The sequence below is a fragment of the Amphiura filiformis genome, chromosome 15 (assembly GCF_039555335.1).
Source record: "Amphiura filiformis chromosome 15, Afil_fr2py, whole genome shotgun sequence".
NCBI classification, from domain to species: Eukaryota; Metazoa; Echinodermata; class Ophiuroidea; order Amphilepidida; family Amphiuridae; genus Amphiura; species Amphiura filiformis.
In genome coordinates, this window is record NC_092642.1 from 62,100,048 (window position 1) to 62,212,132 (window position 112,085).

Consider the following 112,085-nt stretch of genomic DNA (forward strand, 5'->3'; position numbering starts at 1 on the left):
TTTCAGGGATTTAGTGCACCATTCATCACATAGGATACCATGGCGCTTAAAAAAGACAAACTACACAAAATCATCAACATGATCAACAAGAGGAAACATAATCAAGGAAACAAATTAGTTTGTTTAATGGCAGACGTGATGCACAAAGGAAGTGAGTTCCATACATTTCGTCGGTCGCAACACATAGTGGCGTACGTGAAGGACAAAATACGTTTCCGAGCCAAACGTTTTTGAAGGATATGCTACTAGTAACTGAGTCAATATTCCTCCACTGTTATCTCTCAGTGCCCCGATTCCATTTGAAATTAAAGTTTAAGGTTCAAACTATTAAACTGTATATTTGATAGTTAACAAGGGATAACTTTTATAGGATAATAGCTTGCTCTAAACTTATACGCCACTATGTGACACGGAAAATGTTGAAAATCACTCTACGCCACTATGTGTTGCGACCGACGATTTGTGTTGTGCTGTGATTTTGAACCTCCTGTCACCAGTGATGTTGTTGGGAGTTTGGGAATGGCAAGGTGATTGGTGTCAGAGGATTGACAAAGAGTGCAAGTTGCGATATGGGACATGGATACTTAATAGTCCGTGATGTAATGAGAACTTTTGTCTTGCAAGGATTTGTACAGGTAAACGATATGTTTCACATATTTAAGTTGCATTTTGATATGAGAAGTAAAATGTGTATAACAATGCCTCATAGGATAGTACATACTTCCGGTTGTGGTTACCACAATTGTGACCCGGCAGCCTAAATTGTATTCTGAGTTACGGTGTAAAATGTGTACGAAGGTCGTATTCATCGGTAACTTAAGCTGGCCCGACATCGATCTCATTTTGATAGTGAAACACTAATCAATTATCCTATTATTGAAGTGGATAATAAGCTTCTACCTTAGATGGCTATAGAACTTTTAATAGCTCTGGTCTTTGTTTGCTTTTGCTAAATCCTGTTCAAGTGGTGGGTTACCAGGCATTGTATTTTGTATAGGTATGCATAATTAACAATGAGAGAACTTTCTTAAACCTTGTTGACTTGGGGATGATTTGAAATGACCGCCAATTATGACTGTTTGATATTTATTGCCAGCAATGTGGAAAAAGAGACACATGTAAAACGAAAAAAAGCTATAATTTTGTTGAAGGAGCAAAGTTTAACAAACCATAACCCGCTTCTGGATATCGTTTGAAGTCAAATGATATACCATTTTTAAGTTTATGATGTTTATTTTTAAACACAAAATAAAACAAAATTGACTGGGGAAGGAATTTACGGCTCATTCGCCGTGAACGGTCACAATTTGCCACGTTTTCGTTCACCCAATCTAAATGAAACATATCTCGGGAGTGCAATTTTACTGGGATAATGAAAAAAAAAAAAGCTTTCTTCTGATACCAACGATTTCAGTTTTGATGAAGAAAAATCCGGTGGGGTGGGAGGTTCAGGCTGATGATCGGGCCACACCCCTTAAGAAGTGAGGTTGCATCTGTCTTTCAACCAAAGTAGGCAAAGATTTAAAGCGTTTTGAGAATATTTTCAAAACATTTTCAAATGTTGCCACAGAAGGTTCGGAATTATTATTTTTTCAGAATGTGTTTCTTTCAAAATATTCTCCCAAATTATTTAACAAAATGTTTTTACTATCATTATAATTATATATAGAACTAAGCATTTAAAATGTTACCAAAACATTTTGACAAATTTAAAAAAATGTTTTGCAAAGATTAGTGTTTGTTGGGGTATCTTTGTTTCAATCAAACAAGATGAGTAATTGTCAGCAAAATTGGGATTTGAGATATGATTGAACTTCTTGCATTTTGTTGTGTGGGGGTGGGTGTGTGAGGGGGATGTGGGGGTGTGTGTGTGTAGGGGGGTGACAGTTGCCTCACATGGCTATGTCACAACATGACAAAGCTAATTGAGAAGTAAAGGGTACCAAAAAATAAGGGCAGAAACGTCGGACTTTGAATTACACAAACAAATATTGGCAATAGACTAAAATTTATATTGGGACGGATCCAGGATTGGATCAATTTGGTAATGTAATGTATGATGTGTTCCAATTCCATTCTTATATAATTTATATGATATGTGTGAGACCAGACTCAAAATGAACTTCGAAACAAAGATATCACCCACAATGTATATAGCTATTACTCAAGTACAAAAAACATCAAAATGGAACACATAAAATTATGTAGTACAAAATGTCCCCTCTTCCAGCATCAATTCAGGAAATGACATAATTATTGAAATTGATATATTTTCATATGCACCACAATTAAAATATTTTTGTAGCTTGTAGATGGACTTAAAAGTGTTCAACAAACTGTGTATTTTTTTCCTGTAGTGAAAGTACCTGTTACTCAGTTTGATGTGTTTATATACATCTATAATATTTTATGTACTCTTGCCTTTGGTCTGTAAATAATATAGCGGCAACCAAGGAGGTTAGATATAGAAAGGAGAAGAAATAGATTACGTAACGCATTGAAACCTTGTGCCGATTTGAAATCTGACAAGCTATTCATCGAAAGGTACCTTTTGTTTGGGACAAAGGGCTTCCGCCATTAAATCGGTAAGCTGACCCGACAGTGTATTAACGCTTTACCTAGCAGGCTACTGTCAATAAGTGATCAAATGCAAGTCGCGTCAAAGCGCTTAATGGAACGAAAAGTACCTATTGTTATACATAAACCCAAGGGTGTGATTGAGTAGCCGTAAGCACAAAAGGCACACATTAGCCGCTAATGCATAGTTCGTGTCACCCCACTGACATTAGGTGCTTCATTTAAATAAATTGAATCGCCTGCTGAATGATTACACAGGAAGGCTGCCATGTCTATAGTACAATAATGGTATTAAATAGCTACGTCCCGGGAGCTACGTATGCATGTAACATAGGCCCTATAATAAGTATACCGGTATAGGCCTATATGAAAGTTGTTTTACAAATTGAGATTTTATTTTATTTTATTTTAAGAAGGAGAATGTCATAATCAGTGGCGTACTGAAGGCGGGCAGCTCTTCTGTGAGAGGTCTTGGCCGGGGTCTTGGGAGGGATGAGGTTGGAGGAGGGATATGAAGAATGAGAGGGGACTGGAGGAAGAGAGAAGAGGAAGAAATAAAGAGAAATAAATAAATAGACGTAAATAAATAGAAAGGTAAGGAAAATGATAGGAATGAGAGGGACAAAAGCGTAAGAGGGGATGGAGAAGGGATTGAAGAGGGAGTGATACTTTAGCAAGTACAGAGAAAGGAAAAGAAATGAATGACAAATAAATGTAGGCCTTATAATAATTATTATAGAAACTAAACACAGCCCCCCCCCCCCACACACACACAAAGGCCTAGCACTAACAGCACTATAGGCAGCCATTCGATGATGCCAATGCCTTTATGCGTTACGTATTTAAAACGCCCAGTCAGATGTATTTTACACCTGCCAAGCACAAGTCACCCAATTTCGAAAATTGGACGTTGAATGTACACTCTCATGAATATTGATTGGCAACATTTTCCAATATGTCAGCGCTCAAATCAGACACAATAGAACAATAGACCATTCAGTGCGTTGGCGGCAACAATATACAATTACAATGGAGTAATATTTTTTTCTTTTCTGTAGTGAAGTACCTGCTATTCAGTTTGATGTGCTAACATATCTATAATATTTTTATCTGTTCTTGGCCTTTGTTCTGTAAATAATACAATTGTAACAGTATACAATGACAACTTGCTATTCAGTTTGATGTGCCTAGTACAATATATATAATATTTTTATTTTCTCTTGGCCTTTGATCTGTCAATAATAATTGCAACAATATATGATTATTATGCACTGCTCATTTAGTACAAACACAGCGACACCTGATGATTTGGTCTTCGTCATTTGCAGAAACAGGTATTGTTAAAATGTATTGAAAATATATATTATCCTCAATTAGTAATAGTTTGTCAAGTGATATACATACTCTGATCATCACTGTCATTTTTTATATTAGGATTATCATAATTCTTTTTTAATAATCTTTTTGTTATTTATTTACTCTCATGTATGGCACAGAAATAGAGTGCTTTATATCTCTCTCAAATCACTTTTCCGTTGATACCAGTCAGCTTTCCAAATAGAATTGGAAACTTTATACTTGTCACTTGTATAATGTTTACGGATACCTGGTTAACAATGTGTAACTCGTGATCATTGCTCTTGTTGTTCTTTTAGGAAAACAGTTTTACACTACAATTCTTGGCACCATGAATCGTTATAATATCATTGCAACTATACATCACAATGTGGTGGCACCGTATCTACGAGATTTCTTCAAAAATCAGTGGAATCAAACTTATCCTGGTTTGCAATGGAATGATGACAACACAAGTATGAATGACTTTGTGAATCTTGAAAGAAATGCTAGGAGGAAAAATGATGCCAATATGAATAAAGAATTGAAGGACAATATGAATAAAGAATTGAAGGAGATTGTTAACTGGTTTAAGTGTAACAAGTTATCCCTGAATGCTAGTAAAACAAATCTTATGTTTATTGGAACACCTCATCAAACAAAGAATATAACTGATGTCCACAATGTATTTCTAGATGGATGCAAACTTTCACGTGTATATGACGTTAAATTTCTGGGCATTACACTTGATGACAACCTAACTTGGAGGTCACATATTAACAACATTGGTAAAACATGTTCTAGAAATATTGGTGTCCTAAACAAACTTAAACTTTTTTTACCAAAAACAAGCCTGTATCAGTTGTATTGTACGCTAATCTTACCATATTTAAGCTACGGTATAATATTGTGGGTTCTGCTAATAAGTATAATTTAAACAGACTTGTGAAGCTCCAGAAAAGAGCAGTAAGAATTATAAATAATAGTTCGTATCTTTGCCACACCAAACCATTGTTCAAAAGTACAATTTACTTAATATATGCCAACTGTATAATAAAGAACTGGGTATATTTATGTACAAATATCATAAGGGTCTATTACCAAGTTCATTTGACAACTTGTTCATAAACATGAAGTCTATTCACAATTATAATACCAGAAAGAAAGAGAATTATCGAACTGACATCCATAAAGTCACTAATGTTTTAACACTTGGTCCTAGGCTGTGGAATAGTTTGCCAAGTGAAATTAAAGAAGCTAAACTGGTAAATGAATTCAAAAATAGTATGTTAAGGTATCTAAAAGATAACAAATAATGTCACAATTCATATTGTGCTGAATCTATGTTATTCACTATACTATTTGATACTACACTACTGCTATATATAATATTTGCCTACTTAACATTGTATTATGGTAAATTAAAATGGGTTCTTATAATTCATATTGTGCTGACTCTATGTTATTCACTATACTACTTGATACTATACTACTACTAAAATATTTATTTGCTTAAAATTGTATTACGGTAAATTAAGATGGGTTCTTATAATTCATATTGTGCTGACTATGTTATTCACTATACTATTTGATACTATACTACTGCTAAAATATTTGTTTGCTTAAAATTGTATTATGGTAAATTAAGATGGGTTCTTTGTTTATTTATTTATGTTTATGTGTATATTCGTTGTTTTGATTAAATTATAATTATTTGTTAATTAAAAGGTGGTACATCGTTATCAGGCCTCGGCTTTGTGATGTACCTACCTTCATCAAATCTTGTTAATACACAATAATTGTATATAATAATGCTATAATGTTTGTAAAGAGATTGATGAAAATAAAGATTGATTGATTGATTGATTGATGCGCAACAGAAATTACATAACACTGGAGATCGTGAACAATGGGATTTGACAACTTTGTTTTTTGTGCTGCTGTTTTCTGATTCCATTGCACAGAAGTTGAAAAATCTGCCACAATTGACGTATTACACAGCAATTAACAAACTGAGACGTAGTCGAAATGTGATGTCACATGTGAGTCCAAATACATGTGACATTGATTTTCAGAGTAAGTGCACTGGTATTAAGCAAAGTTTGCGAGAGCTGGGATATCCAAATGCGTATAAAGACATTGATGATGTTATCAAACAACAGACAAGAGATGTAGAGGCTTGTTTTGATAATGAATTGCAATGTGGGGAAACTCTACGCCAAAGAGTCTATGTCACTTTTCCACAGTTTCTTACCATTTTAATCATCTTATGTGTTCTAGTTTTGATAAACAATATCTTTAACAAATATATGCTGCATACCAGTTTTTTCAATCGGCAGGAAACACGTGATATGGATGCAGCAAAATCTGATCTCCTTGATTCATCAGACTTTTACTTTCCTGAGCCCATGCACCCTGACTACTTCATCGGACGAGAGAATGATGTAACTATAATAACTAAACATATTTTAGCTGAAAATCCACATATTGTAAACATTATTGGTCCCCCTGCATATGGCAAAACAACTTTATCTTTGGCTGTTGGACGACACCTTCGAGATTTATACGGGTACAGTGTAGCATATGTTAGCTTGGATGATGAACACACATTTACTTCTATTTCAAGAAAGATACTATCTTCCCTTGGATGTCATGATCTGCAACATGGACTCTACCAGAAAATTAAGGAAATACATTTTGACCCTCATGTTTTGCTAGTTATTGATGATATAGAATTGGTGCTGAGAATGTATGAAGAAGACTTCGATCAATTAATCAAAACACTTGTCACCTTACACAATATAAAAATAATAACAACATCTGTAGAAGAATGGGAACAGTATGAGTTAAGTGCAGTAAAATTTGAAATACAACCATTAAGTTTAGCTGCTTCATCCCAATTGCTTCATTCAATTAATCCGAACATAAAGTCAAAACAAATTCAAACCATTGCTGAAGTAACTCAAGGCATCCCACTTTTGCTTCAAATCACAGGTCATTATTTACAGGCTGGATTGTTCTCAGTTAATGAGTTGGTAAACCTGATACAACAAAATGAGGTTGAAATAGATCCTTCAAATTCAACCACATACTTTCCATTGCTAAAGCAATTACTCTTCAGGACCAATCCACAATTACAGATCAGTTTCATTCATTTTGGTTTAGACATAGTAGATGGCAAGTCAGGAATGGAATCTTATTTTCAGTTAGCAAAACTTGGGTTTCTCACATTCAATTCTACTTCCCCCAAGTATGTTCGATTTCAGATTCACAGTGTCCTAAAGAAATTTGCTGCATCATTGGGTACCGACTATTTGATACAATATCAAGGAATTTTACCAATGCAACCGTTGCCTACCATTATGTTACTTGGTTTCATTGTCAATGTATTGGCAAAGTTCTGTGCCTTCACAGGGAATACAGAACTCATCCGTCACATATCTTTATCTGTGTGTCTCTCAATTGGACTGTTTACATGTTATTGTACAGTTGAGTATGCCTTTGTTAATGTCACTGGTGGTCAGAGGCTGTTTTCTAATTCCATTTCTACTGTGTACTGTGTACTTGGCTGTTTATGCTGTGGATCATTTATCAGCTGCTTTAGAATACTGAAATTCAGTAGAAGAACAATTCTGATGAATGCCTTCAGGATGCTAGTTCTGTGGCTCTTTTGTTTGACTTTCATGCTTTTATTCTACTACATATCGACCTTCACAGTGTCATATATCAAACACACTGTGACAAAACATTTTATGGTTAGCCTGAACACATCCTCGGTTCATCTCATAGTTTGCGTCATGTTAGGTTTTGTCACCATTGTCAGAATCATGGGCATAGACATCACATACAAAACTATTTTAAGCAAAAACATTCATTCATATTTGAGAATGTTAAGTGATGGGGCCATAATTTTCCTTTGTTGGTTATTTTTATATGCTGCTTTCATGTTTTTCTATAAAAATGAAGATACATTTTTTAATACACAGTTTGAAGGTTTTATTTTGGATTCAATACCTCTTCACCTTTGTATTTTACTTTCAACACTTCTTTTGTTTCAAACAAAAGAATTCAAACTGCAGATAATTTTAGCATCAGAATTAATTGTTTTGTTTATGATATATTTTATCAGTCTTGTATTTTTCCAAGGTACTTTAGAAGCAAATTATCAGCACATTTTGGTACGTTATTGTAGCCATTCTATTGCTTTGTCCGTTTTGACCCATTTTGACGAATCTAACAATTATTACATAGAAAAAATTTTTATGCCTATAATCACGTACTTAATTCTGTCACATACAGGTTATGTTATTTACATCTGTATTTCATTATTTGGTTATGAAGCAACATACTTATCTATTCCAGGTTGGGACACAAAATCACTACATGTAATTCACTGCATATACTTCTTATTTATGTTACTTCAAAGACTTGATGATTTTCCTTATTTTGTACAGTCAATCAAGTATTGTGTAGTCTATATACTAGTATGTTTCTTGTTGACTGGCAGTGAAGATGTGTGTAATGCAATACAGACATATATATTGGATTCACTGTCACTTCCTGTGTGTTTTACTATCTATATGATGTTTGTTGAATCTGTTCCCACCATTCTTGAGTCTATTACCTTAATTCTCTCACTTTGGACCTATTTCATATTCTCAGCATACCCATACTTCCTTTATACAGGTGAGCACATATTATTGGTTACTACAGAAGATTTGACTTACAGTTACAGACCATTTCCATGGGCTTTCTTTTGTAGTTCCTTTGTGTGTGGGGCTCTACTCGGTATGGTAACAATATGGGATGATCTACAGGAAGGCCGTCCATTAGAATACACAATGATTTTATTCAGTGCTATTTTGATTTCAATAATACCTTTATCAGGTTATTACATGGCATATCTATCAAACATGGCTTACATTTATATATGGAACCTGATGTTTTGATATTACTCCACTGATTTTATGTCTAATTGAATCCTGTGTTGAATACCCTCAAACAGAATTTCCAATGGGCAGGATTGCCAGTCAGCAAATATTACTCATGACCTGTTCCCACAAAATCATGAACATGTCAGAATGTTGCTTTTTTGTTCATTTTAATGAAATGTAATACTGTAAAGATTCGCGTAAAGGTACATATGGGTTCCCTTGACATTGGAATGTATGGTTTCCCCTGACATGACTGGAATTTTAGGCACAAACTAAAAGTGCCCTTCTGTAAAAGTACCAGCAAGTAAGAGCACAAACCCTTAATTCATTTGGGGATTATCAGGAGAGGGAACTCTGTATGTGAAATGTATCCTAAGGCAAAAGAGTCTATGTATGCCAGAGGCAAATCTTTACAGTATGTATATTGGATTTTAATACCCTTAACCATAATGAACTATTCCAGTTGAAACCCATACACCCCCTATTGAAGACACGACCTCCCACACATGGAGTTTGAATTTCAAATAAGATTACCTTAATGGGTGACTCCATTTGAAATCTGCACACCCTGTGTGGGAGATTAGGTCATGCCTTCCATAGGAGGTGTATGGATCACTGGATTTCAACAGGAATAGCCCAATGCTAAATGAATATCTTTAAACGAATGTGTTTGGTACCGTAAAACCTCGTCTACAAGCATATATAGCGTTTTTGATGAAAGCTCAATTAATATGAAACAAGCGAGAATATGCCAATACAATAGATTGGTCTTACAATAATACTTGTTTATATATGCTTGGATCTGTAATTTATTTGCTCAAACTCCATAATGCCGCCTGGATTAATTTAGCTTTCATCAGAAGCACTCTATATGCGTGTAGACAAGGTTTTACGGTATTGTACAGTGACTCTTAATAAATTTACAAAACGATTAATGTTCCAGTGTATATTTTGTGTATTTTATTTGCCTGTTATGAAAGTGTTTATTCTTAAAAATCTGTATGCTTTTTAATTGTTTCCTGGCTACAAATGTGTGCATGTTATATGAGACAATAGCAGCAGGGTGAGCAAAGGCATCGTACTCAAGCAACCAATAGAATGTGATCATGTGTTGGATTAGCAACCATCTTGAAGGGAAGACTAAACTGTGTTTTAGATTTTCAGAAAACAGATACACCTGTATTTATTTGTATTTCATAGTACAATTTATACCACCAATGCGTGTGAGGTTATGTAACCAACTCAAAGTTTGAATGTTGACAGGTGTGGCAGGTGCACTTTTCTGCTTGAGAACACGGGTATATACTCTGGACTACTCTCTGCGAGTAGAGACGGGATTGATTCACTTAAATTCCAGGGGGATGAATTGTAATCTCATATTTTATTTTGTCCTGTAAACTTTCATTGATATTAGCATATTTTACAGTGTTTAAGAATGTGAATGTGGTGCAGGGCTGGATTTACCTTTTCCAGGGCACTGGGCCACGCTAGAATTTAAGACCCCCTGGCTATCCGGATCCACGTGTTACACCCACCCTTGTGCTCTATTCCTCATTCCAAAACAATTCTTTACAAAATTTTCCAACTTTCTTTTAAAATTCGTCGGAACACGCTTTTCAATACAGAATAAATGCTAACCTCATCGTGACATCATCCAAGCAGCAAAGTTCATTTCCCATTGAAAAAGCGTTATCCGACGGATCTGTAGTCGACTATTCTGCTAGTGTGATGTCTCTGTTATCTCATATAACATGGTGATACCATTTTTCTGGTAATGTTGGTTTTGGTTTTTCACATTCATGCATATATAACGTCACGGTTAACTTAATTGGACTACTCATGGAGAAAAGGGACTCTTTCTGTCAGATGTATACTGAAATGTATCAATTCTAGCAAAATTTATATAAAAGTTGTGCATTTAGGATTCTTCCTCAAAGCCATAATGTACAATTTCCATCAAATTTTAACTTTAATGCTGAAATAATATTAAGTGTTAACTTATAGATAAGGTTTCTGGCCATCATAAGACAAAATAACAAAGTAAAGGGGAAGAACCCCACTGGCTATTTTGACATTTAACATCGAGACGATTAAGTTCTATGGGGGGGCCTAATGTCTGAATACAACATGACAAAATTACTCTGTTGACCTGACAAACACAACAAATTTGGCTGATTCCATTTAGGTGTAAGTTGGGACATGTTTAAATAATACAAATATGCCAAAAAAATCAGGTTTAAAAAAAACCCAGTTTCATATGTAATGACTTACTGTCACAAAATGAGCGTTTTGGTAGTTTCGAGACAGTCCAACTGTTGTTGAATTGAAGACACCTTTGTGACTGGGGATATATTACGGTGTACTCTGTATTCAATTCTGTCCCATTCACAAAGGACATACTACTGCCAATACAGCTGCAAACAAAAAACATCAACTCAACAGTTAGAACATCTCAAAACTCCCAACTTAACGCTCATTTTGTGGGACGAGGTCATGGGCGTCAATCCCTGGGAGGCAGGGGATCGTGTCCCCTCACCTTTCAGCAAATCTTTTCAGCCACCTTTTGACAATTCAGGCTGATTGTCCTACCCCCCCCCCCATGTTTCAAGCTGGACTGGCGCTAATGACATCTATTATAAATCGTACACTATGGCTTTAAATTTACATGGCCTTCTTTCTCAAACACTGAAAACGTTAATAATCATAACAAAAACAAGTCTTTTTCTTGATATCGTAGAAATAAAATACATTTATTTATTACTCTGCTTTCTGTACAAACGTAAATTGTTCTATTATACATAATGATGGCATACATACATACATATACAAACATGAATTACCATAATACAAAAACAGCAATAATTATATAGCTTGGTCCCTTTTATCAAAGAAAACAACAATCATGATTCATGATACAGAAATATACATAAAAAGGTTTCAATATGGTTATTCCATTTGAAATCAACACTCCCCCTGTGGAAGATTTAACTCAAGTCTTCTTCAGCAGGAGTATGAGTTTCAAATAGAATAGACAATTTGGGTAACTTCCATTTGATATATGCACTCCTGTTGTGGAAGATATAGGTAAATACATAATACAGGGGGAGTAAGAGTTTCAAAATAATTAACTATAGCCACTTACATTTGAAAACATACTCCTTCTGTAGAAGACTTTCCTTAAATCTTCCACTGGGGTATGACAGATTTCAAATGGAATGGCCCAATATGGCAAACTTGACATAAATAACAATCCTTGGTTTTGAATAAAGAAAGATAAAAAAACTGAAAGCGCCAAGGTCACTCCTGCAGGAGTGTAAATACTTAACAATATTTTGTTCTGTCTCAATTCAGAAAATTGAACATCAATTAGGTCAAGGTCTGGTTTTTTCCCTTCAAAATTTAATGCAAATAAGTAGCCAAATTATTTTTGATTCTGATTGCGGCTTACTCTGCAATATTTTTAATAACTCCAAACGCTAGATGGAACACATTTTACAAGTGTAGCTAAGACTAGCGTACATATTGACTGCTCAGTGCCAGAAGTGGGTAAGTGCAATAGCTATCATGTGTAATGTGTAGCTGCATGTGTAGATGAGTACAATACTTTGGGTAAATTACCAATTGACACTCTAGGCAAGGGTCAATATGACTGAGGTTCATCAGGTCTGTGATTATACAGCTATTTAAAGTTCTTTGTCAAGACTCAAGACCAAAGGAAAAGCTTACATTTTTCTGCTGACAGTTTCGCCAGAAACCTTCTGGCTTTATCAAAGCGATTGATGTTGTTATTGATCCATCTGCTTGGAGCGAGAATCAAGACCAATGTTGGAGACAGGAGTACTTCCGGTAAAACAATAACATCTGGCCTGGATTCCAATTTTTCCTTTGGTCTTGACAAAGAACTTTAAAAAGCTAAGGGTCAATATATTGCATTCAAATGAACTTTGCCTCCTAACACTTGTATCATATTACATGTCATCTTTGATATATGACAAAACATTATAAATTAAGAAGTTTCTATTTCAGTACACTACACCAAATGTGTGAATATTTGGTTTGAAAGTAAACAACCTCAACATTGGGCAAATCTAGGAAACGTTAAGGGATCTAAAATGAGCGTTTATTGCGTTTCGACAGTATTTTTTGTGGGACATGAGAGCACCTCGGACCTATCAAATTGCATTCTGAATACTGAAGCATGTCTTTCTGATATCAAATAATTTAGATTTTTGAAATTACAATATAATACAAATTTTATGACAAATTATAAAAATTTGATATTTTTCAAATTTTTGATATATAACAGTCCTCGGTAAATTATATAAATCTAATGATATATTCTTAAAGTGTATGTAGCAGGGAGGAAAAGCCGACGGTCAATTGAAAATTTTGACCTTTCATATTGAAGATATGGATTTTTTCCCAAAAGACCTAATTTTTTTTGGTGTTTTGGGAAAAAATCCATATCTTCAATACTGAAAAGGTCAAAATTTTCAATTGATCGTCGGCTTTTCATCCCACCTACATACACTTTAAGTATAAATCATCAGATTTATAAAGTTTACTTCAAGTACTGTTAAATATCAAAATATCAATTTTAATGATTTGCCATAAAATGTGTATTAAATTGCGAATTTCAAAAAATCAAAATTATTTGATATCAGAATGACATTCTTCGTATTCAGAATGCAATTCGATATGTCTGATGTGCTCTGATGTCCCAAAATAAATACTGTCCAAACGCTCATACCCCAGCCCTTAAAACTGTGTGGTGTTATGTAACTTTGCTTATCACTACTTTTGGTTTATCCTTGTGTAAAAGACCACTGAAATCTTCTATGGCAGATACATAGCTTTATTCCATAAGATGCTTAATTCGATGCAGTCTTTACACTAGTCTTAACTCATGAATATCTTACACCAAGGATACCAACTTTGGAAAAGGGTTGTTTTTGCACATGGCACAAAAACAAACTGATGAGAAGACAATCTGAGCATTTAATCCACTAAATGTCATTGACATTGCTGAGAAAGAACTACATGCACAATTTGATAGCTCAGTGCTAGAAGTGGGTAAGTGCAATAGCTGCCCTGTGAACATTTGGCAATTTACACACAGTACATTGTACTCATCGACATATGTCAGCTACACAAGGTAGCTATTGCGCTTACCCACGTCTAGCACAAAGCAGTTGAATTAAGTATAAAGTCATAAAGTTGTTTTTCTCTAGGAGTATAAATTTATCATTACAATTTATATTTCCAACAGAACTGAGCAAGGTATTGTATATGACAAAATATACCATACACCCTCTATGGAAGATATGACCTTAATCTCCCACACAGGGGGTGTATATTTCAAATAGAGCTACCTATTCAGGTAACCCCATTTGAAATTCACACTCCCTGTGAATGCCTTCCATAGGGGATGTATGGATTTCAACTGGAATAACCCAATATGCTCACCAGTGGGAGATTAATGTCAGCCCTGTGAATGTAACTTCAGAAGCAGTCCCAAAATATTTTCAATATAATTATATCAATAGAACATTTATATCAGCTAGCCTTCCATTGCAAACCATGGTCACATAAGGCTGAGCTGTCATCTATCACGTAACAGCCATGGTACTATATGTGACAATTCCTGTCAGAAATATAGAAGCCTAGCGTAAAAATGAGCTGTGAAGTATCATGATACGAGCGTATACATGATAATATCATGCATCCAGGGAACTGGAAACGATGGGAGGTGATAAATCTTGAGACAAACACTCATATTTTGTTAACAGGATTTAACACCTACTGCATAGTGATGAGACAGGGTGTCAGCCTGTGAAGTGTCGCCTGTCAAGACCTGTCTTTGAGTTGTGAATGCTGCACCAAAGCATTGGTGACATCAATTGCAAATCTTCAAAATTGAGATGTTACTGATGATTAGCAGTACTAAAGTGAATTTTGTATTTCTTCCGTGGTCTGCGCTGTGCCTGCCGAGCGTAAACACAGACGTGATAAACAATCACACTGATTGGTTGATCAACAGTCTTGATAACAAGACCGTTGACCCATTGCATGGTCATCAGCACGCTAGTAGGGAGGAGACCTCACTACTTTTATGCGACCACCAATCACCAAGGTGTACCTGGACCACAGAAGAAATAAAAAATCAACTTTTAGGTGCACTATTCTCTTTTTCATTCTATTGTGCTAGTCCAGTTAAAATCCATATACCCCCTATGGAAGATATGACCTTAATCTCCCCTAGAGGGGATGTAAATTTCAAATGGAGTCACCCATATAGGTAACCCCATTTGAAATTCACACTCCCTGTGTGGAAGATCAGGATCATGTCTTCATAGAATAGCCCAAATTGACTCTGCATGGATATCTGGATTTAGCTGTCATCTTGCTACCAAAACGATTTTGATTTTTTGCACTTTTCTAGCAATGCAACAGGAGGCTTTGAAAAGCGTATGTTGAAATTAAAGCATGTGTAATTAAAGCATGTGAAAGGCGTCATATACACCCAACACATGTTTAGCAAGTAAAACCTCGTTCTGAGATTATTGTATGAAGGGTAATACAAATTGCAATACATGTATACTCTGTCCTATCAGATTTCTGCAAGTAAAGTCATAAACTATGCAGCACTCGGGAGTAAGCATTATATCCATATGGGTCTTGCAGTGTAGCCCATAATCATGTCAAAGACCATCTAAATGGACCAAACCAAAAGATTGGTGATGGCTATGTTACTTTGATCCCCCTTTTGGTTTGTTACAGACAGGGGGTGCTATGAAATTGAACTACCGTATTTCGTCAAATAGTCGCCCCCCTCAAATAAACGCCCCCCACCACTTATTTCAACCAAGATGTTTCAAAAATGCTGATATTTCCATGCTATCTTGTGTAGTAAGCTTACCAAGTTGCGCACATGGTCCATAATAGCGTCAATAATTGGCGAAAATCTGGATCAGAAACCCGGAAGTGAGCCAGTAGAAGTCAGTGTTTCTAGTTCATAGTTCGTCATTTTAGTGTGTGTTTTTAGTTTACCTAATGATTTTAACGGGAATTATCGTTCTAAAATTGACCTTGAATAAACGCCCCCCCCCCTGGGAAAATGTAACGTCCCCAGGGGCGTTTATTTGATGAAATACGGTAGTTACATTTATAGGATGTCATGGAGTTTTTGTGTTGGTCCCTAATAAGTAATATATGCAGCTTACTCCATCAATGTACATGCTGTATATTTGCACCTTGTTAAATAGTACTTCATACTTGTTATACCCTGTATAAAGCATACATCTAATCATCATCATTTTGTCATTAAGATGAAATATCAACTTTCAATTATCATTTAGCATGATTGAAATGGTACTTGCAAGACCTGTATATATTTCAAATTATAGTTATAAATTCAAGTTATAAAAGAATGGTATGAAATCTTTGTCAAAATTGCATAACTTTTACATTATAAGTATAAAGTAAAAACTAAAGCAACAAAAACAAAAACTGTAACTGATGTATATAATGCTATTCTTTCTGATAACCACCCCTTCATGTATTTTGTCGTAATTTCTACCAAATATTCACAGCTGCCAACCTCCTTTAGATTCATCAGTATTTTCCATTCAAAATCATTACACGTAGCAAGATCTTCAGCATTTTGTCATTATTCTTGAATAAAATCAGATAGAAATACTGAAAGTCAGTACTGGTTGGTAGCTCTAAATATAACAAAATGTACTGAATTATGTAGGTGAACATATAAATGTTGAAGTGTATTGCTTTAGAGTTGATATTTAATACAATGCAGTAACCACATGATTTGTAATATTGGTATAAAATAGTTTCAGCAAAATATAAAGTGATAGACAAATATTCATTAACATAATCATTTCTTGATAATATAAATTGATTTAGGGATTTCTTTGGCAACAAAGAAAACCAAATCATTCCACCAGGTATTTTCACCTCACTTGATAAAAGCAAAATAATGACAATTTTAGTAGCCACTGAAAAATACTTTTTAAAGGCATCAATAAAAAAAACAGACCTGGAAGTGAGAGTCTAACTGCAGTTGTAGTCCTACTATGTAGGGCATATTGGGTGATAAAAACGAGCAGATCCACTCAGACCATACTGCATGACCAATTTTGAAATTTGAGTTAGTTGTTATTATACTCAGTCCATACCGTCAAGCTTTATAATGCTGAAAGCCCCCTTTTTCTCTAGCTTATATAGCTATTAATTTTTAAAATTGCCATTATTTCAAATTCAAGATTTCTGACTTTCGTCCTTGAGTGGATCATACATTAAATACATGTTAGAACTATAAAGCTGGATATCATCACCTTGCTACGATAAATGCCCAAGTCAATTTTTTGTAATTTTGAGAACAAGGACAAAAAAAATGGTTCAAGTATGCATCAAGTTACGTTATCACCCTGTTCATTTCTGATTAGTCCTTTTTATTTGTATCATTATCATTTGTTCTTGTGCAAAGATTGGTGAATAAATGTTTAAATGCACGCTTGAACCATTTTTTGTACCGTACTTGTTCTCAAAATTACAAAAATTGACTTGTGCAATTATCGTAGCAGGGTGTTGATATATTTCTGTCAGGCTATTTCTTTTTGATATCATTATACAGCTATGAAATACATGATACGTCAAAAACAATAGAAAGTCAAAATATAAGAAATCACTGAAATACTTAATAACTTTGCAAGTGACTGCACAAGATGCAGAAGCTATTTGAAAAAATTAATATAAATTACGCATATTTTAATATCGTTTAAAATAATCCAAATCTCACAATTTTGTACAATGTCAGTTGGAACAGATTGAGTCACATCATTCTAATACATACATGTAGGTTGTTGGGGGTATACATGACCTTATATAAAAGTACACTGTAAGACAACAACTGCAATGGGCTATTCCATTTAAAATCCACACTACTCCTGTGGAAGATTTAGCTAAAGTCTTCCACAGAGGGAGTATGGGTTTTGAATACATGTAGAATAGACAATTGGGCAACTTCCATTTGAAATACTCACTCCAATTGTGGTAGATATAGGTAAAGCCATAATACAGGGGTATGAGTTTCAAAATGATTAACCCTGACCAATTACATTTGAAAGACATATTCCCCCTGTGGATGATATTGCCAAAATCTTCCACATGGGGAGTATGGATTGCAACTGGAATAGCCCAATACATGCTATTGTATAATAGTTCAATGCTCATAGTTTTTAAACAGCTCTGTTATTAATTAAAGCAGATAATCACCATTTTCAGGATGATAAAAATAGGCTTATTCAGCACCATGTAAATCCAAACTCTACCGGACTTAAAATGTCAACACTAAACAGCATACTACAACTAGCATTTCACAAGCACTGCTTAATTATAAACATACTCTTTTATGTTCATGTCTAAACGCATATTTCATAAATATATAATTTACTCTTGCTTTTGGTTCAACATTTCAAATGAATACAATATGTGATTGAATGAATACCATCATTTTCCTAATAAAATAGGTTAACATTGGGGTTAGTGCAATAGCTGCCAGGTGACATAACTTTGAGATGTGTACAATATAGAATGCAGAAATTGTCAAAATGTCTATAGGGCAGCTATTGCAGATAGGGTCCATCTGCAATAGCTGCCAGGTGTCATATCTATAGATGCGCTCAATACAGAATGCAGAAATTGTCAAAATGTCTATAGAGCAGCTATTGCACTAACCCCTCCAAATACAACATGCCATGGCTAATAAAAACAACATTCAAATATTGAATGAGTGAATGACATCACCATGGAAACAGTAATGATACTTTTATTTGCATCAATCTTTAAATGCAATACATTAATTTACTTCATTAGTTTCAAATTTATAGATTGGAAGATAGATTATGCAGCTAATGATTATCAGGGCTGCTTGTATAAGTTTGCAAATTATGTTACACTATGATCCACAACATGCTCATCCATCATGACAAAGTTCTTTAACCCCAATACATTAAGTCATTTGTATATTCATTGAATGACCTTTGGGTACAAAAACTCAGTCACTAGAGGTCAAATTTTGCACTATGATTGCTTCATTGAGGTTGTTGAACTATGCCATTGGGATGATGCTATTGTGGTCCATAGTGTTATAGGTTATAGTCATACCAATGGAAGAACAGTTTACGAAATATAGAACTTCTACTATAAGGTACATGTGTAAGACCGGTTTATTAAGGCAACATGTCTAATTTGATCCCAAAGCATGATCGGTGCCCATGCAGTTAGGTACCGTAACTCTTTCTATCATAACCTGGTGATGTTAAAATCGAGTATAATAATTAGCATTTCTAGTGTTATTGTTTTTCATTTAAAAATAACAAACAAAAGCACTATGCAAATGTTCAGGGCACAATAGAAAGATGTTTAGAATACGACAGAAAGAGCCTATCAGGGCACCAATAGCGCTAGGACCAAATTAGATGTGGTGTCTAAGGTTGTTTGGAGAGTTGCACAAAATATTAGAGGGGGTGAAACTAACCCTTGGAATTGCACACACAATTAATTGTTTCATGCATACAGTCATTATAAATGTGAACACTGATGGCGCTATTTATCTTAAATCTTGTTTGCATATTTGGAAGGGGTAGACACTTGTATTGTATGCTGCCAATAAAAATCAGAAAAATTAATATCAAACATAAAAATTTTCTAAAATCTGTAAAATGACATTTGTGTAAATTAAATTCAAAATATATCAATTTTCACACAAATTATGCAAGAATAAAAAAATAAAAAAATTAAAAGCAGCAAAAGATGAAAAATGTTATAAAGAAAAGGAAAATCAATGTTAAAAATTAAATAGCTAAAAGCCATATAAATGTGAAAGCTGTTTGTATTGTCCAGGTCTAGAACTGAAAAATTAATCACATTGAACAACTGGGTACACAAGTTCAAGTTTAAATGACAGTACACATGCAGTAATAGTGTTGTATTAAAAAGTGGGGACTTTTAGGTAACAGCAGGCATAAATGTAAATTCGTCATTGGGCAGGAAAAACCTGTGTCATTGGCCCCTGAACATGTTTAAAGCAAAACCGCCTTTGTAACCTGTTAACAGTTTTGTTTTAAACATGTTCAGGGGCCACATCTAGGAGGTTTTTCCTGCCCAATGACGATGGGTCTTTACTCTTTGGGTACTAATTTGATAATATTTTCTACACAATTAAAGGTCGGAAAGAAATTTCCCAGTACTTGACAAAAATGGTCGAAATAAGAACATGATATTGTAAGTTTTCAAATGTAGGATTCTTTGAAAGTAAAACATGGTATTTTTCCCATAATAAAAGGATATTTGGGTAAAACTGTACTGGAAATGTGATTAATTAGGAAAAACACATTGATGAGTCTTTGGGTGTAAATTGTGTGTGCATAACCCAAAATATGGCAGTGTCCGTGGGTTTTGTGTAATTTAGCTATTAATGTGGTGTGATCAAGCAACATCAGTCCGAAGTCAGAAATATTCAATTTTTTACTTGATTGTATAAGGCATTTGCCAGCTACATTTTGCAGAAAACCACATTGAACATTTAGTTCCAAAGATATTATATGAACAGTTAAAGTGTTTCCAAAACAAAAGACAGCCAAAGGAATTATTTCCTTTGTTGGGCTGTATCTGAAAATTAATATTTCCAACTTCCAACTGATTTTGCTTGATCACATGAGAAATATTGGATATAGCAATGTCATGTGAACCCTCCAAACACCTTGCAGTAAAATGTTTCAACATAAAATCTGGTAAAAACAGGGTTAAAAAACAAAACACAAATGGAAGCCAAGTTTTTTCTGTACAATATCAGAACACAATGTGATGCGATAAATGGGACATCACTGAAAGTGCTATACATGCGAGTTAAAAAATGCGTAAAACGAATGGATTTTGAGCATAAAGTGTCATCGATGGGGATCCATTTTTAGTATATTGACACTTGGGAGTCCGCTTATGAAACCTTTAAGCACCCAATTATAGGTTTACATAAGTTTAGGGCACCAAATTTGGTACAATCAGCTGTGCCATCAATGAGGTGCACCATTTAGGTTGTGAAGGTTAATTAATGAGCATGGGAAGCACTTTTATATTCTACAATTGCATTCAGAGAAGAACGGACATTACCTTTCAGCACCTACACAGCGTAGAAGTGGGTTTTTAGGCAGGTAAAAGCTTCGTTCGGTGCTGATGAAGGGAACACAAATCTTCACCCGCTATGTCGCTCATTAAGAGAGGGTCGTTCTTCTCTGGAAGCTAGTGTAGTGACACCTAGGATTTGGCAGATATACCATTGTGTTACCCAAAGGACTTAAACACTTAGGATTGTATTGGCTCCACAAAATTAAACATATCGATAGGCGAAACATGTCATTTGCATATTCTTAATATTCATTCTACATGTATAATGTATTGCATAAAACCCATGTTGTCACCCTGTATTGACTATCAATACTATGTACGCATTTTACAAACTTGTCTGAATATTGACAGCAAATAAAAATCAACATTTGAATATAAGTACGAGACTACAGATGGTTATTCCGTATCATTAGGATTTGCGTTGCAGTCATGCGCCCTCCTGCTACCATTGCTTTCTGCGTAGCCATTGGGCAAACACTCCAACTCTTCTGCATCATGTGACGAATCACCAGATTGATTTGAAAGTCTGTGTATCGATGATGACTCCTCATCTATGTTATTGTTCAAGGTGCCAAAAGTGGCTGGATCAATTACAAACTGTGCATTTTGGGCTGTGATTTCAGGAACAGAATCATGTCGCAAATGCGTAGCGCCATCTTGTCCATTGGCAAATTTATTCAACTTGTGCGTCAGTCTCTTAAGCAAACTTGGGTCTAACGCTGGGCCATAGTGATGCTTTGTGCGATCAGTTCTTACCGAGCGAGGAAGATCGCCTGGATTTATCAATCCTTCTGACTTGCCTCTCGGTCGCCGGTAAGTCAGCGCCCACTATGAACAACTGGAGGCGTTGACCCATTAGATGTTCTTTCACGAAGAGTTAATGATCTGTGCATGCGTGGCGACATAGTGCTTACCTCGCCGCTAACCGTAGCAGAGCGTCTCAAAACTGACGACTTTATTCCTGCACCGTGAATCGGACTCTGTGGAATACCTTTAGCGGCTTGTCTCTTCAATTTCTCCTCATAAGCAGGTTTCATCATCAAGTAACCATCGCCTTCTTCGTCAAGACTTTTTCCTCTGCTGTTGCTACGGCTACGAGACCATGTGGATGAACCAGATGATGGCGTGCGCATGAATTCTGCGGTTGGCTCCGTATTGCAGCGTTGTCGACGTTGTGGATAGTTTGTAGGTGATGCTAGTGGACCAGAAGGACTTGAAGTGCCAAAACTGGAACCTGTGGTAAGTAAAAAGTAAAATAGATGAAATATACTAAAACTGGTATCAGCGGCGAAGCAAGTTGGTAGACAAAGTCAATGGGCCCAGAGGGTTCAGGGCCCCTGCGCAAAATAAGTGGGTTAGGGATATGGTTGATAAAGGAGATGTTAAAAGGGCCCCACATTACTCCTTGCCCATGAGGCCCCCCGAGGCTCTTACTACGCCCCTGACTGGTATACTTCTGAAGTACAGTTCACAGGGGCTTTTTAGAGGAAGTAAACTTCAATTTTTCTGATTAATTTTTTGCCAATTCTTTGCTGAATATTCAACTATTAAAGATCCTTCTTTACAAATATTTGAATCAAGGTGCTTGCACTCAAAGATTAATTGAAGAGCCAATTTTTGCTTAGAAATAATCTTTCTGGAGAAATCTTTTGAAGGAAGGGCAAATGCCAAACTGCCTTCCCTTGGCTATATTCTACTAGTATCCCGATTGTGACAGGGGACAAACAAATTACCAGGTGGTACGATTATTGAGTGCAATAAGGGCAAAAGCAAACATTTTGACCCATATTACAAGAACCATAAGACCCACTAAACTGTATACCAATTAGGGCCGGCGTCGGCACCGTTTTTTGATGTCGACATATTTCGTATCTTGACGTCGACAGTGTGTCGACAAACATTTGGGTTCCGAAAAAATACCAGGACTTTTTTTTTCATGATTTTAGGAATATTTAAAAAATTTTAACCTAAAAATATCTAGAAACACCAGCGGCAATTTCAGCAAAAGTGTACAATTTATACCGGAAAACAAGGCAAAATACTGTCAAAAGTATGACCCCTGAAGGCAAATAACAAGAAAAGTTGGCGAAATAGTAGGTAAAAGATAAGATTTGGCATTGCATTTTGTTGAAAATACGTTGAAAATGGCCAATATTTTGAGTGAAAATGAGCTTGCCTGACGAAGTTTTACTGGGCCATTGCCTGAGCACTGTGTCGCCATGGACGAAGTTCTGTCGATATGTTGACATAATTCACTTTGTCAACAGGATTCCGACAGAGGACCTGTCGACGCCGGCCTTAATACCAATGTTGCCAATCTTGTGTTTTGCTTAAAGTAAGCTTAAAAAAAACCCAGCTTTACTCTTGTCACTAGCATAACGTAAAGTGGACGTAACAGGTGGTAAAAGACAAGATTGCACCATGTTTAAAGTAGTATTACCTCTTGAATTATCTCTCCTCAATGACATCTTCTTTCCAAATGGTGACAGAGTTGTGCTTGGATCACTAGTAGGACTAGCTGGACGTCTATCCAAAGGAAAATCATAACCCTCTGTAGGCGACCCTCTACTAGAATCATTCAAGTTCAAGTATGTATCTTCATCCACACTATCTAATAACGAAGGATCTGACAGGTGGCCCGATAGTTGGTTTCTCAACGGATCTGGCGGTAACGGTGACGGCAAATCGTCGGGTCTTATTGCACCTCTGCTATATCCATTATCACACGACTCGCTACGGCTTCGTGATCGGGAACCCGATCGCCCACGAGATCTGAGAGATGAGGATTTCTCCGAACAATTATCAAGAAGTTCACTGGATCCTAACTGTCCAACATCATCCCCACTTTCACTACCCGATCTACTACACCCAGAGAAGTTCGTTTCCACACTTAACATTGCAATAGGTCCGACAGGTTTCACTAACCCTCCGTGATCAAATGGTACAGGTGCATTTCGTTTCGATTTCGACTTCCGTTTAGGTCGAACAGCCGAATCCAATTCGGTGAGATTCTCAAACGGCGGAGGGAATGTTTTACCGGTGGGTGTGCTGGGCAGCGAAGGCTCGACTTCGGATGTGGAGCTAGCATTGGAGCCAGTCCGCGTCATGTCGAGCTGCGGATGGTGGATATTCCTATAGCTACTTGAGCAAGCTGCTTTGGCAAGAGATGGTGGTCTATTTGTTACATTACCCAACATCTCCAGATGTTCGTGAGACACATTTACATCCTTATCAACAGCACCATTTGTCTCCTTCATATCAACATTATTCACAGGGCTTGTATCCACATAAGTCCCTTCACCATTCACATTAGTCGCTTCACTATTCACATTAGTCGCTTCATTATTCATTGTATTCTGCATCGCCGCTGCTGCAGCCGTGTTCAATCTTGGCACTTGTCCGGCTTTCTTTTTCGGACTTGGCAGATTAACATAGTCGTTATCTTTGATTTTCCGGGGGGAAACTGGAGTACCTGTTGCGGCATTGTTTGCAGCATTTTGCACTCTTTGTTGAGAAACTGGCATTGGATTTCTAAACCGATCAAAAGACGCCATAATCTCGTAATTTTGTTCTCTAATCGGTGTCGTTTTCTTTGTAGGAGTCCGGACATACCCGGCACCGGCGATTGCATTCGTAAAAGTTGTTTCCTCACTCCCATTACTATTTTCCGGGGAGAACCTGCGTGCAGCACCACCACTGCCCATAGTCAACGTTCGATACAACTCGATAATATCCACCACGTTGCCATCCGCATCGGTCGTTGTTCTCGGTGACGACGGATTATTATTTCCATTTGGGGAGTTGGCACCGCCGGATAAATTCAAACACAAATCTTCGAGAAGTTTTTCTCTCACTGAATCATCATCCGTATCAGTAGAACTAGCATGTTGTTTATAATATTCCATCATTGCAGGAGAACCAGGTAGGGATGGAATACTACCATTGCCTTGATTACTGGTATTTTGTCCGGCAACCAGGAGGCCTTGTAATTCCTGTGGGAACGGCCTCCGGTTGGGAAGTGTTTCTTCATGGATTGAGACTGCAAGACAAAAATATGAAAAAAGGTATATTTAGTGCGTTTCCAAGATTTCAAAGGTGTGTAATTTCCCCTTATTTCATTTGAAAATGTGGATTCAACATGTCATACAATGATGCATTTTTTTCATTTTCAATGAAACATTCACTATATAACTTGGTCTTTTTAAATTTGGATAGGACAGCTACTTTAAGCAATGCTCATCACATGCTTGTATACTTTTTACCCTATTAAGTACAAATACACACTAAATCTGTATTAACATCATGCCAGTATGACTCAAATTCTAGCTAAACGGTTGAGTACTGTGCTTTGTATTAAAATGCTATTAGCTGTCCTTGTTAACATATTGAGTCCTCACAAGTCTACCATTTAGATGTGTAAAGTAAATCTACGCATTTTGCAAAGGGCTATGGAAGGCTGACGAGGAAGAGGATGTCCACCAACATCTCGGACTAATGATGTGAAGCTGGTTTCTAACCAAGGAATACAAGGTGCAAAGCACTTAGCATCAGAGTGAGATGGCGTACTCTTGTGAAGACAATAGAGAGGGAGAAAGAGAGAGTGAATTTAGATGTTTAGTGAATTTATTTTCTGTAATGTCCATATTCTGTTGGTTTTTATTGTTGTCATAGAGCTTCTTGTTGATGTTTTCCACTTTTTATTGATGTTTTCCACTTTTTCAACTCAATTTTCTAATTTTCTGCTTAAATAAAACAGGCCCAAGTGGAGCAGATCATATCACATAATCCTTACAGTTACTGATCAATCAATCGCAACTAACAGGCTTCCCTTTGAGGTTAACTGCTTTTTAAGGCATTATTACATTTGACTGGTTTCTGGCTGCGTGAAATAAAATTATTACAAATCTAAATGGTTCTTTCTCAACAACTATATAAGAAAATCACAAGGTTTCCCTTGAATCATCAACATCTAGATTTGACCATCATTATCTATTTCACACAACCTTTTTATTATTTCCAAGCACATGTTTATCTCATCAATTTCATCATGGTACTTCTCATTCATTCAACTATAAAACACAGCAAGGTCATTAAAAACATGATACCGCATCCACTTCAATGAGTTTACCACCGGTAAGAAGGCAAACTCGGACAAACAAACAACCCACAGAAATGACGGCCACACAACCTTTTCATTTTTAACAAATCTGCATGACATAATAAGCCTGTAGACCTGAACATTTGCATTCAATTTTAATCCATCCATGTTGAAGGGGAAATATAATATGCGATAATTATAAATTTAATATGTAAAAGCCTGTACATGTTTCCCACCTGCAATTTTAACTCCCTCAATAAAAAATGATCGACTCATGAAACGAGAAATGATGTAATAATTCACTTTTATGCACATCCTGGGCATTGCAAATATGTCATCATTTTCACAGTTAATTAGTGGCAATTTTCAAGTAAATAAAAGCAATTTCTATCAGTTTTAGGTGGATGATTTTATCGCTAACAGACAAGTTACGCTTGACCAATAGGACAGTGCTCTCCATGGGCTCTCATGCATGCTGATATAGCTACAGACATGATAGTCTAATCCCAGTATGTATTCTACACATACTGATTAATCCCAAGGTATTGAAACTCAACCTCAAAACCCAAGGTCAATTTTCAATATTTCATTACTAAGAGGAGGTTATTGAACCCTGCATGGGGTATTGAGAGTGTTTTTTGACTCATAGCATACTCTCCGTGGGATGTATGCTGGATGCATCATTCACAGGCGGGACGCATGACTCGCGATGCGGATCTAAGCCACCAGTCATCTGTCTCAGGTAGAGCAGTCAGTGGGGAAATCAACGAAAAACATCTTGACTGTACTCTTGTTTCCCAGATTATTATGCTCCTGTGTGGGAGTGTATGTTGTTGTTAATTGTATTTATGTTTGGCCTTGTTTCGGTTTCTTCCAACAAAATGAGTGCAATTTTAAAAGCCAGGATAATGCTAGCACAATGATATCATCAGTAAATAGCAACTAATTTTACTTTCAGTAATACTCAATGCTACCTTTAGTAGAAAACACACAATTCTTCCTTCATTAGATAACAAATGCTATTATTGGTAGATAAAGTATATAACACTCAAATAGGTAACCATTGGTTGTATCTTCATACCACTCAATGCTATCTTCAGTAAATAACCCAATGTTATCTTTAGTAGATAACCCTATGCAAGTTTCAGATAATACTCAATGCTATCTGCAGTATATGATACTTAATGCTATCTTCATTAGACAAATACCCAATGCTATCTACAGTAGATAGCAGCAAAGCACTAAAATAAATGCAATTTTAGCAGATGACACTCATTGCTATCTTCAGAAGATAGCACATTATTTTATCTTCAGTAGATGACACAGCTATTTTCATGGCCTTTATATGCCTTTTCATTGTTAAACTGCAAGCATGCCAACAAACCGCCCTTGTATGTGTACATACAAGCCTACCCTCTGCATGATTAATATTATGTGTATGATTCTATACTCCAACCACCGAAATACACACATACGTACATCAATACCAAACTCGAGGTGAACCAACGTATAGTGGCTGCTGATTAGTGAATGTTCAGCATTTTGTGAATGTACTTTTATCATCACTGGCCTAACCAGTCACTTTTATATAATAATTTTAACCTGAACATGTGCATATCTGGTGACTTTACTATATTTGCCATGCTGCCAAAAATATGGTGTCTTTTCCAATTGCAAAAATGTTGTACCAAAATAGCTAAAGATAGCTTTGGGTATCTATTTATCATTGGGTGTTATCTACTGATGATAGCATTGGGTGTTATCTACTGAAGATACTGTCCTATCTACTGAAGATAGTAGTAGGTGTTCTTTACGGAAAACAGTATTAAGTGCTATCTACTGAAGATAGCATTGGTTGTTATCTCCTGAAGATCTACCTACTGAAGTTAGCATTGGGTGTTATTTACTTAAGATAGTATTAAGTGCTCACTGATATCGACTGAAGATATCATTGGTTGTTATGAACCGAAGATAGTATTTTAAAGTGCTATCTACTGAAGACAGCATTGGTTGTTAAGATAGTATTAAGTGACCAGCAAGTGCTATCTACCAAAGATAGTATTAAGTGCTATCTATTGAATAGCATTGTGTTATCTTCTGAAGATAGTATTTAGTGCTATCTACTGAAGATAGCATTGGGTGTTATCTACTGAAGATAGCATTAAGTGCTATCTACTGAAGATAACATTGGGTTTTATCTACCGAAGATAGTATTAAGTGCTATCTACTGAAGATAGCATTGGGTCATGATGTTATTGTTATCTATAGAAGATTTACCTGTATCTGAGATATGTGACCATCTATTTGATACACAGCTTGTAGCAGCATCCATATGAGTTTTAAGTCTCTCTGCCTGATCTGGGCCACACAGCAAAACAAATGTACCGCCATCTGAAAAACACAGAAAATTAAGAAAAGGTGATACCCTGCAGGGAATGGCTATATGGAGTAGAGGTTCATATACATGAGACTACATTAGCAACTCTTGTGAAAACAAAATTGATTGTCAGAATTGACATTTTGTGTGAAAGATTGGGTAGAACGTGAGGGGCTATAGAGGGAGAGGGAGGATAAAAAAAAGAAGGGAAGACAGTAGGGGAGAAAGAGAGAGAGAGAGAGCGAGAGAGAGAGAGAGAGAGGGGGGAAAGAGAGAGGAAGAGAGATAGAGGCAATCTTTTTAATCAATTTGTTTACCTTGGGTTGAACTTTTGTACCCCAATTTGAAAGTTGTGGTACAATTTCATCTGACGCAGAGCATTTTGAAGTGCAGTCTCAGACAATCAACACATTAAGTCAGCACCATGTGGTATCACAATTTTGCACCACACTTTTAAAGTTGTATTGCAACAGGTGAATTTTGGGGTGCAGACAGACACACACACACAGAGGGATACGATACAGAAAGAAGCAGGGGAGGGATGCTGTGAGAAAGAAAAAAAAGACAAAGAGACAGGAGAAAGAGACAGAGAGCAAGAAACATATAAATGCATGGATACCTAGGCGATAGGAACAAATTAGTTCGATCTTTCAATCGACCATCGATGCTTGGTCGATCCTTATGATTCATGAAATCAATTAATTTACTATTTTTAATTGTGATTAAATAGTAATTTGTGCCTGTAGTGATATTGACCAATATAAATTTAGCATTAATTCAGATTAATTAGTTGATAATTCATTAATAACAAGCATCGAAGCAGAATCGACGGTCGATCCAAAGATCGAACCAATTTGTTTCTGGTGCCCTACTTGCAGCTTTCACACAGACCACCCCCATCCCCACAGGTAACCACACGGACAAACCATGACAGTGACACACACTACGTTTTCTTCTAAGCCCAGACATCCTAACTCACACACCCCACCCCCACCCACAAAAATCTCACCTTTAGTTGACACCACATCAAAAGCAAACCCATCTTCAATGACTCCATATCTGGTGACATCGACTAAATTCCAACCTCCATAGAGTTCTGATGGCATTTGTGATGTGATTGCAAAATGGTTGTCGTAGATGAAGATCATGGCAGGACCTGGCGGCAGCTTGCATGGTTTGGGATTGCCACACGACATTTGAATTCGGATGCTGCAGAAGAGAGAACAAACAACAGATGACATTTATATATTGGTGCTAGAAAGTAAATTGATGTTACATGTATGTTATAGAATACATGAAAGAACATGAGATCATACCAATGGTAAGGGTAATTAAGGAATACATTTTGATCACCCTGTTCCTAAATACCTGGTACTTATTTAGTCTAAATGAAAGCTCAGAGGCATAAATTTCCAGCATCTAGCTATAACAATAGCTTATATCTTCGACTTTCTCCTACAAAATGAGGGTAAAATCACCAGGTCACTTTAGATGAGACAGTCCAATAAACAGGTCAAATTTAAATGGAAAATATTGACCCATACATTTGGTATGTGCTTTTTAACACATAAAATAAGGAATTAAAATCCGGACCTACTTTGTGAACTCTATGCTCATTTTGTGAGAGCAGCTCACATTATGTGGGTGTGTGAGTGTTCAGGTGTATGGTAAAGTTTACACAAGTGATATTTACAAAACGTTTCAAAAAATCTAAAACACCTATATATAGCCTATGTACTAGCTTTTCCATGAAGAGCATACATAGGCCTAGGTCTATATTTGCATTTTACAAGTCCATTTGTGCCAAATCCAGAAATGATAAAAGCTTCTTAAAATACATTTGCAATATTTTGTACAGAAAACTGCAAATTGTCCCTTTCATAGTAATATAACACAGAAAATCTGAACACCATCCTATATAGAATCTTTGTCCCTTAAATTCTAATTAATTAAAATTTTAACTTAATTTTTACCGGGCTACCACATAACTAGGGAGCATCTTGGCTATATATAAAGCTCTAACAAAATTAATGTTATGAGTCAGACCTATACCCATGCAATATGTTAGTAACTGCCTCTTAGGCCATATGGTATAATGCTCACGATGATCACGTTCCAACTTCCACGTATTTCAGGGAAATTCATTATATAAAATGGATGTTATCATCTGGCGTGGAGTTGATGATACAAAAACAACAGGGTGTGCAAATTATTCATTTATAAACCAAAAATAGGTTTAGTTCAAGATTCTACACAATTTACATCAATTATAAAATGTGGCAGATTCTAAGTAGAGCTACTCTTAGGCAAAGCAATTCCAGGAGTTTTCCTTTTGTTTATCCAGCACAGTATACATAAAATACTGGTTAAGATACCATAAAAGCTCATAGGCAAGATTTCTTTTCATCATTCCGTCCGTCCTGAATTCCAAGATATGGACATTAAGCCTTGATCATTTCAATTTCAGGTCATGCTACATATTACACTTGTACTGTGGTTGTTAATTTAATTTTTGCCTCCATTTTAGGGGGAGTATCTATTATCACATGTATTTCACATGGACTGGTATTAGCGAATTTCATCATCATTTATATGCACATGCTGTATATGTATCCTATTTTGTAGTAATGCATGTGTTAGTTGTATGCCTTCTGCCTAAATTAAAGGATTATGCTAATGGGGATCCAATAAAAATATAGAGTCCAGTAAATTCCCCAAACCTGTACACATGATTTTTTTTCAGGGGGAGGGAGGGCGAAATGTCCAAAATGTACGCTATTTTCCTCAAAAAATTAACTTGCATGCAAAGGGGGAGCGTTATTACAGACAATACGGTACATGCTTTTAGTGTAAATAAACTTACATATTGTTAAAAAGCATACAAATCTGTTTTTTTTTCAAAACAATTCTCATCATTACTTACCACTAACTAATTGATTCCTAATTTTATGATACCAATCCAGTAGATCAGCATGGCAAGAAAATGATAATAACACTATTCCATCTGTGCATATAACAGTCAATACAAAATGGTTCTTTGGGTAACGATGGCACGATTCTATGCCGCAAAAATTCTGTGCCGAAACTGTGATTCTTTCTCGTCTGAGCTCTTTGCCGGCTTGGAGTTCTTTTTCACTTTTGTAGAATTTCAGGATGACTTGATCTGCAAATTAAAAAGAAGAAAGAAAAGGAAATTAATGTAATGTAATTGCATAAACATGTATTTGACAGAATTTAGAGCTATGTAGATACAGCTAGGTTTGTACAGATGGCTTTACATATTAGTGAAATCTTTCTGGGACTCAAAATAGATGAATGACTTAAAATTCACTCAATGATGATAAGTGACAGCATATAATCAAATTTAGAAAAAATTATTCATAAGAAGAAAAGGAAGGAAGAAGGAAGAAAGGAAAGAAAGAAAGAAAGAAAGAAAGAAAGAAAGAAAGAAAGAAAGAAAGAAAGAAAGAAAGAAAGAAAGAAAGAAAGAAAGAAAGAAAGAAAGAAAGAAAGAAAGAAAGAAAGAAAGAAAGAAAGAAAGAAAGAAAGAAAGAAAGAAAGAAAGAAAGAAAGAAAGAAAAAGAAGGAATAAAGGAACAGACGGAATAAAGGGCAAGAAGAAAGAAAAGGAAAGAAAAAGGAAGGAAAGGAAGAGGAAGAAAAGAAGAAAGAAAGAAAGGAAGGAAAAAAGAAAGAAAGAAAGAAAGAAAGAAAAAAGAAAGAAGAAAGGAAAAGAAGAAAGAAAGCAATAAATGAAGGAAGGAAAAAAGAAAGGAAAAAGAAAGAAAGAAAGCAAGAAAGAAAAAAGAAAGAAGGAAGAAAGGAAAGGAAGAAAGGAAAGAAAGAAAGAAAGAAAGAAAGAAAGAAAGAAAGGAAAAAAGAAAGAAAGAAAGGCATAAAGGAAAAGAAGAAAGAAAGAAAGCAAGAAATGAAGGAAGGAAAAAAGAAAGGAAAAAAGAAAGAAAGAAAGAAAGAAAGACAAGAATTAAATAACATAAATAAATATCTATATATTTTCATAATACATGTATGCTCAGATGATTTAAAAGCATAACTCAATTAATTGACCAACCTACTTTGGATCCAATAAAAGGAAACATAAAATGACCAGCTAACTGACACACACCGTCAACATCCCTATATCTTCGTGTTAAAAATTGCCGTGGTAGTACGATAAATCCTCACGTTTTTCAACATATACGCATGTGATTTTGTTCGAGATAGGCCGTGCGACTCAGGCTATGCATACAATTTGAGATTTTGAGATCCGCCACACTGTTTCTATTCTATGTTTTACGATTTTCGCATGATCAGTATATGGCTGGCAGAATCGCCACTAACGTGGAGCTGCTACGCGTAGCTTACTTTTCGCTTCATGGAGCTAAATTGACCAATCATGTTAGATCTTTTGATGCATCATCGTTCCAGAGAGAGAAAACTCTTGCCAAAATTAATGTTTACTATGTGGATTTTAAATTAATCGAATGTAAATAAACCACCAACAGTTGTACAGGATCAATACCAGTGTTTGATTAGTGTATAGTCAATGTTAGCTTGCATGCATGTGCCATGTGTGTGGCGTGTTTGTTTGTTTGTCTACTGTGTCAGGCCAGGATCACTGACACCCACGGTACTGATACTGCCATACTATCACGGTGATCATATTGTTGAATGTTGTTGACTTTAAAATAATCATGATGCAGTCATGTCTACAGTAGAATTCACCACGACCTTTGAAGGACTTAAACCCCATTAAAAGCTATTAAACCAAGATAACACTCAATGAAAACAGCTCAACTATGTTACATCAGATCTTCTCTGGTTAAATACACACTGCACTTGTGTCTGTTTTACCTGTGCAATGAACAATGAGCTGGTATTATAGTTTCAGTTGGGTGAATGATTATAAAGCGAACGCAAGGTAACAATACTGCCTGGGCTTTTGTTTACGAAATGAGACAATAGTCTGCTTATTGTTAACCATCGTTCTTGAAAATGAGAAACATAATGGTTTGCAGACTTAACACGGTTTAGAAATAATTTGTTCATATTTTTTGGTGTTATCTGTCGTTTACATATCCTTCCTAAAACACAAAAGTACCAATATTTCCAAACACCTAAATTAGCTAAAAATTTAGGAAATGTTACAAAACTATATTTTCTAGAATTTCAGAGAATACTTTAAATATTGACTGGTTATTTTTTACACAGTGACGCATATAGGCAATGGCATAATACTTCTAACATACACTAGGTCACGCGTCAATGGTGAGCGCACTGAGTATTGTGTATAGAAAAAAGGGCAGCCGTAGTACAGTATGTATGGCCTACTACTAGTATATAAAGTAAATCCGAACTGGTTTGCTGAAGGTCGAATTCCATGAGGCCACGCCGCAAGAAGATGTACAAATCAGCTCCCGGCGATACACTGCAGATCGCAGAATTGTGTGCATGGTTTACCACCACTCTGCCTAGCTATATAGTTGTGTACAATACTGTATGAGTTTCTTGTGAGTGCATGTCCATCTTAATAATAAGTCGGTTCGTACTTTTCATAAATTACTTTTTGAATCATAACTATCGTGACCGAGGATATCTTGCAACTATGTGAAGCTCGTCTGGCAAATTCTTAATGACTAAATTCGCTTCACGTAATGAGTAAGTCGTACTTGATTGGTCAGTTTTACCTCCGAGTAATGAAAAACTCTAACATGATTGGTCAAGTTGGCTCCACGGAACAAAAAGTCAGCTACGCGTAGCAGCTCCACGTTGTGGCGGTTGCGGCCTACCATATCAGTATCCCATATGATATTTCTATTGTAAGAAAATTTTATTTGTTGTCACGTAAATCACAGGTTTCGTTTAAATGTACTAACTGGAAATTAAATGTACTAATTAGTGAGGACCGGTATTTTGCTGTGGATATGTTTAACTGCAATTTGCGGGTAAAAAATTTGAAATCCTGAGTAAAAATTGTAATCATATTCAACTCTTTGAGAAAAAATTTATATAAAAGAATGCATGTAAAATCCAGCTGCAATACAATGTGCATTATTGACACACTATCACGCTCTTTATCTTCGTCAATAATAGAATGATCGATTTCAATCGAATTGAATGCATGAGTTTGTAGTTGACTACTGAGCGACCTAAGCGATCGATTGCTAGCCAATCAGATAGAACTCCTTTTCTTGCGTTCAGTGAAATACCACTCGCCTGTCGCTCACTACCACTCGCCCGTCGCTCACCAACGGAGTATTAAATTTATATTTATCGTATAGGACGTCGACGGTGTGTGACATTAACTTGTGTGTGTGGTGAGGATAATGAAGTGTTGATTTATCAAAGACAAATTGTTATAGCCCATGGGGACTATTGATATGATTAGAGTCAAGTAATATTTAACTTGAATCCTCTTGGGAATTTAGTATAGTTACAATTATGTCATTTACAATCTATTTCATAGCTGCTTTGCAAATTTGCATGGCCAACAGAAACAATTTATTTTCCATAACATTTATGACAGCTTTCTGCAATGAACCATTATATCAGTTTCTCTCATTTCTATCATCGTTTGGGCAGGCAGCGCTGACAGACAAGAGGTATACCCTATATATTTTAACATATTAACAGTCTATTTAATCATATTTTAACTTGCATCATTTAATTAAATTTCATAAACCCTTAGATAGCGAGAACAAATCAGAGCAAACATTAAAAAATTGTGATCCATGCATTGATGTGTATAATGTACGGGTGAGTACTACGCGCAGTGCTTTCGAACGTGTTACATTTTCTTGTAGGTTGATGCATTTATATGAGCTAATTGTATTTTCCAACATTTTTGGTGACAATTTTGTTTAAAAAAAAGCAAAAATCATGGAATTTTTTTTCTTGTGTATGAAATGGTTTTAAACAAAATGCATAATGCATATGCTCAAGAAATTGTCTTGTGCATTAGATGCATCAAAATCTCTATACGTGTGCATTATTTTGTACAATTTCACTGCTACAGGTGATACGCATATACATATTAACCTATAAAATATTTTTGTGGGTTTGTTTTTATGGTGGGCTTTTATGTAATGCTGCTCGCTGCTGCTATAATTATCAGTAGGCTATAGGTACCGTACGGTAGGTCTGCAGGGTCTAGTAATTTTGATCCGAATGCTGTTTTGCTTTGCTGATATTTCCATCGTAGGCCACCCCAGACCAATTTTACATTATTGGTTTCTTGATTTAATAATTTAATGTACAATTCAAAGTGAAATCGATTCCTTCAAAAATCTGTGGCAAAAACGTAACGAAATTGAGCCCTGGTTGGGACTTTGGCCTGCATGGTTTTAGTTCCGAGACCCCCATTTTCAGATTTTGGCGGCTGATCAGTTCCCAAGACCCCCCTTTTTGGCTGGTTAATTAGTTCCCAAGACCCTCTTTTTGGCTGGCCAATCAGTTCCCTAGACCCCCTTTTTGGCCGGCCGATCAGTTCCTTAGACCTCGAGTTCGAAGCTGGCGGTGGCACACCCCTACCAAAAAAAAATTCGAGTGCCCCCCCCCCCCCCGGCATTTGTCAGGTCTGGGTTTACAATTGCTCATCATGCATACATCTTGCCAGATATGACAATTAATTTCCGATTGCAAGTCATACTAAATTGTCTAAATTAGTGTCAAGTTCAGTGTCGAAAAGGACAAAGTGCATCAACGGTGAAGTAAATCACGTAACATAATCACGCCCACACAATGGGGAGAAGACCTAGGCGAAATGTCAACCGTGCTAGCATGGTCAACCATGGTCAACCATGGTCAAAACATGGTTGACCATGGTTAACTATGGTCAGCGATGATCAGCCATGGTGGCTTGACCATGGTCAACCATGGTTGCCATGGTATACCATGGTCGACCATGCTTTAGCATGGCCGAGCATGGTCAGCCATGGTCTTCACCTCACTTGACCATGGTTGACCATGGTCACTTTTAAGTATACCATGGTCAACCATGCTTTATCATGGGTGAGCATGGTCAGCCATGTTCATCACCTCACTTGACCATGGTTGACCATGGTCACTTCAAGTATACCATGGTCAATCATGCTTTAGCATGGGTGAGCATGGTCAGCCATGGTCATCACCTCACCTGACCCTGGTTACGTCAAGAATACCATGGTCAACCATGCTTTAGCATGTGTGAGCATGGTCAGCCATGGTCATCACCTCACCTGACCATGGTTGACCATGGTTACTTCAAGTATACCATGGTCAACCATGCTTTAGCATGGCTGAGCATGGTCAGCCATGGTCATCACCTCACCTGACCATGGTTGACCATGGTCACTTTTAAGTATACCATGGTCGACCATGCTTTAGCATGGCTGAGCATTGTCAGCCATGGTCATCACCTCGCCTGACCATGGTTGACTCTGGGTAGTGAATGAGAAAAAGCGCCCTCTGTTGTTATTAATCGTATTTAATGCGTATTTACAACGTTGTGAATAAATATTTGACACCATAGAATATAAAAACTAGTAATTTGATAAGTTAAAATAAGATTTATAACGGAATAAATCTAAATAATATGATTATGCAGTTTATTCCGTTAAATATTTACCCCATAATTTCCCTGATTGCTATTGTTTCTTAACCATGGTCAAACATGCAAATTTTTGACCATGGTTGACCATGGTCACTTTAGATAGACCATGGTTGACCATGGTCTCTGGCTGTGGTGCCATTTTTCAAAAACATGGTTGACCATGGTTGACCATGGTCAAAAACATGGTTGACCATGGTCAAACACATGGTTGACCATGGTCAAAACCCTGGTTGTTGAACTATGGTTGACAATGGTTCAACCATGGTCAAACATGCTAAGTTTTAACCATGGTTGACCATGGTCACTTTAGATAGACCATGGTCAAAAGGTTAACCATGGTTGACCATGGTCTCTGGCCGTGGTGCCATTTTTCAAAAGCATGGTTGACCATGGTTTGACCATGGTCAAAACCCATGGTTGAACCATGGTTGACCATGGTTAACCATAGTTCAACCATGCCTTTTTCGCATAGGGATTATTATCGTTGATATATAAAACAAAATAAATATATTATTTAAAAAAGTGACAATCCCTGTGATAATCTGTGATGTATACGCTACATGCAATAAATGAGTCCACCCAACAAAACACAACAAAACTGATCAAAATTCAGCTTTTGATAGTTTTGGGAACTTATATCAGGTAATCAAAATTTTAGGAAAATACATTATGAATATTTAATATGCTAGACTCGGAAATATAGCACCCCATCCTGTCCCCTGGGGAGGTTCTTGATTTTAAATTGGGTATATGCAAAGTGGAATCTGAAAACACACACCCAAATCAAAAACCTTCAATTTGACCTCAATTTGACCTCCCTCTCTCAAAATTTTACTCAAAGCAATGAAGAGCCTGCTCTTCCAGATTTTGTAGAAAATTGTAGGAAACCATTTCTTAAAATCGACCATGCTCAAAGTTACACCAAAACGACTGAACATGCACCACAAAAATCAGGGGAATACGGGAATTAGATTCCCAGGAAATAATGGCTAGCTTGCTCGCTGGGAATCTTGCCGTCACCCCCAGTTTTATTTTGTACAAAAATTGAAAAAAAAGCCTCTTGCAAAAATTTTCAATTCAATGACTTGCATTCCCGGAAATTTACATTTTTTCCAGTGTTGGCCGCACATCCACGTACCCATCAGTTTTCCACAAAGAAACCCTCCCCAGCTATCCCATAGCTATAAAGTCATCATGTCACTGCTTGCAAAATTGTATTGAGACTCCCCCTGGCCTTAAATCCAGAGTCTACAATTACACTCTACTAGCTAGTATAGGCCTCAATTCAATAATACACTTTGAAGTATACTTTTCCACCCAATATTGTTCATCACACCACAGACCTGGATCTTCTTACGGTCTTGTTCACACTTAGCATTGTTATATTCCACCAAGTACAAGACACACGTAAATGAATTTAGAATTAATTAAAACATACAAGCATAGTCATTTTGCATACTTGAGGGATTAAAAAATACAAATTATTTCAACCAATATCTTTCACTATAGCCTTGATCAAGTCTTCCTCCTTACTTTTTCTCTATTCATGCTCTTCTTAGGACCCATGGTCGAAGTATCATATACTGGACTCCTTCAGATTTTTAGTCAGGTCAGAAGATCAGGTCAGGTTTGGAAGATTGGCAAAGCTTCCATGAATTTTACATTCACTAACTATGGACGCCAAAGGACTTGAAACAAGTCTGCCTTCACTACAGACCAATATTGTTCTTAAAACTTATTACCCAGCGTTGTGACTCAACTGCGAACAAAAATATGCACAAATGAATACACCAAAATATACATGAATGCAGTCATGTTGCAGACAAGAGGGATCCACAGCAATATAATGTTCACCCAATAGCCTTCTATACTACCCAATATTTTGCTTCAAACTTAGTATTGGGCATAATATTACTCCACCATGTATAAAATATACATAAATATTAAAATACACAAGTATTATACATGAAATTTTTCATCATATTGCACACTCAAGAGACCTTAAACAATACAAATTTCGATCAATATCCTTCAACCAGCTTAATATCGGGCTATTGTTACCCACTCAAAAGTACGAGGCATACATAAATGAATATTTTGAAATATATAGGCATGCATAAATGAATATTTTGAAATATATAGGCATGTATAAATGAGTATTTTGAAATATAGGCATGTGTAAATGAATATATTGAAATATATACACAACTACAAGCATGTAATCACATTGCACACTTGAGATCTTAAAAAAAATAAAATAATTTATTTTTGTACAAGGCTCTGATGTGGATTTGCACTACATTTATAATTGTGGATTTGAAAGGTTTAGGAAAATGTTAAGAGAGTAAGACTCTTCATTTCAGGATATTAAAGTGTGGCAAAAACTTGAAAATAAAACCCATTTACAGTATACTGTTATTGGCTTCTCGTCTCAAAACCAGGTTCAACAACTCAACTCACTTTGCAAATTTGCATGATTGCATTCAATATGCAAATGTATCCATGAATAATTTGTGCAAGAGATACGGTAGTACAGTAAACCTACTTTGGGTGCAAATTTACAATCTGTTTTAGTGACTAACACCTCAATAATAATGCTCGATTGCATCAAAAATGAGAAATATAATCTTACAAAAGATAGTACAGTAAACCTATTTTTGGTGCAAAATTAAATCATTAGCCTCTTTGCCAGCATTTCAAATGATAGTATTTGCTGTGTATTTAATATAGCATTGATTCAAGCTAGCGTAGTTGATATACTATAAACCATATTTTCTACAAGAGAATTTCAATTTCCAGCATCTATTAATTATCATCCACGATGCCTCTTTACAGTGCGCAATTTGCTTGAAGCGTATTTAATAGACTATGACAATGCAATGTAACATAAATAAAACAAAACACTGAGCAGGTGCTTTTGACTAGTTAAAATAAAAGGCCTTTTATTTTTTTCTTCATATTTTAATGAAATTGAAATCATAAAGTGCAGAAAAAACAGCTTTTCAGCTCTCAGAAATATCTACTAAACCAATATGGCTGTAAAACAATGTTTTTGGTTTTATTCCATAACAAAAGCCCATTGAAAGAAGAAAATGATGGAAAGAATACAAACAAATATGTTTATAAAATCCATCCACTCCATGCCTAATATCCCGGGCCGATTTCAGTTGACACAACAATGTTTTAAAGACAAAAGCCATACATGTCACACTGTACGATGTGTGCTTAGCCAGACAGGGGGTGGGGGGGGGGGGGGGGATGGATTTTAAATGGAATGAACACATTACATAAAAATATCACACACCCTCTGAGACAGATTCAACCTGACTGTTTCAAAGATCCTGAATCTTCCACAGGGAGGCCGAGTTTCAATCTGTTGTGTGGATGTTGGTTAATGTGCTAATTCCTTTTGAAATTCATACTACCAGGCTGTGGAAGATATTTCCAAAATCTTCCACAAGGGGAGTGTGGACTTTAAACAGATCAGCCCATTCTGTTGCCTGTGGTAATTACATGTACAAATCTGTATACTCCCAATAATACAAAGCTATAAGATCTCACACTAAGCACTAATCATATACACAAAAGGTGTCCCTGTAAAAAAACACTTTTCTTGTAATTTCAGATCAAGTCATGAAAATATCAAATTTTGACATTTTTGGAGGAAAAAAAATAGCAAACTGTCACTTGCATCAGACATTTACGTTTGAAGATAAAAGGTTATGTCATCAATGCTTGACATAACTGCACCACATAATACACCTACTTCCCATCAAAATCAATTCCTGGAGCCTGACCTGTAGATTCTCTGAGATGGATGAATCATGGCTCATGATGCTCGCCGCAAAATACAATTAATGTAATGCCCAAATGCAGGCATGTCCACATGGAGGGCTTTCTGCTAAATCAAAGTTATTCTTGAGAAAAAAATAAAGGAAATCTGCTGTGTGAACAGCCTTGAAGACTGCAAAATGCCCAAGTTTGTCGCCAAATTTTATCCCCAGAAAATCTCGGGGATATCTCAATATCTTCAAGTGCTAACGCCGTGTGAACAAGCTAGTTTGCAATTCTTGAGTGCTGATCTTAACCTATGACCTTGTTTTAACTAATATGGTTAAATTCAATATGCAACTAACAGTAGTGTATTAGGACTTTTTCAGAGGGGGAGGAGGCAAAGGGGGAAACAGGCAACTTTCAACAGGGAAAAATTTGACGAAAATGGGCTAGAGAGTATGAAAAAGGTAAAAAAACACTTAAATACCAGGATGGCTAGCATCCCACAGGGGAGCAAGACTCCTCACAGGGGACAGCTTTGCCCCTCGACGCTACTGGCCACTACATCACATCACATGTGGATTGCATGGACATGCAGTCAGGCATTGACTTAAGAATCGCAGTATGCAGGTCCTTGAGGATTCTGTGACCGCCTGAACACACCTTGCTACACTTCATATTGCTAAGGGGCTCTCTCAATTCAACAGGTATTTCTTAAAATAATATAAGGCGTAATTATACAGTACAGTAAAAGGATTATGTTCTCTACTTAATTGTGCAGAGGTTTTCCGTTTGTAGGAAATTTATTAAATCTTAAAAATCAAGAGCATTACAACTTTACAAGCTTTGTGAATAAAACTATCGTAAGAGGTATTTCACCTCATGATGGATGTGGAAAGAGACTTTGAGAATCAAAATAAATTCCATCTATATCTATAGAGCTCCTTTTTAACAAAATTATTATAAAATCTACACTCCACAGCAGCATGAGCAACTGGTTTTTGACAAATGAGGTAACTAATACCTTTCTTGTAGCATTAGGAAAAGCATTTTACCTCATTCATCACCAAGCATTCATCACTCAACGATGGTGTGTAAATTCAGCTTCAATCTCTCCAAAATGTTGAATCCTTATTTAGACTAAATTTTAGTACTTTGCAATAATCAGGCTGATAATGTAAATTTGAAAACCAACATGAAACAATTTATTTTCAATTTGTACGTTTTCAAAAACAAATTAACCATATATTGCACATCAGAGCAAAGTACTAGTATTTTATTCAACAAAGAGCTTACAGCACAACATTAAAAAACGTAATCCCAGCGAACATGACATTTTCAAAGATTATCGAAATCCCAACATTGATTTTTATGTGACAATTTCCTCGATCAGAACATATTTGACAAATTTAGTACATATAATCAAGTACATCATGCCAATGATGAGTTTGGCATTTCAAACGACAAACACGCGAGATAAAACGTGTCGGACGCAAAATGTCAGACAGGAGCGAGGTTGTATGCATGACTGATCATGTTGCACCTGGTAGCCATTTGCAGATATAAGATACCTTTTTCATAATAAACTCATATCTTAATAACAGCACCTGTGGCAAAAATCATGTTGTTTGTCCACTTTTGTGATGATGTATAAAAAAAGCTTCATTTTGCAATGCCCGGTTTCTTATTCAATATATTAAAGCATAGATATCTTATTCGCATATTTCTCACCAAATCTTTACAAAAAAATTGTAATAATATTGCATAATATTAGTAAAACAATGTTTAGAAATTTATAATTATTATACAAATTATAATAATGATAGTAATAATGATGTACTCTTATATGGTGGGAAATTTTTGTGATGTTTTTATCTTTGGTTATCAAGGTTATTTGAGAACCACAAATTTAAAAGTCTGCAAAAATATTTGTCTTTCATAGACTTCAATGTGTAACTGTTGTTTAATCGCAAAAACAGTAAACTGCAAAACTGCTTCGAACAGATCAAATTGCGAAAATTTAATACTGCAAATATTTCACACATTACAGATATAGTGATTATAACTGTAATAATAATAATAGAAATAATGAATAATAATAATAATAATAGTTGCTAGAGTATAGAGTTGACATTTTGGGTTTTGTGTGTGGCTTTGTTTTGCAACAGAACATCGCAACAGTTTTGCCTGTGTTTTTCCGCTGGGTTGCAAAGATGTGCTTCATCAATGCAAAGTCAAGATGAAGAACATTTGAAGCCACTTGAGTGAATAAGTGCTGTGGAGAATCAAATCTTCCCGCAGGGTATAGAAAATATGGCATTTGTTGCATATAAATATGCACTCAAAAACATTTACTTAAATTGAATACCTGAGTGGAAGAAGGGCCCAACTCCATCATAACTGTTTTTGAGATATTAAGAAAAAACTGAATATTTGGAAAAATTTTATAAACAGAATGTTTTCATCTTCAGGGGACATTTAATACATGAACATACAGTATTACATACATTCGAAATCATATATGATGTTTCCATGGCAACGGTACGGGTCTTAATACGAGCTGGAGTTGGGCCCTTCTTCCACTAATATACTGCAAGTGCCAGTTTCGTAAGCAGACGCGTTATAAAAAGCTACATAAATTTGGAAATTATCCATTAATTGCACAAGTAGAAGCATGTAATATATTAGCAAGAAAGTTTATTGTAGTGAAAAGCAAAATTTCATGGATGAACAAAATTCCTCTTTAGCCCAATATTTGTGGAAGAAGGGCTCAACTCCATGGAGTTGGGCCTTTCTTCCATGAAAACCAGGATTAAGTGTACGTGGAAGACTATTTGGAAAGTGGATTTTGGCTCATCTTTCACACACAAGGAAGAACAGTCTGCTGGCAATAAAATGCTGGGTCTAACTCATTTTTGCAAAAATTGGAGTTGGGCCCTTCTTCCACTCAGGTATTCAATTCTCTGTAAAGGCAAGGTGGGGCAACCTTTTTGATAATGTAATGTTTGTAACTAGTAAGCTATAGAAATAAACAGTAAAAATTATGTAAGCTGGAAAAAAAATGACATCGGTTTGATCAAGTATCACACAGACACACACACCCCGTCCCGAACAATCACCCCCACACACAAAGTAGGTCAAAAGTCAGCTTGTGTGTGCTTAAGTCATTATCATATCCCCCCCCCCTCCCTCCCTCTGCGACCTCATTAGGAACTGGATAATGTTTGCAAGCTTGCAAACTGTAAATTGCCATAATACAATTTAGTATCTGCAGATAGATCAGAGTTGCGGGATAAGTTGATTCTCCTTTTGCAAATTGGCCTATTTGCATACAGCCCCATGGAATTACCTTGATCTCCCACTCACACAGGCTGCAGGGTGTAGATGGATCCACCCATTACCCCCATTTAAAACTCATAATCCCTGTAGAAGATCAAGATCATGACAGGGGGTGTGCGGATTTCAACTGGAATATCACAATACAAGAAGGCTGGACTGTCCTCAAAAAGCCCCTTGGCTTAAACTTCCTTCATCTCAAAACAAACAACATGTGACAACTTAAATGTGGTTTCCCGTGTACTTGTAAAACGACGACATCCGTCGGACATCGCCACCGTGCATCTCCCCTCGCACAATCAATTGAATCGCTAGTCAACTTTAATTTAATTTGATGGGCAAACAGTTCGACTTGTAAGAGGCAGGTTTTTACAATGTACTGACAAATCTGCAGTTTGCAATTGAGACTTTTAATAAATCAGCTTGAATTGGCACTTGTTAGTGTACAGTATATTGCATCCTATATATTGATGTCCTGTCACTCACTCTTAAAAACACTCCACAGAAACAATTGATCATGCAAGGTGTTGGAGACAAGACAGGGCATCAATATCCTTATAAAATAAATAGCATGAAACCTACTTCTTATTCTTCAAGTTAAAGCCATAATGTACAATCTAATAATATTAAAAACATGATTTTTTTTGCTATAATGTTTATGGAAGCAATGAAGTGTAATGTGTTGGCAGCTTTCAGCAATTTCGACACAATGTCCTATTCAGACATTAAGTCCACCCATAGAATGAGAACCATGGTCAAACGGCCAAAATTGCCAGTGGGATTAGTTTCACATTACCTTGTTGTTTTGGCTTAAAGGGGCATTTCATGATCCAGGGCCTCACCCCCCCCCCCCCAACTTTTCACAAAAAGTTGAGATTTTTATACAACTGGAAACCACTGGCTACATAATGTTTATGTACCAGGTACAAAAATTTCTTGCAATTTAATTAATTTAGCAAAAATGTCATCAAATTTGTATTTCCATCCTGGTACACCAGAATGAAATTTATGGAGCAGTGTAATACACATAATCATGCATAATCATAAAACTAAAAGTTTGGGAATAAGCCTTTTTCATGGATAATTAATAGGATGCTAGGATCACAGAATGAGAATATTTCTTTAAAATGGACAGAAACAGTTATAATATTTCAGCATTTGGGTAAGAATTACAAACTTCAAATTTGTCAGAAATCATACTTTATGGCTTTATTATGTTTGTTTGATTTATCTTAAATTTCAATTTTTATTCTTTAAAATATTCAACACATTTGAAAGTAGCATAACAAGTCAGAAACAGAGACACCAAAAGATTACTGATTATTTACAGAAAAGTAAACAATACTTGTTCAAACAAAAAGAAGAAATTATTACGGTTTCACTAAAATGTCATATTTGCTCTGAAAAGAGATCTCAGTGATATTATTTAAATCTTATAAATAATTTAAGATCTCTTCTATGCAGTTTCTGAACAAGTGTTTCACAATATTTTATATCGCCTGCTATAATAAACTGAAGACAGCAGTCTGCTATCTACTGAAGACAGCAGCCTGCTATAAACTGAAGACAGCTGTCTGCTATCTACTGAAGACATAACAGCAACCTGTTATCTACTGAAGATAGAAATCTGCTATCTACTGAAGATAGAATCTGCTATCTACTGAAGATAGAAATCTACTATCTACTGAAGATAGAAATCTGCTATCTACTGAAGATAGAAATCTGCTATCTACTGAAGATAGAAATCTACTATCTACTGAAGATAGAAATCTACTATCTACTGAAGATAGAAATCTGCTACCTACTGAAGATAGAAATCTGCTATCTACTGAAGATAGCAATTTGCTATCTACTGAAGATAGAAATCTGCTATCTACTGAAGATCTAATATTTTGATTGATAATGTCATACATAATGTCATGATATATATCAACAAAATATCATGCACAACACAGCCAACGAGTGTGTAAACTATTTGAAAGTCCTACATACATGTAGATACTGCTCTTTGTCAAATATCCTTGTGATCCAGGCTGCCAGCTATATAATCCACATAGGCAGGCAGTTTAGCAGTTTCCCAGACTGTTACACACAAGAGTAACTAAACTGCTCAAATAAAGAAAGTCCGCAGTCATGTAACCCGTCCTACACCAAAACCTGGTCTTTTTATGGCGATATGAGTGATACGGTCGTGTGTGCAGAATCTTGTTAGCTCAATTTGATACCAAATTTGCTACCAAACACTCAAAAGTGACAAAGATTGATACAGTTTATGGCATTTAGTGCATTTTCAAAAGTTGCAAATCAAAACGAAGCACGCGGTCGAAATTGCTTAGCGTGACAATATGGCCAAGCTTGCTTGCCCACGATGGGCCCCTGTGGACTATCGCAAGTGCGCGCTTTATTCAATTGTCAATTTAAAACGCATGGATTGCTACAGTGGTTTACTGATGAATACTAGGGTACGATGCGATCGATATGACCTAGCGGTTGTTTCGGGCTATGTAAATGGTCGCGCTCTACCATTCACCTCTACAGGTCCGCGTGGTCTGTTTTTAATTTGCAACTTTTGAAAATGCACCAAATTTATTATACTGGTATCATCTCTGTGAATTTAAAGTTTTTTGTAGCAAATATGGTGTCAAATTGCAGCTAACATGATTATGCACACGACCTTTTCAATCAAATTGTCATAACAAGATCAGGTTTTGGTGTAGGACGGGTTACATGACTGCGGACTTTCTTTATTTGAGGTGTTTATATAGATACATACATACAACTTGTCAAAATGCTGTCTACTGAAGATAACCAAACTTTTTATTCATTCATTCAGAGCTGACCACCCTGGGGAAAAAAGAGAAACTTTCCAGGTCTTGTGGTGTTCATTTCCAAGGGGGAACATAAACTATGAATCTAAACCGTCAATATTTCTTGTATTAACTCCCTGTAGAAAGGGTGAATGTCTTCCTACTGAATGTGTCAATTCATAATGTGTTGAATAATAAATAAATGTGTCATGATCAAGCAATAAACAGGTATTACATGACAGGTATCATACAGTGTCATGTTTGTTTCAAGAGGATATCAATGATCAATGGCTACTGAAATTATAATGAAACAAACAATCGACTAGATGCGAGGAGAGTGCTCCTTTAACTCCCTGGACACTACTGGTCATCTAACAGCATTTCTGATTGGTTGATAACTTGAAATGCTCATTTCAATTGTCAATTATGACTAGGCTTTAAACCATTTATGACCAAACTTACATTTGCAGATGATCTTATAAAATACCCTCCTTGATTGGTTCAAAATTGAACACAATATTTATTTTGGCCAATCGGCAGGTAGTTCTCATACGGTTAAACATGAGTGAAAGCAAACTAAGGAAAAGGCAAAAACCTAAATAAAGAGGCACACATCCTTCTCTGTATGTAATGAATCTGTTTACTACACATGATCCTTTTCCATGTGTATTAAGAAATCAGAATTTGGCCTACATCAGCTTTGGTTCATACTTCATAGCCACTCAAGTTGACAGTCATGATTATATTATACTCTGCAGTCCTAGAATTTTGACAAGCATAGCATTTTTGGCAACATTTGCAATCGGAAAATCAACTACTGACATGTCTAGCTTGAAATCTCCACCAGCTCAAAGTCAATTTGGGAGCAACGCAAATAGCTATAAACCACTGATGCCCGTACTGAATCGCGGATCGTATCATTACGCAACAGCTACTGGCATATGATCGCCAGCGACTACCTAGATGCAAATTTAATATTGATCTGAAGTTTCTAACAATGCCTAGCAACTTAAGCATGAACTAATATCTGTACCAGCTGAACTCAAGTCAACTTGAGAGGGGCGCAAACAACAGTCACTTGCCTGTATCACTGAATCGCAGGTAGCGCTCATGCACAATAGCTACTGGCATTTGATCAGCAGTGAGTTCTCATGATCGCTATTACCGATTGTATGATATGGTCATAATATGGGCATGATCAGTTGTAGACAGGTACAACATGAAGCAAATAGGCTAAAGTATTTTCCCCATGAACCTCTTGTATATATACTGACTTCTTGAGGCAATACTTCATCAAGGCATAAATGCAAGAAAGCCCCATCTGCAATAGCTGCCAGGTGTAATATCTTTGAGATGTGGACAATATAGAATGCAGAAATTGTCAAATGTCAACAGGGCAGCTATTGCAGAAATGAGATTCTTGCATTAAACCTAAACCTCGACTCGTTTCATGAAACATTTCAAGGGCTCTTAATGTGACTATGTTTATTCAAAACAAGGAACTCATCTGCTGGGCCCGGGCTGCTGAGCTCATATTGAGCAACAAAGCTTTTAAGTTTGAAAGAGGTGAACATTTTTAGAACGACCGCTTTTTCTTGACTTTTCGTTTTTGTGAGATTTTAAGATAAATTTGTGCAGGGGTATATATTTTTACAGGACTTACGTTTTCCATGCATTAATTTTAAAGAGATGTTAACTTCACATGTTTTTCAATGGATAACATGGCTTCCATAAACTTCTAAAAGTGCTTATTTTTTTCCATACTGTACCCGAAAAATATGGAATTATTAAAAGTTAATATTATACCCTATGCCCTGGAAAGCTGTACTGCATAAAGATCCCAAATTTATGTACATGATTTCAAATGAATTCATAAGGTTTATTCAAGTGTTTTACTGGATCCAGCATTGAAATCAGGCATTGAGTTTTGCAATGTGACAGGTGTGCTGTAAATCGCACGCCTGGATAACCCGAGGTGTGCTTTTAGGTGTGCTGCAAATCGCACACCTAAATAAACCAAGGTGTGCTTTTTTCAAAACTGGTGTATGACTATGATTTCATTTTCAGCTAAAACTTAGCAATTGTGACAACATACATATACTTTTTTTAAATGGCCATGGTAAAAGCTCTGGGGTAATGAATGGTGTATACTGCATAGATGTCCCTGGACTTTGGACTTATTGCTAGTGTCATTTGTAATTTTTTTTTTTTAATTAGTTTTTTTTTTGGATTTAGATTTAGAATGTCCCTGGAACTTTAGAATGTCCCTGGAATTTTTTTTTAATTAAAAAAAAAAAATTACAAAAAGATTTAAAAAAATTATAAATTCTTGTTTAAAATAGGCAAATTTGTAAATTATGTTCACATAATAATCTATGAATGATTTTAAAATGCATTTGTTTTGTATGCTTCTTTACTTCATAAATAGGTTGTAATGTGAACATCAATTATAAATTTGCCTATTTTGAACATGAATTTATAATTTTTAAATCTTTTGTAATTTGTTTTCAAGTTTAAAAAAAAATTAAAAATATTTCCAGGGACATTTTTAAGTTCCAGGGACATTCTAAATAAAAATAAAAACTCAATCCCTGTTGAAATCACCCTTGGATCATAAAGTGGGAATACTTAAAAATGTGACAATTTCAAAATTTTATGAAAATTGTAAACTTTGAGGAAATTATCAAAAAAAAAACATATACCGTATTGTTTGTAATAAACACCCTGGGGCGTGGCATTTTTCCAAAAGGCGTTTATTGGAAGTGAATTGTCATTGAAAAAGCTTGAAAATCGGGTTCAATTTCCCGATGGTGCTCCTATTAAAAGGAGGGATTTACGACTATACATGATGGCAGCGCCCACTGAAAATGATATTTTTGTGGGAATTCAACAAAATTACACCTGTAAGTGCATGGAATTAGTGAAATTCTACCATAGGCAATGAAATGGATGGGAGTTGAGTCATCACAGGTTTTGTCCATTCAATTTAGCGATCGTGACTGACATGACTGATGCAAGTTTTAAGCTTACCTACACGATATGCGATGGATGGCATGGCAATGTTTGCATTTTGTCAATTTTTCACAGAAAAATTGGAGGGGGCGTTTATTAGAGGGGGAGCGTTTATTACAAACAATACGGTATTGAGTTTGAAACTTGATCAAGTAGACAACTTTTTAGCGATGTGCAGAAGGTTTTTAAAATAGGCAGACCATTTGAAGGTTGTCCATTTGAGCAGAGAATTAAGATTATTATATTATTGTTGTCAAGAATTAAACATATTTTGCAAGATTTGGATGCACGCTCTGTTCATTCAGGTACTATGTCACTATCGACTAGGACCCTGTTCACATTAGAAAATTTTCTTCTTTCGACGAACCTCAACGAAGATTACAAATCATTTTTTCCTTTTTTACGCACTTTTCTTCCTTCGATGAAGATTAAAAAAAAAGGTTTTTTCGACGAAGGAATACTTCGTTCGACGAAGCTAATTTTGTAATGTGTACGCTCGCTTCGTTAGACGAAGGAAAGTGATCATGTGACAAGTGACCTTCGCCGGCTTTAATAATAGCCGGGCGTTAATAGCTTCGTTGATTTGCATGTAATGTGTACAGTGCAATGTCTTCGTTCGATCTTCGTTCGATCTTCGTTCAGCGTAATGCTTAATTAGTTAATTAAGATTAACTTATCTTCGTCGAATGAAGAAATTTTCTAATGTGAACAGGGTCCATGTTGCACTAGAGAGCAAATCAGTACAGAAAAATGAAATTGAAGAAATGCATTGTGGGAAGTGTAACATATCTGCTCTGGTAGCAACCCTGGCTAGTAAACACCATGCACATGAGAGAGAACTTGTAATCTTCCTCAGATTTCATTGATTTCCACCACTGAAGTGGTCCTTTGGTCCTAATACTACTTGGTAAAAGTGAGCCATCAATAATATCAATGCAAGTAATCAATAATTATTAACTTTCTGAATAATATTTCAATAAATCCATTTTACCAACCCTATACATGTTAAGCCAAATCTCTGCCATTGCACTGTTGTTTGTATTTTACAACAAAGCTCAAGTTGTAAGCTTATTTGGTCACTTGTCCAAGCATGGAAGGTTAGAATTTTTCACAATTATTATTATTGCACTGGCATATTAGTTCCTATACTGAGCTGAGATAAGGTACAATAATATGCATATGTTTGTAAGGGGCCTTATATCAGTGGCGTCGCCAGGGGGAAGAGCAAACTTCCCTCCCCAGAAATGTTCAGGGATGAAAATGGGGACGGCAACGAGTAAATTGTCATAACCTAATGACTCAAAATGAGACAAATATTTGACAAATGGTGACGAAAATTTGGCTTTGACCCCTTACACTAATTTGCTGGCTAGGTGCTGGGCCTACATTGTACTTATTTGCAAGTACAAGAAAATTTATATATTCCGCTCTTCTCCAGCATTTTTGTTTTTAATTGAGTTTTTAATCCACTTTTGGGTTTTTTTTTGCCACTTTCGCAGCTATTTTTCATTTGTCTGACACCTTTAAAAGAAACCTATGAAAAAGCCCAATGCATAGGGCTATGTGTTAGGATGGCATATATTAGCCTAGCTATGCGCAGGTCTCTGTGAGAAACCTTTTTGGGGCCTTCCTACTCTAATTGAAATAACTTACTATACATTTTCTAGAGTGGAATAAATCATATATGGCGGTGGATTTAGTACAAATAAATTTTCAATAACCATAGCAACCACCTGTACTCTTTGAAAAGAAAAATATGAAAACCAAGATTATCTCAGCATGCAACATATTATTTGATTTAATCCTTAGCTCAACATGCTTAATATATTAATAACAAAACAAATTCACCTTTCTCTCTTTGTGACTTTGTTCTTCTAGGATTATCTTAGGCCATAAAACACTGATTTTTATTGTGCATGGATATGGGTGATTAATGTTGGGCCACAATGACTACAATAAGTTGACACAAATCACATTGTTTTGGTATAAAAATCAATGTGCAAAGTTTAGAGTCCTGCTGCCACATAAATATTCAATACAATGAAACTGGTGTAATAAATACTGTGTAAACAATAATAAATTGAGTAAATAAGGCATATAGTTGAAATTTTTGTTGCCAAAGTCAAATCAAAGTACGACCTTTTACAAATGTTTTACGGAAAACAGAAAAATCGCACAGAATTGGTTTTCAAAAATGAAAAATGGAAATCTGAAATCTGTTGAAAAATGTGGTAAAATTAATACAAAAAATATTGTACAATTAAAAAGTCAAAATAAAAGGAATAAAATAGGTGATGTGTCTATAAAATTAAAACAATTTTAAAACAATGTAAATGGTTATTTACCCTGCATTGATTTTTTTTAGCCCAACGAAAAACATATCAGGCCAACTTCAGTAGCAAGAAATCAGGTAACAGGGCTATTTCATTATAAATGACACGTTCACAAAAATGGCTTTTATCATATCTGGTTGATATAATTAGGGTGATAATGCAGTGTTATTAACTTAATTCTAAGTATGCCACAAACTACAAGCTACATGAGCATTTTACAGAATTCTGTCTATTTTTTGTATAAAAAATTGCCAAAAGGTACATTTTAACCCAATTTTGGAGTCCCATTTCATTTTGCCCATGTATTCTGAATTAATTCTTTGAAAAATTAGGTACATTCTATGGCAATGTGCTTGTTGCAATGAAAATATGATATGTGTGGAACATCATGCAAGTTGAATGGTGAAAATTGGTGCAAAAATGTTAAAATTCAGTGAATTCTTGCAAAATTGGCATTTTATGTTAAATAAAAAATGAGTGTCCTCTCCAATTCATGCCTCCATTTTTGTTAACATTAAAGAGGAAATATAAACCCTTACCCTACCTGTATAATCTGTGTTATATTACCAATTGATGGGACAGGGCACTGATTGAGGAATTCATTTATTTTACATACAGTAGACCACTTGTTCTTGATACCACAGTTCCGCGTTAAAAATTTGTCCTCTCCAGAACTGAAGTTAATTACTAATTGTTGAAATAAGAAGGATTATATCATAGAATGTGAAATTTGTAGAGGAAGAGTGGTCTTCCTTCTACCAAGGTGGCACATGATTTGGTATTTGTTGCATTTTTGCAAGCCTGTATCCACGATTCTGTTTGCAATTTAACAAATGTCCTCTCCAGCACAATTATGTCATTTCCATGAATTGGTAAACAAACTAAAAAATAAAAATTTCAAAGAGCCAAACCCACAAGAAATTTTTGCATTTTATTGCAAATTATGCTTACAAACCACTTTAGTGTTCAAATTATTGTCCAGTTGTTGAGAACACATATGATATTATTCTGCATTGAACTTCGGTTAGCTAAAAAGTGCAATATTCCTAATTGAACCAGAATATTAACCCTGTTTGTAGTGGATTTTAAATGCTGGGGATCTTTTATGCAATAATATTGATGCAATAATATTGATGCAGCTATTTCTAAAGTTAAAGTATGCTTTATTATGTGTTAAAAATGTGTCCTATCCAGAACAAATGACACAGGAGGGTCTTTTATTTTAGGTTTTCCATGACTAGTACAACAGATTGACGCAGAATACTCACTTATGCATCAGTGTAGCTGGCTCAAAATATGCTAAGGTGTCATATTATAGCCATATATTTTGACATCTTTTTTTTAAAATAATAATTATAGAAATGGAATATTTGCTAGTTTAGTGGCAAGTTTAGGTAGTAAAGACATAGCATACACAATTTAAGTAAAATCCTTTCACTCTAAATAATAAAAAAATAAAAATAGCTGTAAAACGCCTATTTTTACACTTTTGTTTGTAACATGCCAAGAGACGCCTTTTTTCAACAGCTTTTAATTTTTTTATGGATCCTTATAGAAATTCATGTGACCTGTTTCCCAAAATGGTGCAGTAAACCAATCAAAAAAAAGAAAGAGGCATTATGAATTATAAGTTAACAGATCAAGAAAAGGATTTAAAAGTTTGCCTTGCGTATGTTACTATTGTCTGTCAAACTTTTGATTGATTTTGAAGTCCCTCAGTTTTTTATAAACAAAGACTTGAAGCATAAACTAAAGGGTAAATCTATTGTAAATAACTTCATTTCTCCATATTATAATCAATTTGTAAGTGGCTGCCATCTTTTTGAACATATAACAATTTTAAAATTTTTCTTGAAATGTCTGTCAAAATATAACATACGCAAGACGGTGCTGTAATTCCTGCTAAACTAGGGTGATACAGCTAATTATGCTACATGACATAGCATTTAGCTCCACCTAGCTTTGTGGCACTATCACTTTGTGAGGAGAAGCTTTTTGATGACACAATCCATTGTTAAGTGTTGTCTGTCAAACATTTGTACGCAAGTAACATACGCAAGATTTGTATGTGTCTGTCAAAAAATAACATACGCAATTTGTTTAAAAAAATTAAAAATCACTTGATGTTCACATTATGATGATAGTTTAGAGTTTATAAAAGTGTTTTAAAACATGTGATTTATAAACTGCATGTGATCTTTATTCAATTTCCCATCTTGAACTACTGTTTTTTGCCAAATTATTATTCTGTATGTTACATTTGACAGACATCTTATGTATGTTATGGCTTGACAGACACACATATTTTATTTATAACAATTTATCCTCCTTATTGTAATATTTTGACACATTTTTTTCCACAATCAGTTGCTGTAGGTCCTACACCTAAATAACCACAAAATACCTTATGTAATACTTTATAAATTTTTATTTGATTGCAGAAAATCATCAAAATTGTGTCTGTCAAATATAACGTCACATAAGGGCTAGAAAATTAAATTTGTGAAGTAAATGGTCTATAACTTATCTTTCTTTTAGTGTATTATGAACGATATATGTGCATACTATAATTTAAACCTGGTTGGAGACCAAAAGAAAAGAGCTGGAAAAATAATTGTGTGTTACACTTTTATGACACCTTAGCTTATTTTGAGCCAGCTATTGGGCAGGACAAAATGACTATTTCATGAATTTTTCATGTGAAGATAAAGTTTATCCTTAAAATATGTAGTAATTTTGCACCATTTATCTGGATTAGTATCAATTTACTAATTGTTTTATATTGAAACTGGCATATTTAAGACACTGAAGTGTAAAGGAACATACAACAATTATTACAGACTAAATATGAATAAGTATGAACCCAATGTTGGTTACATATACTCTTTCAAAGTTGTGTATTAAATTGTTTAAAAAATGTCCCCTCCAGACGGCAGCTATGTTTTACACAGCAAAAATTCAATTTAATTTTTTAATGGTTCCTGAGGGTTTGACGCTCTAATATTTTGAGAATTATTGACACACCATCTGAACTTTGAAATGATAATGAATTTGCATGAAATAAATGAGTTTGAATTTTGACCCCTTTTGGGACTCAATGTTGTCATTTATAATGAAATAGCCCAACAACTATTTTTATAGGTTTTTAATTTTAAAAAAATTGAAAATCTGAAAAATCGGACTATAGTAAAAATGGCAAACTTTGGTCTTTCCACATGTCTTAAAATTTGTTGCTTAAAAGGAGAGGTTGAGGAACTTATATTTTCATAATTTACTTTTTATGAAAAAACACTGCAAACAAACAGAATGCCTGAAAAACACTGCAAAAGAACAGAATGCCACAAGAGTACATGTACATGTAATTACCCAAGGCTACAAAATACCCTGATATTCAGCATGCAAGATTTCTTCTGGGGTTTGCCCTCTCATCCATGCAAAACTTTAAAGCAGAACATTAAACACTCAGACAGAACCTAATATCAAAGTGGATTTAATACCAAAATTATGCATCTAGGGAGGACAAGTCAATTTCACTGATGCACCTTTAGATGTGAAAAACAGCCATTAATAGTCATATCATGGATGCTATTAGAGCCAGGCTTGATGCAGAAAAATTGGAATCGTATCATGTTTATAATTTTCATGCGAAAAAATATTTTTGGGTCAGACACTCATTTCCTAATAGTATGGATGAGAAATGAAATATTTTATTTATCTTTTTATTTTATTTATCTGCTCATATTGCATAATGAATTCAATTGTTCAGTTTCTTATTTCCCTGTAATTTGCCTGTGTATGCAGTACACGTGGATATAGTTAGATTCATTTCAGCTTTAAAAGGAAAGGCTATACCAAAAATAACAACCAACTTGCTCAAATTACTTTGTAAACAAGTTGTTGTGTAAATAATCCTTGCTGACTGAGACCACAACAAAAACACTTCTCTTGGATATTATGAATATATCCAATTGAAAAACAGCGCACTTTTTGGATTTTGCAGACATTTTGTTGAAATTTCCTTTTGTTTTAAAGTGCTGTCCCATGACATGATCTTGCTTTTTGTTGGAATAAGTCACATGCAAGCAGATTAATATCTTTCTAAAATTCCTGAAAATGTTGACAATTTGGCCTCTACCAAATTACCAAAAGTACAATGCAATACTGCATAATACGGAAATTTATGGATTTTGTTGATGCTAATAACTGATGAAAATGAAATAAGTCAGAATCATCCACATTTATCATAGTACGGTATCAAAAAAATTACAGTACAAACAATCAATTTAATGAAACGTCTAATTTTCTGGATAATTTCGCCACCGATATTAACACACCAAGGCAGCCTTGTACATATGCACGCACACGCACTCTTACCAGTGTTGCAGTAAACATGTTTGTCACAAACAGGACGTGCACGACTGGTTCTGAATAGTCTTGACTGAGTTGGTTTTGGGTTCACTAACCGCCTTGGTACCACAATTATAACATTTAGCCCTCAGTGTTCCAAGCGTACACTCAACCCCTAAAATAGGAACTTCGTAATAAACTTTTCAAACAGTTGTACAATACGGAATGTTCTATAATAAGCTTTAGATGATGTATAAATACACAAAGAAATCGTATGATGTAACATATTTTGGTGACTACGCTACGAAACACAGCATAAGCATATCTCCTGGACTGTTTCCAAAACAACTTCCAGATCGTTGGTATACAGAAAGTTAAAAATGTTGTTTGCTACCGAGAAGTGTGAAAAGAGGCCGGTACAAAAAAAGCGCCAGTTCAAGGTGCAGTGCATGCACGTAAGCATTTGGGCTGTTCCAGTTATAATCCATACACCCACTATGGAGAGACATGATTTTAATCTCCCACACAGGGGGTGTAGATTTCAAATGGAGTCACCCATTCAGGTAACTCCCATTTGAAATTCACACTCCCTGTGTGAAAGGTTAAGGTTATGTCTTCCATCGGGGGTGTATGAATTTCAAATTGAATAGCCCATTGGATCTGAAATGTCGTGCGTAAACACCTATACCAGCAAACTAGGCCTACCACGTAGTTTCTAAGTATTCAATACATACAAACTGATTAACTAATTATATTAACAGGACACACAGACAAGAATTAGTTACTTATACACATGTCATTTTAAAGAATAGTATAGGAATTCATTACCCTGGATATTACAAACCATTTTCTTCATATAATCTACCTCTTTTCTTATTTTGACTGAGGCAAATTAGTCTGGTGCTCATAGTGAATCAAAACAAGGTATTTTCTACCTGTTGTGACGGCCAACAAGATGGCGACAAAAGTAAGCTTAACATGTCACAATGACAAATATTCCTGCTAGCTCCTAATGATCTGTTATGAATAGTAATAAATACACAACTTTGAACTTTGAGTGACCAGACATTTTGATCGCATAATCAGTGGTAATCAGTGGCGTAGCTTCATAGTGGCACGGGGCGGGGGGACATGCCCTCCCCCAATCAATCTGAAATGTTTTTAAATCCCATTGGAAAATTGCCGAAAAACGGCTTGTGCCCCCAATCAGATCTGGTGCCCCCCAATCATGGTCGGTGCCCCCCCCCCCCAATGTGATGACCCATGCTACGCCACTGGTTGTAATGATTATACATTGTGAAATATGCTAGCCAAAGTTTTGTAAACGTGTAATCTGAGAAATTCTGATTCGCACTGTCAACTTTGCACATCTGTGGTCAACTTGACCCCGATTATGGTTTCAAGTTCTGAACCATGATCAAAATGATCGCAGCACAAAGTCTAGCTACCACACATACAATCATTCAGAAAGATGTGTGATTCAGAGGCGGTCGAGTGCAGATCCGTCGAACACGCTTTTCAATACGGAATAAATGCTAACCTCATTGTGACATCATGCATCCAAGCAGCAAAGTTAATTTCCCATTGAAAAAGCGTTATCCGAAAGATCTGCAGTCGACCATTCTGTCAATACCAGGGAGGTACATGTATGTAGCCATTTCACTGACAAATTATAAATAATTGGATCAGATGAAAACTCACAGAAATTGTAAAAAAATCCATCTCGGGAAAATAATAATAACTAGACAGACACTTTAGTCCAAATAAAAGTAGGGATTGATATTTAGAATGAGCACGGTTTATAAAAATATTATTGCTCTTCCATTGAGCTTGCAAGAACACCAATGAGCTCACAAGAGACTCCAGTCCACCTGACCAGGGCTCAAAGTACATTATTTAATATTTGTGGGCCACTTTTTTTCAAAACTTAAACTAAGGTTTAAAAAACTTCCCACTTGAGGGTAACACAACAGCCCTCAAATTAATCGAAGGCATGGAAGGCAAAACTGTCTTCGATGCCCTACATGGTGTTGCCTTGGTGCCCTACATGGTGTTGCCTATGTGCCCATACATTTTTATATGTTTGCTAGTCATTGAAAAACGTACAATTGCCTTGGTGTACTTTTCAAGTTTTTTCAAAATTGCCTTGGATTGTCTGCCCTTTCAAATTATTATTTTGAGGGCTGTAACACAACATATGTTTTGGCCTAATTATAATAATAAAAGAACTGAAAGAAAAAATAAACACACACTAGTGAAAGTACAGACATTGGAAAGTTAATTTGCAAAATCATACCAACAGGGTTACAAAAACATTCAGTGCTCACTGCTTAGGGATTGTTCATAAATACTAAGGTATTTACATGTTTGAACGTTCCCTTTGCACGGCTTTCCAAGTAGGCCCTGAAATTACTGAAAGTAATTCAGTGCATGATATGGTAAAAACATGCATCCAGTACTATTAGGACAAATAAAACCTTGTCTAGTCTATGAGCCTTACTAATCCAGATCTGTTTTTAAAGCTTGATGAAATTTTTTGAGAAAATGGAGAAAATTTTAATAAGAAAGGTTTACAACAAATTTCACCATTTGTTCTGATTTTTGTAGTTCTGTACCAAAAAATATGAATAAAAAAGATTTAAAATCTTGACAACCCAACCCTATAGTACAAGTCCATCCACCTGTTTGTCAGGTACAGTGTTTTTTTGTTCGATAACAACTTACTTTATTGTAAACATTAACAATTATAAAAATATCAGAAAAATGTTTGGGCTGAACTAATAACAACCTGCTATGTGATAAATTCAACATTAAGCAAAATGAATCGGATCTATACAAAAGATACACTTCAGGAGTCATTAGTTCGATATGAAAATTGAATGTGCCTTTAAATAAACAGAGCCCGTGGGAAAAACAATCCTCAATTTCTTGGTGACAGGCCCTGAGAAGTTAAATCACCCTTGACAAAATGACACTAAAGCCTCAATACTATTTTCTGGTAACAATTGAGAAGTCAATAGTGAATCAAAGAAGTCAACTTATAGAATAGACAGTAAACAATCAAAATCCAACTGGTCTGTCCTTTGGTACCTTAAGGTGACTCTGCCAACTGGTATATTTTTCCTAAATTTTAACTAGTACATTGTATCTGGGGCGGAGGTAAGTATGGCAATTGCTGACTGGCCACATGCTTGCAACCAGATTTATAAGCATGCAAATTACCTGAGCTGCAAAATTCAAAGAGGAGCCATATCCCTGTTCAGAGGGAGTGACCCATATGGTCATTTGTATTAAGTTCCCCCGTCAGACTACTCCACACCCTCCCCCTCCCGAATTGAACAGCTATCGCTTTTTTGTCAAAAAAAGAAACCCCAAAATAGACCCATTCTAATAAATGTCTGTTCAAAATTTACCTAATTCTGGACATTGTCACAAATGGTGCCAAATGTGTGCAAATTTTATTGCAATCACATTTTTCAAATTTGCCCGTACATCCCAATACCCCCGAGAAGATGGAGTGAATTCTCTCTTATTGGGGTCCTGATTAAAACCTTCTAATAATTCCATCCTGGCTCTATGAAACATTCTGCTGCACAGACCAAACCATATGAACCACCCTCTAAGGGTGACCCAATTCATCTCAAATTAACTTTACATCAGGCACTGAATTCATACTGGCACTGCACAAACCTATCAAGTTAAAATCTCCCTTATCTCATAATCATGATAATATTAATTAAAATATCAAATAAAAAAATATACTACCTTTTATACAACCAATGAAACAGTCTGCATTACCTTAAGTTCGTCACCAATCTACTGATTGAACAAATTACCTTCACACATGATTGAAGAGTCATGTCCATCTATAATAGATCTGCCCATAAAACTCAACACAGAGTTCAACTGCACTTTCAATCACCTCATCTCAGACTTGTGTCAGTCCCTAAAACTTGTCTTTCTTGATTGATTCTTTTCTTTCCGTTCACTCGGACTCCTTTATGTCTGTGTGTATTGTTTCATATGATTGTACAAGTTTAAGAATCTATAAATACAAGTAAGACTAGTTACAAAAAAAAATTATGAAAATAATTTTGGGTTTATGACGTGTATTTTTTGTTATTACAAACTTCCTAAAAGAAAGGATTGAACAACTTTCCCAAGCTACATATTGCATTGATGTATTTTATTTACTATTGTACTTCTCTTCATAAAAGAGTGAGACTTTGTTCAAAATATCATAAAATGTTATTCGTTTGTTTTCTTTGTTTTCTTACATTTTCTATAAAAGAAAGGAATTAGATATGATTTCTTTATTCCATTTTGCTCACAAGTTAACATTACCTTTTTTCTTTCATACATAATCTCATTGTAAGTGGGCTTGTATTGAAACAGTATGAACATTTTCAAAGATGCCAAATTTCCTGCTCTCTATGCTCCCATGCATGATTTAAGGTTTAGGGTTCCCGAAAAATGTGCTAAGGTAGAGGGGTAAGGATTATTTGGCAAAAGGGGACAAGCAGACCTTCATTTTTGAGGAGCTCAATTGCACCAGAGCTCCTACAGCTCTCCTTTTATAAACAACAATCCAGGAGTATGATTTATTGAGCTCCTCACTACTTGAATATTAAAGATTGAGCTCCTTGTTGAGCACCTAAGTAAACTCAGGAGAGTGATTAGCAGAGCTCCTGCAATTTTCAAAAATGAAGGCCTGGACAAGCACTAATAATTCTTGGCAAGCCTTTCGAGAATTTAAAGTGGGGGGGTCATCATAATTATTGCACAGCCCTAAATTAATGGTAACAATTATTACTAATCATGATATTGATCATTTTACCAAATAAAGTAAAATAGTGACAAAATACGAGGTAAAACAACATAAAAGTGGGTTAAAAAGCCTAAAATCAGACTGAAAATAAATGAAAACGCGTAAATATTGGCTATACAAAATAGGGATTCCTATTTAAATAGGAAAAATATAATGCCCGATTATATAATTCAACAATTGCCCCAGGGATTCAATGACAATAACTCACTGCATCCATAATTACTAAATACCGAAACCAATTAATAATAAAAAATAATAGCTATAGAGCAATTATAGTACATGTAACTCTAAAAAAAATTTCAATAAGGTGAATTAGATATATCTCTAGTACTCTACACGTCTGAGGTCAACTCAAAAATGCAAAAGCGAGATGGATGTCCACATTGAGTACACAGGAAATAGCAACTTATGGAAGCGTTTAATCAAAATGTAAACCAAGTCTTATGTTAAAACACCTGAGCTCAGGCTACACAGTGTTAAACCTCAGTAATAAACAAACAATGCTTAGCGTTGTGTGCCTAACTGACCGCCCTATATCATTACACACCAACAAACTTAGTACACAATATAATGGCTGGGTGTATTACTAGTACTTTTATACCAATTAGTATCATTTGTACTGTAATTTTGAAAAAGGCTGTCTGAATATCGAGATGTAAATTAATACCGCAGAATTCAATCTTCAATCTGTTTTTGTTTCTTTACTAAAGAGACAAAAGGCTGATGCCCTAAAATACATTACAATATAGATTGTTCTTACAATAATACATGTTTGTACAACTGCATGTATCAGTAATATAGTTGCTCAAACTTTCACTCATTTAGAGGCATATACAAGTATGGACTTTGCCTTTAAAATTAGGTTATATTGATCAAATTTCCCAATCATAGTGCATTGTAGGAATGCCTTTAAGCCTCCTCTGACAAGTATGCTTGTACACATAATTCTATGGTATATTAGATATTATATCCCAAATCCCGATGGTCTCAAACTGAAAGGCTATCAGATGTGAAAAACCTACGCAAAACTTGAACTTCGAGATGAGGCTACCACTTTTTATTTTGTTCATACCATTTTAGGACACTAAGGCCTAGTAACATTCTACTGAGGCTTCGATAAAAATGTCTAGCAATATGCCTAAGCATGCAGTGCACTACTACAGCTAACATTAAGTGTTGGGGTGAACAACTTATAACTAGGTTTACAATGCTTACCTTTGAGCTTTTTCAAATATCTTTTAAGAATCTAAATTTGTGCAAATATTCAATGATTACTCAAGATAATCAACCCATGATTCTTGTGCATTTGCGTCATAAAATGTTCTGTTTCTGTTTCTGTTTTTTAAAGCAAATTTTCCCCATATGAATATAATTTTCGCAAGAACTAAGAAGCCCTGCATTTTTCCTGAAGTTTATTGGGTTTTTTTCTGTGAAACAGGCCAATTATAATTTAGATTGTAGCCAGCGTTCGACATAGCCGATATCGCAGATCAAAATGCTACTCAATTTTGATCACTTTGCTACACAATTTTGGAAATGTGGAGGAATTTTATGCCATAGACTTATACAGTGAAGTGTGCAAATGTAACAAAACTCAAGTAGAGCAAGCTGATAATGCTGATAAAAATGTCATACATCCAACGCTGGTTGTAGCATTATACACCATTTTTACATATTTATAGATGTCAAATTGAATGTCAATATTAGATACTGACACTATATTAAAGAAAAAACAATTCAGAGCTGGTCCACACTGTGTTGTAGGGTTACCCTAGTTTCAACAGCTATTGATTCAACTGTGTTATGTAACCAAAGTCAAACATGTTTCAGCTCCAGGCTTATATCACTGCATATTTCTCAGCATACATTCATGAGCAGAATTACAAAATAGAATACCTAAACTAATAAATATTGCATTAATTGCCAGATTCAACACAGAGCTAATTACATTGAGTCCACTGAATTGATATTGATATGCAGCTGTACACAATAGCAGAAGCCCAACATATAAATTGAAGTCTTTCTCAGATTTTTATAATTATTATGCCTGCTTCAATCAATTTCCAAACAGTTAATTTTTTGTCTAGTTGATTCAAATGTTGGTTGATCCTTCATGTAATTATTTTGTGTAAGCTAATCCTAACCCTAATCATAACCCTAACCCTAAACCTAACCCTAACCTTAACTCTAACCCTAATTTTGTGTAAAATTACATGAAGGAATAAACAAAATATTAGATTATTCAAATTTACCAATTGATTCAATGACGACAAATGAGGCGCAATTTTGAAAATGTATTCACACTAGTCATCAACTTGCCAAGCATTTTGTAAAAAAACAACCATACTAGTGCAAAAAGCCTTACAGCTTTACCATACTTGAGTAAACGAGCTTTTGTAACGCCTAAATTGCACATTACTGATGCTTCGTGAATACTTTTGCCTGATCTCACTTTAAACCATAGACAGTAGAGAACCACTGTCTATGGTTTAACAAATTTTTGCAGCATTTGACCCGATTGAACCAGATTGCATCACAGAGATTGTATCACAATTTATTAATCATCACATATTTACATAAGCTCAACTGGAAACAAAACCTCCTTCATGTACATTTAGAGCCAAGAAGGCTATCTGCAATAGCTGCCCTATAGAAACTTAACAATTTCTGCACTTCACACCTGGCAGCTATTGCAGACCCTTCTCCTCAATTCATATCATTGACAGCATAAACACACAAACCCTTTAATAGATATTTTTCACCCAGAAGCAATCATAATTTGTCCACATTGATGGAACACTCTGTGCTATCTACATGAGATAGCAGGTGAATTTTCTGGCAGTCACAAGCACAATATACCCACAGGGGGCTCAAATGGTATTTATAGAAATCCAGATTGCTGCATTCTATTTCAACTCAACAATCAGTTATATGTATACAGATTAAACCCAGTGACTAATTTATAAGTGAAAGCTTACGGTGATGAGACCTTTTCAAGCTGGACTGACCTGTTTTTGTTAAGATTTCTCTTGGATGTAAATCGGCACAAATATATACATCTCAAATTCCGCTATGAAACCGTCACTGATTATATTATAAGCTGGAAATCTTAATTTTATTCAAGCTCAAGTTGGACCGACCTGTTTTTGTAAAATTCTCTCCAATGTAAATTGGCACAAATATATATACGTATCTCAAATTCAAGTGGCGTAGCCAGGGACAGGTGGACTGTGAGATTTGTGACATTAAAATGACTAAAAATGGGATGACAATTTGCAACATCAGACTAAAGTATGGCAAGTGGTGGCAAAAGTTGGATTTGCTCCCTGTCAAAGGCTGGCTTAACGGCGCTGTCTAATTCCGCAATGAAACCGCACCAACTAAATAATTGATTTGACTATCGGAAATCTTGATTTTGTCCAATTCTGTCAGAATCTTACTACTTTTAATCAACGATAAAACACATATTTTTATTCCCACCATAAGTTTGGTTTATGTTAATTTTTTATTTTTGTACAGTTATTATGAATTTGCCCAAAAAGTAATGTACACATGAATATTGAACATGGTGATTTAAAACTTTACAAATTACATTGTATTTGTAATTTTAAGCTTGCTAATAGACAAATTCAATTTGAATTTTAAGAAATGTACAATTGTTGTCAAATCAAAAGAAAAGAGGAACAAAATAGATAAAAAATATGCATCTGAGTGACAGTTGGAATACTAAAAAGTAATAGGTTGAAGCTTTCTGGGTAACACTTACATGTATGCCACAAGTTCAATTCAGAATTGACCCAATTTTGTGTGAATTTCTATCGGATTTCTTACAGCTCAACCAATTTGCCCTTGATAACTGGATAGCGTAATTAATAATAATACAAATGCATACAAATGAGAAGGAAGGAAGCGGGTCACTGGTATGTTATTATGACTCATGGTTAGCGGCTTAGACTTATGTGCTTTGAATATTTTATTAACTGGTAACTGTAAAAAAGTGATTATTTCTTAGCTATATTAATTATATTTTTTTTCCATTTATTAATTTCATACATTTTTCGTACATTTTTTTATTGCTCCTTGAGCCTTTAATGATTAGTCTTGGGCAGCAAGGACGATGTTGGAAATCCAAAAATGTTGCAGAAAGCTCACCATTTAATGAATGCACCATGAATATGGACACTAAATTAGTGACATATTGATGTTAACTGGTGTGTCAGTTTTTTATGGAAGTGAGAAATACTGCTAATATCCATAATAGGGGTTGTTCTCTACTGACTCAAACTTTGGGAACTATACAAAATCTGTCAATGTGCCTTTCATGTTATAGCAATCATTAACAAATTATCATTATATCTACAATGTTACTAACTTATATCAATATTATATTATTATTATTATTATTATTTATCACATTAGTTGATAAGCATCACTGTCATTGCTTCCCTCTAATTAAATTCTTTGCCTTGAGAACAAAGAATAGGCTTCATGTCTCACAAATATTCAACATTTTGACAGATTTAAGAATGTTTATGATATTATCTTATTTATAATTGCAGCACACAAAAATGCAGAAGTTGTCATCCAACTGAAAATTAAAAAAAAAATGCATGCAAAACTTTCCTTAAAACATCCTAATTCTTTTGAAATTCATGATTTTATTGACTTCTGGCCCAACATTAAACCTACGTGCACAAATGTACCTTGTAGAACATGTTTAAAGAAATAAGTTGCTAAAACATACATGATGTTTAATTTCTTGGAAGTGGAAGTTACCCCAGAAAAACTTATACATCTACGCATAAATGTACATGTACGTATGGCAATGAGCAGCATTTTTGCTAGTCCAGCTGAAGTTGTTTACTATTTTTTTTACTCCATTCTTTAGAGGAGAGGCCACTTACAGGGCAAGAGACTGGGCACACAATAGATGTATCCCAGTCATGAATAGCTGATGGAATTCGCTAGGCTGGTTACAGAACCATTGTGACCTACTGAAAACAACACAAAAAGTTTACATCCCATAATGCAATGCACATTTCCTTGACATTATTTTTCAAAAGTCAAGTCTAAAACTATAATTTTATTTATATCAAATTTAAAGGTAAGTAAAGTGATATTACAAAAGCATAAAACATATTTGAAATTTACTGCAATACAGCATTCGATTCACCTGGATTACGCATAGCATACTACACAATTTTATTACTTGATAAATCAATTTTGCAAAGATGCAAAAAATATATAAATGTCTTGTTTTGGTTTTCCATGCATTTATAATAAACATCTCAAAATAAGATATTACCACCCCCCTTAAATTATAGCCATTATTCAAAAACGGGCTATTGTATTACAAATATGTAAAATGTGTTGGAAGCAGAATTTATTTCTGCGCATTTTGACACCTCAAAATTTGCAGCAAATGTCTAAATATTGATGTCGCAGCGTACAAAAAAGCCGTACATTTAAATCAATATAACCCAAGATTTCAAAGTTGCAGTAAAATCTATTGATTTGTATTCAGTGTAATGGAAGGAAATCTGTGTAATGATATCTGAGTGTTTTGTATTGTTGTATGTGCAATTTTTAAATCTGGACCTCACTCCCGGGGGGGGTACTCAAATTTTTTTTGGGTAGGGGTGTGCCTCCGAAGATTTTGAAGTAGGACCCATGTCTATACCACTTCAAACCTGATTTTTACTACCGATGCTTATACCAACACAGAATAGACACCCATGACTATACCCTTGAACATACAAAAATACCACCCAGTGATATACCAACCCCATATACTGACCCATCCATATACCACTATACGTTTAGAATACCGTAAAAAAATTCAGATCATATTTTTTATTTCTTGTTTACTCTATTTTGTATTTTTTAATTCTATTTTGACAAGGGTCTATCATTTATTAATTATTATTATCTTGTTTGTTAGGGGTGGTGCAATAAGTATGTGTACCCCCTGGGTGGTGAATTATAGGGGGGTAAAGATTTTTTGGCAGGCCAAAAGGGGGGGGGGGGGCAATTTTTGGCAGGACATTTTGAGAATTCACCACCCGGGTACACTTAATTGTTGCACCACCCCTTATTTTGTAATGAATACAAATCCAAAATATATTCGGTTGTTTTGTTTTCTCAGTTTCCAAATTTATGTTCGTTTGTCTTGTAGGGGCCAATCTAGCCTAGTTTGTAACAAGTATTGTGTAGGGAAAGATGATTCTTGCACTTATTTAAATTTTATTTAACATACAAAAACCACGAAAACAGTGGCGCAGCCAGTGTCCCCCGCTCATCATGGCCTTTGGTTCATGCAAGGCAGTCGATTAACGGAAGATGTCTGTGAAAAAAATTGGGTGAGCAATCATAATTTGTACCCTGCATGGTGAAAGAAGAACGGAAAAAAAAATAAAAATTAATATACATTTTGAACATGAAATTTTTATTTTTTTTTGTACGGTACCTTTTTTCTTTCTACTCATAATTTTAAACGAATTTAATATTCATGCATTTCTGTTCAATGCAATTGCAATTATCATTGAATTTATCGAACCAAAACAACATCAATTTAACCCATGCATATCGATCGTGTATAATCTTGGCAGTGCTGTCGCGTGTTATATCAGCTGAATTCGGCACCAAAAATAAAATTCAACTTTACACTAAAAACTTCCCCGATTGTTGAAAAAACCTATTTATATGATTCGATGCATTTAAAAATCGGCAGTTAGTTTTGCGATCCCAATTCTGAGAGGCAAAACTGACTTAAAAAACAGCGATGAAAAAATTGCTGTTGCAACCGATACCGATAGTATTTCAGTGATTTATCAAAATTGGCGGGGTAAACAGAAGTAGTGCTGGGCTCGCATATACTACACCGGAAGAGTGCCGCCATCTGTTTGCAATGACAACTCAACGTTTGCTAATCGGACTATCAATTGATTTGCCCAGCTCTGAATTTATGGTTCTGATTTGCCTTATTTGGATACTGATGTACCTTATTTGGACGCGATCAGACAATTATTTTCGTGAAATTCATGCAAGTGAGTTTAAAGATTTTCGACCCATTGATATACCAAAATCTGATTTAGACCTCATTTGAATACCAATTTCAACTTACTACCCATGCGTATACCACAAAAACGGAAAAAATAAGGGGTCATTGATATACCAAGCGGCGAAAATGCGACCCATGTTTGCACGTCCCGTATGGCCTTTTGTACTGAGTACCCCCCCGGGACCTCACTACATGAAATTGACCGGTGTTTTATTGTTTTCTAGGCTATCATATCAAATGAGGTGTCAAAATGCGCAGAACTAAATTCTGCTTCCAAAGCATTTTACAAATTTGTGATACAATAGCCCATTTTTGAATAATGGCCATTATTAAAGGGGCTAATTACTTTATTTTGAGATGGTTATGTGATAGATGAAGAGGTAAACACAAGTTAAAGGTTTGTATAGGAATTTAGGAAAACAAACACATTTTTTCATACTTTTTTTAAAATGATCCCAGCAGTTGGATCTGCTGGAAAAAAATCTGATTTCTTTTCTTTTCTTTTCACCGATATCCAATCCGATAATGATATTGAGAATATCAGATTATCGGTTGAGCCCTATTTATTTTGCAGACCTTTTTCTCGAAACTTGGTCAAATATGTTCTAATGTATTATATAGTCAAATTAAATTATTAATTAGTATTAATTAGCTCCTAACCTATGTAACTAGTTTTACTACATATTTGACCCCCTCCCTCCCCATCTTTAACGAAACCGGAAGTGAGTCAACAATGTTTTAGGAGAGCACAGTGGAAACATAATCTGCATTCCTAATATGCCCTCAGGCTCCCTCTACGGCAATTAGAATTTATAGGAACATCATCGATCTTTTGGTTTGTTCCCTAACTGGATACAAAGTGTACTGTTGTATGGACATATTAAAATGTGACGTATCATGTCAAAAGGAGACACTTTTGGGCAGGTTATCAATTTTGAGGTTTTTATATATCTTAAATATAGAGATATTTTGCTCTACAACGCCGTTAACCCCAATGAAATCGGACATTCCTAAGCGAAGATATTGTGTTCGTAAGTTTTGGTATTATAAAATTGGAAATTGAGATATCGGCCTTTAAAAATATTATTGACAATGTTGAGAGTAGGAATTACCTTGAAAACTGTCTCAAAAAATACAAGATGCCAGTTATATTCCGGTCTGAAACTATCAGACAATATTTTTAACATTAATAACATCACAGATTCGCAACAAACTCAAATTGTGAAAAAACCACCCCTGGCCAGATTTTTGGCTGTTTCTCCATTTACGATCCTGCCCAAAAGTGTCTCCTTTTGACATGACACGTCACAAATGTACATGGTACATTGAACATCATGTTCACAAGTTGCATTGTGGGATAATCTAAAATCCACTATGTGTATTGTACCATTCTATAAGCATGATAAGTCTATACAACAGTGCTCCAAAAAAGATTAAATACACTGTAGTCAAGCTTACAAGTAGACCAAAATTTTGTCATTAGAGGTAAATACAAATGTGTATGAATATACCAAGTAATGTAATGGCCTATATCCATGAACTTGAGATCTTGTTTTCGTGTTACAATGGTTGCTTGGTGTGCTGTTAGTGTTATTGCCGTGTTTGTTCAGTCTTTCTTGGTTGGGTGTTTAGATACATAGGGCCTATAGAGTTTTAGAATATACACTATTTATACTCAAGTCACAGCATCATGTGACACAAATAGCTGATAATTTCCTAACCAATTGCATGTTGTTTTTCTGTGTTTGTGAGGGGGTGGAGAGTGTGTCAAATTTTCCCCCGCCCTGAAATATATATATAAAATAATTTGCTCTTTTATCTGTGATGTAATGGGCTATTCCAGTTGAAATCATACCCTCTATGGAAGACATGACCTTAATGACTTCCAAACAGGGAGTGCAGCAGTACCCCTCCCCTCCCCTCCCCCAATCTCCTTCTGGCTATTTTTTCCAACAAAAAGTTCCAAATAATGGGAGAAATTTGACAAACCAGTTTTTAGTGATATAAGGTGTTCACAATTATTTTTTTAAATAGGGGTTTCCTTTAAAAATTCAAGTCCACTTTTTGCAAAAATATCTGCATAAGTGTACTTTTCATTTGAAAAGGGTTCACAGGGACCTGTGAACACAATAAATAAAAAACAAACTTGTATAAGGCCGTGTAAAATTAATATTTTGGTTCTCGTCCCTCCCTCCTCAATTTCTGGGATTTGTCAGATTTTTTTTTTTTTTAGATTTTTCAATTTTTTTAGACTTTGGAATGATTTATGAAATCTTCATACATGTACATATAAATAAGTTTATTAGAGAACAAGCATCACTTCCAAGTCTTTTTGTGGTACTCTAAAAAATTTATCCCTCAGAATCTCACATTTGAAAAAAAAAAAAAAAAAAAAAAAAAAAAACACCAATGTACACTCCCACTGCCAACTCCAAAGAAGAAAGAAAACACACAATGCTAATTTTACATTGGAAAAAAAAAAAAAAAAAAAAAAAAACACCTCCCTCCCTCATCAATTCATGAAAATCCTCTGGACGAGAACCAAAACATTAATTTTATACGGCCTAAACAACCAATAAGTTTTCTCATTACAATCAACTTGACAATAATTATACTTGGGTCGCCTGTTGTAAATAACAACAAAAAAAGTCATCTTGATAGATCATAAGGACTATTTACCAGGACATGTGTAAGATTTATCTCAAGAATGACAATAGGAAGATGCTATATAGGTGACATACACTACAATGAAAACCACTCCATCCATTATTCCATAAATAAATCCATTTATTCCAAGAATTATAAATGACCATCGGTGTCCATTCCAGTAGAAAAATTAATTTCAGAGATTTGCAAAAATCAAAACAGCTTTTGTGTGAAGTTATCAGTTGACTGATCTTGCATAAATTCTGAATATTGAAGTTTTGATATCTAAATTTTATGGGTTTGTTTTGCCTATTTACTTGTGTGTATTTTTGTTGCAAAATTTTGTTTCTTTTTTTAGGTTTATCTGCAAGTTATAGTTTCAATACAAGGTGGTGGTTATGTACATCTAGTTTTAATGCTCAACCGCATAATTTCACTATGATAACCCCCCTTGTAGCAGAAACTGACACAAGCTCCTTTTTCATGGTTTTGTAATTTAACCCCTTTTTAGAACTAACATCAACAATTTTTGTCAGTACTAATTTGCAAAACCCAGAAATTAAGAATTGTCATAAATTTCTGCTAATTTGACCTCATCCATATCACCAGTGCAAAATGCTGAGAAGTAGGCCTTTTTTTGAAGGAAAATGCTGTTGAGCTTCATTTTTAACTAATTTATGAACAGCTAGTTTCTCTTTATACCATAAGACCCCTTGTTTTTGATATGGCCCATTACCAACCTACATTTTAACTTATGATAATCGAGCACTTATATTGGTTAACATGGTTAAGTGCAGTTGGTGCTTGTACATCACTTGAACATATGCCTCCCCAACACAACCTCCTCACTGAAGAGAGAATGAGCCATACCACAAAAAAGTGCACATCTCTAGTTAAGGTTTTTTGTGAGAAACCCTTAGATGTGGGTTTTCATTTTGCCATTTACAGGCATAGCATATGTGTCCTTTTCAGGCCTCGAAATAAGCCAGAATTTCTGAGGGCCATTTGGGCCCTTAATCTTAAAAGTTTGAGGGCCCTCACACATTTTTGTGGGCCCAAATTTGGGCCATTGGTTTTAACCCATGAACCCCACATAAAAGTGAGCAAATTGCAACAAATTTTGCGGGCCATTTGGGCCCGCCAGATGTGTCTTTTGTGGGCCCTCACTGATTTTCGGGGGCCGAGTGCCCTTGGGCCCTCCTTATTTCGAGCCCTGGTCCTTTTACTGCACTTATGCAGAAAAAAACTTTTTCCCTTCTTCTTCTTCACTTTAATACTTTTCAACGTCCCTTATGGAACCAGACGGAAAGGATGTGAGTGCACAAGTAGGCGTGTTAGTCTCTGGTTTGTCCGTTTTATTTGTTGAAGAAGACAGTGATGCTGAAATCAGTAAAAATATTCATTCATATTTTTATTTCCATAAAAATCAAAGACATTACATAAAAAAATATATAAACACGGTACATATGGAGGAAAAGGCTGGAAGACCAAAAAGGTCTGAAAGTTAGCCTTTCCCTGAAATCAAATGAAATTAACAAAATAAATCAACATCACATAACATAACCAAAAGACAAGGGAAGGGGGGGGTGCTCACGGAAAGATTAATTATATATAGAGATCAGTTTTGTTTTGAATTTATTGTGGCAATGTTTAACAGATTTTGAATCTTTCAGATGTTTGTCTAAAGAATTCCAAAGAATGGGACCTCTTGTACGTATGGCATGATCAGAAAAGACTTTCTTATTTTTGGTTAGATTTAGGTCATTTACATATCGTGTCTTGTAGTTATGTATGTCAGAACGTTTGGTAAAATAATTATCAAATGAACAGGGCAGCTCATTTATAGAGTGCCTGTACATGAATGTACCTAATTCCAGTGTATACATATCTTCAACTTTTAATATGTTATAATTAGCAAACAATGGCGCTGTGTGGTCTCTATAGTGAACGTTTGCCACCGTTCTAATAGCCCATTTTTGAATTTTTACAATTTTATTTAAGTAAGTTTTTGATGATATATGAACCCATACCAACAAACAAATTCTTATACGGATCCCTATTTATGGAAAAATTTCGGGAAGCAAAATAAAAACTCTAATTGCTACTGTTCATAAAAAAGATTGGAAATACAATGTATAATAAATTTCTGAAATCATCTCTCAAATCTAGGATTTCAAATTTAGGACTCCATGAGAATTGTAAATTTCCAGCAATGATTTTTGAAGGAAACAATCTTGAAATCTGAACATTATAAGCAATTATACATAAAATGTAAGGTGTACACTTATTTTCCAGAACAGCCCAACATTGCCGCAAGGTACAGAATGACGAGATAATGGGGAAAACACCAAGTACAACATAAATCGTTCTTGTGTAAAATTGTACATTGGGTAATGAGTCATCAATGGGCTATTCCATTTAAAATCCACACTACCCCTGTGGAAGATTAAGTTAGTCTTCCACAGTGGGAGTATAGGTTTTGAATAGAATAGACAATTGGGTAACATCCATTTGAAATACTTACTCCAGTTGTTGAAGATATAGGTAAAGCCATAATACAGGGGGAGTATGGGTTTCAAAATGAATAACCCTGACCAATTACATTTGAAAAATATACTCCCCCTGTGAAACACATTTCCAAAATCTTCCACAGGGGTAGTGTGGATTTTAACTGGAATAGCCCAATATATGAGCTCAGAAGGGCTAGATGTAACCTAGATCAAATGACTTTGAGTGTATCATGATATCATAAGGCTGATAGACCGCAACGAAAGGTGTACTTGTCTGCAGATTACTTTCATGGACTAAATCTGTAAATTAGCCGTAATGAATAACATGAACGAACAAAGGGTCAAGAAAGCAGTCTCCCCTTCTTCACATAAAAGTCTTCTTCTATCAGAGCAGTAGCCAGGGCACTGCATCCCATGCCATTCCAAATAAAAAAAGGTCTACTTATTTATGTAATTTAAATATTGAAAATCCACTCTCTTTGAAGGAAAGGTTCACAAAAGGTCCACTTTTTTTGGAGTAAAAAATGTTGAAATCAGTCCTTTTTTTAGAGAAAAAATTCAAAAAGGACCAGTCAGTGTGCTTTATCCCACTTGCATGTAATTTGTAATGAGTGCACTTCTATTATTAGTGCCCCCTGTTCACTTATAACTGGCCAAGTATCCATTCAGGAAACTTTTACCACAGATACATGCAAGATCACAGCAGCTGAAAGGAGTATCCCATCAAGCATTGCAGTATATCTGCATGCCCCATAGCAAATGTATACAAAATATCAACAAGAGCCGCTTAGATATTGAGAGCTATGGATAGTTTCACAATACCTTAGGGGTCATATTTTTGCAAACAAAAGTCTAAGCTTCCCTGATTTAAGCAAGCGAGTTATTGAAAGTTGAAGTGAGGGACTTTGTGTACAATGGCACATTCAGTTCTATTATGGTACCGCAAAGCATAATGGGATACTCCCTTCAGCTGCTGTGATGCAAGATATTATAAATGGTTGTATTAGGTTTATCTGGATTGTTCATACTATTTGATGGGAATTCATACAGATCCATTTTTTGGTGACATATCTTGTTTTTAAATACAGTTTCATGCTGCTATAATGCAGCACTTCATCAGCCTGGCAACCTTGCTTCTTCTTATTTCCTGAAGTTGCTGCCGGTTGCGGGCCTAGTTTAATTTGACCAGTCCCTTTATTAGTTCAAACAAGGTAATACAATTAATTAAACATTGTTTGCATTTTAGTCTTGAAGTTCCTATAATAAGCAAAATTGAAAATTGCAGCTTACTGGTACAGAAAAAGGGTTATTTGTATAAATTTTATTGCTTTGTTAATCTGCTTAGTACTCTTTTAATGGGTTAATCCTCCTACATCTTAAAAATAAATGTAATTTGTGGAGGCAGTGAAAGTGAAGTCAAAGCTGTGTGAAATAAATAATAAAAGCCTACTTCCAGATAAAGAACCAAATATCATGTTATCCACAGCTCCAGCTTTATTTATGAATTCAAGGAAAAAAAAACCTCTATCCAGGACACAAATCACTATGAGCCACATTGGTCACATCTCCAGTTGCAAAGTTCAACAACCTCCAGTCCACGCGTCATAGCTCAAAACTAGACCATGGGTCATGGAGGATGAGTTTTTGTACCCAACACATGAAAGGTCATTCAATAAGTGTAGAAGCCTATTGGGGTTAAGGAACTGTGTCCTTGCAGTGATGAATATGTTTGAGATGCTAATGAATTCCTTCACAGAATGTTTTGATCTATTTGTATTGCTTAATCCCGACACCCACATAAATTCCAATACATTTACTAAATACAAATAAGTTTACGGAGTTTCAATTTGATGATATTTTTCACAGGAACACTTGATTCAATCCTCCCTAATCAAATAAACTTATGTTGTCTACTAATTGTATCAATTTATGTGGGAACACTCCAAATGCATAAAAACATGCATAAATTGGTTCTGAAATTGTTTGGTCATAAAAAAATGAGTTCTTTGCAAGACATGTTTAAAAAAAGATGAAAATCGGAATGAAACTGTTGATACACTTACAAAATATTAATAAGAGGTCATTGGGTGTCAGGACTAAAACAAAACTTTTTGGTGCTTTTTGTTCTGGCTTCTGTTTTTGATGGTAGATGGTTATGTGGATTCAGGCAGGGGGGAACTGGATAAAAAGCCCTATACTCCTATAAATCCAGAACTTCGCTGGACACCTCTAATTATAATAGTAAAGGTTAAACTTGTTGATATTTTGCACCCCTACTCATGGTCCTGACTTCTTCCTAAGCCGCTTATTTCTTGTACCGATACATGTTCATGTTTATAGCCTGAAAGTAGTCTTGCCCCCCTCCTCCACGGCCACGGGTGATGCTGGCTGCCCTGTTATTTAAAAATTTCAGCTTTTTTGTACTTTATAGCCCATTTTTGACCATTTTCAACAAAGCTTGCCCCCCCTGAAAGTTTACCCCCCTTTTCCCCTCTGAAAAAGTCCTAGCCATGCCATGCATGTAATTTTAGCCCCATCCTGTCAGTAAATTCAATGTCAGCTTATCAAATTCTACTCCTAACCATTTTGCAGCAACACACAAACTCACACATGGTATTAAATTCCTCCCCTCGACAGATATCAATATCATGCACATTTCGTCTCACTTGTTTTTTTAATCTCGAAATATAAGATTCTAATTTCTCCTCGGGAGTGAAAAGGAATTGTTTTGGTCCTGGTGCCTGGGTTTTTAACAGATTACACTGTGCAATGCTCTATGACTCAACTTGTCTAGATTGTATGGGGAAACTTTCGTTAAATTTAGATTTTTGCGCTTTTTACTGATTAATTTAAGAACCGCAAATTTAGCCCGTAAAATATTTTTAACCATAAGTCTATTAGCTTAGCTGTTTCGAACTAGAGAATAAGAACATAAATTAATGCAAAACTTCTCAGAACAGTTAAGATCACAAAAAAATGAATACCGCTAAAAATATTACGCTATAATAGTATCTTCCGGGTGTATCTGTCCATTGCATCAGAGAAGTACATGCCTTAAAGGAGAATATTGATATAGCTCCATGGTTTTGGTGTACACATGGATACACACTGGGATCTGTCAACAGAATATGGGAGCTCGCAAACACTGAAACAAACATTTGAGAATTATTTTTGTCACATGTAATTCCTGTTTTAATAACCATATACCATCAAAAACGATGGTCTATGGTTTAAAGAAGTAAGAAAACAAAACTACACATAAAAACAGGTACACCCAGTCAAAATTTGCTATAAGGTTGGAGTAAGTAAACCCCCTCCCCAATTGATTATTATTGTTATTTTAAAACAAAATATTAAACTTGGCTGATACAACATGATGTTGCCTACAGCCTTACAGTTCTGTTTTATAAGACCAACAGTGCCCCGCTCATCAGAAACTCAATGAGAAACTTTGCTTGCTTAATCTCTACTTTGGATTGTTATTCTTTTTAATTATTTATTTGATTTGCTTTTTTATTTTTGCAATTTTAAATAAATGTAGGTCATTAAGGTCAAAGTCTTACCCCTGATGACTGTGTCAATGAATTTCTAATGCATACATTGTATTTTTTCTACAGCTACATGTACTTATCTAGTTTTTAGTTAAGCACATTTTGTATCTTGGTTAAACACTAGGTTATTTTGTTATTGCCAAAGTACTTTTTTATTACCTAATTGCCAATTAGCTAATTGCAAGCCAGCTGAGTGAATAATAAGATACAAATTTGTGCAATTACAATTGGCTCAAGATTTTTAAATATGAGAGATGTTAAAGATACACAAGGCCAACTGTATTAAGTTTAAGCAGGGCCTTGATATCGACGAGAATCACAGAATCGATTCTCGTAATGATTCTTGTAAGATTCTGTTGCGAGAATCAACTTCTCTCATTGTATCATACATTAAGTGCAGTGACTATGATGGATTTTGATTTGCACAAACCAAGATGAAATCTAGGCCCTGGTTTAAGGCTATCAGTTTAGGGTTTGGATTAGTCAGTTCAGATTGGAGTCGAGGTCACACACAATGTATAGCATTCAATGCAGCATGCATCTTTTTACTCAGATTAATTACTCTCAAATATAGATCATTTCCACCGTCCTGGAAATAGATACACTTTGTACAAAAACTTTGTTTCCTTTCAATAATCTGAACTGAATTGCTATGGTCGTTACTGACAGGTACCTAAATGAACAGAGCACAGAGCTTGCAAATTATAATACCCCGTACTGACGCGAGTATAGTCCCACCCCGTTTTTGGTTAAACATTTTTCAAAATTGGGGGGTGGGACTATACTCGAATTTCAACAAAAAAATAATAATAATTTTTTTTCCGGCTTTGGAGTGTCCCTGGACCTAGACCTAAATGCTAGGATCATTCATGGTTGATTTTAAAAAAATATATTGTCCAAAGCCGAAAAAATTTGGGGTGGGACTTTACTCGAAGTTGGGACTATATATACTCGCGTCAGTATGGTAATAATTATATCATGACTATCAAAGCCATGTTTAGTCAGTCTATTCTCACCATAAAAAAGGGGGACCATGTATAAAATAAATAGGAGTGTCAAAAATGAAGAGAGGTGGTGTATCATGTTGCAAAGGATTCTGGGAAGGATAAGACACCTTCTCTGCTGCACACCACTGAAAGCAAAACTCCCGAAAAGAAAATGACAATCCACACCTCACCCTAGCACTTTCGGCAGTGTGGCATTTCTAACCTGTCTGTCTCGTGCATAATCAGTTGATACCGTTTTATGGACTATCATTTACAAAATAGCGTTAACTATTTCCTATTTTCACTTCAAAGCTAGAGGCTGATTATCTGGAGCAGTGACATTCCTGTAGAATAAGGAAACACCTTTCGGGCTATTCCAGTTGAAATCCATACACCCCGTATGGAAGGCATGACCTTAATCTTCCACACAGGGAGTGTGAATTTCAAATGGGGTTACCTGAATGGGCGACTCCTTTGAAAACCTACACCCCCTGTGTAAGAGATTAAGGTCATGTCTTCCATAAAGGGTGTATGGATTTTAACTGGAATAGTCCAATGTTTCCCAGGTCTGTTTGCCTGTAACTTCTAGGTGAGCTAGCTGCTTGCTATTCAGACCATAAACACAGCCCTTCAATATTTGTTTATTCCACTTGATCAGTAGAGTTTGTAAACAGTTAACTCTGCACAAACAAGTCCTCCAGACTGTGCATTTTGGGGAATCGCTAGGATCCACAACATGCTCATATCAGGACAAAGTTCTGTAACCCTAATACATTTGTTCATTCATTGAATGACCTTTGAAAGTTTGGGTACAAAAACTCATACTCTGCAACTTGAGGTCAAATTTTGCACTATGATTGTTTAATTGAGGTTTTTGAACTATGCCATTGGGATGAGACTATTGTGGTCCATAGCGAATTCAACAAAACACATCTAGATATACAATCAGGCCACTTCATGCTATAAAGGGCAAATGTGAGTAGTGCTTAGTAAAAAAACTTTTAAAGGCTTTCCAACTACTCGATTGCTGTTTTAGAAGTTACATGACTCCCATGGCTAGAGACTTCCTAGCTAAAGAGATCTATTTTAAGAATTCTCATCGGTGGCAGATACATCGAGATGCCACTTAACTCATGACTAGCTAGGTCAAACCAGGCCTCATCACAACTTCAGCATTTCTACAGGGGACAGCTTTGATATACCTGGACTTCTGCAGTTGAGATAACTCTCAAACTCTCAAAAGTCTTAAAGCTCTCATGGAAATGAGCTCAATAGATAAATGTTATAAAGCTTTTAATACTGGTCATTTATTACATTACATTACAATTTTGTACTTGCAACTCGAAATCATTTGCAAGTATAATGTAGTTTTAAAAATTATCACAATATGCGGTGAGTTTAATAGAACATATTTTTAAAGATATGTGGGTACCAGGGGAGTTGCAGAATATAAGCCCAAGGCTATAAAATCTGCTAAACCATCAGCGTGGCTTAAACAAAATATATATATATATATCATTTAGAGCCTCATCTCAATGTGTGTCAAAAATCTCATATTCCTACTTGAAGCATCCAAAAATATACATTTACAAGGCACAGTTGTCCTTTAAACAATATCACATTTAAAAACCTGAACACTATCGATTGTTTCCAAAGGGGAAATGCATAATTCAAAGTTGTTTACAACTTTCAAAATCCATGCACCACGACTACATTTGTGTACAAAATACAAAGGATGCAGTCATCAATAACAGTGGCAATGAACAGAAAAAAATCACAACTATTGAACGATGGAACTGTTACCCTGAACACAAAGACAATGCCTTTAAACCAATTCATTGACTGATCAAAGCCTGCCAGGCAGGCTGCTTGGTTGGAGCAGCTGTCCTTGTTTGTTTGTTACAAAATGCCCCAATTAGGACAATCAGCCATTTTTGTCAGATTTTTTGTTTGGCATTCATGAATGTTGGTAAAATTGACAAACAAAATTAGACAGTTCAAAATGTTAGCACCTTTCAATTAAGATAACATAACCATTATGTGGTAATCGTACAATCAAGCTATTTCAGATGACCTTTGTTTTAGTTGCTGTCTTCTGAAGATCCAAATTTTCATTAAACTAATAGATCAAGATGATAGTTGTTGTCTTCAAGCCCGAACATAGCCCAGTAAATTTTGTCATCAAATTATATCAGATGATGATGTTCTTTACTTAGTTGCAGTCTTCCAATGATAGCTCAGAAATCATTTTAAAGAGAAACATCAAACTATTTAAAACGAAGATGATATTTGCTGAGTTGCTGTCTTCAGAAGATAGCACAATCGCAACACTAAAGCTTTTATGTTTTTGTTTACAATTGGAGAACTATCCTTGTTTAGAGGTATCTTTAGGAATTAAACTTTCTTTCTACTTAAAACCAAAATGACATGTAAAAAATAATTTAAAAAAAATGAATGAATTAATAAAAAACAAATAATAATATAATCACAAGCTACCACTAAATGTAGTTATGTAGGCTACAAATTAAAAATTGGGTTTTTTTTTTTTATATCAATGCTCAGAAATGTATGAAGGCATTTGAACATTTCTTTTTAAAATAATTTTTCTAAATTGAAAACTAAGTTATTATATAACTAAAATTCATTCCCCAACTGCCTGCTGAAATTATAATATTTTTAAGCATGCATTGTCATACTACTATTCACTAATATAAAATGGCCTATACTGTTAAAAATCCTCATTCCACTATTATGGCTTTACACGCTTATGCCTTGTGGATGTTTTCGCTTGCATGATGACTAATCATGGCGATAAAAACAAGGCACTTTAAAAACATCAGACACTATGATGGTCCAATATGGTAAAACCAGACATACTAACCTATGGTACACTGAACGCAAATAACCTTTATTTAGATCCTATTAAAGGTAAAATCAAATAGAATATTAGTAGATCATCGATGAAGCACTTGATATAATATAGTGGAACACATTGATCTGAAAAAAAAATGTAGGTGGAAAAATTCAATCATTTTATGCTGTGGAACACTGGCTCTTCATTTGAAATCCACACAGATGGAAGATAACACCTTTTAAAAGTACCTTTAGCACAGGGAGTGTGAATTTCAAATGGGGTTACCTGAATCAGGGTGACTCCACTTGAGATCTACACCCCCTGTGTGGGAAATACAGGTTATGTCTTCCATAGAGGGTGTATGGATTTCAATTGTAACAGCCCATTTTAGGAAACATCATGAAATTGGTGTGAAACATTTTTCAGCCATTTTGAGTGGATAATTTGACATCAAGATTAGGTGCGTGTATTTTACCAAGCACATTCATGCAATACATTGTACATACACTTTTCCTCCCTTAAAGTTAATCTAAATATCATCTTAGTGTCTTTGATTGTATATATCCTAGAGTGACAAATCCTGCCATGCACATAGGCTTACATATTTTGTCAGAATTCGCAACCTTTTTCCGCATTTGATGTGATGATTGTGCAAAGTGATTCCGATATCAATCAATCAATCAATCTTGAAATTTCCGCATGATAATACTAGCACACTCTGTAAACAGCATTTTCTTCTGAAAAGTGCATCATTTAAGTGATTCAGCAGTTTCCAATGCCAAAGCAACTAGCCAATGCATCAAGTTAAGGCTACATGGTTGCTGTGTCTGTATCTCAAAATGTGACTCATGTTTCTGCATCACCTCACATGGTCTTATACTTCCGAAATTATATTGAACACGCCCACCTGTATAATAGTTATCAAAACATTTTACCAAGTCCCCTAAATTCTATAACATTTAAAGAAGGTAGTAGTTCTGTAGTTGCATCGGGTTTCTCCATACACCTCTTTTGGAAGACATGACCTTTATTTTCCACACTATAGATTCAATAGTGTCACCTATATTCAGGTAACCCCATTTGAAATTCACACTCCCCTTGTGGAAGATTGAGGTCTTATCTTCCATAGGGGGTGTATGGATTTTAACTGGAATAGCCCATGTAGATTCAAATGGAGTCACCTATTCAGGTACAACCCCATTTGAAATTCACACTCCCTGTGTGGAAGATTAAGGTCATGTCTTCCATGGGGGTGTATGGATTTCAACTGGAATAGCACATGTAGATTCAAATGGAGTCACCTACATTCAGGTACAACCCCATTTGAAATTCACACTCCCTGTGTGGAAGATTAAGGTCATGTCTTCCATAGGGGGTGTATAGATTTTAGCTGGAATAGCCCATGTAGATTCAAATGGAATCTCCCAGTCAGGTAACCCCATTTAAAATTCACACTCCCCGTGTGGAAGATGTAGGTCATGTCTTCCATAGGGGGAGTATGGATTTCAACTGGAATATCCCATTAGAACTAGGTCATGACAACATTCTCTATTACAGCTCTCTCTCTCTCTCTCTCTCTAAGGATGATCTGTGTTCACTTGTTATTAGAAACAATGTAACTGATAATCTTGTCAAGCCCTTTATTTTTCCTACATGTAGTCTAGGCCTATATTGATGTTGATTATCATGTATGCTGAATATCCCGAGTAAAAGAGCAGTTGCCTGCTTTTTTTTTTGTTAAAACCAGATATTGCTTTTTACTTTGATACATGTAGCAAAACCCGCCTTTCGTCTAGAACACATTGTTATGTTATTCTAATATACTGTGCATACATACACTTGAAACTAAAGTAATACAGACAGACGCTACAGATAAATTACCATATCAAGTAATCAATAGATGGAGAATTTTTTTTGTATTTTGATATCATTCGGCATTATTGATTACTTAATTTGGTTAAGATAGGTTTAGTGTCTTTGCTTTTGTTTGATGTGGATACCTTTTTGTGTCCATTATACTTGTGTACATACTCATTAATACTTTGACATTACTCTGTAGACTGATGCAAATTATGCAACAACACTTGTTCCCAATCAAAACACAGTATCTGGGAGCTTCTGGAATCAGTTTCACAAAGCCTTATGGTTGATCTTACCAATAATTTACCACACATAATCACCCATTAAATCAATCATTTTTACTTTAAAAGCACACTAATGCAACAACACCTGTCTCCAGCGTTTGAAATAAGTGGTTGTCCGTTCACCCGGGACAACTAAATCTAGTACTGGACAACCAAAAATACTACTGGTGGTTGTCCGTTGGACCAAGGTCTTAGCCAGCCATATGTCTGCCCGTCTTTAAGACGGGCTGATCTCATTTTAGATGGGTATATTTTAAAATGGATTCTACAGATGTGATAGCTCTAAAACAGATGATTTTAAGGGTATAGATTGGACGGGTGGTTTCTGATTTCTGGCCAAGACTCTGTGTTGGACAACCAAAAATCTGCATGAACAATTTCAAAAACTCACATTTTCATTTTAAATACACATTTCAGTCATGATGCAACTTTACGAGTCATGAATAATAACAATGAATAAAGTGTACATGTAATATATTTCATCAACCACTGATCAAATCGTACTACATGTACCGTACTACTTTAATATGTGAGTTTTACAATTGGGTTTTGATGCCGAAGAAATATGGGCAACCAAAAAATATGGCAGATAACCAAAGAATTAGACCTGGTTGTCCGGCGGACCCGGGGGGGTCACTCCCATTGGGGCCTGTACACCATCCGCGATAATGAAAACGCGTAAAAAGGGTAGTTTTTCGTGGATATGCACGATACGCTGCTGTAACGCGCTTAGGGTGTCAAAAACATGAAATATTGGAAAAAGGGTAGCAAAATTGCAATTGCTAATACGCTGAAATGAAATTTAGGGTATGAAATTTGATGCAAGGAATAAAATCCCTGTTTAGGGTATTGTTTTAGCCAAGGGTTAAATCCTTGTTTAGGGTGCTTTTCAAAAGTTGATTATCGCGGATGGTGTACAGGCCACAATGGGAGTGACCTCCCGGCCGTGCGGACAACTTCCTTTATTTGCTTATTTGGAACACTGCCAGTCTCCCAAAAAAAAAAACAGTGTCTGGTTTGTACTTCACACTGAGATACTGGATTTACTTGGGAAGAGATACATTTAGCTGGTTATAGAGAAATCATTCACCTCTCTTTTATTATTCAGGTAGCTTCCTAGTAGAATCCTGTGACTGATTACTTTTCCAGGAAGATACAAAAACACATCTCTTGTACATGTACTTATTTGCAAATCAGCAGATTTAATGATGTGAATGTCGGCAATAATATTTGCTTGCATTTTCCTCCTACCAGAATGAACCAACTAAAAGTTTTGCCCACATATTGGCTATCCTTTACATGTTGGTTCCCAAAGAGTCATGTTATGGTATGAAAAGAATACAATAAAGGGAAATTGTTGATCAACAATTCAATGTGAGTGTTTCTTTCTTATTTTACTTTACAACTACAAGTGGTCTACTGCTGAAACTTGCCGCATATTTAGCTTAAAAATATTCACTACCATACATGCATTGTTGATTACTTTTTACCAAAATTAAATTGATTCAAAATTCTAGTAAAAAATCGTTTTTCATTTTATTTATTTTATTATATTCTTATTTAACCTGGATTGACCTTCAATGCACTAGCATTGTTCTCCCATTGATGCCCAGGTTTTTATGCAATGTCCTAATATTACCACAATTATGTAGCATCTAGTTTTTTATAAAGCATTCCTTCTTGTACTCATTGCTACATATGTGATATATTTTAAACTCACTAGTTCTACGATTGGTTGGTGCATTGACTCCCTATCCCTAATAATAACATTGTATTTTTTACCAAAACAAGCAATATCCTGATTTGTATTGGCCATATTTATTTTCACCTATTCAGTGCTGCAATTAATGCAGGTGATTCAAAAGGTTAACCTTATTTAACAAAATAATCATCAGATCATTTAACCTGTTTTTCTTTGCATTCTTTTTTCTACTCTCATTGACCTTTAGTACAAATTTATTTGTTTTTCTGTTCCCTCCAAAAAGAATTGTGCAAAGGTGCAAAACATATTTTTTGACCTTGAGCAGACAAACTGAACTGGAACAAGAGTGGAAGTATAGTTTGCCTTCATTTGCTAAACCACAATTTTTGTGTACAATTATCTTCACAATCACATAATTTAACTTTTAGATCAATTGGCAAAATTAAGAAATTCTGATATTTTAACTCCTAATTTATAAGGCAAAGTTATGATTTTTTTATTGTTGATAATTAATGATATGTCATAAAAATGAAATGCATAAATTTCCAGCATGCCATCATCTGGAAAGAAAATATTTTAATACTACCAAAATAAGCTGGCATCCACACACAAACAATAATCTGTGGAAGAACTTTTGTACATTGTAGAGATCTTCAAGAGGCACTTAACTCATGTAAAAGCCAAACTTACAAAACATGTATGCCGGAATCACTTGAAAGGCCACCATGCAGGAAAAGAGTCAACTGACTGCCAGATAAGATGACTTAATTTCCATCTTATGTTTTGGATGATGTAGGAATTTTAATGTAACAGGATTTTTCTTTTTCCACACTCCTTAACTGGTTATTATGCATCATTTATTAGGGTGCTAATTAGCCTAATTTGTCATGATTATAAGTGAACCAAACCAATATAATCTTTTTAAAATGAGATGAGACCTGATTAGACTACGGCACTATGTAATTGTACAAAATGTCTTAGAGAACTATACCACTAGATGATCATCAATTATGTATCTAGGCTAATTTGCTTTTAAAAAATCAGAGAAAAAAAAATCATAAGAGGGACGTGCGGGTTGTTTTATATTGTTTTAAATTATCATAAAATTTAAATATCATTAAGTTTGTAATTAAGTCTGAATCATTCAGTTGCAACTATAAATTTAAGCTTTCTTTATACAGGATTACAACATACATGTACGTGTGTATACCGCTTTCCAAGAAGACCCTGAATTAAATATAGCTGCTATGGGAGCAAAGTATTTAAAATTATAATGCAATGTCAAACACTTCATCCTTCAATTGAAGGATTAAAAATCAATTTGTACATCAAAAATCAAATTCAATACCAAAAATATAATTTCTAAAATTGATACGAAAATTAGCTGATAGCAAGGCCAAATTTCTTCGAGTCCAATCTTCTTCCAATTACCAGGTTTTGTATAAAAATATGAAGACCTCAATTGATAGTAATTAAGTGATTTTAATCTGGCTCAAGCATGTAATTCCAATTTATAAATGTAAGAAAAATATTACATATTGCAGGAAGAAATAATAAATTGCAGCATTTGGTAAACAGTGAATTTTTTCTGCTCTTTTCGGTATTGCAATTATTTTGTAACAATTAGTGTCAAGGTGAGCCTGGTGAGATGATTCACAAATTGCAAGTTTTTTTTTTTTTAAATATATTGTTAGTTTACTAGTTGGGCCAAGAATGGTTGCCTCTTAATTATTAAAAAAGCTATTTTGTGTAAGTAAGCTTCCTTTGGTCCACACATGATCAGTAATGGCCAAAAATGACATTGCTAACCTGGAAGTGAACTGTAAGTCATTGATCCTAAGTTCATATTTCAGTGTGATGTTTATTAATTAAAGCTTATGTAACACTTTTTTGGAAAATGCAATGCCGCTGGGGCGTTTAATAGAGGAAATACGGTACACCAACCTTTCTTGGGTGCATATAAAATAGCATACACATTATTGCCTCATTAAGAAAAATAATCCATGAGTATATAAAATGTGAAAAAAATTGGAAAAGATATTACTTCACTGGAAAACATCATCTTTTTTAAACATACAGCCCCTTTTGCCATATTATGCATAGAGTATGCATGCATATTTGAACACTAACACATAATCAAAGCTGACATCCTTTAATCACCTTTAATAAAAGTCATATTCGGTTTGTTTGTACTAACTCAGAGTCAGATGAACTTCCTGAATCAAGACGCCATTTACTGAATTCAAGAATTTTTTTGAAAACTTCCAAATAAAATCTATCATGTAGGGTAGGCCTACATATCAGTGAATAGGTAAGATTTTTCAGCACACATTCCAAGGCATCATGTGCTTCAAGGTATATCCTTTCTATGTTAAATGTTTCTGCTTCATATAACAAGAATGGGCCCACTATATATTTTGCATGGCCGGCCACAACAAAAATAGTCTAGCTGATCTGTGAGTGAGAGGCCATGCATGCACGAAGAGCTAAATCTCATGCCAGGGTTGGAGTAAATAGCCTGGTTATGCATAAAAGTCAATATTTATATCACATCTGAACACCAAGTGGAATTGGTACTCAATAACAAGTTTTGTGCAAATAAATATCAGGGGCAGGAACAAAACACAACATTTGCCAGCAATTTGCAGTGCACATTTGAAGATTACATTGCAAGTACCAGCCCTCAACATACAGTACATGCACTCAAAATAATATCTACTTATAAAGTGTCACATTTTGAGATCGATTTCAGATGATTAAATTTCAAACCCCCAAAACAACTTGCTTTTAAAATAATAGAAGATACACAGATTTGGACAAATTGGAAACATATATCAGAAAGCCCTTTCCTCAATGATGGTACCACAGATATGGGAGGGAGCGTGGGAGCATCCCCCTTCCCCCACCCCAACTTTTGATACCCCCCTCTTTTTCACAGTTGGGGTAAGGGGGTTGGCAAATTTCAAGGGGGTAAACTTTCATGAAAATTGTTGAAATTGGCTAAAAATGACAAAAAACAACTAAAAATCTCAAATATCAGAACAGCCAGCATGGGCGGCCAAGAGAGGGAAAGACTTTTCACAGGGTATCCCCTTGCCTATATGCCATTGAATCCTAGAAATCAGTTAAATGTGAAATATTGGCCTGGATATTGACGGAAACATGAAAATTCATTTTGATTTACAGATATTTCAAATTGATATAAAAATAACTAACTATAAGAACTATGTTTGTTTCCAATCCAAGTGTCTAAGCCCAGGGTTCAAAGTCATCCATGAAGGATCTGGATTTACATCCCCTTTTGCTGAAGAGTCTCACATATTTACTCCAATTGTCTTGCATTCCACAGATGTCACAGTCTACATAACACCTGAATAGTCTGAATATCAAATCAACTTGTGAATTGAGGAAGCGTGGGATATATTACCAATGCAATAAATATATGCCCTCCCATTGTAAAACACTGATCTACATCTAATAATATAGCAAATCAGATAGCATTTTTCCAAGGAAGTGAATAAATTGCCTGTAAAACAGGTCGAGTTTATGCTATTGCTTATTCAGAACTGGATGAGACATTAGCACCAATCCGGCTTGAAATGTGGGGGGAACAGTCCGTCTGAAATGTCAAAAAAAGTAGCTGAAAAAAAAAAAAATGGGTCACTTTGCCAAAAGGTGCCCAGGGGATACCCCCCCTCCAATTGTTGCCCGTGCAATTAGGGATATTCAGAGGTATTGTGCCAGATATTTCAACTCCAAACTCTACCAATTGATCAATAATTAATATCTAGGGTAATTTTACCAATAATCAATCATCTAGGGTAATTTGATCACAATATTATACATATTTCATAAAACATTGCAAGCCAGTTCCTGGAACTGTTTTGGCTAGATTCTATCCTACCATTGAAATCTGCTCTGACAAAACAAGGAATAAGTTGCATAAGACATTTCATGATTTTAAGTAAGCACTAGAGTGTAAAGCTGTTTAAACCTATTTATTGTATAAAAAAAGCAATACCAGAATTATATAAATATCAGTTTGCAAGGTATGAATCATTTTATGATAACTAATATTTTTGCCTTGATTGCTATTCTGAGAAATGGGCCAATTAATTTTCTGTTTTTGCATTGCTTGCTATCCCTGTTCTGCTGGTTTCTTCCTAATAGCTTGGTTAATATAGCCAGTTTGTGCTCCTTTGTCACTAAACCATCTGGCAACAAGTACCAGGTACATCTTTTTCTGATTGTTCTAACCGTTATTTGGAGCTTGTCGCCAGATGGTTTGTACAGTGGTCAACAATGGGGCGCAATCTGGCTGGGACCAACACTAAGAGCAAGAAAACTTGTTTGCAATAGCTGCCAGGTGTCACATTTTCAGATGTGTAGAACGCAGAAACTGTCAAATGTCTACAGGGCAGCTATTGCAGACCAGATCAGGCATTCTGATTCTTGCATCAACACTAAACTTGTATCCAGTCTCTGTGTTTAAATTGTCTTTCGTGATCCAAAACATTTGGCAATTGCATATTCTGTACTTTTTACATGATTGCTGACATTCCAAATTTGCCAAAATCCGAATATTGATGAAGTTTATCGCGCTCCAAGTTAGCAAATCACTGCTCCTCCCTTTAACTTGCAAACTTCCGTACTGCAGACCATCAAACATTTACAAGGCAGACCTTACAAATACACACATGACAAGTTTTCTAGTGCAAAGTAACACAAACATGGGGCCCAAAGCTAGCTAGCCATTTTCTATTTTCAGTCAGTGTCTCACGATGCAAACAAGTTTGTGTGTTCTGGGTACACATTCAGCGCGGTAAGTCAATGAGACTAAATGTGATAAACAAGTCACTTCTGAACCCATGGGAATATCCTGTAAGGCTGAAGGTTAACAAACTGAAACTTCAAAGTGGTTTGCTGAGATTTCCAGTTTTTAAGAGTAAAGCTTGTACTAAATTCATGGAAGCTCTAGGCCTTCATCTCTATTTTTATTCTAAATTACTTTCTATTTTACTTCTCTAACAACATTGAATACAATGTAAATGATAAACCTTTGAAAGTACATGGCGTCTTGCTTTTCCCCAGGAAAACAGAACAAATTTCTTTCTCTTCTCTGCCCACATTTTTTATAATTCCAACTTCAGTAATATTTTCACCAAATACTCTTCAACTTGAAATGGAATTTTCAATTTTAAGAAATTAACCTTTGAAATTGGGAAATATTGTTTTTGGACCACATTGCTGATGTGTAAACCAAAAAACAACTTTGTCTTTACTCATTTAGAAGCTACTGAAAAACATTATTTGTTCACCTTTCCAGAAATGTTACAAACAAGGAAACACAATGTTGCTATCCAGAGATGATATCTTACACTTTCAACACTTCCCATAATACATTTCTCCCATTTCTATTTTCTGTACTGATTTGCTATCTACATCATCAGTGCAACATACTAGTAGGTCAATAGTAACAAAATGTTGTACATTACCTCAACAAAACTGGAGCATTGACAGCACGTCCAGATCTTGTAGAATATTTTTGCTTCATCAGACCATGTTTATTTCTCAAAATGAAGGAACATGTACAAAGTAATGGAAGTGTCATTTGATTAAATGAGGTGAGCTATCATGTTGCAAAGGATTCTGGGAAGGGTACCATATCTCCTCTGGTTGCTATCTTTCTGGTTAATTTGTCTTATCTTCCCAGGATGTGGGATTTTTGTTAAATCAGCTCTATGTTCAAAAATTCTTCGCAAAATGCTACAATGTTAAAATATTAACTTCTACATTTAGTCAAATATTGTGTTAAAAATTTTGAAATGAGTTTGGTCAATTTTTTTTAAACCTGATTTTTTTTGGCATATATTACTTAAATATCTGATTGAATTCAGCCAAATTCATTGTGTTTTCAGGACAACAGAGTAAAAACAAATTGAAAATGAATTTAAATGCAAAAATAAAATGTTGATCTATAGTGTTTCAGTTTACATAGGGGGCTGTTCTTTTCATTGGAATGGGTGGAGGTCATGAATATACTGGGGGGTCATACAATTTTTGCACAAACAATAGGGGGTTCATATTTTTTTGGGGGGTATTATAAAGGGCTTTTGGGGCATGCTATGTGCACATTACTTTCCAACAAAAGTTTTGCACAATTTTTAGTTAGTTACAATTCAAAATAAAGAAGAAACAAATAAAATAAAGAAGGGGGACTCATTATATTTTCGGCCAGAGAAAGGGGGGTCATAAAAATGACTCCGCTCACTGATATATTTATGACCCCACTTCAAAAGAAAATTACAGCCCCTAAGGCATAAAAAAAATGGCAAATCAAGTTGGAAAAAAAAGTTGCCACATGTAAAGACGCTTAAAACTCAATAATATTGCTGTAGATATCCAACATGAATATGATCTCCCTGGTATAACACATTACTCCGACATATTTCGCATCAGTGGTTTGAAGTACTATGTGACATGCATACATGTCATCTTCACCCAGTCAAATGAGTGTGAACACTGTGTTTTTCATATGACTAATACTAATGTCTACCACTTCTCAGTACAGTATGTTCCTCTTGACTAACAGAGCAAATATAAGATGTTGCAGCACATACAAGGATGTGGTAGTAACAGTCAGTGTTAGTCTCAGGTTTGTTTGTTCGTTCATTAATTTCTTGATTAAACCATTTAAAAAAACCTTTTGATGAAGTAACTTTGGTGAAAATAAACTGCTAAATAGAATTACTTTTTAGCAACAAAATGTTGAAGAAAATAGAAAAACATGCTTACATATATTTGGGATTTTTTTACTAAATCAGGATATGTGAAATGGCAATTTTTTTTAAATTGCATTTTTGGGTGGATTTTTCCTGAACTTACTAAAAAAGCCAAACAAATGCTGAGATTCCAATTTAGAAGCTGCTCCATACAGGCTTCTGAGATAAATCTCTCCTTTTTGGGGGGCCCGCGGCCTAATTATGTTAACTACAAATTTGACTTCTAAATAAAAGCTTCAAAGAAATATAAGTATTAAAATACTTATATTAAGATTCACTAAGAAATATAATTCTTTGCCCACTCTTCCAGCTTGATTCATTTTGAAGAATTTCACTTTATTTTAAAAACACAGAATGTTGTAAAAACTTGTGTAAATGTAGGTATAAAAAAATATAATTCTGCACTGGAATTTACTCAAGTTGTTAGAACACTGGCATGTTGTTGTTTTTTTAAATTTAATGCACATTTACAATGTAAGCTGATATATAAAATATCTGTAAAAGGTAAAATATTTTCATATTTTTCAGAAATTCAAAATATATGCCTACGTGTATCATATGTGTACATTGTATACGTATAGTTGGATTAATACAAAAAAAAACGACTTGTGAAAGCTTATAGGATTGGTGTCTGGCAACTATATGGGACAGATTAAACCAAATCTTTAAATTGGTTTCAAATTCCAACACCATAATTGTGTCAAGTATGGTATTTTAAACTGTTGATCAATTCCATGATACTTGGGAATGTTATTTCAGTGATTCATATCGTAATATTGCCAGTGTCATTGCCATATAAACAAACAAATAAATAAATAAATAAATTATAAACAAAATAAATAAATAAATAAACAAACAATCACACAAATAAATAAATTTAAATAAAAACCACCGGTTAAAAAATAAATAAATAAACAAACACCAAGTTTGACAAAAAGGATATTTTCTCTCGTTCAACATGTTTTTTCTTTAAAATCCAATACCGTACCCGGTACCGTACCAGGTCCGTACCATTTGAAAAGAGGGTCAAAGTGGATACTGGCCCTGTGGGCACCACTCAAAATATTGGACCTGCCTTTCCTAAAGAGACTATGACGTGATCATAAATACTCAAAACAAAATTCCTAGTATACGGTATTTCACAAATTCTCAAATACCAGTGGAAAATGAGCAACATATGTAGCATTTGCCGGAAACAACCTTTGAATCCACCAAAATTCCTCTTCCACAAAATGTGTCACTTAATTCCATAACATGGGGGTCTGGTTGTATTCAGTATACCAGTTTTAGTACAACAATACCGTCTGGCTCTAGCCATAAACAGGGCATATTCACTCGCAGCGTTCGTTCGTTGGCAATTGAATTGTATTGTATCACTGGCAATGGTAGCAGACCACATTATAATAAAAATAAAAAACAGGCAAAAAGTTGGCACACTCACCACACTGTGTTATCGACTAGACCACACAGTGTGGGTAAAGTTATATTTCAATCTAAAAAATAACAACAACCCAAATAAACAAACATTTTAACAGCTACACGTCCGAGCTAGCTACACGTAGGTCATGGAACACACAGATTAGAGATTACACACCCTGGCAGATGGAGTGACACACAGTATAATTAATATTAAATATACCCACACACTGACACAAAATGTGTGTTGGCAAACATCCTGTCACACATCTACAAACATTACAGCTCAGGCAATTTATCAAACTATACTTTTCTAATTTATATTAAAAAAATTTCAATGCTTGGGTACACCAGGGATTCAATTTCAGCAAAAATTCTCCCAAAATAGTTATGCCAGAATCAAAATTGGATATAAAATTAAGACAAGATCGCAAAATTGTGTGAGGAGAATCAAAATTGATGCTGCAACAAAGTTGTACCCCTCATAGGGCTACATGTTTCCCCAGTGATAATGATCACTGGATGTTTTCAAACATTTACTTCAAAGTTTTACATACATTGAGTACTGGTAATATATCATGCATTGAAACTTGAAGTTTTAAAATTGAGGAAAAAAAAAGGTAAAATTATCCGAAGTCTTGACAACCTGTCAATAATAGATCAAAATTTAATTGGACAATAAATTTTGAAATCTCTATATTTTCCTGGAATTAGATACTTCTTGTAATTCCATTTTACATAACATATTTCACATACCATACTGGAAACATAGGGCAATATATTTGAATTATTTGTAGGCTAATTTTGTAGGCTATGAAAAAAACATGAACAAAATATCTCCTTCTGGGTTCTGGTCCTAGATTTCACAATTTCAAATGATAGCAAAAAAAAATACCTCCTTTTGGTTGAAAGACCTCAACAACAAGGAAATGCAATCAGTATGTTTTTGTATAATTCACTCTACCAAAACCAATCCCATTTTGATGTAAACAACTTTAATCTCACATTCCAGTACGTGCTCAAAAAAAATATTTAAAATCTCCGTGACCAAAAAATTTATTCTTAAATGTAAAATAAAAGAATACAAACTGTAGCTAAATAAAATATGCAGAGGAAATAATGTGAAATAAAATCAGGGAAAAATTACAGACATTCATGAGACATGTGAACGTTTCCAAAATTAACTGTCGCTCCATTGAATTTGCTCAGCCACCACTTGGCAAGTTGTTTTTCAACTTTTTCAATAATGGTCTGATTTTAGGACAAACAAAATCCTAAAGAATAGAGTCAATGAATTGAGTGAGTCCAAAATACCACACTGACAAAAACACCATAACAAAAGAAAATATGCATGAGGGACATTGCACTTTCAAAAGAGGGGTGTTGGTAGTTATTCTATCCTTGCACAGCTGAAATGTAAAACTCGATTTGCAATGTTTTCTTTTGGAGCTAGACATGCTAGATCGTATTTTATATCCAGAGTATGCTTCCGCTTGAATCGAAAATGGATTTTGAGTACCGTTTCAGCGTTAGATTCACTTAAACGTGAAAATGATACCCAGAGCTAATCGACTTGGATCGTTGAAGTATAAAAACAACAAGGTGTGTGTGCCACCAATCATGCAATTGAAAAACACATTGAGCAGTGTACTTACCAGAAACGGGACTTAACTTGACGAGAACACAACAGCGTGATTTCCACTGAAAGAAAAAAGATGTATCGTAAATACCTTATTCCATATACAAACGAAATAGTGTAAAATCCAAGCATATGATTATCTACTTACTTTACGGCCGAGTCTGACTTTGATAGAGCTCTGTAACAACGTGTTTGTGGATTCGGCCATTTTCTGAAAATGAATTGTGATTCATTTGCGCAACTGGGGTTGCCAGCCGCTTTCAATCAACTGGCGTTTTAGCGGATATCATCATCAGAAGAACGTTATTTTCTCTTCAAATAAACTCCTTCTGGTAACAAAAACTGCATAGAATACGGACTGTAGTAATATTCAATTAGTCTAAAATCATCTTTTAATCAATGGATTCTTCTGGATGATGTATTTTAATAAAAACAACAATTAACTAAATTTAGATAACAACATTCCCAATTAGGCAAATCAGGACCACTGAGCTGTGCAAATTGTTCAAAGGCCGGTCGTCTCGTACTTGTAAACAACTGATTAAAATTCGTTGACTCATTCACACGGCGGTTGTTGACTCAATCAAAGTAATACAGGGCGGACAAAAGATGTTTGTCAAAATTAGCATTTTCACTGCCAAAACCCTGCAAAACAATTCGGCCTTTCTTTCAATATAGGGCTAATAACATTGAATAACGAGACTTTTATTTAGTGGAAAACTGCTATCAGGTGAAGATAGCAAAATAATTTCTTTATTGTCAGCTGAGACGAATATATATCAAAACTTTAAAATTTATCAAACATTAATTTCGGAAGATGTTTACCTAGTTATTCGGTTTACGATTATTTTTCAAAGGACCTATTTACATTAGCTTAGTTTGAATTTATGGTATAATCTGATTAGTTTGAATTTATGGTATAATGATTGAGGTTACGTGATAAAATTCCATCATCTATATTATAAAACGTAATGATATTATTCTTTATTTTATCATCATTCTTATTTAATATATTCATTTTTACTAAAAATATTATTATTATTATTATTATTATTATTATTATTATTATTATTATTATTATTATTATTATTATTGCAATCATCACTGTTTATTTGCTTATTTATTATTTTAAAATTGTTTTTAGGAGAAAAAATAGATTTTAACATGAAAAGTATAGAAGGCATGAAATTAATAAATTTTCATCGCATTATTCGTGTAGGCCTATTAGCCCGTTTAGCCGCTTTGTGAATTTTATATAATATTATGTTTTATAGTATTTTTACAAGAGCGCATTCGCGTCACGTTTGGAAAGATTATGTAATAATAAAATATTAAAAAGACGGATAGACCTCCTATAACTCTAATACAAATTGGTACATGGAGATAGGTCTATTTTTGGAACAATGTATTCAGTCGGATGAAGTAAATTGCACATCATTATATTATCCCCGGATATCATGGAAAATAAAACAAAGACAAAGAAATATTAAATTAAGTGTAATTTGCTAAATAATTTCTTGGCACTATGTTTTGAGAATTTTGTAGCCAATGACCCCCTTATATGCTGAATTGCTTCGCAATTCATGCCCCCACTAGTCCCTACTTGTCATTTCATGATGACATTTATTTAAAGGTCCTACCAAGTTTCCAGATGCTGGTAAAATGGTAGGCACTTTATCAGTCCATCACTTCAGAAGTGATTCCCCGGACCATTACTTAGTTTTTATTATGTGCAGCTTCTTGGTTTTTCGCGACATTATAACTCATAGCTTATTATATAAATTAATATATAGATATGGACACTGAATCATGAATTTCAAACGAATGTTGGATATTAAATTAAAACTATTATAAATTTACAAACTAAATAATCAGAGTATACAATAATTATAACAACAGTGTCAAAAATAATAGCCCTAAGGGAAGTATAAGTTCTAACACAATGCTAATTAATACAGATGTAGGCCTATATCATATTTTATTTTAATGAAGTATACTATAATTTCACGTAAGGTCATTAGTTCAAACCTGCCTCCAGAAGACATGATGCATGGAACAAGTACAAAGCAAATGAGTCAATCAATATCACTTCAACTGGGGATTTCGTTTGTGCATTATGCACGAATCATGTCTTCTGGAGGCAGATTTGAACTAATGACCTTTCGTGAAATCGACCTTAAAGCTACCTTTTCTCTCACCCTTTCTGCATAAAGGGTATACACGTATACAAAAGCTTCCAAGTGTATTATAACAGGAGGTCCCGGGTTCAACCATCTCTATATTCCACCCATGCAGATGATTGCTCTTTGTGAAACTTTTATATACTTCCATCACGCCTTCCTTATCTAAAATGAGCGTTTATTGCGTTTCGACAGTATTTTTTATGGGACATGAGAGCACCTCAGACCTATCGAATTGCATTCTGAATACGAAGCATGTCTTTCTGATATCAAATAATTTTCATTTTTGAAAATCACAATATAATACAAATTTTATGACAAATTATAAAATTTGATATTTTTCAAATTTTGATATATAACAGTCCTCGAAGTAAATTATATAAATCTAATGATATATTCTTAAAGTGTATGTAGCAGGGAGGAAAAGCCGACGGTCAATTGAAAATTTTGACCTTTCATATTGAAGATATGGATTTTTCATATCTTCAATACGAAAGGTCAAAATTTTCAATTAATCGTCGGCTTTTATCCCACCTACATACACTTTAAGTATAAATCATCAGATTTATAAAGTTTACTTCGAGTACTGTTAAATATCAAAAATATCAATTTTAATGATTTGCCATAAAATGTGTATTAAATTGCGAATTTCAAAAATCAAAATTATTTGATATCAGAATGACATTCTTCGTATTCAGAATGCGATTCGATATGTCTGATGTGCTCTAATGTCCCAAAATAAATACTGTCCAAACGTTCATACCCCAGCCCTTAACCCATGAAGAAAAATCATTCCAATTCTATTAACTTGATTTGTCTTCATTGTACAAACGTGCATGGAAGTATTACATAAGAATTTGAAAGAGCAATCAGTGAGTGGAATTTGTAGTTTATTGAACCCGGGACCTCCGATTGGAATCGTTTTATCGTTTATGAACTTTTATGCAGAAATGACGCGAGAAATGGTAGCTTTACTCGACTAAATGATGAAATAAGGTATCTGTTATGGGGTTAGATCTTATACTTCACCACTTTTACAATGTGATTGTGATATTTTTGTGAGTTAGTGGAGGTAATTAATATTATTAGTAGTATAAGGTTACATAATAATTATTTACAACCTGCACGATTGCAAAAAGGGTGGTGTAAGTGTGGTAAGACAATGCAGCTAATAATAGACATTCGAATTAAATAACATGCATTCTCAGAAAAACAAAGAAGTGTCATGAGTCTTTCCATCGACTTTCTTACCGGGAAAACTTAGAAGGGGTGGTGTACAAACTACAAAACTACAAAATCGTTCCACTAGCCATACTGAACCGCTAAAATGACTTGACTTTTTTGGGGAAAACGCGAGCAATCAGCTTGGTCATTGATTAGTATCAGAAGTAGGTATACTCCACAGTGCTATCAAAGGGAATCTACTTCCTCCACAGTGACATCAGAGGTAATCGATATACTTCATCCATATACCTATCAGAGTTAATTCTACATCTTCATTCACATTGCTATCAGAGGTAGTTCTACTTCATCCACAGTGCTATCAGAGGTAGTTCTACTTTATACACGGTACTATCAGAGATAGTTCTACTTCACCCACAGTGCTATCAGTGGAAGTTCTGTTCTACTTCATCTACGGTGCTATCAGATGTAATTCTACTTCACCCACAGTGCTATCCGAGGTAGTTCTACTTCATACATATTGCTATCAGAGGTAGCTCTGCATCATCCACAGTGATATCAGTGGTATAGCTATACTTCATCCACAGTTATATCAGTGGTAGTTCTGTTCTACTTCATCCATGGTGCTATCAGATGTAGTTCTGCTTCATCCACAGTGCTATCCGGGTAGTTCTACTTCATACATATTGCTATCATAGGTAGCTCTGCAGCATCCACGGTGTAGTTCTACTTCATCCACAGTGCTATCAGAAGTAGTTTTACTTCATCTGCAGTATCACAGTATCAGATTTAGTTCTGCTTCATCCACGGTGCCATCAGAGGTAATTCTACTTCATCCACAGTACTATCAGAGGTAGTTCTAGTTCATCCACAGTGCCATCAGAGGTAATTCTACTTCATCCACAGTGCTATCAGAGGTTGTTCTACTTCATCCACAGTACTATCAGAGGTAGTTCTACTTCATCCACAGTGCTATCAGAGGTAATTCTACTTCATCCACAGTGCTATCAGAGGTAGTTCTACTTCATCCACAGTACTATCAGAGGTAGTTCTACTTCATCCACAGTGCTATCAGGGGTAGTTCTACTTCATCCATAGTGCCATCAGAGGTAGTTCTACTAAAGGTTGTTCTACTTCATCCACGGTGCTCTATAGGTAGCTTTACTTCATCTACAGTATCACAGTTTCAAAAGTAGTCCTGTTTCATCCACGGTGCTATCAGAGGTAATTCGACTTCATCCACAGTGCTATCAGAGGTAGTTCTATTTCATACACGGTGCTATAATTTTACTTCATCTGCAGTATTACAGTATCAAAAGTAACCCTGCTTCATCCACAGTGCTATCATAGGCAGTTCTACTTCACCCACAGTGCTATTAGAAGTAGTTCTACTTCATCCGCAGTGTTATGAGATGTGGATCTACTTCATCCGCGGTGTTATCAGGAGTATAGGTTTACTACATACATCCACAGTACTTTCAGAGGCAATCTATTAAACTTTATCCACAGTGCTATATCACAGGTAGATCAACTTCATAGACAGTGCTGGACAAATACACGTAACCAGCTTGGTCATTGATTAGTATCAGAGGTAGTTTCACTTCTTCTGCAGCCCTATCAAAGGTAATGCACTTCATGATCAGGTAAGTTATACTTTTCCACAGTACTATCAGAGGTAGTTCCCATGGTTACTAGTTATACTTCATCCTTCAGCTATCAGAGGTGGTTCAACCTCATCCAAGGTACTATCATCAGAAGTACTTGTTTTACTTCGTTCACGGATTCAAATTTAGAAGGGGGACGGGCATTCCGATTTTACTAGTAGGCCTGCACTTGCGCGCGAAGCAATACAAAAATCTATTTCAGACTATTTTAGCCTAAAATGAAGTCTTGCAATTTAAAGAGCCAGTGTGCGAACATTTTACAGAGTACATGTAACACTATTTTGCCCCAAAATATCGGCTAAAAAGGAAGATGCATGCGTGGCAATTTTGGGCCCCCAAATTTGGAGGCCCTGGGCCCGGACCCATCTGGCTCAATGGTAAATCCGGTCCTGATCAGCATGATTAGAGGTAGATCGACTTCATCCATGGTGCTATCAGACTCAGAGGTTGTTCTACTTCACCCACAATACTATAAAAGTATAGGCCTATTAGATCTACTTCACCCGCTGTGCTATCAGGGGTAGTTTTCTTTCTAAATTTACAGTGCTATTACTTCATCCACAGTGCTCTATCAAATTCTATATCATCTCCAGTGCTATCAAATAGTAGTTCTACTTCATCACGGTGCTATCAGAGGTAGTTCACAGTGCTATCAGAGTAAGCTAGGTCGAGGTCGCAAAAGTCTGATATAGCCTATCGCCAATTCCAAACAAGACCTAAACCGTACAAATCATGGTCTACCACCATTGAAATTTTCAATATCGATATATGGGGCAAAATATAAAAAAGGCGACTTCTTTGGTCTAATGGGCTATTCCAGAAAATAAGTGCACACCCCCTTTATAGACTGAGTTACTTTTCAATAAAAGAAATGTATGGATATCCGAGTTCGCTTTCTGAAAACGACTGGAATTCCAATTGCCAACGTTACTGAAAAAAGCTTGGAAACGCAATTAAATGAATGAAAAATTACGGAATTATCAAAATGAGCCTCTTGAATTGAGGATTTACCGCCTTGAACTATTTTTCTGCATGATTTTTGCGCCTTTGGATTTCTAACAATCACGACTGGACAAAAAGTCCGGAAATCCGAACTCCTCAATAGGGGGTGTGCACGGCCCCAAGGAAGAACAACCTAGGGTTGAAATGAGCCCTCCGTGGCTAAATAAAGTGGAATCTGAATTTGAATCTATTTTCTGAAATGGCCCAATAGCAATATAGCTTTATTTTGTCTTATTAAAAGCGCAGTGTGCTGCATTCTGTCCAGGCCCATAACCAGGATTTATTTAATAATTAAAAGTTGGGGGATGGACGAGGATTTTGAAAAAGTGGACTTTTTCTTCAAAATTTAGACCTTTTTTGACCAAAAATACATAAAACCTCTATTTTTTCGACTTTTTGTTTTTAAAAAGTGGACTTTTTTTGGCCTTTGGCGTCCGCCCCTCGCCCCTCTCCTAATTAAGGGTCTGGTGCTGTTATTTTTTTCGACATGCTTCCCTTCATCGAATTCAGAAGCTTTCAAATGAGATGACATGGGTTCGATTAGCTGCACGACTTGCAAATTAATTCAGATCAAAGACACGAAGAGGGGCACAGACTTCAGACTTGGTGAATGTACTATTTTACCAGAAACGGGCAAGGCGGACAAAATCAGGGTAAAGTGGATTTTTTAGATCACTCTCGGAGAACACTGCACTCTCTAATTATAATAAACTTTGGAATGCTTTGGGAAAGATTTGGGAGTGCATGTATTTTTTAGATGGCGCTATAACTATAAAGAGTCAGAGCAATCATATTATACAATGGGGTGGAGTAGCTTTTTTCTGCAAATATTGATGTAATCTTAATCTTTTGCTTAGATTCTCAATTTTCTGTCAAATATTTCCAGTAAAAATCATTTATCATACTATAATATTTTGGGTAAATATCAAATAAAACAGAATGTTCAAATTGTTCTTTAAGTTCTCAATAATTTTACAGTATTGTATACATCTGACAATAATCGACTAATCCAAAACTTTTCCCTCCTGCCGTTTTCAAAATTGAGGGCGCTATGACGAAATTTAGTTCACTCAGACTAGGCCTGCTCAGACCCCGAGTCAGTCCAGACGTCAAAAATGTTCTGTCTGTTTATTGTTTTGCTTTACTTCCCTGATTTATTTCTCGTCATCACTCATATCTCCTTTAATAATTCTTTAAGCTCGTTGCCTTTATTGCACCTGGATGCTGGATTTGATCCCGGATTTGTTTCGATATATGATTAAATTTTACGATTCTTAGAAAGTCTGTCAAAGAAGAAAAGAGAAAAGTGCTCCTCCGACAAATATATATAAAAGAGAAAGTCGGAAGGCAAAGGGAAAAAAGGAAATGAGTCCGATTTCCATCAAAAGTCACCCAGATAATGGGCCAAAATAGTGTAAAATACAAAACTTTTGTTGCTACTTTTATCATCTTCATTGAGAAAAACAGCCATTTATTAAATTTTCGGCCCAAAAAAGTTGCATTTTTCTACATAGGCTTTATGATGCTTAACGGTAGAGACTATAGAAATTTTTACCAAAGGAACATATTCTTGTTTATACCATGATATTGTTGTATCTCAATAATATCACAACTTCAGCTGTGTAACTTACCTAAAAAGTGGTTCTTTTAATTAAAAATGCAATAAATAAAGTCACTCTGCGCTTTTAGTACTGACCAGACTAAAGTAATATTTTTAAATCACTCTGCGATTTTAGTACTGACCAGACTATAGTAATAATATTATGCAATACTAGAAGCTATTAATCATGCTTCAGTGGGCAAGTACTTCTAACTTTAAATGGTATTGAAATTTGTCTTGTCCGGGGGGACTTCCATATAGCTCAGTGGCGTTATTTTCTATAGGGTCTATGGTGAATATGACTGATGCGTACTAGGCCTACATGTATGTAGGGCTGTAAAAAGCCTGTTCAGTGATTTCATCCGGAGAATGTAGAAATCCATGAATCAGCAAAATTTAGATTTTAGCACCTTGTCCAGTATCTTTGTTAGTTTCGATGTGCAAACCTTAAGCCCTGTATTAAAGACAAAGTAAGTTATTTTACATGAATCTGTAATTTCTCTACTTAGTAGAGAAATCAGCTATTATTATTATTATTTAATATCGGTATTTTATTTTACACATATCGTGGCCAAACGGCCAAATTACATGTAAAATTACAATTTGAACATACATATAAATATTAAACACTTTAAGAAAACTTTTAAAAGACATCAAAAATTGCATCTATAGGGAAAAAAGTATTAGATCAGAAAAGCACTCGGTCATATTATTGCACGCAAAATATTAATTTAACCAAAATGCTATTGCACTATGAAAAACATCAAAATATACTAAAATCCAAAAATATCATGCATAGGCGTAGATCCTGGGGGATGGGGATTTACCCCCAATATTTTGCCAGGGGATGGTCCATACAGTCATCCCCCCATGTCGATGCCTGATAATGGGTTTCTGATCAAATTAACCTCATATTTGCCCATTTTAGCCCCAAAAGTGCAAATTTTCACGCGCTTCGCGCGCATTTATTCTACTTTTACACCATATTTCATCAGTTTAGCTTCAAAATACCAACATTTTTCGAGCACTTAGCGCGCAATTGTACCATAATTGCCATATATTGTTGCTCGATTGACTATACTTCAATTTTTTCCAACTCCATCCCCCCCCCCCATGTCAAAAAAAGAAATCTACGCCACTGATTAAATAATGTCAAACATAATATAACAGTTGTACCAGACTATAAAAAGCAATTATGGCATTGGCAATGAAGAACAATCCCAAGAGGAGATTTAAAAGATTAACAAAATATGGAACGGGGCTATAATTTTATCAATACTATACTGCTTTCCTCGGTTCTTGCCAAAACGTTTTAAAATATCTAATGACAATTTTAATGATTTATCCTTCACTTTTAGGCATTTTATATAGAATTTAAATTTGTTTTACCATTTTATACTTTCTCTGGGATCAATGAATAGCCCTTAAATTAAGACCCCCCCTTTCGCTATCACCCAGCACATGGTTTGTCATCCACCCCCACACACACACACACCTACATACACTTTAAGTATAAATCATCAGATTTATAAAGTTTACTTCAGTACTGTTAAATATCAAAATATCAATTTTAATGATTTGCCATAAAATGTGTATTAAATTGCGAATTTCAAAAATCAAAATTATTTGATATCAGAATGACATTCTTCGTATTCAGAATGCGATTCGATATGTCTGATGTGCTCTAATGTCCCAAAATAAAATACTGTCCAAACGTTCATACCCCAGCCCTTAACCCATGAAGAAAAATCATTCCAATTCTATTAACTTGATTTGTCTTCATTGTACAAACGTGCATGGAAGTATTACATAAGAATTTGAAAGAGCAATCAGTGAGTGGAATTTGTAGTTTATTGAACCCGGGACCTCCGATTGGAATCGTTTTATCGTTTATGAACTTTTATGCAGAAATGACGCGAGAAATGGTAGCTTTACTCGACTAAATGATGAAATAAGGTATCTGTTATGGGGTTAGATCTTATACTTCACCACTTTTACAATGTGATTGTGATATTTTTGTGAGTTAGTGGAGGTAATTAATATTATTAGTAGTATAAGGTTACATAATAATTATTTACAACCTGCACGATTGCAAAAAGGGTGGTGTAAGTGTGGTAAGACAATGCAGCTAATAATAGACATTCGAATTAAATAACATGCATTCTCAGAAAAACAAAGAAGTGTCATGAGTCTTTCCATCGACTTTCTTACCGGGAAAACTTAGTAGGGGTGGTGTACAAACTACAAAACTACAAAATCGTTCCACTAGCCATACTGAACCGCTAAAATGACTTGACTTTTTTGGGGAAAACGCGAGCAATCAGCTTGGTCATTGATTAGTATCAGAAGTAGGTATTCTTCACAGTGCTATCAACGGAATCTACTTCCTCCACAGTGACATCAGAGGTAATCGATATACTTCATCCATATACCTATCAGAGTTAATTCTACATCTTCATTCACATTGCTATCAGAGGTAGTTCTATTTCATCCACAGTGCTATCAGAGGTAGTTCTACTTTATACACGGTACTATCAGAGATAGTTCTACTTCACCCACAGTGCTATCAGTGGAAGTTCTGTTCTACTTCATCTACGGTGCTATCAGATGTAATTCTACTTCACCCACAGTGCTATCCGAGGTAGTTCTACTTCATACATATTGCTATCAGAGGTAGCTCTGCATCATCCACAGTGATATAGCTATACTTCATCCACAGTTATATCAGTGGTAGTTCTGTTCTACTTCATCCATGGTGCTATCAGATGTAGTTCTGCTTCATCCACAGTGCTATCCGGGTAGTTCTACTTCATACATATTGCTATCATAGGTAGCTCTGCAGCATCCACGGTGTAGTTCTACTTCACCCACAGTGCTATCAGAAGTAGTTTTACTTCATCTGCAGTATCACAGTATCAGATTTAGTTCTGCTTCATCCACGGTGTCATCAGAGGTAATTCTATTTCATCCACAGTGCTATCAGAGGTAATTCTACTTCATCCACAGTACTATCAGAGGTAGTTCTAGTTCATCCACAGTGCTATCGGAGGTAGTTCTAGTTCATCCACAGTGTCATCAGAGGTAATTCTATTTCATCCACAGTACTATCAGAGGTAGTTCTAGTTCATCCACAGTGCTATCGGAGGTAGTTCTAGTTCATCCACAGTGCTATCGGAGGTAATTCTACTTCATCCACAGTGCTATCAGAGGTAGTTCTACTTCATCCACAGTACTATCAGAGGTAGTTCTACTTCATCCACAGTGCTATCAGGGGTAGTTCTACTTCATCCATAGTGCCATCAGAGGTAGTTCTACTAAAGGTTGTTCTACTTCATCCACGGTGCTATATAGGTAGCTTTACTTCATCTACAGTATCACAGTTTCAAAAGTAGTCCTGTTTCATCCACGGTGCTATCAGAGGTAATTCGACTTCATCCACAGTGCTATCAGAGGTAGTTCTATTTCATACACGGTGCTATAATTTTACTTCATCTGCAGTATTACAGTATCAAAAGTAACCCTGCTTCATCCACAGTGCTATCATAGGCAGTTCTACTTCACCCACAGTGCTATTAGAAGTAGTTCTACTTCATCCGCAGTGTTATGAGATGTGGATCTACTTCATCCGCGGTGTTATCAGGAGTATAGGTTTACTACATACATCCACAGTACTTTCAGAGGCAATCTATTAAACTTTATCCACAGTGCTATCACAGGTAGATCAACTTCATAGACAGTGCTGGACAAATACACGTAACCAGCTTGGTCATTGATTAGTATCAGAGGTAGTTTCACTTCTTCTGCAGCCCTATCAAAGGTAATGCACTTCATGATCAGGTAAAGTTATACTTTTCCACAGTACTATCAGAGGTAGTTCCCATGGTTACTAGTTATACTTCATCCTTCAGCTATCAGAGGTGGTTCAACCTCATCCAAGGTACTATCATCAGAAGTACTTGTTTTACTTCGTTCACGGATTCAAATTTAGAAGGGGGACGGGCATTCCGATTTTACTAGTAGGCCTGTACTTGCGCGCGAAGCAATACAAAAATCTATTTCAGACTATTTTAGCCTAAAATGAAGTCTTGCAATTTAAAGAGCCAGTGTGCGAACATTTTACAGAGTACATGTAACACTATTTTGCCCCAAAACATCGGCTAAAAAGGAAGATGCATGCGTGGCAATTTGGGGCCCCCAAATTTGGAGGCCCTGGGCCCGGACTCATCTGGCTCAATGGTAAATCCGGTCCTGATCAGCATGATTAGAGGTAGATCGACTTCATCCATGGTGCTATCAGACTCAGAGGTTGTTCTACTTCACCCACAATACTATAAAAGTATAGGCCTATTAGATCTACTTCACCCGCTGTGCTATCAGGGGTAGTTTTCTTTCTAAATTTACAGTGCTATTACTTCATCCACAGTGCTCTATCAAATTCTATATCATCTCCAGTGCTATCAAATAGTAGTTCTACTTCATCACGGTGCTATCAGAGGTAGTTCACAGTGCTATCAGAGTAAGCTAGGTCGAGGTCGCAAAAGTCTGATATAGCCTATCGCCAATTCCAAACAAGACCTAAACCGTACAAATCATGGTCTACCACCATTGAAATTTTTAATATCGATATATGGGGCAAAATATAAAAAAGGCGACTTCTTTGGTCTAATGGGCTATTCCAGAAAATAAGTGCACACCACCTATATAGAGGAGTTACTTTTCAATAAAAGAAATGTATGGATATCCGAGTTTGCTTTCTGAAAACGACTGGAATTCCAATTGCCAACGTTACTGAAAAAAGCTTGGAAACGCAATTAAATGAATGAAAAATTACGGAATTATCAAAATGAGCCTCTCGAATTGAGGATTTACCGCCTTGAACTATTTTTCTGCATGATTTTTGCGCCTTTGGACACTTTAAAAGTCTGGATTTCTAACAATCACGACTGGACAAAAAGTCCGGAAATCCGAACTCCTCAATAGGGGGTGTGCACGGCCCCAAGGAAGAACAACCTAGGGTTGAAATGAGCCCTCCGTGGCTAAATAAAGTGGAATCTGAATTTGAATCTATTTTCTGAAATGGCCCAATAGCAATAGGCCTATAGCTTTATTTTGTCTTATTAAAAGCGCAGTGTGCTGCATTCTGTCCAGGCCCATAACCAGGATTTATTTAATAATTAAAAGTTGGGGGGATGGACGAGGATTTTGAAAAAGTGGACTTTTTTCTTCAAAATTTAGACCTTTTTTGACCAAAAATACATAAAACCTCCAGTCTATTTTTTCGACTTTTTGTTTTTAAAAAGTGGACTTTTTTTGGCCTTTGGCGTCCGCCCCTCGCCCCTCTCCTAATTAAGGGTCTGGTGCTGTTATTTTTTTCGACATGCTTCCCTTCATCGAATTCAGAAGCTTTCAAATGACCAGATGACATGGGTTCGATTAGCTGCACGACTTGCAAATTAATTCAGATCAAAGACACGAAGAGGGGCACAGACTTCAGACTTGGTGAATGTACTATTTTACCAGAAACGGGCAAGGTGGACAAAATCAGGAATCAGTCCACTGCTCCACTGCGGTCTACTGGTAAAGTGGATTTTTTAGATCACTCTCGGAGAACACTGCACTCTCTAATTATAATAAACTTTGGAATGATTTGGGAAAGATTTGGGAGTGCATGTATTTTTTAGATGGCGCTATAACTATAAAGAGTCAGAGCAATCATATTATACAATGGGGTGGAGTAGCTTTTTTCTGCAAATATTGATGTAATCTTTTGCTTAGATTTTCTGTCAAATATTTCCAGTAAAAATCATTTATCATAATACAATTTTTTGGGTTAATATCAAATAAAACAGAATGTTCAAATTGTTCTTTAAGTTCTCAATAATTTTACAGTATTGTATACATCTGACAATAATCGACTAATCCAAAACTTTTCCCTCCTGCCGTTTTCAAAATTGAGGGCGCTATGACGAAATTTAGTTCACTCAGACTAGGCCTGCTCAGACCCCGAGTCAGTCCAGACGTCAAAAATGTTCTGTCTGTTTATTGTTTTGCTTTACTTCCCTGGTTTATTTCTCGTCATCACTCATATCTCCTTTAATAATTCTTTAAGCTCGTTGCCTTTATTTCCTCCTGGATGCTGGATTTGATCCCGGATTTGATTCGATAGGCCTATAATTATGATTAAATTTTACGATTCTTAGAAAGTCTTTCAAAGAAGAAAAGAGAAAAGTGCTCCTCCGACAAAATAATATATAAAAGAGAAAGTCGGAAGGCAGAGGAAAAAAAAAGGAAATGAGCCCGTTTTCCATCAAAAGTCAACCAGATAATGGGCCAAAATAGTGTAAAATACAAAACTTTTGTTGCTACTTTTTATCATCTTCATTGAGAAAAACAGCCATTTATCAAATTTTCGGCCAAACAAGTTGCATTTTTTCTACTTAAGCTTTATGATGCTTAAATTTGTGTTTTTAATTAAAGCTGAATGTTTCCAGATTTCGGTGCCACACATTCAAAAACACTTTTATGGTTCAGTGAATAAATTAAAATGAATGCTGCAGCTTATTAATGTCTTTTATTTAATTATGTTCTCCTCCATGTGAGATCGCTTCCAAGCATCGTTCTTCTCTGCTGTTGGTGAAGAAGCTGGTTCCCTGCATGCTGCAGGATATGTTGCAAAGTCCTTGGATGTGAAGTTGTCCCTCACTTGTCATGCTTGACCGCTTGTAAAAATCTGCGTCTTGATAAGGGCCACACAATATAGAAATGTTTTGAATTTTGAACCATATTAAATCGGGTATTGGGCTCTAGCAGGGGCGTAGCAAACGGGGGGACAGGGTGGACGAAGTCCATGGGCCCGAGGGTTCAGGGGCCCCAAGCAAAAGAGAAATGAAATTAGCGCTGATTAATGAGATGCTAAAAGGCAGGGCTGAATTTATCTGGGCCAGGCCAAAATTTGGAGGCCCCAAACTCACCGTGAGGAAGGCCTATTATATACATAAGATCGACAGTGGTGGCAGAAGCATTATATAAGTATATTTTGTTCCGACCTTACTAGGACATTTTCGCGCGAAATAAATGTTTAATTTCAGACAATTTTAACCCAAAATGAAGGTGAATTTTGCTATGTATGATATGCGCGAAGCGTGCAAAATTTTGCAATTTTACCATATTTTGGTCCAAAACTTAGTGTTGTCGGGCTAAAACGAACATGCATAGGGCAATTTTGGGGGCCCTCTGGCCCAATAGTAAATCCGGCCCTGCTAAAGGGTCCCACACTTTTTCTTGTCCGTGGACCCGCGAGACTCTTGCTACGCCCCTGGGCTCTAGCATAAGAGATTGAGCCAAAAACAATAACTTTTGGTCCATTGGATAAATTAATTAATGAACACAAGATTTACCATTGATGTTACTGTTGTTTCTTCCTAATAAATTGAATTAGATTGATCATGAATATATTCCGTAAAAAATGCATCCATGATATTTGAGAAAAATCGTGTACTTAGATTTAGAACATGAGGTAAAGTAAAGGTCGTGCGTCTTGAATTCGCCATCCAAAAAAGGTGACGACGTTACGTTTTTCCAAAGTCAACTCCAATTAAATGATGATATCTCTGCCAAGGAATAAGTTATTATCATGCTTGTGGTCTCATTTGATTGCTAAATAAAATGCACTTTCAACCCTCTAAAAAGAAATTCTTCAGCCTTTGTAATACTGACACTGTGCTTCATAGAATTCAGAATGGGTAGAGTGGCGGAGGGATGTGTGGGAGGGGTGTGGGGGTATGTGTAGTGGGGTGTGTGCGCGGGGTGTGGGGGTGTGGGTGTGTGTTTTATGCATCCCTTTAATTTAGTAGTAGGCCTATCTGCGCCACTTTTATGTGTTGCCTGGATTCGGCCGAATGTTATAAATAAACGTACAGCTCAACTTACCGTACTTTGCCTAACCAGACAGTCCATGCCAAAATTGTTACTACACCTTTACATTTCATCGAATCTCTTTTTGATGTCTGTCATTTTGAACATCACACTTGAAAGATGTATTATATGCTATGTAGAAACTTTATTTTGCAATTTCATAATTTGCATATTATTAGCATATTTGCAAGAAAAAACATGAAAATCAAAAAATACCTATAAATTTCACATTTTCAATATTTTATTAGAAATTAAGCATGTAGGCCGTTTGTTATGACTTGATGAATGAAGCTGTTAAAACAGATTTTGATATTTTTGCTTATTTTTCCTTTTTTGCTCCAAAATGTGTAAAAATCAACATTTTTTGGATGACCTATATTTTCTTTGAATATTTATCAAATTTCTTAATTTAGGTATAATACAGTGCAGAAAAAGATGTCAAAAAAATCTGTTAAAACAGATTTCCAATAAATTGTTCCATTTTCCATTTTGGGTTAAATACTCAATTTTCATGCCCGGGATATTTGAAACATAAAATGAAAACATGTCCATTGCACTTTTTCCTCGATATGTACTATAATATCAAGGTTACGGCTATATTATAATCCCTTCTTTTCTTACCTGATCCATCAGATACCTATTGTTATGAATGATCAATGAAAAGGTTCAGAACTGGGCTACTAATGGTCTGTTAAGTATCTATAGTTAGTTTCATGACTGTGTCAACTCAAAAATCATGCAAGGTCGAATGTAGGAAAAGTATGATCAGTTGAGCTGTACAATAAAGTAGAACTACCCCTGATAGCATTGAAAACGAAGTAGAACTACCTGTGGAGGACTGTTGTTTCTTCCTTATAAATTGAATTAGATTGCAAAACGTTAAATTTGCTCATGTTAATGCATAGAAAAAGCCAATTTAACGAAGTGCAACTTTTGTTTATGCATGACATTTCATAAATGGCTATATGATTTCTCACTGAACCATGAAACATGTTTGAAATGTGTAAAAATTAAATCACGAATATCTTAACTTCAATTATTTAATAGAAAACAAAACAAAAATATATTGAAACATTTCTCGTTGATTAATTTGCTTTATGTGAAAAAGGTCTGAAACAAAAAGTGATGCATAAAAAGCCCATGTAGAAAAGTGCAATTTTTTTGGCCGTAAATTTCATAAATGGCTGTTTTTCTCAGTGAAGATGATAAAAGTTAACAACAAATACCCGCTCACTTGATGTATAACCAATCAATCTATAGAATACATCAAGTAGTTTTTTGGATTATATCAAAATGTCTTGGGGGGGCTTACTTTTTTGTTTTTGGAACCATTTGTCATCTTTAATCTTGCAAAAATTATTATTTTGTTGTATCAAATTTTGTTGTATCAAAAATGAAGACCATGGTTGTCTCTTCTGCTCGTAATGTTTATTGGATCATTTTAGAATTTATCTAATATAGTCAGCCTTTCAATTTTTAGTTCCAATCATGAATATATTCCGTAAAAATGCATCCATGATATTTGAGAAAAATCGTGAAGACTTAGAACATGAGGTAAAGGTAAAGGGACGGAACCTGCATGTTACAGAATTGAATACCCATCTTTCTTTCGTTAGTGATTAGGCCATACTCCACCGTCAAATGTTGCTGTGTGTGTGTGTGGGGGGGGGGGGGGGTAAGGGTGTTTTATGCATCCCTTTAATT

The 112,085-nt window shown here is 35.4% G+C and overlaps 1 protein-coding gene across 1 annotated transcript; it reads right to left on the bottom strand.

Moving 5' to 3' along the window:
* Positions 1-20,080: 20,080 nt before the first annotated feature.
* On the bottom strand, positions 20,081-95,064 carry LOC140171934 (uncharacterized). The gene is given in 8 exon segments (XM_072195282.1): positions 20,081-22,281; positions 23,488-25,086; positions 28,423-28,536; positions 29,532-29,693; positions 29,696-29,749; positions 31,461-31,685; positions 94,856-94,901; positions 94,988-95,064. Coding segments are annotated over 8 exon segments (2,676 nt in total). The 5' UTR covers positions 95,048-95,064; the 3' UTR covers positions 20,081-21,865.
* Between the last annotated feature and the right edge of the window lie 17,021 nt (positions 95,065-112,085).